A 134,878-nucleotide genomic window follows, 5' to 3' on the forward strand; every position below is an offset into this window, starting at 1 on the left:
ATTTTGTCATTGATTTCCAATTTTATTCCATTATGATCTGATAAAATGCATGGTAGTATCTCTACTTTTTTGCATTTGTTAAGAGTTGCTTTGTGGCATAGCATATGGTCTATTTTAGAGAAGGATTCATGTGCTGCTAGGAGGAAAGTGTTTCCACTTGATGCAGGTTGAAATATTCTATATATGTAAGTTATTGATTGTATTATTGAGTTTTGTAGTTTCTTTATTGAACTTTTGTTTGAAAGATGTATCTGGTGGTGAAAGAGTTGTATTAAAGTTACCCAAGATTATTGTGTTGTGCTCAATTTGACTCTTGAACTTGAGAAGAGTTTGTTTGATGAAGATAGCTGCACCATTGTTTGGGGCATATATATTTATGGTTGTTATGTCTTGTTGGTGTATTGTTCCCTTGAGCAGTATGTAATTTCCATCTTTATCCATTTTGATTAACTTTCACTTGAAGTCTACTTTATTTGATATGAAGATGGAACTCCTGCTTGCTTTTGCAGTCCATGTGAGTGGTATGATTTTTTCCCAAGCTTTTACCTTCAGTCTGTGTATGTCTTTTCCTATCATATGAGCCTCCTGGCATATTGGTGGGTCTCTTTTTAAAATCCAATCTGCTAACCTATGTCTTTTGATTGGTGAGTTTAAGCATTAATATTTAGGGTTACTATTGAGACATGATTTGTATTTCCAGCCATATTTGTTTACTTTTGTTAGTTACCTTGACTTGGTTTTCCACTTTGATTAGTTTTTCCTTTAGTGTACTACCTGTCTCTGCTGATTTTAATTATTGCTTTTCATTTCCTCTTCATGGAATATTTTGCCAAGGATGTTTTGTAGTGCCAGTTTTCTAGCTATAAATTCTCTTAACTTTTGTTTATCATGAAAGGTTTTTATTTCATCTTCAAATACATAATATTTTTTTAAATTCTGGGACACACTGATGTATCCTAACAATCAATGTATGATGATCTAAGAAGTGTACCATTGATAAGTGAATGTACAAGTCAGCATCCACTGAAGTATGCACAGTAGGCAGGTTTGCAATGTAGATTTAAGCAGAAGAATGAGTTGAGGATTAGCATTGAATTTTCTTTGGCAACAGGGGTTGTGTTAGATAGTGAATGTGAATGTCAGCACACATGAATGGGAAAATATGTATAAAACAGATAAAAATATGTATGTCCTGAGATACAGAAATGTATCATGTGAGTTAAATGATTATTACTATTTTTAAATTGGAAATGGCAGAATATACAATATTCAGAAGACACAAAATCTACAGGCACCAAAACCATTAAATATTGAATGGATTGCTACCATACACATGTACATTAATAGGAATGTAGGATTTCATTTTAAATTTGGATTTGGTATAAACAGAAGTTTGAGATTAGTATTGAATTATGTGTAAGATTATATGATTAAATGCAGATGTATGTCAGATAACATGAGTCTTTTTTCCACCATACCTGCATAAATGTTTGAAAACCTATACGTTAGTCTTTTTTGATAGGTGAAGATATATGGAGTGTTTTATATATCACAATTTTTGTCTAGTTGATGCATGAATATATGCTAGGTTGAATACATAATATTTTTCATGCAAATGTAAAAGAGAAAATTGAAATTGTGTTTTAAATGTGCATGAGATCTGATATTCATGTACATGCATAAATTCAAAGTAGCTCTAAGTATTATGGTCATATTAAGAGTTGTTATACATAATGAGTTCATTTGGGTTTTGCTTAGAAAACAAATATGTTTACCAAAAATTATGTATGATCAGAAGAATGTTCATATGAAAATGAGTAAGAACACATGTATAAATATATGTATTCTGAAACAGGAAATGATTTAAAGTCAATCATAGTATACACAATTTTAAACATGAGGTTGAATGGATATAGCACAGATTGAATGTGAACTAATTGAAGGGCTATGTACCAATGATAAGAAAAGCATAATTCAACATGCACATCACATCTCATAGGAATATACATGCATTGATGATAAATTTGGTATACTTACCATGGCAAAGTTAGGGTTATTATTCAATATTTAAAGGGCTTAGTGTGAGTATGAGAAAATGACTATGCATAGTACAAAATATTAATATTCCTGGGAATGAACTTGTGAAACTATGCATAAGAGTCCACACACATACACACTACCAACTCAGGTCAGAGTACAGAGTTATTCACCTTTTCAATATTGCATAATTTGTGCACTGTACATAAATCTATACTAATAGATATGAATATATGCCATTGATAATAGAATATACAACCTTCAATGTACACATGAATATTCATTTCACTTCACTTGCTTTCATGGCAATTCTTGAACGGTGCTGGAAATCATGTTAGGTTGAATTTTTATTTCAGCCAACTTTGATGCTGACTGTTGTGCTTAGAGAATTGGTACCTTACAACATCAGAGAACTCAAAAGAATGTATGTGTGAAACCATGTAAAAAAAAATACGTATGTATATAAAATTATGTGTTGTGGCTCAGGCTTTATTTTTAAATTGAAGGATTTACAAATAAGTATTTTAATGAATATGTGACTAGTTTTGTAACACCTAACAACCAGAATGGAAAAGGCAAGTCCAAATATATATAAGGCCTAATCTTGTCTAACTGTGTTTCTTTTCTATTAGGTTTTAGTTTTACCAGTAATAGTAGAAAATGTAGGTTTGGAGTAAGAAACTGAATATATGGATGATAAATAAAATGAGAAAATACCCAGAATGGGCCTGTGAGCATGTGTTACACAAATATTCTTCCAAAAGCATCTACTTTTTAACAATTTTGTAATATACAATATTAATTATAGTCCCAAGATTGATCAGCTTTTTGTCCCTGTGAATAAAATACCTGACAAGAATAACTTAAAGAAAGAAAAGTTTATTTGGAGTTCTGCCATCTCCATCACTGGGTGCAGGGTGAGGTAGAACATCATGATGGAAGAGAATGGCAGAGGAAAATGCTCAGCTCATGGCAGACAAGAAGCATAGAGAGCCAGGTGTGGTGGTACATTCTTATAATCCCAGTGGCTCCAGAGGTTGAGGCAGGAGAGCAGGAGGATTGCGAGTTCAAAGCCAGCCTCAGTAACTTAGAAGGGCCCTAACCAACTTAGGGAGACCTTGTGTCAAAATAAAACATAAAAGGGCTTAGGATGTAACTCAGTGGTTAAGCACCCTGGCTTTAATCCCTGGTACAATAAATAAATAAATAAAAATGGAGAGAGAGTAAGAGTGGGAAGGAGGGAGAGAAGGAGGGAGGAAGGGAGGGAGAGAGAGAGAGAGAGAGAGAGAGAGAGAGAGAGAGAGAGAGAGAGAGAATATGAACCCTGGAGCCCGACACAATGTTTCTTAATGTTATGGTATGCCCTCAAAAGGCACACCTCCAGTGACCTACTTTCTCCAGCCACACCCACCTGTCTGCAGTCAGCACTCAGTGGTCCATTCAAATTATTAATTCATCTAAAGGAGTAGTCTACATATAAGATTACAAATGTCATAATCTAGTCTTTTCACCTCTAAATATTTCTTCATTACCTAACACATGTGCTTTAGGGGGGAACTTTTAAAAATGACTTCTCCACCCTTTGATTTTTCTGAAATTTTTAATGTAATATATGTGTTTTTGTTTGTTTGTTTGTTTGTTTAGTTTGCTTGTATTTCTCCTGCTTGGTGAGGAAAGATGTTACTAGCCCTATGATTATATCTCAATGTTTTAGTGAGTCTGGGCTCTTGAAAGGAGCTGCATCAGTTTCCTCCTTTTCCCCATTCTGATGGGAGAAGATGTCTGGAGGTAGCTGTATTTGAATATTTCCTCTCTCATCTTGAAGAGCAATGGGAGCTGGTGTTGAGTGTGTCTCTTCTTCTCAGTGGAGAGCTGGAGCAGGTTTAAGTGTGGTAGCTCCCTTGATCTTTTAGGGTCTGATAAAATTTCAGTAGGTTATTCTTTTCAAAATAGTTTCTCCTAAGGTTGAAATATCTCAAGAAGAACAGAATGCTTTGGTTGCCCTATAGGAACCTGGTTGAGATCCTGGAAGTAAAACTCACCAAAGTATGAGGAGCCCTAACTGACTCAATCAGCCTGTCCACACTAAGCTTCCAGTTACGGTTCAATATTTGTTTGGGTTTTCCTAGTGCAATACTGCTTCCCAAAGAAGTTTCTGCTAGTGGATTTCCACTGCAAGAAGTTATAAATCTCTGTTTGGGGTATAGGGGTTGGTCCTCTGATCCAATTTCTTTGAATCTAAGACTTATAGATTTTTTTAGTTTGTTTAGCTTTTTATATGTTACGGGGACAGATTGATGATTTCTAAGATCCTTACATGATGGACTAAAAAGACACCCCTCTAACCTGATTTGTGCATTGTTTATTCCATCTTCTAATATGACCCTGATTCTTTTAAGCATATCTGGCTCATTTGAGGGGATTGCAGTAGACTGTTACACTGATGATCCCCAGTGAATCACATCCCTCAGTAAATATCTGCCCCCTGTTGTGATTCCTTGTAGCTATGACTTCAAGCTTGGTCATATGACTTGCTTTGGCAAATGGGCCTTTATTGAGATAATGTAAAAGAGGCTAAAAAAAGCTTACATTTTGGGCTTGCTCTCTTAGAAATTGCTGTTGTCTGTGGAAGCTCATTCTGAATCAATGGAGAATGAATGATCCTCGGGTCTCTATCTTCTGCTCACCCTTCCAAGACCCCAGATATGTGGGTGAAGCAATTTTAGAGACTGTAGGATTAGCCAACTCATAATTGATTTTTGATTCATGTATGGCTCAGGCAAAACTAGCTCAAGAAACCACAACCAAACCAGAAAACCACAGCCCTAAAATTATGGTGCTTGAAGTAATTGTGTTTTGTTATGCAGAAGTAGTTAACTGATGCCTTCAACATTGACAATTTGAATAGGATTTAAAATAAAGTCATGTTTAATATTAAAATCATCATGATCATATATTATCATGTTAGATTTTACTTTATATAAATTCTTGTGATAGGATAAAATATGTTGCATTATTTACATTATATTATTTCTAAATATTAGATTTAATGTGAATTAGGGAGATTGTTTTTATCATAAATTAACATTTCTGATTCAGTGAGTAGAACATTTTTCTGCTCTTTTTACCCTGCTCTGGAATTACTAGGGACCTCCACATTGAGAGTAAGGGATGCATGCAGAACTCTGCTGCCTCTCCTGGGGCACTATGAGGAGCCCACTACAGAAGGAAGAGAAGCCCCATCCCCACCATGTTGATAGGTATGCCCTAGATCTGGCTACTGTTAGACCAAAAGCCATATAATTCAGTACTGAGGAAATGGTAATAAGAAAGAATAAGAAGATACTGTATATGATATCCTAAGTGATAAATAATTATTTGCTATAAATAGGTACAGGTTATTTATATGCCAGTTTGCATTACTATGTAATCTTTTAGTACTGATAATTTTCAATTTAGAAAGTCAAAACAGGTACTTCTCAATGGCCCACAGTGTTCACTCTCAGATGTCAGTGTCCTATGGTATTTCTTCCACAGTGCACTAGAGTTAGTTGTTCTAGGTTTTGAGCTGGAGACAGGTATATTCTGGGTACTTTGTTTCATCCCCTCTCTCTTTCTCTATTTTGCACTATGGCTTTGTCTCTCTGTTTCTGTTTGTCTTCCTGTTCCTCAAGTCTACTGCTAATACTATGAAAATTCTGACTTCTCATTGGGAGTTCTCACTAGTGAGTTCTTTGGATATGACATATATATATATATATATATATATATATATATATATATATATATATAGAGAGAGAGAGAGAGAGAGAGAGAGAGAGAGAGAGAGAGAGATAGTCTGTAGCTCCTGCTTTGGTAAGAGTGCCACTCATTTTATCCCAGCTTGGCTCCAGTCATTCCTTCTCCTTCTCCAAACCTGTTTACCAGCTCTTTAATGCCTTAACCATGGGGTAAATTCATAGGAAATAGTATTTTAAAATGTGTTTTGAAATTGTAATATATATACTCAATGGAGTATTACTCAATTATAAAGAAGAATGAAATTGTGACATTTTCCAGTAAAAGAATGGAACTGAAGACTGTCGTCCTAAACGAAATAAGACAATCCCAAAAGACAAAGGCCAAGTGTTCTCTCTGATAGACAGATGCTAATACATAAGGAGAGGGGAGGGAAGAGTAGAAATACTTTGGGTTAGACAAAGGGGAATGGAGGGAAGTGAGCAGGGATGAGAATGGGAAAGACAATAGAATGATTCAGACATTACATTCCTATGTTCATATATGAATAGACAACCAGTGTAACTCCACATCATATATAATCGCATGAATGGGAAGTTATGCTCCATGTTTGTGTAATATGTCAGAATACATTCTACTGTAATGTATAGCTAAAAAAATATTTTTTTTGAAAAAGGGCTTCTGTGATCCCTGAAAAGCAATCTCTCCTTGTTCTTCTTACATGACCTCCTGCAAATTTTTTATCATTCAGGATCATTTGCCTGGTTGAGTTGTCTTGTGTATGTCTGAGTTTTCTCCTAAATGGTAAATTTTGAGGGATTTCTTAAAACTATGGTATAAATTTACAGATAAGCATAAACAAACATATATCATCAGGAATTGATCCATTTATGGTTGACCATTGAGCTGCATCCTCAATGGTGGCCATGGTAGATGCACTGGCTCAGCACAGAGGGAAGGAAAACAGAGAGAGGAATACCATGGACAGTTTTAGTTTGGAAAAAACCTAAGATCAGAAAAGCAGCCTGAACTTAACTGATCCAGAGGCTGCACCATGAACTGGTGTTTAAAAAGTGCTCTGTGTTTCTCAACTGACCATTGTGAACCAATACAGGAGCCATCTTGAAGCAGCCACACTACAGGTGCTGCTGTGGGAGCAAGGAGATCACAGCAAGCATTGACATATTGCCCTGGCAAGCACCTACCATGTGACCCAGGGTGTACCTAGAAGAACATGAGTAAAACAGGCCCTGGTACTGGCCTAAAAACAGACACACAGAACAATGGTATAAAATAGAAGACAGACAAAACCACAGATACAGTCATCCGATCCTTAACAAAGGTGCCAAAAACATACATTGAAGAAATATAACTATTTTTACACGTGTTGCTGGGACAACTGTTTGTGTGTAAAAGAATGAAATGAGACCTTTATCTCTGACCCTGAAATCAACTCAGTCTGGATCAATGACCTCGAATTCAACCAGAATCTATGAAACTCCTAGAAGAAAACATAGGGTCAAGACTCCAGCTTTTAGGAGTAGGCATTGAATTTCTCAACAGAACCTCTCTAAAGCTCAGGAAATACTCTAAGAGTTAATAAGTGAGATGACATCAAATTAAGGAAGCAATTAGGAATGTGAAGAGAGAACCCACAGAATGGGAGAAAATCTTTGCTAACTACTTTTCTGACCCAGGATTAATGTCTACAATATATAAGAAGTTCAACAAACTTAACAACAGAAAGCCAAATAACCCAGTTAATAAATAAGGAAATGAATTAAACAGATACTTCTCAAAAGAAGAAATAGAAATGGCCAACAAATGACTGAAGATGCTCAACATAATTAGCAATTAGGGAAATGCAAACCAAAACTACACTGAGATTTCATCTCACACCAGAGGCCCACTAAGCTTCCACTGCATGGGTGAAATGTGAAGCCTATGACACTGGGGCGCTGGGGTTGTGGTGGCTGGAGGTTAAGAATATATTCCAGAAAAGCTCTATAGGATGTTATCATCATCTCCAACCTCATAGTTGGGATAGCCATCTAAAATCTCATTGGAACCTCACTAGATCTGACTATAACTAGCTTTCTCAAAAATTCTTCCTATCAAAAAGTATCAGGAATGAAAATCAAAGATATGTTCCTACCATTTCAAGAAGTTCCTGTACAAGCCAACAAATATCTAGCAGATCAAGTAGTTTCTTTCATCATCAAGCAAATACTCAAGCCACCAACACAGAAGAGATCATAAAAATGTCTTTTTATCAATGTTTTCCACAGTGACCTGTTAGAGTCATGAAATCAATTCTGTGAGTAACTGAATGTTTTTAAAATAAAATAAAATATAAAATCCCAGAATGCTTTGTGTAGACCTTTTTCCTAAATTATGCACATCTCTAGAAATATTGAGGTCCAATTTAATATATGAAAAAACTATTTGATGGAAGGGATATAATAAATAGAGTGTATATTGACTACGGAATGGCTTTCAGTCATTTGCTTATGGGTGTCACTTGGTGTCCATGATGGCAAGATTAATATGCAGTCTGGCTTTATATTACCATGACTTGCAACTGGATGTGAAATCTGAGATTCATTTGCAGACTTTCAGTACATTTTGGGGGAAAGATGTTATAATTATCTAGGCTATATATTTTTTTCCTTTTATTTATTTATTTTTGTTTTTGAATTACTAGAAATTATAACATAATTATAACAATTATAACAATCAAACTAGAATAAATTGCTGTTAAAATGGATAATTTCTTTATTAGAAGAAAGAAGGATAATGCAATGAAATATTAGGAAGTATATTCTGCATCTGGAAGTGTGAAAATTGATGCCATTGTGCAAAATATTGACTGTAATCTTCCAAATTCAACTTTTTCATTTGAGCTACATTTCAAAAAGAAAAAAGTTAAGTATAAAACGTTATAATAAAGATTACTTAAGATATGGTTTTATCCATTGGAGAAGATAATGCTAAGTGAAGTTAGCCAACCTTTAAAAAACAAATGACAGATGTTTTTTTCTGATATAAGGAGGCTAATTTATTGTGGAGTAGGAAGGGGGAACATGGGAGGAATAGAGGAACTCTAGATAAGGCAGAGGAGTGGGAGGGAAAGAGAGACGGCAGGGGGTAAGCAAGGATGGTGGAATGTGATAGACATCATTATCCAAAGTACATGTATGAAGACACGAATTGGGGTGAACATACTTTATATACAAACAGAGATAGGAAAAATTGTGCTGTATATGTGTAATAAAAATTGTAATGCATTCCTCTGTCATTTATTTTTAAAAAATCAATTTAAAAATTTTAGAAAAAAATGTGAAAACTTTTTGAAAATGATAGGCCTCAGTGTATTATTTGTAATTATTTTCCTGCAAATGAAAGCTTAAAACCTTTAAATATAAGAGACACTTGGAAACTAAACTTGCTGAACTTTAATTGATAAAAGTTGAATATTTTTCAAAGAAAGAAAAAAAGACATAAAGTTATCAACACAATTTCTTCATTGCCCTACTGCTGCTGAGAAAGACTTACTCTCATTATATTTAGTTACATATCATGTGTCAAATGAGAAAATGGCTCACACAGTTGCTGAAAAAAATATTCTTCCAGCATAATATTTGATACGGTATATATAATATTTGATGATAAGTCAGCTAATAAATTAAAAACTATATCTAGTGACAACAACATATCTCTTCAGATTTGTACAATTGCAAACATTTAGAATTAATACCTCTTACTCAGTTACAATCTAGTGTAGATTTTGCAGGCCAGCTGGATGAAAGCACTGATATTAGAAGCTACACAGTGCTTTTAGTTGTTAATGTCACATATGCATGGAAGGATGATTTCATGGAGGATTTTTTGTGCTTTTTTAAATTTAACCTCTCATTTAAGTGAATTAGATATTTTTACAGAATTGGAAAAGTGAATTTTGGGTCAATATAAATTAAACTGAAAGAAATGTACAAGAATTACAAGTGATAGAACAGCAAGCTAACTGGAAAACACAGCATAGTAATTAAAAAAATTGCTGGAAGTTACTAATAATGGTGTTATGTGGAATCATTCATTTTTCATGATGTATACATCATGAAGCTTTAGCATCCAGAGAAATTCCACAGAATCTCATGGACGTATTGGAAAATGCAGTAAATGTTGTTAATATTATTAAAGAAAGCTCACTGCATAGCTGACTTCTTGAAATATTATATTCAGAAATTGAAACTAATCACACCCACTTACTGTATCATATAAAAGTTCATTGGTTGTCTCAGGGGAAAATCTAACCAGGGTATAAGAGCTAAAGAATGAGATTCACAGTTTTCTCATTGAAAAAATAAATCTCATTTAGCCAATATTTTTGAAGATGATATTTGGGTAACAAAATTGGCATATTTAACTGATATTTTTGGCATTTTTAATGAACTGAATTTAAAACTGCATGGGAAAAAACATGGTATTTTCCAACATGTTGAATGTATCCAAGCATTCACAAAGAGATTGTTGTCAAGGCAAGCAAGGCTTAAAAGTAATCGTCCTAGCTTATTACATGTTCCCGAAGTTTTTATGACATATTGAAGAGAACATTATTAATAAAACAATTTGAAGGAAATGAAATTAGAAGTATTGTTGTATCTCACTTCTCTATCTCAAACATTGAACCATTTCTTTCTAGAAGAGAAACTTGAGATATTTCCATTTGCTTTTCAAAACCCTGAATCAATGATCAAGTTAAACTTAGTACCTGAAGAAGAAAATGAATTATTGTAGCATAGTTCTTCTATATATGTTGAAGAATGATTATGAGACCCTAAATTTATCAGCATTTTGGATTAAGATAGAGGAAGCCTTTTTTTGCTAATTAGAAAGAGGATACTGCTATTACTACCATTCACAATAGCTAGTTTGTGTGAGGTGGGCTTTTCCATCTTAACCCAGTTAAAATCAAAGGGAGGAGACAGACTGCATGGCACAGCAGGTATGTGGGTAGTATCATCTTCCTATGTTCCAGACTGGAAAGAGCTGTTGAACAGAAAGCACACTTCTCACATTAAACCAAATCTTCCCTAGCTTTTGCTTTTGTATTATTTTTAGTGTTATTTTGTAATATTTTCCACTGTATTTAAATGTTAGTGGAACACAGTATGTGATAACTTCATTATGCTTCCTATTATGCTTTAATAATAATAAAATCAATGATTTTATGTTTCTGGAACTAGAAAAATACAAACAATAAGAAATTCTAGAAAGGATGTGGAAAAAAATTGAATACTTTTTCACAATTGTAGGAATTGTAAATTAGTACAACCAGTATGAAAATCAGTAAGGAGGATCCTCAAAAGACTAGGCATGGAACCACCATATGACCCAGCTATACCACTCTTCAGTATTTATCCTAAAGAATTGTAAGTCATCATACTACAGTGATACATGCATAGCATGTTTATAGTATAGCCAAATTATGCAACCAGCCTACCTGTACTTCAACAGATGAATGGATAAAAAATGTGGTATATATACTCAATGTAGTTTTATTCATCCATAAAGAAAAATGAAATTATGTCATTTGAAGGAAAATGGATGGAACCATTATGTTAAATGAAATAAACCAATCTTAGAAGGTCAAGGGTCATTCATGTTTTCTCTCATATGTGGAAGCTAGAGAGAAAAATGGAAAAAGAAGTTTGGAGGCTGGGATTTTATGAAAATTGAAAGGGTGTCAGTAGCATAAAGGGATCCAGCAGGTGGGAGAAAGGGAGGAAGGGGGGAAAGGTTGGGGAGTAGGGATATTGACCAAATTATATTGTTATATTTTGTACATGTATGGATATAAGACAACAAATCCCATAATTTTGTATAGTTATAATGTACCAATAAAAATGTAGAAAATGAAAAAATAAATTAATTTAAAAATTTAAAAGAAAAAAACTTTGTGACCTACTGTAGACCTACAATTTCTTCAGATAAAAGAGACTGAGGGGTAATCATTAACTAATCAAGCAGCATGTCAATCCAATCCATTTCTATACACATCTCTCTTTGCTCATAAAGCTGCTCTGTCTTGTGTTAATCTTTCCCCTCTCCTGATCTTGGAGCTGAAGATGCCGAGGCTTCGGTTTCTACAGAGAACTATTGTAGTACAATTAATTACACACTCATATTGACATTGCTTGTGACTCTTGGTAAGCTTTCTACCTATGGGAAAGGTTTTGCTATAAAATTTCCTCATTTTGATTTTACTTTATGAAATACCATTTGATCTATGGGCAGCTAGTGCTTGTGTAATAAGAAAGATCCTTATTAAAAAGTCTGGGGGTAGGGCAGAAAAGGGAAGTCAAATAAAATGACAATAACTATTTTTTAAAAAATAAAGGAATTAACTTTGGATACTTGCTGAATATAATTATCTTAAATGCTATCAAATTAATATTAAATATTTTTCTCTTGAGCTGTTTCAAAGCATATTATAATTGAGGCTTTATTGCAAAATGTATACAAAATAAAAGCCAAAAGTGAGTTCTGTCTCATAGAGAGCATAAAAGGGGAGCAAAAAAAGAAAATGAATTTTATCACTGTGTTGTGCCCTAGAGGCTATAGGAAGGCTTTGGCAGAGGTGGGAGTGACTATAGGACACGTCTTCATTCCTAGCAGTTCAGGATACAAATGTGATATTCAGTTTTGAAACACTGTGCTGATATCTCCCTGGTGTACTGACTAAAGCAACTTGTGTTCTAGCAAAAGCACTGTAATCTTTCAAACTGGAGCTCTGGCTCTTCTTCAGTACATGGTACTTGCTTTTTCTTGATGTTCATTAGTAAAACAAGAGCATTGGACTGAGGCAGAGGAAATCCACAGCAACCCCCACCCCAGCCACCAGCTAGCAGACCTCCTGTTTTTTAAGCTGCTCACACCTGTCACCCAAGAACAGAACATCCAATCCACAGCAGCAGCAACAGCAAAGAACTAGTATCCCAGAATCTTCCCAATAGGACAAGAGTTCCTGGCTGCAGCCCAGACAGGCTGACAAGGGGAAGTCACAAAGCTCAGGTTGTTGAGGGGGGGATGTGTGCTTCTTGATCTTAAATGGGCCAACAGCTCCCAGCTGGTACATAGGGAGAGGCTGGCACGGGTCGCACAAGAAGCCAGAGCTGGGAGGGACTGTCCTGTCAGTGACAGAAGAGTTCTATTCTGTACCGGAAATCATCAGGAGTGAGGGTGGTCAGGGCACTGCCTCTGCCAAGGCCCCTGACATCCAGGCCTCTCACTCTCAAGGATCTGCACAAGGCCATGAGATCTGGAGGGCCTGATGCTAAGTAGCTGAACTAGAATTGATTGAGAGCAAGCCTTGAATTGAGAGTCTGGGAGACTGCAGTGGTTGTGAAGGCTTTGGCGAAATGAATGTTGGCAGGGGAGCTTGGGGTTAGCATGGGCTGATGCTTGGTTCTTGGTCCTAGTGAGACTGTGGGCCTGGGCTGCCCCAAGTGGTCAGCCAGTGCCACATGGGGGAGACAGCTTGTTCCTCACTTTGGAGGATCATTGCAGCAGAGCAAAGGAGGGGTTGATAGGATCTTAGTGGAGCCCTGTGGATGGTGGCAGCTGTATCCTACAGGCACTGCCTCCCTTAGTCACACTTCTGCTGGAAGTGATTGAGCCCTGTGGCAAGCTGGAGCCAGAATTATATTTTAAAGCTATAACTGGGGCAGGGACTGGCTCAGGAGTAGGGTGCTCACCTGGCATGGGCAAGGCCCTGGGTTCTATCCCTAGTTCCTCTCCCTGCAAAAAGCTGGAATCATCCTGAGCAGGAAGACTGTGGCTTGCATTTTCTTTCCCAAGGCAAGAGGTCAGATGCAGGCCCAGGTCACTCCTTGCATCTCCCTGGCCTTGCTCTTGTCTTCCATCTCCCCCTCCTGCAAGCCTCCTTTTCTCCCCACCAGATCTGCAGGGCTCCCTCGTCTCCTCCCACTTGGAGGAGTCATCTGCAGCTTTGGGTGGTGAGTGACCATTCTTTCCTTCTCTGCTCCTTCTGGAAGGGCCCAGCCCAAGGACCTCTTTTCCGCAGCTGGGCACTTTGTCCACATTGGACCCTTTCTCATTCTCCCTGTCACAGTCCACCTGGCCTCCTGACTACCTCCAAGTCAGTTGTAACTGCATCTGCAGCATAGTGGGGGTGGGGGCTCATGCCTGCCCCTTAGAGTGGCATCTGAGCTCCCTGCACTGTGCTTAGTACTAGAACATTCCCTGCACATGCAGGTGCTCCGAGCATGGTGGTGCCTAAATTAATTCCCCAAAGTAGAGGCAGGAGGACTGAGGCTTTGCCCTGACAAGTTGGCCTTGGGGTCAAGCCCAGACCCCACAGGCTGTCCTTAGTAGTGGCCAAGCAGAGGGAAGCAGTGCCCAGACAGTGCCAGGTGGGGGTGGAAGACAAAGCAGGGGACCCCCAAGAGCACTCAGGCTTTCTGACATATCCTTGATAAAGGAAGCAGGTGGTTTGAGCGCATCTCTCCATGAACCTCAGTGGTCTCACCTCCTCCCCCAGCCCAGGTACCCCAGGAAAATCAGCTGCAGCCTGCAGTCAGAGGTCTCCCCTTTCTCTCCAGAGCTTCTAGGGATTAACAGATCTCTCTGTTAACTTGCTAGACAGCCATTAATGCCCAGTTGGGAGTGTGCACCCCAGCAGGGAGGCTGGTGACTAGTGAGCCCCTCATATTTCCCTGTGTCCCTGAAGTGTGTGTGGGCAGGCAGCCCACAGTTGAAGTGCATTGCTGTGTCTCCCTGGGGCCTTGCAGATGCAGGGTGTCAGAGTTTGTTCCCCACCCTCCTGGGGGAGTCTGTGTGGCCTTCTAGGCGGAACCCTGGCCCCTCCACACAGGTGTGCTGGTGCTGCTCTCACTGGACTACCTGACCTCGCTCTTCTACTGTATCCCCAAGGCTGTGCTGGCCACCATTATCATCATGGCTGTGAACCCACTGTATGACACCAAGATCTTTGGGACACTCTGGTATGTTAAGGGTATGTATATGGATCAGGCAACAGAGCCCACACCTGTCACCTGGGAGGCTCAGACAGGAGGATGGCTAGTAGGAGAGCAGCTGGGCAACTTTAGCAGGATCCTCTGTTAAAATACAAAGGGCTGGGGTGTGGCTTAGTGTGAGAGCCCTTGCCTAGCCTGTATGAGGCCATGCAGTGCAGTCTCCAGTGCTAAAACATATGTATATTTTTTACAAAAGGAGAGAACATTGTAGCACTGTGTCTGCAACACTGAGGGCATGCTTAACCACATTCATCCTCACAAATTTGTTCTATTTTGCTTACTTAAGTGTAAGAACTTATGCAGTTTGTGTGGCTTCCTTCCCATGACCCCAGTGAGTCACCAAATGAAAGGAGTGGTTATTTTATCCATGGGCTTCCATGCACATTTCATATTTAGAGTAGCTTTGGAATACATTGTCATGCCTGTATGCAATATAAGGCTCTCTTGAGGGAAACTGAGGCTTGTGGGGGTGAAACATTTCTAAGTCACATATGTTGGGGGGACTTTATGGCTGCACTTTGACCTCAGAACATCTCATCAGCAAAGGAAACCTATGAGTCTGGGGGTTTGTGGTACCCACACACCTCTATCCTGAGCCTTTTGATAGCTCCAATGCTCTCCTCCCTCTGAGGTCCCCTGAGGGAAGGCCCAGGCATGTCCTGCATGAACCTCAGGCACAAGAAGGTCTTCCTCTCTCCAAGGCAAATGTACCAGGTGTGGCCTGTGGCTGCTGCCCCTGAGGCTCCATAAACGGGAGCCCCTGGGGCTGCTTTGGATCCATGACCACCATTGCTTCATGTGTGAGGACCAGAAGGCTGTCCTGCTGACTGCAGGGTGCATTGGGCTCAGGTGGTAGTGGGAAGCCAGGGAGGAGAGGCGCCTCTCAGCAGACTTTTCTCCCAGGGCTGGACCTGCTACCTCTCTGCATTTGGTTCCTGCTGTGTTTCTGGTAGGACCAGTACAGCAGGCTGGATGGGATTCTGGTGTCCTTGCTTATCCTCCTGCACTCCATAGCCAGGCCCAAGACCCAGGTGTAGATCAGGGGTGGGCACTCAATGGTGGGACTCCTTGGCCTGGCTGTCCTGGTGTTTGAGTTCATGGGTGATTTCAGTCTCGGCTGAATATGATGTCCTTTGGTCATGCACTATAGCAGTCTCCACAGTGCCTGGCCTCCTGCCAGTGCCCCCTTCTGTTCCTCCAGCACCCTGGGCTCAACATGGGCTTCCTGCTTGGGACTGGCAAGGCCTGACAGAGGCTGTGTCCAACCTGCCTCCAGGACTCAATCTTTTCCCTCTGCCTTCCAAGGTGTCAGAGGAGCCAGTCCTTTTCTTGCAGCCAATCAGTGGCCTGCACTTCTCTGACATTGAGGCCCTGTGGGAGATGATACTGAACCAGGTCTTGGAAGGTATGTGGCTGGGCTGAGGTCACTGTGAGTTCCCACTGCCCTCTATTCCACTACTCTTTGTTCTCCTGCCCTAGCTTTCAGGACCAAAGGACCAGCCCCAGCCATTAGGGAGACACTTACCTGCTTGCACAATTGTGAGGTTGACACACAGATCTGCAGTGGGCACTGGACCCCAGAACACCCTGCTGTCTGCTTCAGCAAGGACCACAGTGCCCCAAGTGTGGCTCCCCCTGCCATGTGGGTCCTGCCACCCTGACATTCTCACTAGGTGTGACAGAGTGGACTGTCCGCCAGGATCCCCATAGCTCTGAGCAGTCCTGGAGTGCACACATCTACAGCATCGACTACACCATGGTGCTAGAGCTCGGTGAACTCCTGGAGGACTTCCACAGGAAGGGTGCTGCTCTGGTCTTTGTGGGTCTACAGGTAGGCATGGCCTGACCCCTTTCCTCTGACCTGGTTCCTGAAAGCCTAACCTTCACCTCTGCCTGTCCTCCAGGGGCCACTCCCCTGCTATCAGTATCAATCCATGTCTGCAGCCAGACTATATTCAGCACTGAGGACATCTGGCTCCAGAGCCATGTTCATGGCTCATGGTTGTCACATTCTTGGTGGTTTATGCACAGCACTCCTCCTGGTGGTCTTTAGAGACCATTCATATAGAGATCTCTCCCCTGGCAGCAGATCCCCAGGCAGGCTGCCCTCCTTCCACCTATCTATGTCCTGGCTGCCTACCCTGTGTGTTGGGCAGGTGGGCTTGTGCCCTGGACTGGAGCACATCTGTTTACGGGTGCTCTACCGGCTGCTGACCTAAAAGGGGTTTCAGTACTTCTATATCCTCGAGGAGGCAGGTGGGTGCAGAGGACATTCTCCAGTGAGCTGGACAGTCCAGCATGTCCACACTCTTAGGGATCAAGACAGGACAGGACATGATCGGAACAGCCAGAAACTCTGGGAAAGGGGAGGGCCCTAGGGGCACGGGTGGAACCTTGTATCTTCCTTCTCTGCAGATGTTTTAAATATTTGTGTGTATTTGTGGTAATCTTTAAATACAAAGAAATACCTTAAATATCTCTACTTGATTGTGCATCTACCAATCAAGATAACATATCACTCCTAGAAAGTCTTCTCAGGCCTTCACCCTTAGAAAGAACCACTGTTAAAGCCAGCATGGCGGCACACAGCTATTATCCCAGCAACTCAGAAGGCTAACACAGGAAGAGTGCAAGGTCAAGGCCAGGCTCAGCAACATATAGATCCTGTCTCAAAGTAAAATGTGAAAAAGGGCTGGGAACATGGCTCAGGGGTAGAGCACTTGACTAGTGTGCTTAACACCTAGATTCCAGCACTGCAAAAAAGAAAAATAAAGATTGTTTTTGTGTCTGACTTTCTGGGCTCAGTGCATTCTCTGTGAGATTCCTCAGGTTTGTAACTAGAAGCCATTCAAATGCAGAGGACCAAAGGGTAAGAGAACCTGGCACAACTGCAGGAAGCCAGCAGTACCCAGCAGAGAGATGGACTACACAGGAGGATGACCTGCTCAGAGCCTCAGGCAGAGCCCACCAGAGCTAGTGATGCTGACCCAGATGGCCGACCCCTTCCTGGCACTAGACCCTAAAGGCCAGCCTTTAATTTCATTGAACAAACTGAGGCACCCTTACTTCTGCTTTTTGTCATATTTATTTTTTTCTTTTTACTTATACATGACAGTAGAGTTTATTTGACATATTTATACAAATGACATATGTCTTACACTAGTTAAGATCTGAGTCTTGAATTTGTATTTTATATGGAGATTTATTGTGGTGTATTTATATATGTGTATAGAAAAATAATGTCAGATTCATTTCACTCTCTTTCCTATTCCTGTCCCCATTATGTTCCCTTCATTCTTTGTGGTTGCTGTTTATTTTTTAATGGCTGAATATGTTTATTTTGAGTAAACTGTATGATGCTACATATTTGTACCCCTGAGAGGAAAATGTATATTGTAACAGTGTAAGGGTCCCGCGAAGCGTCAGAGGAAGAGACCACCAAGGGACCGCGACTCATGCAACAGCAAGTGGGGTTTATTGAGATTCCAGCATGCTGGGGCTCCGTGCTCACTCAAGAAGGGAGAACAGCCCAGAGCAGGAGCTGAGCACTGCTTAAGTACACTTCTTGGGGAGGGCGGGGACTTTACATACATCACAGTTTCCTTTAACAAATCATCATACACCGCGGGAAAATCAAACAACAATTCTTAGACTTGATTAGTACATACATTGGCGGGAACAGGTCGGGCGGGGGTGATAGGTCAGTTCTAAAGCGGGGTACACATTCAAACTGATTGGTTTAGGCCCTGTGATGCCTACGTGCAAGATCGCACAGACCCCTTAAGTTATTAAACAACCAGGCAGTCAGGGGAAATATTTACTGGGTGGTTCCAAGCATTGTCTTAACAGCTACAGGAATTTCAGGTTTTGCATGTAGCATAGGAACTTAACAATACCTAGTCCTTCACTTTTTAACTCAGGCCTTTCAGCTTAGGAACTTTACAATGCCCGGTCTTTTGCACTTTAACTTTTACCCTTTAACTTCAATTTCTTTTACCCTAGCAAAATGAAGAAATCTTGATTTTTATAATATTAAGCAGCATACTTAATATCTGTAGATTATTGAATAGCACAATCATATTACCATATGTATCATCAAATTTTATACTTAATAGTATATTTCAAGTGCTCAGAATACCTGAAGGACCTGCCTACTTCTAATTTGAACAGATCCATTTTCCTGCATGGTATTTTGGGTTATACCCAGCTGTCCCTGAATGTGATATAAAGTAGAATTTTTGATTCAATTGCAAATAACAAATATATCCAAAAAAAGAGATTCTAAAGTTGTACATTCGTATGATAATCCATTCTCAATGAATACTATCATGAGTCTCTTGCATCTTTAGAATAATTTTTGCTTAGCATTCAAAAAATATGGTAAAGACAAGATTAGAACAATGTCAAAATCTTCACAAATTTCTCCATTTTACCCACTCTACTCAAGCCTTTCCTTGCCCTGGATATTAAATCCAGAACCCCTCACATGCTAGTCAATTATTCTATCACTGAGCACCATTCCTACTACTTGGAAGAAGTACTTCTACTTGTGGCCACAGCTCCTGTTGGGCAGGTATTCCTCCATTGCTACAGACCTTGCTCATTTCTGGGTCACCTTCCTTCTTGTCTCTGAAGGGGAAAGCAGACATGGCTTCGCATTTGTGGCCTGTTCATTAGTATTTTGTCATTCTCCATTGTTGCCATTAACCTTTGGCAAACTCTTTAATTATACTTCTGTGAGGATTTTCACTTCTGTGAAACCGTAAATTTTTTTCAGCACATTGTGGTGTTCCCTCTCTCTCTTTTTCCTAGAATAAGCTGAAAACTAGGGACATTAATTCTCCTTTAAAGGTCTGGTAAACTCAATTGAGAATACAATAGGATCTGCTCTTTACTTTGTTGGAAAGCTTGTTATTACAGCTTCAATATCATTAGTTTTTAATGGTCTGTATAGGTTTGCCATATGCTCTTGGTTCAACTGTAGTAGGTTTTATATGTCTAAAAATTTGAACTTTTTTTCTATATTTTTTAATTTATTAGAATATAAGTTTTCAAAAAAAGTCCATAATGATCCTTTAGATTTCAGAGATGTTTGTTATCTCCTTTTTCATCTCCAATTTTATTAATCTGAGTCATCTCTTTCTTTTGGTTAGTTAGAATGAGGGTTTATCAGTCTTGTTTAACATTTTGAAGAGCCAACTCTTTCTTTCCTTAATCCTTTGTATTTTTATTTTCTATTTCTTCGTTAATTATTTATTTCCTTTTACTGATTTAGAAATCATTTTGTTCCTTTTTTTTATAGGGCCTTGAAGTGCATTATTAGGTTGTTATTAGAATCTTTCTGAATTTATTTTTTTTATTTGTTCTAACTAGGTATACATGACAGCAGAATGCATTTCAATTCATTGTACACAAATGGAGCACAACTTTTCATTTCTCTGGTTGTATACGATGTAGAGTTACACCATATGTGCAGTCATGTATGTACCTAGGATAATGATGTTCATCTCATTCCACCATCTTTTCTGTTCCCATGCCCTCCCTCTTCCCTCCCTTCCCTTTACTCAAAGTTCCTCCATTCTTTTCACACCACCCCCATTATGGACCAGCATCCACTTATCAGGAACAACATTCAGCCTTTGATTTTTTGGGATTGGCTTACTTTGCTTAGCATGATATTCTCTAACTCCATCCATTTACTGGCAAATGCCATGGTCTTGTTCTCTTTTAATGCTAAGTAATATTCCATTTTATGTATATTTTACAGTTTCTTTATCCATTCATCTGTTGAAGGGCATCTAGGTTGGTTCCACAGTTTAGCTATTGTGAATTGAGCTGCTGTGTCACTATAATATGCTGATTTTAAATCTTTTGGGTGTAGACTGTTGAGAGCCACAGAAGGAGTGGTTGAGAGGTGATGGCAGCGAGCCATTAAGATGATGATAATTAAGTTAGGCTGTGTATAATTGCTGTGACTGGATGATGCTGGATTGGGGCAGGCTGTGTATTCAGTTGTATATGGACCCCTGCTGTCCGGCAATAGGGCGGCTCCTGCTGCCTTGGGCGCCCGCTATTTTTCAGTTCTGGGGAGTTTCCCATTGAGTTCCCGTTGGGTTCCCATGGAGTTCGTGGAGCCCGGTGGAGAGCTGAGAGAGTTCCCCGGGGAGTGCGCGTGGAGTGCTGGTGGAGTTCCGGCAATAAGGGAGTTCCTGTTTGAACCTACAAGTGCCTCGTGGTGGCTCGGTTATTTTGTGCCCAGCCAGACTGCGGCAGTAGACCAAGAAGTAGGATAACTGGGTCAAATGGTGGTTCGATTCCAAGTTTCTAAGGAATCTCCATAGTGGTTGCACCAATTTGCAGTCCTACCAGCAATGTATGAGTATAACTGTTTTCACCACATTCTCACCATCACTTATTATTGCTTGTATTCTTGATAATTGCCATTTGGATTGGAGGGAGATGAGATCTTAGAGTAGTTTTGGTTGGCATTTCTCAAATTGCTAGAGATGTTGGGGAACACTTGTTCATATATTTGTTAGCCGATTGTATATCTTATTCTGAGAATTGTCTCTTCAGTTCTTACTTCTGCTTTTTTAGAGCTTGAAAAACTTATATCTTTTGCAGAGAAATAACTTCAGCAAGAGACTTAGCCCTACAAAATCTGTGAAGACTCTGTCTCAGAACACAAAGCGTGCCCTGCTCTCTTGTGTCTAAAGGCCCTCAATGGGTGTCTAATGTTGAAGATTCTCCCAGAAGTTCCCTGTCACTGTGATTTGATACTGGATGCCATATGATAGACATGCTGGCCTGATGGGGCAGAGAAAAGGCTGTGAGATGACCCCAGAAGAAGAGGGAGCCCATGGGGAGGCCAGGTATAACTCTGGTGTTCTTTAGGACAACTGGAAAAACCTTCTGCCTGTCCCCTGGGCATAGAGCTTTTTAGGAGAGTGGCTTGGCAAGAGCCCACCAAAATGACAGATCAGGTGACAGAGGAAGGAAGAGGGTTTCGCAGCTTGGTGGGAAAGGCATGCTCTACCCAGAACCTGCCTGGACCTACAATGAGCTCTAGCCAGGTAGGAGACTCAGCGACATCAGATCTTGATGCAGCATCCATGCTGTGGCTGGGGAGGACACCAAGGTGAACCAAATGACTTCAACTCTGTTTAAAAGTGATTCTGTTTTTTTTTTTTAATTGAAGCAATAGCTTTGGCGTTTTTGTAAAAATCATAAATGCCTATTGTAAAAAATGCAGAAAACCACTTCCCTAGCCTCTTTCCACTCTGATGATCACCCAGAACTTCCTACTCCCTGGGATTCATGCATCTGTCAGCATGTGGGCACACTGCTGGCTCCATGTGCTCCATTCATGGTGCTCTGTGACCTACATTCTCATACATCATTTGCTATGAATTAGCAAATGCCCATGGATGAAGTTTACCCCATCATGTGAATTTGTGCAGTGCCAGGCAGATGGGTTTTCCAGAAGACTCCTGGAAAAGGCTCATGAACCTACTGCTTGCCGTGAGATGAATCTGGCCCCATCTGCAGGTGAGTGGGGTTCCTAACTCCATGTGGCTATGAATATGGCCTTACTTGGAAATGGAGTCTTTGCAGATGCAATTAGTTTGTTTTTTTTTTTTTTTAATTTTGTTTTAATTGTAGTTGGACACAATACCTTTATTTTATTTTTATGTGAAGCTGAGGATAGAACCCAATGCCCTTCCCATAAGTGCTCTACTGCTGATCCACAACCCCAGTCCCAGATGTAATTAATTTAATTCTGATTATATTGTAGTGGTCCAGGATAGGCCCTAAGTTTAATATGAGCAGTGTCCTTGTAAGAAGAGACAGAAGCCCAGACCTACAGGAAGACACCACTGTTGATGCAAACAGATCAGGATGTAAAATATAAGCCCAGCACACTCAGGATACAGCTCAGACATCCAGGGCTCTGCCCTGCTTTAAGGTCATTGACCATTGGGGGGAGGGCAGGAGGTGTGGAGTAGAGTCTGGCTGCTGGAGCCGAGAAGGAGACAGGAGCCAGGAGGGTCATGGGTCATATCAGGGGCACACACCTTATATGCATGCAGGCATGTATAACTATTTTTTAAATAATAATAATTATTATTCTTTTTTGGTACCAGGAATTGAACCCTGGGATGCTCTACTACTAAGCCACATCCTCAACCCCCAGTCCTTTTTATTTTTTATTTTCAGAAGGGATCTTACTAAGTTGCTTAGGATCTTGCTAAATTGCTGAGGCTGGCTTTGAACTTGTGATCCTCCTGCCTCAGCCTCCCCAGCTGCTGGGATTACAGGAGTGCACCACTGTACCTGGCTTTTTTTTTCAATAGATGGTCTCTATATTGCCCCAGCTGGCCTTGAACTCCTAGCCTCAAACTGTCCCCCGGCCTCAGCCTCCTGTGCCTGACTCAATAGCTGTAGAATTTTGATGGAGGTGAAATCACATTTTATAAAATTGCCTCCCCCCTTTTCTGTGATGCAGGGAATGGAACGAGGGCCTCTTGTGTGCCAGGCAAGTGCTCTACCATTAGCTCATCTAGCCTCCTTACTAGCTGGGATTATCAGTATGCACCATTGTGCATGGCTTAAAATTAATCCTTTTAAGTGATAGTCGGGGAACTTCAGCTCACAATGTTGCCCAGCCACCCACTCTGTCTAGTTCTGAGCCATTTTCATTACACCAAAATAGAGCTCTATCACCATTATACAGCTACCTCAGATTCTGGCCTCTCCCAGGCACCCACAGTTCTAGCAAATGCACAGCCCAGATATATCAGCTCAGCTGCACCCCAGCCTTCACCCCGTTTTCTACATTCAGGCAGCAGTGAGGGTAAATTAGTGCATTTCAAAGTTTTCAACAAATGACCCTGAAGGGGAAATGCTTTTTTAATACTAGATGAATCAAATCAGATTATGCTGTCGACAGCCCAGCTGGGTCAGGGCAGTGGGACAGGTGGCCAAGACCCCAGGGCAGACACCCAAAGTTGGGCATTGAGACAGGTTTCCTAAGAAGTGCTACAGAAGGTCCCATGGAGAACAGGGGAGGGGTGGGACTTTGTGCTTCTCCAGGGAATAGTGTTCCATCCCCACAGTGCCTTTCCCTCTCCAGTGTGCTCTAATCTGCACTAGTTTCCCCAGGGAGGGGTTGTGGGGGTTACCAGCAGATCAGCTTAGCTAGCTTTGTCCCACCCAAAGTACCCAGAGAACTTGGTGAGCACACACAAAAGAACTTGGTGAGCACACACAAAAGTAGCTTTCTACAGGTAACACTAACTTGCCCTGATTCCCAGCAAGTGTGAGAGAACGCCAGTGTCTATGGGACAATGTGTACTGTGGACATTCTGGCCCAGCTATGCTCTCTAATTAGTGCCTTGACATGGCTAGGTTCTTGTGAACAGAGAGGGAGACTTAAGGGACATGGTGTTTCATTGTCCTCTTTTTCCAGGGATGACAGGTCAAAGAAATCCAGCCTTGCTAAGGAGGGATGCCTTCCAGGAACTCCACAGAGGAAGTACACCTCCCTGTTTTCAAGGATGCCACAGAATTGGAGGGGGTAGCAGGGATGAGCCAAGTCAAAATGCTACAGAAGTCACTATCCTTACAAAGCTCCACCATTTTTCTTAAATAAATGCTCCCAGATTGCTGTCTCCACTGGTTAATTTCCAGACTTCTTATGAAACTTTCAGTATTATTCTATGTGGCCCTGAAGGACTGTAGAGATAAGAGCAAGCTAAGATTTTAAGAGGGAGAGTTGAAGGAAACATTTAGCATAGAGAGGGAATCAGGAGGAAGGAGCATGGGAAGGAGTGGGAAGATACTAGAGATGAAGTGGGCCAAATTATATTTCCCTGTAGGTACAAATACACCCCTATGATATTCATCATCCTGTATAATTAACACACACCAATAAAATGTAGTGTTGTTGTTTTTTTTTTTTTCCTAATTTCCAGAATTCTTAAAAAGCTGATTGGGCCTTTTTTTTTTTTTTTTTTTTGCAAGTTTTCTCACTGGTTTTGTTGAGGTGAGAATTCTCAGCAGCCCCCACTTGAATTTCTCTGATGTCTCTGAAGTTCACATTTAAGAAATAAATGAATTAGCATCATAAGTTCCCTGTGAAGGAGGACAGTGACCCACTAGCTGGCCATGCAATTCTGTTAGGGGATGGCAACCAACACTAAAAGAATATGACTCATCCTGGGCACAGGGGCCACACCTGTAATCCCAGCCACTCTGGAGGCTGAGATGGGAAGATCCCAAGGCTCTCCTTGCCCTCGGTGGTGGGTGTGAGGAGGATTCGGTGACCCCGAGCGGGGGGAAATCAGGATCAGAGCCTCCTCCATTACCTGTCAGGCGCAAAGCGGCAGGGCAGGGGACGCCTGGGGGGGGGGGGGGGAGGAGCGGTGATCTGGGAGGGTGCCAGGTCCTCTGGGGGAATCACGTGGTGGGGAATTCCTGCCACATCCCTACATACCCAGCGGTGGCTAGGAGGCTGGCTGAGAGGAGGCGCCGCGGGGCATGTGACCTGTGGATGAAAAGAGCGCGGGACCGCGGCTAGGCTCTTTGCGCTGTAGGTGACAGCGGATAGGTGGCAGGATCTCCCTGGGCAGGATTCAGACATGCGGGGTGCTGCAGGTCTTGTGGGTGCCAAGGGTCCCTGTGGCAAGGATTCACTCCTTGGATACCGCATTCCATTGCGTAGGGCGCGGGGAGGCGGAATATAGGTCTCCTGGGCGCCAGAGACCTCTAGAGAAGGTGATGCGGGATGCAGGTGCGGGTTATGAGTCTCGCTGGGCTGGGTGCTGTCTAGTGGGTGCTTAAGGTCCCACGGGTCGGGGTGCAAGGCCGGGTGGTGAGGAGGCCCTGGGGCAGTGTTGCGTCCTTAAGCGCAGGCCGCCTCCTCCTGCTAGTTCAAAGTTTGGGTTTCGCTGGGCTGCGGTTCAGCGCTGTCCCGACCCCAGCTCTCCGGCTGCAGGCGGTGGGGCTGCAGGCCTTTCCTGGGTAGGGTGCGACATCCCTGGAGGACAGTCCACCTACCTGTGTCCCGCTCCAGCCCGGGGGTCTGCGGGAGCCCCCAGACAGCACAGCTGGGGTGAAAAGCTGCAGCTAGAGCGCTTAGCGCAGCGGGACGTGGGATCTGGGACCCGCGGCTCCGCCTCTGTAACCGCTGTAGTGACTTTTAGGAGAAAGGCTCGCTTTCCAAGCAGCTTTGCAGGCTGCCTAGGGGTCATCTGTGTTAGGCCAAGGTTCTTCCATAGCTGAAGGTCCACCTGAGTTCCCTGCCCACCTGCCCCAAGTTCTCAGTGGTTGTCTGGAAAGCTGGTCTGGCCTGCAGTCTGAGCTGCAGTCTTAGCCTCCTTGGGTGATGGCCGAGACAGAAGGGGGCTTCTGGATGGAAGGGGATCCAGGGCAGAGTGGGACTTGGGATTGGGCAATGACCATGAGCAACCACAGGAGTCAAACTGCTGCTAGATTTCCATTGGCCCGGGGAACTTTCTGGCTACAGCAATCTCACTTTCTCACAAAATGAAACTTAAATGGGACTGTGGTCACATGACAGGAGGCACAGTTTATAGCTGCTGCCTTGGGAACTCTTGCTTCTCTTTCAGACCTGCAGGGGAAGGGACACTGGGCTAGAGGATCCCCCAGCCAGAGACAGCACATCTCCTGCCAGGAGGCCTCCAAGTTCTGTAGTCAGTGTGAAGAGAGGCTGCCTCCTACAGCCCCAGGACCAGGCAAATCCCAAGAGGCACTGGGGTAAGTGGAGAGTGTGGGCATCTGTGCCTTCCAGGCAGATGGGAGCAGGGCCAGCTTGCAGCCTCAGAGAGGCCTGACCCTCCCCCCACAGAACTCTTCCCAGGGGGCACTTTCCTCAAGCAGTTCAGAAACCACACCAGGGTCTTGCGGGAGGATAGGGCTGATCTTGCAGGGGTTGTCCCAGTGTGGCCTTCTGGTGCTCCCTGCCTTTTCCATGATTTGACCTGTCCTTCATCTGCCTGTGTAGATTCTGAGAACAATAACTCCTTGGTGGCCTAATCCCTGAAGGAAGAGATGGAATGCAGGGAAGTGCTGAAGGAAGATGGGGACCTGTGCTTGTCCCCAGGCTCCAGTGATTGGCAGGAAAATGCAGCTGAGCCCAGTTCCGATGAAGGGTCCTGGACCATCCAAAGAGTGAGTGAGCCATGCTGCCTCCACCCATCCCTGCCCCTGCTCTGTTTCCCTGGTGGCTAAGCTGGGCTGTCTGAGTCACCCTCACTGCCTCCATGTGTCCCCTGCTGCCCGACTTTTTCCCTGCAAACTTACTGCACTGCAGTCCAGCTGGCCCTAGAAGTGCTACCACATGGGCAGTGGCCTGGCTGCCCCAGTGTCTGGTCCATCCCCACAGGAGTCTACGGGCTTCAGGCCCTGGGTCTCCACCTTTCTTTCCCAGCCCTAGACCAAATATGGGTGTCTGAGGAGCTGTGGCTGGGCCATGAGTGGGTCCCACTATCCTCTGGGTCTATGTGTCGAGGTATGGGGCTGGGTGCACCTCTACTGTGCTGCAGGGCCTGTGTGTGGGTGCTCCCAGGTTGGCAGGTGCTCTTCCTCAGAGTGAGGTCCCATTGGCCTCTGGGAGTTGTCAGGCACTGGGGAATTATTGTTTGGTAAAGGAACCCACTGGAGCCCCAGGAAGTTTCTGAGAGGGATCTCCCTGCAGGCGTTCAGGAGCACTAGGTGTGCTCCCTGACTCAGCTCCAGCTCACAGACACCCGGAGTGTGGCACCTGCTCCCAGGCTTCCTCCTGGGCATGGAGGGGATTGGGGCTTTCTGTTCCTGGGCTGGGTCTGGTTTGTGAGGTTCCTTGCAGAGGGTGCTCTGTGGTTCGGAGTGTGGCAGTGACATACTGGGGTGCAATATATGTGATGCCTGCAGGGGAAGGTATATGTGTGTAGTGTCTGGTGTATGTAGTGTGTGTGAGGTGAGTGTTGATTTGTGCATGTGTGCCAGGGTGCAAGGCCTGTCTGTGAGGAAAGAGGTGTGTGTGTGTGGTGTATGGTTGTGTCCTTTCCCTGGAGTCACCTCTTCCTCAGCAGGGAAGGCCACCCAAACCTGGATTTTGAGGGATACTGAAGGCTTGGCTGAAACTTCCAGTGAGAGTCACCACAGAGACACTTAGGGCATGACAATTAAAAATGTTGCATTGCACAGCAGGACAAGGTTCTTTTTAAACATTCATAGAGTAAATTGAAGAATCTTTGTGGAAGAAAAAAATGAGTAATAGCCAGATACCATAGCTGTGCTCAATGGTACATGCCTGTAATCTCAGTGACCAGGAGGCCCAGGCAGGAGGATCCAAAGTTCAAGGCCAGCCTCAGCAGCTTAGTAAGACCCTGTCGCAAAAAAAAAAAAAAAAAAAAAAAATGAAAAAAGAGAACAATTGAGGACAAGAGCCCTGTGTCCAATCTCAACTTCATACCTTAAGAAACTAGGAAAAGGTGAGGAAACTAAACCCAAAGACAAAGAAGGAAGGAAATACTAAACATTAGAGCAGAGATTTTTTGAAAAGGAGAGAATAGAAGAGCAACAGAGAAAAACCAATGAATCAAAAGGTTGAGTCTTTCAAAAGACCAACAAGATCCATAAACTTTTAGACTAATTAAAAAAAAGGAGATAATATGTAAAGAACTCAGAAGGTCAAGGGTCCTATATTTTATCTCTTATATGGAAGCTATAGAACAAAAAGGGAAAGGAAGGTGGGGACAGACACCATGACAAGGAAAGGGAGAACAGTGGGAGAAAAGAAGGTGCAGGTGGGAGGTGGGGAGGAGGGGAACTGCTGGGGAGGAATCCTGGCCAAATGGTATTGTTACATTGTGTATTGCATGCACCAACATGCAACAACAAACACCATCAATGTGTGCAATTGCAAAACACCAATGAGCAAAGATTCCAGACTGGGGTAGAGCCCTTGCCTAGCACATGGGTTCCATCCTCAACACCACATGAAAATAAATAAACAAACAAACAAATAAAGCATATATTTTTAAAAGGTGTGAAAGAAACTAAAGTAGAAATGAAGGTGAAGACATTACTGATGACTTTATAGAAATAAAACTCAATTTGAGGGAATATCATAGAGTTGGCATTTGGTCACCAAATGTTTAACAAAACTTACTTAATTGTGGCATCGAAAGCACTAGAAACAAAAGGAAAAAGTAGAAAAATTGGACTTTATCAAAATTTAAACTTTTTTCATTTAGAGGAGGAGAAGAAAAACTGAAAAGGCAACCAATGGAATGGAGAGGTATTTGTAAATCATGTATCAGATAAGGGTTTAGTATCCATGATACATAAAGAACTCATGACTCAACAACAAAAAGACAGTCCAACTTAATTCTGGACAAAAGATTTGCCTGAAGCAGACTGCCTTCCCCTCCCTTTTTTCTTCATACTGGGAATTGAATCCAGGGCCTCCTGCATGCTAGACCAACACTACCACTGAACAGCATCCTAGTCCTTATTTTATTTGGAGATGGTCTCACTAAATCACCCAGGCTGGCCTTGAACTTGAGATCCTCTTGCCTCAGCCTCTGGAGCAGCTGCAATAACAATTATGCACTGCCACACCTGGGTTGCAAAAGCTTTTCTCCAAAGAAAACATACAAGAGGCCAAGAAGCCTGTGAAAGGCATCAGCACCCATTGGTGGTTAAGTGCAATGCAAAACCTCTTGACACACCACCTAAAACACACTAGGATAGCTGTGATAAGAAGTGTCAATTCACAGGGGTCGGTGAGGAGGTGGAGAAGTTGGAGCTGTGGTGTCATGCTGGGGGGAATGTGAAGTTCTACAGCTACTCTGTAAAGGAGTGTGGCAGCTTATCAGAAAGTTAAATTCAGAATGCCATATGACCCAGCAGTTCCACTAAGTATTCATCCAAGAGAAAAGAGAACAGGTGTTTGAACAAATGCCTGTCTGCACATTCAGAGCAGCAGAGCCATGGCAGTCCAGTGGCACAGCAACCCAGGTTGTCCTCAGCGGGTGAACAGCAGGTAAACTACTTAGGCTGTATACACTCGGTGGAATATCAGTCAGCCATAATAAAGAAGGAAGGGTACATATCCAAACTGTAAGGAGGGTGGACCTCAGAAACGCAGTGCTACAAGAAGGAACCCGAGGTGCAAGGCACAAACTGTGTGAGGCCTATTATAGGAAACATGCAGAACAAGCTCATCCAGAGAGATGAGTAGCTCAGAATTGGCAGGGGTTGGGGGCACTGTGAGATTTGTTGCTTTTGGGGTGATGAAGTGGGAGCGTAGTACAGGTAGTGATTGACGACATTGTTGAGTATTTACTTTCAAATGTTTGGGGCAGGGGTGTGGCTCCGTGTGGAGCACTTGCCAGCATGTGTGAGTCCCTGGGTTCCAGCCCCAGCACTACAAAACAGCAGCAAAACCACTCCAAACTGTCTATTTTTGTATGATTTTCACACTGTGTGTGGTGTTGTCATAGGAGATTTATTTAAAACACATGCCTGAAGGTGCAGAAGCTGCAACTGAAAGAAACTGGGAGTTAAGTGCACAGGTGAGCACGGTAAGTGTCTCTGGGCAGTGGCTTCCCAGTCCCACAGTGAGCCTGCATCATGCTTCACCTGAGCTGGTATTGCTGTTGAGAGAAGGTCTCCGAGCTAAGACCTGATGTTCCCAGGAGGTGGGCAGAGCCTGGGGGTGGCCTGGACCTCAGAAGCCAGGATGAAGTCACCAGCCACTTCCCAGCCCTCCCCAGCAGAACTGAGCATGTCCTACCACCTGCCCAAGAGAGTGCTATGGTCCACAGGGCCATGGGGAGGTGGCCAGCCTCCTTCTGGCCCTTTTTTCAGTGGCCACCAGATGCTGGCTTGTGGGCTTCTGCTTGCTGGCTCTGCATCCTTCCAGAGGCTCAGAGATTTGTTCTTCCGGCAGCAAGGAAGCGACCTAGCAGGGGCCTGAGTGGGTCAGGTGGGAGGCTCCAAGTGGCCCTAGGCCCTCAGTGGCTTCCCTTCCTCAGCCTTTTGCTGGTATGATTTGACAGAGGCTTCCTGGTGGAGGCACACCTGGCCTCCGGAGGCTCTGAAGGCTGTGCTTGGCTGAGTGTTGGGTGCCTGGAATGACCTGCCCCCTCTGGTGCCTCTGCAGCTGTATTTGTTGGAAGCAGGGGCCCAGGTGTTCAGGTGGATGCTCCAGGGGACCAGGACCTGATTTGCCCACCTGCATCCCCCTTCCTATTGGCCTCAGCTGCCTTGGGCTCTGTGTTGTTTTCCCTGCTCCATGAGGTTTCCCTAATTGGGCCTGGCTGAGGCAGGGCTCCAGGGTATGTGGGTGACCCTGCGCTGTCTGAAGGGGTCATGTCTCAACAGGTGGTGGCCTCTGGACCTTCTGTAGATGCCATAGAGGATGTACCTGGTGAGCAGGCAGCTGCCCAGCGCCTTCCCAGCAAGAGGAGAATGGAGGGGGCTGCTCTGGGCGAGGTCTTGGACACCTTCACTGCGGACGATGAGCAAGTAGTCTGTGTTTCTGGCTGCAGAGCCTCCCGCCAGCCCTGGAATAGCTGGTCACCCTCACGCCTCCACTGAGAGGGCTGAGCTGGGAACTGGGCTATTTGTGAGGCAGCAGCACCATTCAGGTTTTGGGCCTTGTGGCAGGTCATTTTGGGGGTGCCATCTTTCTGTTCTGTGCTGCACATCCTGCCTGCTCACCCTGACTCCCAGCTTCTATTTCTTGTGGAAGTCTCTCCCTTGACATCCACAGGCCACCCAGGGGTCTACTTACCAGCCAGGTGGCATCCAAGTTGGGCACAGGCCCATCAGCAGGCTGTGCTTGAGACACCAGTGGTATGGTGTGTACCCTACTGAGCTTGATGTCTGCTCCTTGGGGTTCAGATCCTGCCCTGTCATTTTCCAGAGCATTGGCTGGGTGTGTTCCAGGTTCACTACAACACAAGAAGCTCACTTGTGTAATGAAGGTGCCATGCATATGAGGAAAGCAGAGCCTCTTCACCCCTGCAGGGGGATGCGGTCACTCATGGAGGGCTATGGTTTGTCCTGAGTACCATGGTCACACATTGTTTCACACATGAGTCGGGCTGGGCCCTGGTGAGTTTGGAAGACCGGTATGGACCTTCCTCCAGGGGCACCTGAGCTTCTGCAGTTTTGTCCATCAGGGATTTGGGCTGTGTTTGTATTGGAAATGAGTGGCCTGCTGCTGTCCAGGTATGGCCAAAAGGGTGTGGGTACACAGGGGGCTGTCATTGACCAACTTCCCTGGCATTGTCCTCCAGGAACTGGTTGGGGTCCTTCCAAGGGTCTTCCCTGGGCCACCTCTGCATTTCCTGCAGTCTCCACACCACTTTGTCATGGAGGGTACAGCCAGGCCCTCTTCAGGGCACCTGCAAGCCCCAACCCAGGGTGCCTGCCCTCTTAAGGTCCTGCTGCTGAGTGTCTCCCTGCTGACCACTCCCCTCCTAGAGGGCAGCTAGCAGCTGTTCTAAGGTTGAAGCAGGGTGTGTGCTCTGATGGGCCTGGAGGGTCCTCTGTGCCATGTGGTGACCTGCAGGTATCTACAAGACCCCAGCATCCATTTCATCCTGGCAGTTAGGACATTAGTTACCTGGACTTAGTTTTCACTTCTGTAAGAAGAAAATAACCTAATCTGAGATTTGATTATTCAAACCATTAGAAATGTTTTGTTTCCAAATTACCAAAAATGCAACTCACATTGGTTATGTTCAATTTATTGCTCATATCACCGATGAATCCTGAGGCTGTAGGCAAGATCAATCTAGGCACCCAGCTGGTAGCCCTGAAGTGCAGGTGTGGCTCTGCCTGTCTGCACTGCCTCCTTACCCTCCTGGCCACTGTCTCTAGTGCTCTGGACCATCCCATTCCTTGGTCACATGGCATCCACAGTTCCCTGCCTCAGTGCTTCATCCAGGGAACAAAGGATGCTCCTTCAGAACAGAGGGAAATGACCCAGTTATCTCACTCCTTGCTCTATACCCAAAGGACTTAAAATCAGCATACTACAGTGACACAGCTACATCAATGTTCATAGCAGCTCAATTCACAATAGCTAAACTGTGGAATCAAACTTGATGCCCTTCAACATATGAATGGATAAAGAAACTGTGGTACTTATACACACTGGAATACTACTCAGCATTAAAAGAGAATAAAATTATGGCATTTTCAGGAAAATGGATGGAATTGGAGAATATCATGGAAAGGTGTGTCAGGTGGATGTCCCTGTGGCTGTGCCAGGAGGCCCTCCCACAGCAAAGCTCTGGTAGCCAGGTTGCTGGAAGGATGTGTGTCAAGCAGCTTCCAGGGGCGAGACCTCACTGTCCTCATTGCAGCCTGCCCCTGGCTCCCCACAGCCCTTATCTGCTACAGGGATGAGCCAGCTGGCCCTGGGGGCTTGGAAGCATGTAGCACCCACCTGTCAGCCTCTTTCCCTTGGGCCTCCATAGGGAGCTTCACTGCCCACGTCCTCTTGGCATTTATATCCCACTGCCCACTTGCATGAGGACTAGCCATCCCTGTCTGTGTTGCTGGCCTGTCCCCATCCCTGATGCTGTACCCCCTTGGTGACATTGAAGTCTCTCCATTTCTTATGTGGACCACATCCTGGGTCTTAGCCCCTCTGCACTTCTGCCCATTCCCTGCTCTATCACCTCAGCCTTGATGCTCCACCTGTCCTAAGGCAGAGGCCTACTGCAGGTGTTGGCTGAGCTGGCGGAGTGCCTTTCCCAAGCCCACCTGTCCTCACTCACCCTGGCTCCCAACTCTCATGTACCTGTGTCCCACCCAGAGGTGTCCTGGTTCAGTTGTTCTGCACTCAGTGCTGCCCCCAGGTGCTGCCAGAGTCACTGCCTGTGTCCAGGCCTCACTCACCTCCAGAGCTGCTGCTTGCACTGGGTGAGGGCAGTGAGCAGCCTGAGCCTCATGGGGTCTTTGTGTGCTGGATTTTGTCTTTCATTCTGGGTGAGCAGGAGCCTTAGGAGGCAGGGCTCATGTTTGTGCACAAAGACCTGTGAGTCCTTGCCAAGCAGAGCAGGTTGGATTAGAGGTTCTGCATCTTTCAGACTCAGCCTCTTGCCACCTTCTCCAGAAAGCCTATGAGTCAGAGTGGCCTCTGACCTCCCACCGTGCCCTCTTGGCTGGATTTGTCCTTGGCATGTCTCTTGATGTGTCTTAGCCTGCCTCATGATGCTGTCAGCATCGTGGGACAGGACCCTGTTTTGCCCTCATGCCCTCATGGTCCTTGTGCCTCACAGAGGCCCATATCACTCAGTGGCTCAGTATGGAGGCAGCACCACTTGGATTAAGCACTGACATTTCAGGGTCTCTGGGAAGGGCTTAGGGAGTGTGTCCCTCCCGGAGCCTACACTGCTTTGATGTGGTAGTTTTCAGCAATTTCTTGGAACCATTAAGATGCTGACATACACCATTAAGGTCAGGAGACCCCAGACCTGTCCAGCAGTCTCAGAGGCTTCCTACTGACCCTGAGGTGTCATGGAGAAGACCACCAGTGACTGCACTCTCTCATGCTCATGACTGGGCCTGAGCGGGCAGCATAGGCCTCCAAGGAGCCTGTGGAAATGAGTACCCTGGAGCCCACCCAGAATGCTGAGTCACTGCACATGTTAACAATGTCTTGGGTGATTTGGTTGCTCTTGGAAGATGGAGAAGTTTCTGTCTTAAATCTTTTTTTCTTGTGCAAAGTCCTGGGTCCCATCCTCAGCACCATAAAAAGAAAAAAGTCTCTTAAGCCCTGTCTTTCTATTGCACATACACTGGGCGCTGACTCTCATGAGCCCAGTCAAGAGCATGAGTCAGGCTAGGAGTGCTCTGGGTACCTGGAGGGATTTCGTGGGCATCTGAGCAGTTCTGCAGGAAGGTCAGCTAGGATTCTTGGGGAAGCTGCATAGTGACTCAGAAGAAGGCCACACATCCTAGGCACAGATGTACCCAAGTTCTTCCCTTTTCTTGATGGCTTAATGCAAGGAGTGAGGGTCTAGGGCAGGTGCAGGTTCACCCCCAGCTGTCTGGGGTGGCAGGGTGTCCCCACATACAGCCAGGACTCAGGATGTACGAACCACTTGCTTTCAGTGGCCCATTGACACCTCCTCTAGAGCATCATAGCCCTTGGGGCCAGGGTCCCAGTGGCCTGCTCCTCACAAGCTGTGTTACTGGTTTCCAAGGCAGGAGCCTTGCCTGGTAGCTGCCTGAGCCTTCAAGAGCTCAGGAGCAGTCTTACTGCTCCTCCACACTCTGCAGTCTTCTCACCTTTATTCTGGTTTTCTTGCTTGTGACACATACTACGAAGAGTGTCACGTGAACAGTCCATGAATGTTGTAGTGTCCAAGAGCGATCTTGTAGTGACACCCCCAGCCCCTTTATGCAAGGCTCTGCCTGGCCTCTTGCCCCTTGGTTCCCCTACCCCCCACCCTTGGTTTCTTAATTCAGTTCCACCCATGATAAAGAAGTTGCAGGAATGACCAATGTAAGTGGTTCAGCAGAGCTAAGCTTGCTGTACCAGAGAAATTGGGACACAAAAATGGGAGGGAAACGTGGGGCAAGTTGTAGTAAACCTAAGAAGTAAAATTGGTATGTCTCTCCTGTTTAGAACAAAAGAAAGAAAAGGAGGAAGAATCAGGACACCACTGCTTCCTCAGAGCAGGGTTCCTTGGCCCCATCGCCTTCCATTCCCCAGAGTCCAAATTCACCTTCACACCCCTGGTCCCAGAACCCAGCCCTGGCCCAAAGCCAAGCCCCGCATGCTGGTCCAGCTGGCCAGTGCAGGGGTGCAGCCACAGGAGATGTGGCTCAGAGCAGGCCAGCACCACAGGACCACATTGAAGAAATGGATCTCCACACTTCCACGCCCTCTGGGGCCAGGGGCCTCTCTCAGGAGGTGTCTGGGCCACCCACATCTACCTGCAAAGCCCACCCTAAGCCTGAAGATGCTGCCCAGGGGCTCCCACTGCCTGAGTCCAAAGGGGATTCTGAGCCTCAGAAAGAAGCACAGAGGGCCAGGCAGCACGTGGATGTCCCAGCCTCTGGGGTGAGTATAGTGAGTGGTGGTCAGGGGCATGGGACTGGCCCTAGCACCTTTGGTATGCCATGTGGGTGAGACGTTACTTCCCTATCTGGGAGGGCAGCTGTGGAGGCAAGACGGGACTATTGACCCTACACTCGGCATTAAGGCCAAAGCTGATCTTAAGCCGTTGGGGCAGAGCAGCCTTTCCATTTGTCTCTGTGGCTCAGACCCCAGGAGTCTGGGGTCTTTATTTCCTCCAGGGAGTTCATGCTACAGCTGAGCCAGATATTCCAGTTAACTGGACTGGGAAACAAATGAAAGATAAGGTTCAGTTGCAGCAAATGAGCTGCCAGCAAGTCCCCCTGCTTCCAAGGAACAGTGCCAGGTACAAGTTTCTCTCCAGGCTGGGCTGGGGGACACTGCTTGGCCTTCCCGGCCCCTTCTGCTATAGCCAGTCACTAGCCCATCTTCAGTCTGATTGTGTGGCACGTTATGGAGAGCTAGGGACAGTGCAAAGGAGACCAAGCCTTCCTTTAAGGAGCTCTCATTCTTGATGGGGGAAGACTGAGGCCAAGCCAGGCAACAGGAAATCAGCTGGGAAAAAGAGCATGGTTGGTACCAGGAGGGTCCCCAGGAATGCGATGGTTGGTGCCATGAGGGAAGGTGGCCCCTCAGCCAGGGAAGCTGGCTGAGGCTTCCAGGGAGGTGCTGGGGGAGCAGAGGCTAGAGGGAATGAGGGGTGAGCTTTGGGGTCCCTGGGGACACATTCAGATGAAAGGATTGGCGTGCTAAGGCCTGGGGTTATCTTGTGGCAGCCTGTTCTCAAGGGAAGGAACTAGTGTGCCCAGTAGTGAGAGAGGGAGGAGGGCCCAGGCAAGGTTGGGGAAGGGTCCTCAGAGGCCATGGTAGTAGACTGGAAGGACTGGACAGTCCACCTGGGCTGCTGTGAGATGCATGGCTGAGGGGCAGCCTTTCAGGCTGGGGCTTGGTTGCTCGTTTCAGGAGGGTGAGACCAAGGGCGGGTTGGCTGCTCCTGGAGAAAAACCAGGTGAAAACAGCTCAGAACCCAAAGACTTGAGGAAGCCAGAAGGGAGTGACAAAAATGACACAGCTGCTATGACAAAGGAGAAGGAGCAGAAGACCCAGAAGGCCAGCACTCAGGCCATCCCCTCAAGGTACCAGGCTGCCCCGCCCAGGCACAGGGATGCTGTCCACACCTGTTGAGGGCCCCTGTGACAAGTCCAGCTGTGGGGTTTGCAGGGGAGGTGGGCTGGCCAGGTTGGGGTTTCACACTCTCTTTTCCTCTTCTTGGCCGCTCATGGTGGGCAGCGGCCAGGTGTGAAAATGACCAGTAGAGAAAGAGGAGGGGGGCTGGGCCAGGAGCAGTTGGTGACCAACTGCTTCCTTCCCTCTTCCAGCTGGCTGAACCCCGAGGAGGGGATCACCGTGTACTTCCATGCCATCATCCCCAAGCATGTCACCTTCGACCCCATGCTCCACACTGTGTTCATCAGGGGAGGAGAAGAGCTTGGACAGCCCGAGTGGAGTGACGCTTGCGAGATGTACTACACTGAGTGAGTCCTGGGGCCCCCAGTCCCCTTGGTGTTTGTTAGAGGTGATCAGTGAGTCCCCAGGGTCCCCCTGCTCCCTGGGTGAGTGTGTTTGATACTCCCAGCATGCATTCTTTGTCTCACTTCGCCATGGCTCTTTTTTCTGTTCTAACTAGAAAGGAAGCCCTGCCCTGTTCTAGACATGCCATCTTGGTCAGTGTCCATTCTATAATTTTGGGTCTATGTTCCTGGTGTGTTTGAGAACAAAATCTTCTGATGTAAGACTTCTGGATAACTGGCCAGTGTCTGTTGATTTGCAGGGACTTACATGAGTACGGGTCCCTCATCGAGGGCAGCATTGCCATTCCCAGGCAGAGCCTGGATAGAGCCATCCCTTACAAGTATGTCCTTCACTGCGGCCAAGGCTCCAACTGCACCGTGGAGTATGAGTACATCTATGAGCAGCCGCAGAAGGCGGGCGAGCACGTGAACCGCTGCCTGTGTGTCAAGTCCTCCCTCCTGCGCTCCGGAGGTAAAGGGCCTCTCCCATGGCACCTCTGTCCTGGCCTGGGTGGGGCTGTGTGGAGCAGACTGCCTGGTCTGCATGGGTCCTCTGTTGTGCGCTGCCCCTGCTGTGGTTTAACTTAGGTGAGAGAGGAAATGGGAAGGAGAGAGGACGAAGCCAAAGGAAGGGTTGGGGCTGTGTGCAGGGTGGGCCCGGGTACCGGGCAGACTCTGGAACAAAGCAGGGAACAGGGAGTTGCTGGCTGGCCCTTCCTGGAGGCGTCCAGGTGGTGACCAGAAGCAGGACAATGAGTCAAGAGCCTCCCTATGGGCCTCTGTATTTGTCCTCATCACATTTTGCTGGTGGCACTTGGGTGGCTTCCACATTCCATCTGCTGAATCTTTGGAAAGAACCCTCTGCACCTCTTCAGTCCCTCAGCAGCTCTTCCTTGGTGACCCTCTCTGCAGATACTGGCTGTCCTCTCCTGCCTGGGCACCTAGCTCTATCCTGAGCGACCTCCGAGACCCAGAATTTTAAAAATATGTTTTCTGGGCTGGCCTCAAGTGTCTGGGCTCCAACTAGAGAGGAAGCCCTCCTGCCTCATTCTCTTGAGTGGCTGTATGTGCACCATGATACATGGCTGTACACGTAATTTTAAAAAAATATATTTATTTTTTTTAATTGGACACAATATCATCTTTATTTTATTTATTTATTTTTATGCGGTACTGAGGATCGAACCCAGGGCCTTGCATGTGCTAGGCAAGCACTCTACTGCTGAGCCACAACCCCAGCCCCTGTACATGTAATTTTTAATAACAATAGTGTACTCCGAGGACTTCAGCTTTGAGGCGAAACTGGACTTCATCAGATAATTCCACAAGGAAAGATGGAGCTTCTTCTCTGACAATTCCCACAAAGAGAGGGGCTAGAGTGGGCTTAAGGAGAAGCTCGGGAGGAGGCCATGCCCAAATCCGCATATGAACCCTGGCCAACTGTCACCTGGCAGGGTAGGAAAGGACAGGGTAGAGCTGGGGTGGCAGGGCCTACCAATGCGACAGTAGTGTGCAGTAGCTTAGGGCCTCCTAATCTGATCTCCATCTTGTAGTTTTCCTGCTTCAACCCTGGAGTTACTAGGATTACAGGCATGTACCATCATGCCCAGCTCTCTGCCCTCTTATAGGTTTTCTCTCTTTTTTTTCATTTTCTTTCTTTTTTTGACAGTGTTGGAGGTGGAACCTAGGGCCTTGTTCATGCTAGACAAGTGTTCTACCTCTGGTCTACCTCTAAGCCAGATCCCTAGCTCTTTTATTCATTTTTAAATTTTGAGTCACGTTTTCCTAAGTTACCCAGGCTGCCCACAAATTTTGGATCCCCCTGGTTCAGCCTCCTAAATTGCCTGGAGTTCAGCCGTGCAACCACGGTGCTTGGCTAACCACTTTTGTTTTCTAATTATTTTACAGTTAATGTCACTGGGTTTTCTTGGTCTATAATTGTGTCGCTTGCAGTTGGTCCTCAGAATAGCCATAAATTCAGCCCTTGCCCTGTACTGGGCACCTGCTAGTGGCTCGTGGCTGTTGGGTGATCTGTGCCGTTCTCTTTGGGGTGGGTCTTGCTGTTCCACTATGCACCCTGTTCATTTACCAGAACAGTACTCAGTTGCTAGTGAGGGATGAAGTTTTGGTATAAAAAATGTTTAACCTGCATATGGTCATGTTTAAAGCTTTTACCAGGCTTGCTGAACTGCATGGCTAAGCAGAGACTTGGTTTTAAGCTCATCACTGTGGATTGTCTAGAATTTCTCTCTGCAGGGGCATGACCTGCCCATGGTAGCTGATGGAGTGAGTTCTGATCACTTCAGTTTACCAGACTTGTTTTCCTTCCTTCCTTTAATCCTCTGACTGTACTCCCCTGTTTCTGTTTATTTTTAGAAGGGGTCTCTAAGTTGCTAAGGCTGACCTTCAACCTGTGATTCTCCTGCCTCAGCCTCACTGGCATTACAGACATGTGCCACTGTGCCTGGCTGCTCCCCTGTGTTTCTGTCTTCTGGGGTGGTACCTGGGGTTGGTGGGTTTGAGATCTTAAGTGTGACATTTTTCTTGCTATCACCCATAGACTGGCATCAATATGATGACATAATTTGCATGAGGCCTCCTGGGACACTGGAGAAATTCCAGAACCTCTTCACTAATAAGATAAAGAAGGAGCTGTTGAAGGGGAAGAAGATGGCAGCCAAGATCATGCTGGGCCGCATCTTCAGCATCCTCCAGACCTGGAACCCCATCAACCTGAGGAACTTCTTTACCCAGTTCCGGCAGTTTTACTCTGTTGTCCAAGTGCCTATGATTTATGAAGGGAAAGCACAGCCCTGGCATAGCCTGGGCCTCAGAGAGGAAGAGGTATCAGTCTTCCCCCAATCACCAGTAGCTCTGGTGTGGGTGGTCAGGGTCTCCTGACCTACTAGAGGCATATAGAGACCCTGTGACTAAGTAGGGCAGGTGTAGAGGGGTCAGAAGGACGTTTCCATCCCTCTGTTTCTGCACCACCTCTTGGGAATTCTGTCCTTATCTCTCCTCCTGATTGCACCCATGAGCCTCATTCCCAGCACCAATCTTGCATTCTTTCCGGGCTTATGCAGAGTTGAAAGAAAAGGTGGAGCCCATCCTTTCCCCTTCAGCCACACTGAGGCTTGGAGACAGAGCTGGCACTCTTTCTCAGTTTGACATTGAGCTCTCAGGAGCATCCCGGGGCCTCCCAGACCCCCTCACTACATGGTTTGGGACTGAGCATCGATGTGCTCCTGCTGCTCCAGAAGCCCAAGTGCTGGGGAGGTGGGGAGGTGGGGCAGATGGGACCCTCCCCAGAGCTCTCTGTCCTCAGGACCTTGATCCCCTGCCCAAGGGGCCCTCCAGCCTCCAGGGCATGCACCCCATAGTCATGCCTCTTCTTTTCCCCCTGCATCAGGTGAAGAAACACCTGTGGAAGTATTTGAAAAAGCAGATGAGACCATTTCTGGAAGGAAAGAGTAGGGATGCCCTGCCTGAAGGGTGCCCTGTGAAGAGCAGACTGAGGATGGGTCTGATCATTCTCTTCCTGGTGGAAGATACCAAACTCTGCTTATCGGAGTGTGACCTGACCTCACTGTGCTCCATTCTCTGCCCCAGTCCCTGCTCACCAGATGCCCTGCATAGCGACCTCCACCACATCCTGTTCACATCTGAGAGGTATCCCATGTTTTTTGTTTTGTTTTGTCAGAGGTTTCGTAGGCATTTATCATGATTTTTATCTGACTATAGAGATAAGTGCTAGTCAGAGAAAGGCTGAGCACACACTGGGGAAAAATAAAACCACAGTCATGTTACCACTTGCTCCTGTCACTTTCCTGGCATGTATGTCATTGTTAGTGTTGTTAAATTCAGTGTTCTCCTGAATACCCTGACTTCAAAAAGCTTCACATGGCCAGGTACCACGGCAACACTGTCATCCCAGCTACTTGGGAGGTTGAGCCCAAGAGCTTAAGGCCAGCCTGGGTAACTTAGTGGAACCCCATCTGGAAAAATAAATGAATAATATAAAGTACGTGACAGATGTGCTCCTTGGAGGACCTTCCTCTTCACGCCCAGCATTCCTTAGCACTGGGGCCCAGGCCTGCCTGTAGGTATCACCTACCTCAGCTGTAAAATCCACAGGGATGCTGTTCCTGCTGTCCCACCTGTGCTGGTGGAAGGACACTGCCCCTGCTGGGTCAGCCATGGCCTTTTATGTGGTAGGGGAGACCTCTTCTGAGCTGCTGTGATTGGAGGATCAGGGTCTCTTCTGCTTCTGTTTGGTTTGAGCTTGGGTAACGTCAGGTGGCCTTTCCTGAGCTCTTAGCACCTGTGGGTTTCCTAAGTTTTAAAGACCCAGGCAGTTGCTGTGTCCTGTATGAAAGAGAGACAGTGGTAAGGAAATCTACAAACAGCTGTGCATGGGTGTGAGAGAAGGAAGAAGCATCAATTTCTGTGCCCGTGGAACACACTCATGTGCCATTCCTTTTAAAACGTAGCTGGGCATGGTGGCATGTGCCTATAATTCCAGTGACTCAGGAGACTGAGGCAGGAGGATTACAAGTTTGAGCTTCAACAACTTAGGGAGGCCCTGTCTCAAAATAAAAAAGGTTGGAGATATAGCTTAGTGGTAGAATGTCTCTGGGTTCAATCCCAGTTTAAAAACAAAAACATTTGCTTTGTATTTAGGTCCACCATCGCCAGACTGCCTGGTTCAAACCCTAGGTCCTATGTGAATTCGTTGGTTTGAAACCGAGCACCTCAATACCTCAGCTGTATGGTATGGGTGGAAATGACCTTAGTGGGTGTCTTTTGACATTTGTGATATCCTGGTGCACTGGGTTGGGGGCCAGGAACTTGTCCCCCTTGCCACCCTTTGCCTCTTGGTCTGGGACTAGGTCCACGTGTATAATGCTCCTTCTTCTGGGTGCAAGTGGCTGTCCCTTCCCTCCTGGGACATCAGACCACAGGGCAGGTTGGACACAGCCATCAATGGCTCACGGTAGGTCTTGGTTCCCTTCCAGATGGCAAGTGTACTTGGTCAACCTGTGCCAAAGATGCATGGTTGCAAGGGTCGTCGACTGGCTGGGCATCCTCCCTGTCCTGCACTACTGTATGCAGCTGGACCCTCCAAGAAAGGACTCTGTGAACCAGTCTGAGGACATCTGGGCTGCCCTCAAGGGAATCTCCTTCTCTCAGTTTCAGAAAGAATTGCTAAATGAGTAAGTTGTAAAGCTGCATTTATGTAAGCACATCTTGGAATGATTCATCAGCACTTTGCCATGGAGCTACATCCCCAGTTCTCCTTTAAATTTTTAATTTTTGAAGCTGGGCATGGTGGCACATGCCTGTAATCCCTGTAACTCAGAGGTTGAAGCCGGAGGATCGTGAGTTCAAAGCCAGCCTCAGCAAAAGCAAGGCGCTAAGCAACTCAGTGAGACCCTGTCTCTAAATAAAATACAAAATAGGGCTGAGGATGTGGCTCAGTGGATGAGTGCCCCTGAGTTCAATCCTCAGTACCACCTCCGACCAAAAAAAAAAAAAAAAGATTTAATTTTTGAGATGGGTCTTGCTAAGTTGCCTGGCCTGGCCTGAACTCATGATCTTCCTGTCTCTGAAACAACTGGGATCACTGGCGTGGCCAGTGTACTATGCAGTCTTTCTCTTATGACTGTACTAATATGTGTTATGTGTTTACTCATTTGTGTGACAGACACTTAGCAACTCTGTGTATCCCAGGACTTAGCCCTGAGTACCACAAATCTTAGTTTCTGACCTCTAACCTTGCCTTTTAGCTGAAGTGGTGGGTGATGAGTGCATTTCGTAGGGCTGGAGCAAGCTTCTCCTTTTGCTAGCCATAAAGCTCAGGCCAGAGAACTGGCCAGGAAAAGCAGAGGACTTCCACATTCTCTGCTGTCTGATTGTGAGGGCATTGCGGTGTCCCAGGGGTGGGAAGCTCAGGCCTCCTGGAGTGGAAGTCTTGGGTGGGCAAGGGTACACAGACAATGGCTTGCCCCGATCCCAGGTCTTAAAGGCACAAGTGTATCCAGGTATTGCCAGGCCCCCCTGGGTGGGATGGGGGGTGGGCTTGAACACTTCTGTCCCCACTGAGAACTGTGCTTCATCAGGAGAAATGGTACTCACAGATGCAAAACTCCAAACTAAATAAATGATAAACTGGAATACTAAGCAACATGCATTCCACCAATTTAAAAAGCCAGAATAAGGCCAGGGCTGGGGCTGGGGCTTAGTGATAGAGCACTTATCTAGCTTGGCCAAGGCAATGGGTTCCATCCTCAGCACCACCAAAAAGAAAAAAGTCAGAGCAGGAGTCACAGAGGAATCGATAGCAAAGGTACCAAGTAGAACTGTATAGGTGGAGAATCAAATCCAATCCCAAACCAAGAGCCTGAGAGGAGAAGCCAGCAGATCCAGATCCATAGCTCTGTGGAGCTCTGTGCCTCCTCTCCAGCAACTGGTAAAACAAATGGCAGGAGAATGAATATGGTAGAGATGTTGGGGAGAAAGCTGCAGACCCAGATGGCACCCAGGGGCTCCAGCGCCCTGCATGGCAGGTGTGCCCGTGGGCACATGCAACAAAACAGGCTGCATTCTGAGCTGAACCACTCTCAGTACCCTGAAGGTGCTGCAGTCCAAGGGTGCAGGTTCCTAACCACAGCTGAGCAGATGGCTCTCTGGAAAACCCTTACATGCCTGGATATGTTAACAGCATGCTTCTAAATAAGATCATCTTAGAGTGAGTAAAGTTTCTTCAAAGAAGACATGGAAAGCACAACTACATAAGAAAAATCGAAGGGGGCTGGGCTGTGCTCAGTGGAAGAGGACTGCCTGGCATTGGGCGAGGCCCTGGGTTGCCTCCCCAACACCACAAAAAAAAAGTTTTTTAAATCAAATTTAAGTACAAAACTTAAAGTAAATCTGAATTAAACGTGAAAACATCACTGTACTCATTTCCACATACAGATAACCGCCATGTGTGGAATAACCTGTCCCCTTGCCCACCCTGTCCACTTGGAGCCAGCTGCCATCATTAGGGATAAAGGCAGTGAGCTCAATTGTTCCCATCTCTTCTCTAGTTTTGGAACCTTTTGAAATGAAAGCCAAATGGAAATGATTTTTTTAAATTTATTTTTTGGTGCCAGGGATTGAAACCAGGGGTGCTCAACTATGGAGCCATATTTCTAGTCCCTTTTTAAATTTTTTATTTTTTGAGTCAGGGCCTCACAAAATTGCTGAGGCTGGCCTTGAACTTTTGATCCCCCTGTCTCAGCCTCCTAAGTTGCTGGGATCACAGGTGTACATACACTTGGCTACTTTGTTTAGTTTTCATTTGATTCGCTCTGTATGTCTGGTTCCAGGATATATTCATGTCTACCTTAAAATCTGAGCTTTCTGGACCTTCCCAGCCTTGCTTTTCCTTGTCTTGAGTCTGTTCAGTGCTCTCACTGCTGCCCTGGTCTCTGTCCCGGTTTCTTCATTCAGGAGCCAGTTTCTTGACTTCATGGAGAGCAGGAAGCAGTTGCTGTATATGGATGATTATCTCTTTCGATCCTGGTTCAGTTTGCTGCCTCTGAGAAGCCTCGTTCCCTATATGGAAAACTCCACTGAATATTTGAGTCTCATGCCTGCTCGGGTCCTGGACTGTTTCCTAGGGACTCTCTACAGGCTGCCACGGCTTCAGAAGATCTCTAAGATCTCAGAAGATCTCTTGGAGGTTTGTGGTTGGAAGTAGATTGTCAGGTCCTTGCTTAGTAAAAGCAGGTCACACACTGAACATTGAATGCTTGTGGGTCTTCTGTCCTGAAGGGCAGGTTGGGGGAAGTGCTCAGAATTGCTGAAATAAGAAGTCATTATTTCTTAGGGTTAAAGTTTGACTTCCCAGAGTTGATTCTGGTTTAGTATATAGAGGACAAGGGAACAGTAGCCGTTTGTTAATTATGACTGTTAGAAGGCTCTGTGAGCATCACATGTGTCATAGTTGCTGTCTTTCCTTTTATGCTTTTGGGGTAAAGAAAATGGTATAAGGGCTGGGATGCAGCTCAGTGGCAAAGCCCTGGGATTGATCCCCAGTTCCAAAAAAGAAAAAACAAGAAAAAGAACCCCAACCAAAAAAAGAGAAGAAAATGGTACAAATTTATAGCCTGCATTTTACCAGTGGAAAATGAAGATTGGCCCTTGAGCCCTTGAAGTCTCATGTGCAGGGAGAACAAGACAAGTCCCCGTGCCCTTCTCTCTTCTCAGCATAACAGCTGTTTTCTGGTTGAAACTTTCATATTTCCTTTTCTCTTCCCTGCCTTAGCATGTTGGGAATGTTTTCAAAATGCTCATGTACCTCGTGAACATCTATCAGGACATGTAAGTAGAACAGCCAGTTACTATGGGGCTCCTATGTTGTGTGGGCTGCCTCCTGTCAAAGGGGGAGGGTGGTACACCGGCAAGTGCCCCAGTGTCCTCTGCAGTTGCCAATCCAGCCATTCAGGTTTTTCTTTTTTCTTTTTCTTAAAGGAAATGAATAGGGCTGTGGATGTACCTCAGGGATTGAGCACTTGCCTAGCATGTGCAAGGCCTGGGTTCAGTCTACAAAACTAAAAACAAACAAACAAAAAAGCAAATCACGCTCTTGGGGGCTGAGATTTTGCTTCATCCCCACCCAATCTCTTGGCCTTTGTGTTTTCATTTATTTTTAAATGATCACTTTCATAGTGCAAATGTATGCGTCCTGCATTTTTTAAATGTTTGCTTCTATGGTTTTTGTAAGTTGGGCCAGTTTAAAACAAAAATCAAAGGTTGCCTTGCAGAATCATTTACTCCAACCCCTGTGCATGACCTTTGCCACCTGGAGGAATAGCACATGAAACACAGAACAGGAATGTGCACCAGGGGCCCAGGTGTTCCTGGAGCCTCTCAGCACTGTTGGTCTCCCTCCTTTGAGCCCCTGGGATGTCTGGACGTGGGGCACAGCACAGGGTCTCCCTGCACGACAAGTCCCTGTGACTTTGCAGGGTTCTTTCTCGTATCACCAGGCTATCAATTAGTAAATGTGAAACCCGTTCACACAAAGTGGAAGAAATTCCATACACAGTGCACACTCATCTTCTAGTACCCTCCCTCTCTCCCTCCTGTATCTCTCTGATTTTTTTTTCTTAAGTTATATTTAAATTATTAGAAAGATTCATCCTTTGCTATTTTTTTGAATAAGGGAATGTATTTGAAAAATATTTTAACTTGGTTTTGATAGAGTTCCAACTGCTGAGCTAAGTCAAAATGACTGTGTTCCTTTCTTATCTCAGTCACAGCTTTAAGGCTTATTGTAATGATAGCCTAGAGGAGATCAAGTAAATGCCTTACTTGTGGTCATTTATTTTATTTTAAATAATTAATTTGCAGTACTGGGGATTGAACCTACCACTGAGCCACACTCCAGACCTTTTTGTTTCTTATTTTGCGATAAGGTCTTGCTAATTTGCTGAGGCTAACTTTGAATTGGGTCATTCTCCTGCCTCAGCCTCCTGAGGAGCTGTGAGTACAGGCATACTTGTACATCTTAAAAAGGAGAAGGGACTGGTAATTTGATTGATAATTGGTATTCTTTTCTCATTTCCCAATGACTTCAATGATCTCTCTGGATCCTGGTGGGGGTAGGATTCTTGAGAAGACCTCATTAGATTCCTACTTGACTGTGTGCCTGAAGCTCCATGTAGCTGCCTGCAAGATCACCAAACACCTGAGGTTTCACGAGATCCCTGCCTTGTCTCCTGAGGTCATTTGCAGAATCATTGGACTTAGACCTCCAGTGGTGAGTGGGATTTATGTACCAAATGTCATGCCCAGGAGAGGTCTGAGATTCCATGCAGCCTGATTTGGAAGGGAACTTGGGGTATTTTGGGAATCCTGGATGAGACAGAGTGGTCAAGTCAGCTGTCAGGTATTTATTTGGCACCTCCTAGATGCTGGGTTCTGTTTTGTGCAGACTACACACTTAGCTCTTAGCCTCACGAATAAGATGACCCATTCTTTGTCCTTGATTCTATTGTTCACAGAAAACTAGGGCCTGTTTCCCTCTAAAAAAGCACATATCTGTGCCTCATCTTCCCCTGCCAGAACCATTCTCTTCATGTTGCAACACAACATGGCAGCAGAGCCCATGTCCTGCCGCCCTGCTCAGGCCCCTGTGCCCCTCAGCCTGAAGTCATCCTCCCCTTCATGCCCCAGAGGGAACCTGACTTTGATTTCTGCCACTGGAGATGCTCTGCCCTTGGCCTTCACACTCAGTTCTCTCTCCTGTGTCTCAGGGCAGCTTTCCTGCTGCTGCATTGGGAGCTCTGCCTTGCTATGCAGCTTCTCCACTGTGGGTCCTGAGCCTCTGCTGTGGGTGATGCAGAGTGGCATCTCAGGGCGACTCTCTTTTTAAACTTTTTCCACTTCAGAACTGTGACATCAGGAATGGAGATGGTTAAGTCTATATTTTCACTTTATTCCTTTCAGCCTTTATTCTTTAAAATACCACAGACACAGTCTATTTTTCTTTTTTTTTTTTTTATGCCAGGGTTGAACCCTGGGGTGCTTAACCACTGGCCACATTCCCAGCCTTTTTTTTTTTTGTATTTGATTTAGAGACAAGGTCTTACTGAGTTGCTTAGAGCCTTACTAAGTTTCTGAGGCTGGCTTTGAACTTGGGATCCTCCTGCCTTGGCCTTCTGAGCCACCAGGATTACAGACACTAAGAATGATTACTGATAAGGTGTCTGCTTTCTCCAGGTGGTACTATTTTATCCATCTCAGGTTAGTGCCAGTTCCCAATAGATGGTGCTTTGGAAGTTTGTCAGTTATTTAGGATTTACTTTTCTGCAGAAGGAAATGTCCTCATTTGTTGTTTGGGGTCCCAGATCTGTGGTCACAAATGTTCTACCTGTGCTGCAAAAAAAAAAAAAAAAAAAAAAAAAAAAAACCAAAAAACAAAAACAAACAAAAAAAAAAACATTGCAGTACTAAAATTGACCAAAACAGAAACATACTGGGGCAAGTGGGAGCCTCTTGTCGGATGGTCATCTGGGCGGCTGCCATGAGGATCAGAGCACAGTTCAGGGCCCTGCTGCTTGTTCAGCCTCAGGGTTGTTCCTGCAGTTCATTTATTGACCACCTCTGTACAGCCCTAGATGACACTAGGATGGGTCAGTATGGGACTGGGGCCACTTTTGGAGTTGGTGGAATGCTCGAGGCCTAGTACCAGGGAAATGCATGCCCCGCTGAGGCATCCAGATTGTCCTGGAAGGTGCTGTGCTGTTCAAGGACATTGTGCAAGGGCCCCTGTTTCAGTTTCCCTTGAGACCCCTCAGTGCTCTCCTGCCCTGCTCTCACCTGTGCCCTGTGCTCTGGTTTCCCTGCCTGGAGCCTTGTTTTTGGTATGCCTCCCCAGCTCCTTGTGTTTCTCCACCTTGGCGCTTACTGCGGCTGAGGACCATGCTCTTCCTGCTGTCTGAAGGGTCATCTCTTCTACTCTGGTTGGTTCCTTCCTGCAGGAATGGCATCTGCTTGGTCACCTCATCACTTTGCCCAGATGGAAGCCCCAGGGTGGTTCTGTGAGCCTCAAAGGGGGCAGGAGGTGGCAGACCCAGGTTTTGTGGGCTCTGTAAGAGCACAAGCTGTGCAGCCCTCAGGGGCTCAGGAGAGGCCTCTCTAAAGAGGGGCCTGATGCTGGAGTTGCATGTGCTCCCTGGCAGATACCTCTGGAGTGCAAAGAGGGGCTGAGGGAGTGACAGGTCACCAGAGGCCTTGAGCCCCCAAAGGGGGTGGTTCTGTTGGTGTGGTGGTAGAGGAGAGGAGGAGAGAAAGTGGCTGTCCCCACAGAGTTGCCAAGGGAAGAGGATTGGCTGGCCTCAGACCAGAGAGAGTCTACTTCACATCCCTGAGGAGTGGGTGCCAGGAGTTTGCATGGTCCACAGGCCCAGGGTTCTCTGGAAGCTCTCTGCTCATGGGTCCACTCTTCTCACCTGATCTGGAGAAAGCACAGGGCTCTTGTGTGTGCTCCCGCTGCTGGAGGCTCTTGTTGAGGTGGGGTCTGCTCAGGGACCTATAACACCCATGTCTTCTCCTCTCCTCTCCCATGTGGCCCCTTTTAGGGGAGCCCAGGGTTTTGGAGAAATGACAGTGCTTGTGTCAGTTGGGCTTCCAACAAGGACAGAGCTAGGAGGTGGGGAGGAGCAGAGCAGAGCTGGTAAACCTTCTTTTATGTGCCCACAGGACATGGCAGAGGACCTGGGAGCCACAGCCAGGAAAGGCTTGCTGACAGATGTCCTCCAGGGTGTCCTGGCCATCACAAGATCCTGGCTACGCACAGTGTTAGCAAAGAACATGTTCTGGAAGGGTTCAACTGTCCTGTTCACATACCCTGAGGAAATCCAGGTAAGCTTTGCCTGAGGCTGCAGTCTCCCTCCACAGGCACCAGGGTGGGGAATCACAGAGCTGTGGCCCATCACCAATTATTGGACCAAAAGTACCATGGCCTGAAGGCCTGGGCTCATCATGCACCTTGCCTCTGGCCCTGACCCCTACTCTGAGGACAGGACATTGCCCTTTACCTGGCAGGAAGTCGGTAGGATGGGGTGCAGTCACGCTGAGGCAGGGATTGCCAGGAGGACCATCAGGCTCTGCTTCAGGTCTGAGGCTGCAAGCCAGCAGTTGGCACTGGAAAAAGAAGGCCAATATGATAGGAAGTGCCTTTATCTGGCAACTGAGTGAAGCCATTTGACAGGATGATCTCTACCCCCAAAGCCTGGGACATGGAAAGGACTCCACAATAGGCACCCCAGTGATGGTAAGGATGGCTAAGACCCAGTGGGATCTGGGAGCCTGAGTTCTTAGAGGGCTGCAGTGGAAGGAGGTGGAGGCAGGAGGTCCTGCCCGCCCCAGGCCTGCTCTTCAGCCTGGCTGCCTTATTCCCTGTCCTGGAAGTGGAAGGTTGTTCCCCTTCAGACACAGTCTTCCAGGGAGACTGTGGGACCTGCTCATGGTCTTCACACAGAGTTGGGAGCAGGACTCATTGTGATGTGAGGCAGGGGTACCCCAACTGTATAGATTAGGATGGGCACAGGGCCAGAGAGTTGTTCATTTCAATCAAGGACAAAAAAAAAAAAATCCTCCCCCAACTACTTTGTGAAGTTTGATACCAACAGACTGAAATTCCAGGAAAACACAATTGGATTATTAAATATTATTTCAGGATTTTAAGTGGTATAATCCCCAGGCATTAAACATGAGTGAAGGGTAACTGTGGAGCCACTGACAAGAAAGAATGTTTCTAAGTGCAGTAGTAATGATAAAAATAAATGAAATTAATTAAACATCTACTGTGAGGTGGTTGCTGCTGTTATTGCTGTTTTACAAGTAAATTTACCAAGGTCTGGGGAGATAAACATGCTATTGGTATTGTTGGAAGTCAAGGCTCTTTCTCACCAGGAGAAGGGAAATACAGAGTAAGGTGAAAAAGAGCCCTGTGGTATGGAAGGAGCTAGAGATAGCAGTAGGAACTCATGGTTAGATAGTTGCTAGTTCAGTCCATCAAGAGTCCTGTGGCAAAGGCGTCCTGGGACCATGAGCACCTACAGAAATAATGACGCCCTGGGACCTGAGCACACCCACATCACATCATGGGTTTTCTTTTTTTTTTTTTTAATTTGTACTGGGGACTGACCCACGAGAACTTTACCACAGAGCTATATCCCCTGCCCTTTTTATTTTTTATTTTGAGGCAGGGGCTCACTAAGTTGCCCAGGATGGCCTGGAACTTGTGACCCTTCTACATCAGCTTCCTGAGTAGCTGAGATTTCAGGCGTGTTCCACCCCACATGGCCCAATCATATCTTCTAACTGCCGTTTCCCACCACACAATGCTATTCCTGGAAGAAGAGCCACCTCCGTGGGTCAGCAGGAGATGCACAGGTGGGCCAAGAGCTCCTTGTGCTGGAATGTCAGGAAGTGCTGAGGCTGCAGGCCCATCACAGGGATAGAGTTAAACACATGTGGTGATCCAGACTCCTCCTGGGAAGGCAAGAGGACTTCATGTGAAGTCTGGGGTTGCCATGGTGGTCTGCTGTTGCTAGGTGTTTTACTTTTGATGACTGAATGGTGGTCATGTTCATGATTGCAGAAATGGGGCCAAAAAAGCATAGAAATTATCTGGGCTATCTTTGCAGTGTTTTGGAAGTCTGAAGTTATTCTGTACTTTTTAAGAAAACTGTTGAAGATGCTTACGTTAGCCAAATCTGGTACAATTTGATTATTAAAAGGCAGAATGATAGGAATAGATTAAAATTCATTGGTAAACATACAGAAAAAAGAACTAAGAAATGTAGAATAAATAATTACAATAGAAGACTATCACTTTGTAACCAAGGTACAGTAGCTGATGCAGGCAGGTATCACCTAGAAATCCTGAGATCAGTGGGGGCTCCAAGAGGAAACAGGATTTCCAGTGCCCCACTGCAGATGCCTTTATGGAGGAGGAAAGACGACTTTCACAGTGAAGAATTCTGGAAGACAAACCTTAATCAAGGGCCAACCCCTCTGTCAGCCCCGATAGTACCAACAGGTCTCATGGGCTGCTTGTTAAGGCTAGAGGTGTTTGATTGGACAGCTGTGGCAAGTGCAGACATTTGGCCACATATGACCTATACCAAGTGCATTTTTATGTGGCTTGACTTAGTAGTGTTCCAACCAAGCCTATTGTGATCATGGGAAAACTGTTAGTCAATTGAGTCAAGAGACAGTCTACAGAATGGCCTGAACTTTTCAAAATTGTCAACATCAGAAAAAGATAATGCCAGAGAACTTCTCTAGAAAAGAGACATGATCAGTAAATGCATTATGTGTTCCAAGGTGGACCCTGGATCCAGATGTCAGGTAGACATATAGAGGCACATGGGCAGGGCAGCTGCTCCAAGGCTCCTGTCTTCCTAATGCTGCCTGTCCTGAGGGCCTCTCTAAGTTGCTGAGGCTGGCTTTGAACTCAAAATCCTCCTGAGCAGCTGGGGCCACAGGTGCCCCCACGCCTGGCTATTGCTGTCTTTCTGTAAGACATCCCTGTGATGTTTACTTGTCCCTGTGGCTGTCACTTAATGCATGGGTTTTGCAGGTCTGGCGGCGGCTGGTGGGAATAAACTTTCCTGCAGAGCATGGCTGGAAGGAGTCGCTGCTGGGGGACATGGAAGGGAGGCTCAAGCAGGTACCAGACATGGGGGACACCCTCAGAGTGGTGATGAGCCCAGACCATTGGCAGGAACTTGGGCTACGAGCAGTGCAGTGTGTGCAAGCCCTGGGATCCACTCCAGCTTTGCATTTTTCTTTCAGATCAGGCCTCTGCAGTTTGACTACAGAAGCATTTCAGAGTTCTAGTGTGACGTTCTTGAGAAGAGCCAGGGAATGGGATTGTGCTGTCACAGGGCCCCTAGACATGTGTCATAAAGCACTTCATGTGCAGATGCTCCAAGGGACCTGCAGGTGGCAGCAGCTTTATTAAACACAATGACACGGAGAAAACACACACATATAAAAATGTCCTTCATTTTGAATAAGGAAGAATTCTGGAAGATAAAAACCCAGGAAAATTGGTTTCTCCATGACTGTTTTATAAGGACCTGATCAAATGGATCTTTTTAGCAAGACAAAAGCAAGGAAAAATGGCTCATTTTTAAAAATTTGCATGTTTTTGCAAGCTGCTGTTCTGGCTGCTTTTTTGCAGCATGGGAAGAGACTAACTTGGTTTCATCTTTGCTCCTCTGGTGACGGGCAGGGAGGACATGCTTAGTGTAGGGCAGGGAGGCGGGGAGTCAGAATAACCACTCACACCCCACCCACCTCTGTGTTTGCAGGAGAGGCCTCTCTCCCAGATCTCTGCCTTCTGCAGCCCTCACTGGGATGCCGCTGGCCTCAAGGACAGTGTGTCCAAGAGCTTTGAGAAGTGTGTCATCGAAGCTGTGAGCTCTGCCTGCCAGGTGACCAATCTCTTCTTGAGAAACATGCTTGGGTTCATAGCTGCTTGTTGACATGGCCAGCTCCAGGCCCTAAGTGCTTGCCAGTTCCAAGGCCTGTGCTGATCAGGATTGGGTCCTAGGTGTCCCCTCTCTGGCTTGGGCTTATGTGATCCAGTGCTCTCTACCCTCTCTTTGAGATGAAACTTGGCTTCCTGCTGCAGAAGCAGCCATGCTTGCTGTGCAAAACCACAGCCATGCTCACATGCCTTGGTGCAGGTTATCTGGTGGGCTGTGCCTCCAACTGCCCATTGTGATTCTTGCTGCTGGTTTATTATGGTTTGTTAACTCCTGCCCAACAGGTATACAGGAAAGGACCCCAAAGGTTGATAAAACATCTATGGAAGGAAGCTTATGAAGATAAATAGACTCCATCCTTGTTGGTGTAGAGCGCTTGCCCAGCATGTGCAAGGCCCTGGATTCTATTCCCAAAACTGCAGAAAAAGATTCTATCAGTTCACTTAGCTTTTTTCTGCAAAGTGGGTGTAGGTTCTGCCCTACCTCGTGACAGGAGTAGTCCCCACACAATACTACTGTGGCTCCCCGATGGCCCCAGCACCCTGCTCTGTTTCCTACAGGACACCTCATGCTCTGCACAGGCCTCACCTTCATTGTTGGCCAGTGGAGTCCCAAGAATTAGAAGTCCCTTCTTCCAAGGAAACAGATTCTCATCTTTTTACATGAATAATACTTTCTAAGGCTTTCATTTGCTTTTTGCTCAGTGATTTAGTAACATGATAGTCACATGTCTTGTCGCTCACCCTTGGAAGCCACACTTGGGTGGTGGGATGTGTTTGCAGGTGTGGGTGCCAGCAGCACAGTCTACCTGGCAACATTCTCATCAGCTCAGAAAGAAAGCACAGCTCTTCAGCTGCCATGTCCACCCTCCCCCATGCTGCCCCAGACCCCTCCCCCTGCTCAGGAATGAAATCACATAGGCTGTGGCCTTAAGCACCTGGCTTCTTTGAGTGTGTGTTTAAGGTCCTCCATGCTGGAGCACCTGTCAGTACTTTGTCCTTTTTCATGGGTATATGTTGCTCATCATATGGACGCAGTGTGCTTTTATGTTCCGTTTGTCCCCGATGGATATCCAAGCTCTCCCTAACTGATGGCTGTTATAAATCTGCTGCTGTGAACCACCATGCACGGGTTCTTGTGGACGTGCTATTCATGCTGTCTATGCTTATGGTGAAGTGGCTGGATCACTTAGTACCTGTGTGATTTGAAGGACTGTCTGACCCATTCCCACACTGGCAGGACCATTTCCATGTCAGTTGCTGACTTCGGAGGGTCCTGACTTCTCCACACCCCACAGCCTTTGCTCTCAGACCTGGGAAGTACAGTATGGTGGGCTGGAGTGGTTTCTCTAAGGACTCTGATATCTATGACTTCGGGTACCTTCTCATATGTTTATTGGCTATTTCTTTTTACGATGTCTTTGGAAAAATGTCTGTTCAGATCTTTAGCCCATTTTGTTCATTGGGCTGTAGTCTTTCCTTTATTGTGGCTTAAAGAGTTCTTTGGATAATCAGGTGCAAATCTCTTGTCAGATATGTGATCTGCCAGTATTTCTCCCATTCTCTGGATTGTTTTCACTCTTGGTGGTCTTTTTAGAAGCACACAGATTTTTAATTTTTTTTCTCTCTTTCTCTTTGTGATAGTAGAGATTGAAACCAGGGGTGATCTATCACTCAGCTACATCTCTAGCCCTTTTGGTTTCTTATTTTGAGACACTATCTTACAAAGTTGCCCAGGTTGACCTCAAACTTGCAACCTTCCTGCCTCAGCTTCCTGAGTAGCTGGGATTACAGGTGTGCTCCACCACTCCTGGGAAGGTTTTAACTTTTGGTGAAATTCAATGTGTCTATATTCTTTTTTCTTTTGTTGCTAGTACTTTTGACATCAAAGAATCTGGTGCTAAATTCTAGGTCATCAAGATTTACCTGTGTCTTCCTCTAAAAGGTTTTTGTTTTGTTTTGCTTTTGGCACCAGTGTTAAACCTAGGACCATATACTAAGCATGTACTCTGTCATGGAGCAACCCCCTCTGAAAGCTCTAGAGTGTTAGTTCTTAACATTAGTTCCTTTTTCTATTTGGTTTGAGGTAAGGGTCCAGGTACATTCTCTTACATGTGGAGATCCAGCTGTTTCAGACCATTTGAGGAAGGCACTGTACTTCACTCCTTGAGTGATCTTGGCACTCTTATCAAAAAGTCTGTTGACCGCAGCTGTGAGGGTTCACCTCACATCTGTCCATGTCTCCACTGCCATTTTGTTCAAGTAGGTTGTAAAATTAAGAAGCATGTATTTTCCTTATTCATTATCCTCTTTGACATTGTTTGCTCTTCTGGATCCCTTGGGATTCCATATGAATTTTGGAATCAGTTTGTCAATTTCCGCAAGGAAAGCAGCTGGGATTCTGACAGGGATGGCTTTGAATTTGTAGGTCAGTCTGGGGAGTGTTGACCTCTTAAAAACATCACATCTTATGGTCTCTGAACCTAGAATGTCTCCCCATTTATATTGGTCTTTAATTTCTTTCAATAATGGTTTGCGATTTGCAAATAGTGAGGTCTGCATTTCTTTTGTGAAATTTATTCCTAAGTACTTTATTCCTTTGCTATTGTGACCAATTATATTCTCAGGGCTGTGGTTGTGGTGCAGTGGTAGAGCGCCTGCCTAGCACATATGAGACACTGGGTTTGATCCTCAGCACCACATAAAAAAATAAAAAAGTAAAGATATTGTGTTCATCTACAACTAAAAAAAATTTTTTTTAATTATTTTACCAATTTTGTTTTCAGATTGGTCATCACTAGCACTTGGAAACAGGGCTGCACCTCATCTCTGTGACTTGCAGCTTTGCAGGCTCGTTTCTTGGCTCTAGCGGGGCATACATGGGAGAATAGTTTCTTTGAGGTTTCAATGTAGATGAACATGTTATCTGCCTGTGAGGATAGTACTTCCTTTCCAATCCCAATACATTTTTTTTTCCTTTTTCATGCCTAATTGCCCCGGATAGCAACTCTGGGACTGACAAAGGAGTGAAATTGGCCATCCTGGTCTTGTTCTTGGAGTTTTGTCTGATACGTGTTCTGCATCTATTAAAATGATTGTGTCACTTTTTTTCTATTGGTGTGATGTATTCATGTTTTTGAGTCTGTATATGTGACACTAGAGATTGGACCCAGGGGTGCTTTATCTCTGAGCCACATTTCCAGCACTTTTTGTTTTTCATTTTGAGACAGAGCCTCACTAAATTGCTGAATCTAGCCTCCAACTTTTGATCCTCCTGCCTCAGCCTAGCCAGCTGCTGGGATTACAGGCATGTGTCACCACACCAGGCTTATTAACTGATTTTTGATGCTAAAACATGGTTTTATTCCTGGGATAAATCTCACTTCCCCATGGTCTATAACTTTTTATTTATTGCTAGTTAATGTTTTCTTTTATCCTTTTAAATGTCAAAAAGTATCTGTTGTTAGTTCACCCAGTGTTTTGTACTGATTACTGAAACTCTTTTTTTTTGTAAAAATGTGAACCCAAAGAAGAAAAGTGTTTTGTTTCTTGGTGAAGCATCAGAAGGAGAATTGGAGTGTCTTTGGTGTTTGAGGGCAGCTCAGGATATAAAACGTACAACGTAGTAAAGTTTTCCTCATCTTGCTTTTGGTATTTTTCTTTGCAGGCAAGTCTAAGAGAAATACAGAAGCTGGCAGTGAGCTGGGAGGGCATGTGACTTGGGGTTGTTGGGGTATGTTCATTCATATGCGTGCATCTTCAAATCTCTGGCACCTCACATATGGAACCAGGCCACAGGGTAATGGATATGCTCTAGGAAACATTAAGTATTTTACATTTTCTGTTCTTTTTCTTTTTGCAGTATGAGGATGAAACCTAGGGCCTCTGATAAGCTAAACTCCCCCTTTATCAGGGGGATATCCCAAGCCTCTCTTCTGTGTTTTTTTTTTTTTTTTTTTTTTTGGAGGCATTATAAAACTAGCTTCAGTAGATTTCTGAAATGCTATTGGGTGCTAACTTATGTCATTAAAAAATAAATCAGTAAAATCTTCTAAATTCTCTCTTTTTAATTCATTTTCTTTTAGTCTCGGATCAGTGTCCTGGAGGGAGTCTCTTGTCATGATTTGCAGAAATTTGGCAGCCTCGTGTCTGCTGTGATCACCAAGTCCTGGCCCAGGAACAACAGAGAAGGCCTGGATGAGATTCTTGAATACCTGCTTATGGGGCCAGATGTGAAGCAGCTCTTCAAGTTGTACGGTGCGTGTAGGGCTGGTTGGAGTTGCTGTCCTTCCTTGGGCAATAGAACAGGGCAAGGTACTTGACCTGATCCTCAGCCTGCATGTGCTGAGGTTTGGTAAAGGCAGGATGGGCAGAGGTGCCCAGGCAGGTGATAGGCATAAAGAGCATCTAGCACCAGAGCCATTTTCTGCTGAGTGCCTGCTGAATACCTGCTCCTGGGGGGACACACTGTCCTTGAAGCAGCCCCTTGAAAATCCCCAAGGCCCTTGATTTCCAGTTGAGGGAATGGAAGTGCCCAGGGCAGGTTGGTTACCCAGGGTGTTGGAGACTTACTATTTAAAAGATAACAAGTGTTTGGAACTCAAATCCAAGCCCAGCTTGCCTCCCTGTGAAGCCCATCTGTCACAGGTTGAGACCAATATTGATAACTAACAAAACATGAAGTGACTCTTCAGCCATTGCCTTCCCAGGTGTTGTGCATTGATTGCCCTGGAAATGATGGTGCAGGTTTATGCATAAAATTGCTAGATTCAGATCTTGTAGTGGAAAAACTCTGGGTGTGGCAATAAAAACCCAGGGCAGATGATTGTCTGAGCCAAACCAGTTGTGTCCTTCCATGCCGGGAGACAAATAGGAGTAGCATGTGGTCCTGAAGGTGGCTGCTGTGTGCACGGGCCACAGTAGTCTGCTGGGGAAGACTATATCGTGTTACACTCCACATACTCAGCAGTATGCATCTAAGGCTCCTCCTTGTCTTTTCCTGGCTTCATGGTTCTGTTACTTTTATAACTGAGCAAAGCTCCCTTGTCTGGATGTGCCTGGGTTGGTCCATTCTCCCACTGAAGTTCATCTCAGCTGTGTCCATGTTTTTGTAATTATGAATGAAAGTCTGTATGTGTGAAGCTGGGGACTGAACCAGGGCCTCAGGCCTGCGAGCCTAGCACCCCACCATCAAGCTGCATCCCAACCCTCTGCTATCTTTGTTTTTAATGGTAAAGATAAACTTGCTCTTCTCATACTACTCTATGGGCCTCATATTACTGTGAGATAAATAGTCTGGCAGTTAAACTAAGCACATTTTAAATTGTTGCCCTCTAAGTTGCTCCAAAAGCTCATGTTCCAGGTTTTGATCCTCAGACAGGCATAGGCAGAGCATGAAGCTTCAGCGTGGATCTGTCTCCTTCCTGGGTGTTATGCAGATGCTTCACTGCACCCATGGAGTGGCCTCTTATGTGTGAGCTTGTCCTGTTGCAGTTTAGTTTTGTACTACTGCAGGGATTCCCAAGACAGGTGAATTTCAAAGGACATCATGTGTATTCCAAGAAATATGTTCACTGTAGCATGGGCTCAGGCCTTCAACCTTGAGCACTGTGGTTCTCCTGGCTGACTTTGGCCACTGGGAGGGTCTCGTCCTCCCAGTCAGGAGATGCACTAGGGTAAGACCTGAACCTCACAGGTACATGCACAGATGAATGAGGCATCAGCACATCTGGAAACAAAACTCACTGCTGCCGGAGCCACGTGGGCATGGGGCTGGTGTGAGGTTCTAAAAACAAGGAGAGGGGGCAGCCCCCTCTCCTTGTTTTTAGAACCTCACACCAGCCGTGGACCATGACTATTCCATGGTTTTGGCACAAGGTTTCTGTAGCTGGTGGAATTGCATTTCTTGTCTTGTCATTAACTTTTCCCCCTTTTTCATTGTGTTTAGTTTGAATTCAGCCAGCTCACTGTACTCCTTATCTTCTCAGGGACAGATGAGAAGCTCTTAGCCGACATCACAGAGGATGCCAAGAGTTTGATGGCTGCCGCCAGCTCTGTCTTCGCAGAGGTTGCTGGTGATGTCCTGAATGGGTCCATATTGGTCAGACGGTTGGAGCTGATCCTGAAGCACAAAAGTCAGTTTCTGGACCTGTGGCAGTTAGGTGAGCTGAGGCCAGGCTTGTAAGAAGCCCATGTTCACGTGTGTGCTGGTTGTCCTTATCCATGCCACTGAGTGGAGGCCTCTCTGTCCTTCTGGTGGTGACTGTGGGGGCACTCCTAAGAAGAGAAAGGGGTACCATGAAGTTTGTTTCCTTTGGCTGACTTTGTCATTATTTTCCAGAGAGAAAAAAATTTTTATTGCAAGAGAAAAAATGTGACATGGAAGAAACACTGGACTGGAGGATGGGCGAAGTCATGTTTCTGAAGAGAGAGAAGAGACAGGTGGACAGCCTCCTGAGGCTGTGTGGGAAGGTGAAGCACCTCGTCCAAGGTACTGCTCCCGCAGTCACGCTGGGCCACCCTTGAGAGCTATAATGGGGACAGAAGCAGGCCACAAATAGTGGGGCCTTATTTGGCAGGGAGAAGCTTTTAAAATGTGTTCTTAGCCCAGTTTTCAATGCATTTGCCCAGGGAAGCAGCTTCAGCTTGTACATTCTTGTTGTGTACCTCCACGCCCATAGACATCTGCAATTTCCTAGTGTCACTGTCCTGTTCTGGCTTCCCATGGAGGAGAGGCGTAGATCTTTCTCCAGTCTGTGCCCTGCACATGAGGCTTCTTGCTGCTCTGTCACTCCCAGTGGTGTCCTGAGTTACTGGCGCATTCTTTAGGGTTAGGCCTTCGCCATGGTGTGAACACAGGATTCACAAGCGGACCGTGCCGTGGACCATGACTATTCCACGGTTTTGGCACAAGATTTCTGTAGCTGGTGGAATTGCATTTCTTGTCTTGTCATTAACTTTTCCCCCTTTTTCATTGTGTTTAGTTTGAATTCAACCCCGAACTATATCAGCTGTATGAGTGGATGTCTCTGAAAAGTCTCCCAGACTAAGGGCTTATTTTCCCTGGTGGGGAGGTGGCCCTCAATCTCCCCTTGTCTCGCAGGGTTGCCTTGTGCCTCCGGGCTGGTAGGACAAGTCCTGCATCCATGGCCTGCACTTGACTCCTGTTTGACAGAGGGTGGCATCTGCTGCTTGCTGGGATGGGGGCACAGGAGGCCAGATACAGAACTGTGCCCCTGCTGTAGGTTGATCATTTGGCTGGGGACAGAGTTTCCTTCAGAGTGCTGCTTGAGTGCTGCATTGGGCCATCAGATGCAGCCTCACTACTGATCCTCTGTGTGAGGCTTATTGTCCTTCCCGGGATGCTCTGGAGAGCTCTCTGGCCCTGGTGTCCTGAAGATGTCATAAAACTGTGCTTGACTGTTGATCTCTTTTCCATCTCCAGGACTGGGCACTGGCAGATCTCTGTCAGCTGGAGATCTAGTCTTAGAACTCTAGGGAGTTCTCATGAATTGGTTTATTGTGGTTTCCTTCTTGCTGGGTTCACATCAGCAGCTGCTGGGCCTCCTGGAACAGTTGCCTGATTCTCATAACATCTCTCCTGTTTGGGCTTCGCTTCCTGAGCCTTCTCCTCAACCTTCTTGTGCAGCCTTGGCATTGAACTCTTCATTTCAGCTCTCACATATATTTAATTTGAAGACACTCCCTTTTTTCTTTTTCTTTCTTTCTTTTTTTTTGGTACCAGGTATTGGTACCAAAAACCCTCTGAACTCTGAACTCAAGTGCACTTAAACACTGAGCCACATCCCCAGCCCTATTTTGTATTTTATTTATTTAGAAATAAAGAAATAAAAAAAAATAAAAGAAATAAAATATTTCTTTTTATTGTTTCTTTTTAGTTATACATAGAAATAGAATATCCTGGCATAATTTTAAAAGCATGGAATATAATTTGTTCTAATTCATCCCCATTATTTTTCTTTACCTTAATTTCCTCCCATTCCCTGTTCCCTTCCCTCTACTCTACTGATCATTTTGCTATTTACTTAAGAGTTTTTTAAAATTAGTATCTTGTGGATATACATGATAGTGAGATTCACTGTGGTATATTCATGGTATATACACACAGGTATATAGGAAATTTAGGTTGCATTCATTCCACTGACTTTTCCTATCCCTTCCCTCCTCCCTTATATTCATTCATCTTTGTCTACTCTTCTGATCTTACTTTGATTATTTTTAATACCCCCCCTGATTTTGGATTAGTTTCCACATATCAGACATAATATTCAACCTTTAACTTTTGGACTGTGGCTTATTTAACTTATGATAGTCTCCATTTCCACCCATTAACCAAAAAAAAAATACCATAAAACCATTTTTATTTATAACTGAGTAATGGTAACACTCCATTGTGTACATTTACCACATTTTTGAGAGAGAGAGAGATTTTTTTTGGTAGATGGACACAACACAATGCCTTTATTGTATTTTTTTATATGGTGCTAAGAATCGAACCCGGTCCCTCCCGTGCTAGGGGAGTGCTCTACCACTGAGCCACAATCCCAGCCCCCCAAATTTTCTTTATTCATTTGTCCAAGGGCACTGAGGTTGGCTCCATTGCTTATCTATTGTGAATTGAGCTACTATAAAAATCGATGTGGTTGAATCACTGTAGTATGCTGATTTTTTTTGAGATTGCATTTTGTTGGTTCTTTTTAGTTACACATGAGAGTAGAATTCACTTTGATGTAATTGTATAAGCATGGATTATATCTTTTATTGGTGGGCTGAGTAATTTCTTTTTTATTATTATATTCATTTTTTATTCTACTTAGTTATATATGATAGCAGAATGCATTTCAATTTATCATACACAACTGGAGTACAACATTTCAATTCTCTGGTAGTACATTGTGTAGAGATGCATCATTTGTGCAATCATACATGTATGTAGGGTAATGATGCCCATCTCATTCTACCATCTTTTCTACCCTCATAACCCCTTCCCAGCCTCCCCTTTGCCCAATCCAAAGATCCTTCATTCTTCCCCCGCCCCCGCTCCCCCCCATCATAGATCAGCATCCACTAAAGGGAGAAAACATTCCACCTTTAGTTTTTTGGGATTGGCTTACTTTGCTTAGCATTATATTCTCCAACTCCATCCATTTACCTACAAATGCTACAATTTTATTCTCTTTTAATGCTGAGTAATATTCCATTGTGTGTGTGTGTGTGCGTGTGTGTTTGTTTGTGTATATATGTATACCACAGTTTCTTTATTCATTCATCTTTTGATGGGCCTCTAGGTTGGTTCCACAGTATAGGTATTGTGAATTCAGCTGCTATAAACATTTGTGTGGCTATGTCACCATACTATGCTGATTCTAAGTCCTTTGGGTGTAGACTGAGGAATAGAATAGCTGGGTCAAATGGTGATTCCATTCCAAATTTTCAGAGGAATCTCCTTACTGCTTTCCAAAGTGGATACACCAATTTGCAGTCCCACCAGCAATGTATGAGTGTACCTTTTTCCACACATCCTCACCAACACTTATTATTGCTTGTATTCTTGATAACTGTCATTTTGATTGGGGTAAGATGAAATCTTAGAGTAGTTTTGATTTGCATTTTTCTAATTACTAAAGATGTTGAACAGTTTTTTTTATATATTTGTTGATCGATTGTATATCTTCTTCTGAGAAGTGTCTGTTCAGTTCCTTATCCCATTAATTGACTGGGTTGTTTAGGTTTTCTTTCTTTCTTTTTTTCTTTTTTCTTTTTTTTTTTTTGGTATTGAGGTTTTTGAATTCTTTCTATATCTTGGAAATTAGTGTTCTATCTGATGTGTGTGTGGTAAAATTCTGCTCCCATACCTCACTGATTGTTTCTTTTGCTGAGAACAAGTTTTTGAGTTTGAATCCATTCCATTTATTGATTCTTGATTTTATTTCTCATGCCTTAAGAGTCTTGTTAAGGAAGTCGGGGCCTAATCTGACATGATGATTTGGGCCTACTTTTTCGTCTGTTATGTACAGTGTCTCTGGTATAATTCCTAGGTTCTTGATACACTTTGAGTTGAGTTTTATGCATGGTATGATATAGAAGTTTAATTTCATTTTGCTACAGAGGATTTCCAGCTTTCCCAGCACCATTTGTTGAAGAGGCTATCTTTTCTGCAGTGTATGTTTTTGGTACCTTTGTCTAGTATGAGAAACCTGTATTTATATGGGTTGGTCTGTGTATCTTCTATTCTGTACCATTGGTCCACATGTCTATTTTGGTGCCAATACTAACCTGTTTTTGTTATTATTTTTCTGCAGTATATTTTAAGGTCTGGTATTGTGATGCCCCCTGCTTCACTTTTCTTGCTAAGGATTGCTTTGGCTATTCTGGGTCTCTTATTTTTTCAAGTGAATTTCATGATTGCTTTTTCTACTTCTGTGAAGAATGTCATTGGGATTTTAATAGGAATTGCATTAAAACTGTGTAACAATTTGAGTAGTATGCCCTTTTGACAATATTAACTCTGCCTATCCAAGAGCATGGGAGATCTATCCATCTTCTAAGGTCTTCTCCAATTTCCTTCTTTAGTGTTCTGTAGTTTTCAGGTTTTTCACCTCTTTTGTTAGGTTGATTCCCAAGTATTTTGTATTTTTTGAGGCTATTTTGAATGGGGTAGTTTTTGTAATTTCTCTTTAAGTGGATTAATCACTTATGTATAGAAATACATTTAATTTATGGGTATTGATTTTATATCCTGCTACTTTGCTGAATTAATTTATTAGTTCTAGAAGTTTTCTGGTGGAATTTTTTGGATCTTCTATATATAGAATCATGTTGTCAGCAAATAATGGTGGTTTGCGTTTTTCTTTTCTTGTGCATATCCCTTTAATTTCTTCTGTTTTTCTGATTGTTCTGGCTAGAATTTCAAGGACTATGCTGAATAGAAGTGGTAAAAGAGGGCATCCCTGTCTTGTTCCAGTTTTTAGAGGGAATGCTTTTATTTATTTATTTTCATTTAGAATGATACTGGCCTTGGGCTTAACATAGATAGCTTTTACAATGTTGAGGTACGATCCTAATATTCCCAGTTTTTCTAGTGTTTTGAACATGAAAGTGTGCTGTATTTTGTCAAATGCTTTTTCTGCATCTATTGAGATGATCATCTGATTCTTGTCTTTAAGTTTATTTATGTGATGTATTACATTTACTGATTCCATATGTTGAACCAACCTTGCGTCCCTGGAGTGAACCCCATTTGATCGTGGTGCACTATCTTTTTAATATGTTTTTTGTATGAGATTGGCCAGGATTTTATTGAGAATTTTTGTATCTGTTCATCAGGGATATTGGTCTGAAGTTTTCTTTCCTTGATGTGTCTTTGTCTGGTTTTGGTATTAGGGTGATGTTAGCCTCATACAATGAGTTTGGAAGGGTTTCCTCCCTTTCTGTTTCATGGAATAATTTGAGGATTACTAGTATTAGTTCTTCTTAGAAGGTCTTGTAGAACTCAACTGAAAATTCATCTGGTCCTGGGCTTTTCTTGATTGGTAGGCTTTTGATGGTGTTTTCTATTTCCTTGCTTGAAATTGATCTATTTAAATTGCGTATGTCCTCCTGATTCAGATAGAATAGATCATATGTTTCTAGAAATTTTTTGGTGTCATCAAGATCTTCTATTTTATTGGAGTACAAATTTCAAAATAGTTTCTAATAATCTTCTGTATTTCAATAATTTCCATCATGATATTTCCTTTTTCATCATGAATATTAGTAAATTGAATTTTCTTTCTCTTTCTCTTTGTTAGCCTGGCTAAGGGTTTATTAATTTCATTTATATTTTAGAAGAACCAACATTTCATTTTGTCAACTTTTTGAATTCTCTCTTTTGTTTTAATTTCATTGTTTTCAGCTCTGATTTTAATTATTTCATGTCTTCTACTATTTTGGGTGTTGATTTGTTCTTCTTTTTCTAGGGCTTTCAGATGTAATGTTAGGTCATTTATTTGTTGACTTTTTATTCTTTTAATGAATGAGCTTACTGCAATCAACTTTCCTCTTAGCACTGCCTTCATAGTGTCCCAGAGATTTTGATATGATGTGTTGATATTCTCATTTACCTCTAAGAATTTTTTTAACTGATCTTTGATGTCTTCTGCTACCCATTTCTCTTCTAATATCATATTATTTAGTCTCCAAGTGTTGGAGTAGCTTTTATTTTTTATTTTATTATTGATTTCTGCTTTCATTTCCTTATGATATGATAGAATACAGAGTAGTATCTCTATTTTTTTTGTATTTGCTGAGAGTTGCTTTGTGGCCTAATATATGGTCTATTTTAGAGATGGATCCGTGTGCTTCTGAGAAGAAGATGTATTTACTCGATGATTGATAAAATACTCTATATATAACTGTTACATATAAATCATTTAATTGTATTATTGAGTTCTGTAGTTTCTTTGTTTAGTTTTTGTTTGGAATATCTATCCAGAGGTGAGACAGGTGTGCTAAAGTCACCCAGTATGATTGTGTTGTGATCAATTTCTTCTTGAAATTGAGAAGGGTTTGTTTGATATACATAGAACTTCCATTGTTTGGGGTATAGACTTTTATGATTGTTATGTTTTGTTGATATATGGTTCCCTTAAGCTGTGTCAAATGTCCTTCTTCACCTCTTCATCAAACCTTTGGTTTGATGTCCACTTTATCCGTTATTAGAATGGAAACCTCTGCTTGTTTACATGGCCTATGTGAGTGGTATGTTTTTTTCCCCATCCTTTCACCTTTCACCTGTGAATGTCTTTTCCTATGAGATGAGTCTCTTGAAAGCAGCATGTTTTTGGATTTTATTTAATCCAATCTGTAAATCTATGTCTTTTGATTGATGAGTTTAGACCATTCACATTCAGGATTATTATTGAGATATGGTTTGTATTCCTGGTCATTTTGGTTTATTTTTGGTTTTTAAGTTGACTTGGTTTCTCCTTTGATTGGATTTTCCTTTAGTGTAGTTCCTCCTTTTACTGATTTTTATTGTTATTTTTCATTTCTTCCTCATGGAACATTTTGTCAAGAATATTCTATAGTGCAGGCTTTCTCATTGTAAATTCTTTTAATTTTTATCATGGAAGATTTTTATTCCATCATCAAATCTGAAGCTTAATTTTTCTGGGTAGAAGATTCTTGGTTGGCATCCATTTTCTTTCAGAGCTTGATATATGTTGTTCCAGGATCTCCTAGCTTTGAAGGTCTCGGCTGAGATATCTACTGAGATCCGAATTGTTTTCCCCCTATATGTAATCTAAAACTTTAATCTTGCGGCTTTTAAAATTCTATCCTTTTTCTATATGCTAGGCATTTTCATTATAATGTGCCTTGGTGTGGGTCTGTTGTAATTTTGTATATTTGCTGTCCTGTAAGCCTCTTGTTTTTGATTTTTCCAATTCATTCTTCATGCTTGGGAGATTTCCTGTTATTACTTCATTGAAGAGATTATGCATTCCTTTGGTTTGTATCTCAGTGCCTTCCCCTATCCCAGTAATTCTTATATTTGGTCTTTTCATGTTTTCCCATAATTCTTGAAGGTTCTCTTTACAGTTTCTCACCATCTTCACTATATGGTCAACTTTATTTTCAAGACTATATATTTTGTCTTCATTGCCTAAGGTTCTGTCTTCCAAGTGATTTAGTCTACTGGTACTTTCTATTAAATTTTTTATTTGGTTTATTGTTTCCTTCATTTCAAGGATTTCCTTTTTTTTTTTTTTTTCACAGTCTCTGATTTTCTTGAAGTAACCTTTTGTTACCTGTATTTCCTCTCAATCTCTTTGGTGGAGCAGTCAATTGTTGCTTGTATTTGCTCTTTTAATTCATTCTTTGCTCTGCAGATCATTTTAATTATGTACATTTGGAATGGAATGTCAATGGAATCTATTATTGTATCAGCTTGGTGTGTTTCAAGCACTTTCTTCCCTTGTTTCTTCATGTCGTCCATGTGTCTTCCTCTCTAGCATTGTGGATTCGAGGTATTATAGTTTCTAACTTATAATCTTGTAATGATTACCAATTCCTTGCCTGCAGGAACCTGAAATATTGTCTTGTTGGTCCTGCCTGTTGTCACTAAATGGAAGCCAGGGGAAAAGCCACTGCATGCATGAGTAGATGGGGCCATAGCATGGTCGCTCTCCTCCTACCATAGAGTGGGATGGGGTCGCTGTTGTCTGCTCCACTTCCTTCTGTGTGGCAGAAAGGCTGAGGTCACTGTCATCTGCTCCTTGTATTTTATTCAAAGACAGAGTCTCACTGACTTGCTTCGAATCTCACTTTTGTTGAAGCTGGGTTTGAACTCACGATCCTCCTGCGTCAGCCTCTCAAGCTGCTGGAATTACAGGCATATGCCACCATACCAGCACTTTTTTTTTCTAATTTTTTTTTAGTTGTAAATGAACACAATACCTTTATTTATTTATCTTTATGTATTGCTGAGGTTCAAATCAAGTGCCTCACGCGCTAGGTGAGCTTTCTACCACTGAGCCACAACTGCAGCCCCTCCCTTTTTTCTTTAAAGATCCATTTATATACTATGCTGTTGTCGTGGATCATGGTTGAAGTATCTTATCTTTTGGAGATTATTGGTATTTTTAAAGATTTTTCTTTTCCTTGCATAGTTTTCCACTTCATCCAATTTGCTTCTCTCTGTTGGCTTTTCCCCCTTTCTTTTCTTTATTGCATGCTGAGGATGAAACAAACCTAGCCTTTTCTTTTTTTTTTTAATGTGTCACTGAGCATCAAACCCCATGCCTCACACATGCTAGAACGCTAGGCAAGCATTCTACCACTGAGCTATATCAGCCCTATTGGGTTTTTGGTATGTTCCCCATATTAAAGCTTTTTCTATTCTGGTTGGAGATTTTTGTTTGTCTGTGTCTATAAAGACAGTCACCACAAGTGGATTGACAGGCTAAGGGCTTCTGGGCCATGGCCCCTGAGGCTCTGTGGCTGCCCTTGAATTGACTTGGTCCTTGAGGGTTTCTCTTGTGGGCTGGTCACTTTTGCAGTCCCCTGCCTGCTGCCATGTTTCTGGATCCAAGAGGGAATGTAGGAGGGTGAGCTCCTCTACTCCAGTTCTCCTGCCCTGGTGGCTATGTGGTCCTCTTGGTTCTTAAATTGAATACTCCCTGTCCTTTGTAACTTCCCAAGACAGGTATATGTGTAGAAGTGGCCTCCAGGCCTGAGAGCCCTGCAGGTGGTCCTTCCTGTCCCTCGCCAGGCAGAGGGCAGCCTCCATGGTGGGGATGGACTCTTACCAACTGCTTCTTAAACAGACTTTGAACTCACTTCCTGTTCCCTCTCTGCCTCCTCCAGTCTAGGGTGACCTTAGAAACTAGTGTCCTTGCCTACCAGGAGCTTGTGCTTGGCCTGGCTGAGCTCATGTCTACTGTGGCCTCAGGGTCTGTGTTTTCAGGCCCCAGGAGTATCATTTGGTGTGGTCATCTTTCTACTTCCCAGTGTATGTTGCTATTGGGCTCCTTTTCTACTCTCCTCATTCCTGCTGGTTATGATCTTTGAAAAAAGCAATTTCTAATCTGTCACTGGAGACAGATTTGGGAGGAAAGGAGATGGATATGTGTTTCCAATTGTCCTTTCCACACAAGAGCTTACAATCTGTTATTAAATTAAAAACTGATGAATGGGCTACAGCAGGGTGGAGGGGAGGAAGGATGAATTCTTCCTGTGACAAAAATCCCAGCAATGGTGTTCACTTAGTTTTCTTAAGGCAGTGATTAGAAATACTGAGAAAGTAAAATAAGATGCTACCATGACTAGCAGTTTAACTTCCATGTTTCCTTGTGGTTTCCAAAGTGGATTTTGGAGAGATTGAAGCAAGACACATGGAAGACCTGAATTGCAAAAGACTGAATGAAATCATGAGTTTGAACCAGCCATTGTCCTCGGCCTGTAAGCAGATGACACACTACAACCTAGGCCCCAAGGTCCAGGAAATGGCTGAAAGGATAGACTCACTGACAGACAGCCACATCTTCCAGATCTTCTGGGAAGAAGCCGCAGAGTCATTGAAAGATCCCAAAGGGGAATATGAAAGTCGACCCCTTGCACTTACAGAGGCCTATGAGTACTTATATTTGCCTTGTTACCAAAGGTTCATGAAACTATATCAGGATCTGAAGTCAGGAGATGTCACCTTTGCAGAAATTGATGTCATCTTCAAAGACTTTGTAGATAAATACAATGACCTGACTTTGGACCTCCAGATCATGTGTGAAGTACATCCTCAGGCCCAGAGGGGCTGGATCTCAGAGCGTGTTGAGCAGATCAAGGAGTACCATAGCCTGCACCAGGCAATCAGCTCAGCCAAAGTCATCTGCAAGGTCAAAAGGATTTTGGATTGACTGGTGACTTCAGTGTTCTTTACACTTTAATAAACTTTGTAAGTTATTTTCTGGGGACTCCTGTGAGGTGGGGGCCTACCTCAGACTCCTTGGAAGCCCCAGGGATTCTGGGACGGGCAGTGTGGCAGCCCCCCTGAAAGGCTCTGTCTGGGCTGCACTGAGGCTGGAACATTCCATGGCCTGCATTTTTACCTTTGCTTGAGATAGTGTGACTGTTCCTTAGCTAGTGAGTTTTCTTGGGTCGATCTGAGAACCAAAAATTCAGGATAGAGAAACCATACTCTTTCCAGAGGAATCTTATTTCATTAGGTTATAAAAGCACAAAAGGAAATATTTTGTCAATTGTCCGGGTACCTTTCCTAGTTCCAGCAGGAAGTACCAAATGATACATTACTCCTGTCATAGGTCAGGCCTGAGTTTCTCCTTCCTATTTTTAGCCTCACATTTTTAAAGTGTGTGTGGCCTATGTTTCAATAGAGACAGGCATGATAGTGCTTAAAATTTAGCAGAGTGTGGAATTGTCTATACCTAATCTTGAAACTTTTAGCACATCTGTTACTCTCACAAACAGAGAAGCCCAGAACTGGCAGGGCTGCTGTGCAGAACAGGTTTCAAAGTCCTTGAAGGTGTCCTCATGGCACTGGGTAACTGTGGACAGTAGCTTCTGCAGTGTAGCAAAGAGGGCCATGGAGGTCATACTATTTTTGGTGCAAGAGTGTGTCACACTGTTGCTTTAGTGTCTTCTTGTCCAGGCATGTGGGAAGGCAGGCATGGGTGGTCTCTGGTATAGCCCTCAGCAGAGCTTCATCTTTCAGACTGATGACTTCGAGGCCACCCGTCATGAGAGACTGGACCAGATCAGCCCACAGCTCATCCAGGCCAAGAAGCTGCTACAGGACATCAGTGAGCCCCACTGCCAGTGTCTAGAAGAGCTGGCCCTGCAGAAGGAGCTGGTCAGCTGGCTGCACGAGGCTCTGGGAGGTATGCGGGGTAGCTCAGTTTCAAGTGTTTGCCAAGTTTTGTTCCTGAACTTGAGGACATCCTGCCTCAATCACTTGCGTGTGTTAGGTGGGGGGCAGCGTCTGCTTCCAGGAGTTTGCATCAGGGCAGCTTTTCAGAGTTCTGGTTAAAACTGTTTTCTTTTCTGCTCTCTCCATCTTTGGATGCTGGTGTCATTTTCTTCAGTATCTTGACTCCTTTTGTGCCTTCCAACTCATTCTGCTAGAGGACTAGGCAAGCTCTTGCACATAAGTGGATGTTGCTGCAGCAAGCTTGCAGAAGCTGTGCATTTCTCTCCCAGTCTAGGGCTGGGCAGCCTATGTGGTTGTGTAGATTAGATAGAGGGTGGGGGAGGGGAGGTAAGAAAGGCCAAGTAGATGGAGCAGGAGCAGCACTGGTGCACCACAGAGGCCTGGCAGGACACCTCCTGATAGCATCCAGAACTGTGCTGCTTGTACTCCTGAGTCTGCTTTGATGTACAATCTTTGATTGGTAATTAACTCGAGAATTATCTCAATTTTTTAAAATAATTAGTCATCTACATATTTTTTACCAACTGAACCTGTTTTTGTTTAAGTGATGATGTTTGTGGATTAAAGGAAATAAGGTAAACACAAGCCTGGTACAGTGCCTGGGAATTGTTTGGTAAAGGTTAGATGTTGGTCAGTGGTGTCATCATATCCTGCAAAAGAAAAGGTATCCTGGAGTCCTAACTGAAGGCAGGAAGTGGAGCAGGCCCTAGATGTTTACTTAGTGTCTATTGATGGCCTCACTAAGGATCATGCCCCAGGTATGAGTTGTGCAGCATCGTGGAGTTGTTCTGTGCTAGCCCCCTTTCTGTCTCAGGCATCACCGAGCTCCAGGTATTTGTGGACCTCGCCTCCATCTTGGCTGGAGAAAATGACATTGACGTGGACCGGGTGGCCTGCTTCCATGATGCTGTGCAGGGCTATGCGTCCCTGCTGTATAAGCTGGACAAGAAGGCAGGCTTCAGCGAGTTCATGGAACTGCTGAAAGAACTCTGGAAGGCTCTGCAAAATGACCCTCACCTGCCCAGTAAGTTGGTGAGTCTTGTTCCCGGTTCCAAGGCATGGTGATCTTGCAGCCCGAGGGAACTGCTCTGTTTTGAGGGCACATGGGCAGCCATTTAAACTGATGTTGAAAACAAGGTTTTCTCCATAAATGGAAATGCTTTTTTTGTCTTGGGTTTGGAGAGAGCTATGGAATTGCATGTCAAGAGTACTCTCCACCCTACAAGACAGGAGTGGAAAGAGCACAATAGGAAGTGTAAAAGAGGGTGTACAGTGGTTTTCTCTGAATGATAGTAATTGTCCTTTATTTTATTACTTTTGGGTATTTTTCACAATTGATATTGATTAATTTTTTATCAGAAAAAAATAAACATTTAAGTAAATTGCCTATACCAGAGTCTTAGTTAACCAGCACTACATAATTCACCCAATAAGCAGAGATGTCCAGAGGCCTGCACCCTCCTCAGGACAGCTGGTCCTGCATGTGATTGGAAGGTGGGGAGATAGACCGTTTTCCTGCTAGAAGCTCACATTCTCTTAAAATTTTCTTAAGTTGTTCAAGTCATGCTCAGGGACCATGGCAGGACATTAAGAACTTAGGGCTCCTGTTCAGTCAGGCATCTCTCCTCAGAGGGCCTTTGTTCTGAGAACACAGCAGGATGGTGGCCTCCCACCTGGCTGCATGTCCTGTGGCCATCCACCCAATCATCCATAAGTGCAGGCCACGTGCACTCCATGTGTCAGCTAGGAACCAGGCACCAGTGCAGCTACACTGAGTGGCCAGGGTCCTTGGGGACCAAGCAGGGTCCTGAGGGATCAGGCAGAGGCACCTGAGACAGCCTTAGGCATTGGGTGAGCAGCTACACCCAGAGCCCTGGAGGAGAGTGGCTGGAGTTTGCCCAGCAAGGGCAGAGGCAGGAGGAGGACATCCAGGAAGATAGTCATTCGAACCCTGGCGCATGTTCTCTGCTTTTGTCCCAACAGCGAGATTCTGCCAGGAACTTGGAGTGGCTGAAGACAGTGAAGGAAAGCCACGGATCCATTGAGCTCTCGTCCCTGTCCCTAGCCACAGCAATCAACAGCAGAGGCATCTATGAGATCAGGGCACCCACAGGTGACCAGACGGTGAGCCCTCCCAGATTCCAGATGCAGTGTTGGTGGCATGCATTGGCCTGCTGCAGAGTCAGGGTTTCAGCCACCAGAAAATGACCTCTAAACATGTTGTGCCTCCCAGATCTCCCCAGATGCCATCTTGCACCTGATCCTCCCTGGGGGTCACAGTGGCCTAGAGCCAGATCGCTCCTACACTTTGGAAGAGCTGAAGGATCTTTTAAACAAGCTGATGCTGATGTCTGGCAAGAAAGACCACAAGAGTATGGAAGTGGAGAGGTTTTCTGAGGTGAGCAGGTTCCCTGTTGCCTCAGGCTGGGTATGCAAACGGAAATAGGCAGGGGTTGGCCTCTGGTGGACAGAGTGGCTCCAGAGAGTGGAGCTTGTGGGTCTGCAGGATGCACCTTGCGTGGAGTCACATCTGAGGTGGGACAGGCCCTGGGGCCATCAGCTCCTCCAAAAGAGCATCAGAGGGATCTGTCACCACTGGTGGTTAATCCACTGCATTTAACAGGAGGTGACCAGGTAGATAGTTCTTAGGAAGAAGTATGAATGGCTTCATTTACTTTGTAAATTGGCAAAATCAAAAATCTCAAGATTCTAATGGGCACTCTTCATCAAAACTAAAGTAAGCAGGGCTGGGATTGTGGCTCAGCGGTAGAGCGTTGGCCTAGCATGGGCGGAACCCTGGTGCGATTCTCAACACCACATAAAAATAAAGGCATTGTGTTGTGTCCATCTACACCTAAAAAATAAATATTAAAAAAAAAAAAAGTAATCAAGCCAGGTGTAGTGGCACGTGCTTGTAACACCAGTGACTCAGGAGGTTGACACAGGAGGATTGCAAGTTAAAGGCCAGTCTCAGCAGCTTAGTGAGGTCTTGTCTCAAAATAAAAAGGGCTAGGGACATAGCTCAGTGGTAGACTACCCTGGATTCAATCCCCAGTACTGAAAAAAATCTGAAGTAATTGTTGACACAGGTTATTGATTTATATAATAGTCTCTCTCTCATGTAAAGTTTCTTTTCTTACAGTTTATTTGTACTTCACAATTGACATTTTTTTTTCCCCAGTGCTGGATACAGGGCCAGGGCCTGGCACATACTAGGCAAGTGCTCTACCACTGAGCACAGCCCAACCCACAGTCGACATTCTTATCTGCCACTTGATCACTTCCCAAAGATGGGAACCCACTCCTTAGGCTGATTGTGTTTCCCAGTGACCCTGAGAGAGGAGTGAACCCAAGCCCCTTCAATTAGAACCTGTGCGTGTCTAGATTGGCACGTCCCCCTCCAGTAGTTCACCGTGACATCTGCCTTATGCCCCTGTTTCCCCCAGTTATTCTGCCATGTGCAGCGGCTCGTGCAAGCCTTCCTGAACCTGTACTCTGCGGGAAACATGCTGTTCCGGACCTGGACTGCCGAGGTCTACTGCTGCCCCAGGAATGGCGTCTCCATCTGCATGGACTTCCACTTGGAGTTGGTAAGCCAGCTGACAGAGAGTGGGGATGTCACCCAGCTCCTGGAAGCCCTCTGCAGGCAGATGGAGCACTTCTTGGATGACTGGAAGGAGTTCGTGAGCAGGAAGCGCAGAGAGCACTTCTACCTCAACTTCTACACGGCTGAGCAGCTGATCCATCTGAGCACAGAGCTCAGGAAGCAGAGTCCCAGCGAAGCTGCCCTCATGATGCTGTCCTTCATCAAAGACAATTGCACCCCAGCTGACATCTTAAGGGCCACCGAGGGGTTCAATGAGGGCACCAGACACTGTGTGAGGACAGTGATGGAAGAATTACCACCATTGCAATCCTCTAAGATCAGCCTGGTGACCAAGCTGAGGGTCATCATGAAACAGTCCCTGGAGTGCATGAATGTCTTTCTGCCTGGCTGCCTGGACCTGGAGGCCTTGGGCCATTGTCTGGCTCGCCTGGCCAGGATGGGCAGGCCTCCTGTGGAGCAGTCTCTTCCTGTGGGCCTGCAGGCTGGCCAGCCCAACCTGGTCTTGTGTGGCCACTCCGAGGTGCTGTTGGCTGCCCTGGCTATCTACATGCAGGCCCCAGGCCAGCCCCTGCCCACCTTCGATGAGGTGCTATTCTGTACCCTAGGGACCACGGTTGAGGAGGTAGCCCTGCTCTTGCACCGCTGCCTGGCCCCGGTTTCCCAGGGGCACAAGGTCTACAGCCTGCTGTTTGCGGACCAGCTGAGCTATGAGGTGGCCTGCCAGGCAGAGGCCCTCTTCCACAGCCTGTGCACACAGTGTCCCCGGGAGGACTACCAGCTAGTACTGGTCTGTGATGCAGCACGGGAATGCTGCTACCTGCCCTCAGCCTTCAGCCAGCACAAAGTCCACGTCATCCCCCAGGCGCCCCTCCATGCCATCCAGGCCTACCTGGCACATCACTACCAGGTCCCGGCACAGACCTTGTCAGCGGCAGCTGTGTTCAGAGACCGGATGTGTGTGGGGATCGTGGCCTCAGAGAGAGCAGGAGTTGGTAATGAGAGTGCTGGGATGGGCAGGCAGTCTCTGAGGGCTTCCTACTGTCCCCTTTCTCTGTAGCAGAGGGCACCTCAGCTGACAACCCTCTGCAGGTGGGAAAGTGAGTCCCAGGAGGGTCTGACTCCCTGCGGTCAATGCTTCACCTAGAAGGAGCCCCCTTTCCACCCAGGTTGCAGTTCCTGGAAGCCCTGATCCTCTCCTGGCATGGACTTCTCTGCAGGTCACTTTTTTCCTGCATAACCTCCTTTGACCTATTCTGGGTTGTGTTGGTGTGAGCAGAAGAGGCACAGCTGCTCTGGCTCCAGGAGAAGAGTGCCTTTGCACCTTCCCTTTAGTCACTGTCATGTTTCCTTGGAAAGAGGTGGTGACTTCCATTCTGTTGACTTCAACCTGTGAGCATCACTGTGCCCTGTCCAGATACAACCTGTTCTCTCCCCCACTGGGGGACATGCCTCTGCTTTTACTTTATTACACTTCCACCATTGTCATCATGGGGAATTCGAGGATGCTGGGTGGGTGACAGCTCTGGACTCTGGCTTCATGTTGGAGCTGTGCTCTAATATGATGTTCTGTTGCATCAGTTTTGAATTTTATACAGAGAAGTAACTTTTAAATTTTTTTTTAGCTGGGGATTTACTGCAAGGGTGCCCTACCCCAGCCTTTTTCATTTTTTATTTTGAGATATGGTCTCACTAAGTTGTTTGGGGCCTTACTAGGTTACTGAGGCTGGCCTTGAACTTACAATCATCCTATCTTGGCCTTCCAAGCTCCTGGGATTATAGGCATGTGCCACTGCTCCTGGCTGAGAAGTAATTTCTAATCTCTCTGGAATCTGTTCCTCTTGATCCATAGGCTTAGGATCTAATTTCCTTGTTTTAACATTATAGGAAAATCTCTCTATGTGAAGAGATTGCATGAAAAATTGAAAAAGAAGTTAAACAGTGAAGAGGTGCCTTTAAAGATTGTTCGGTTGACTGACGCTCAGGTGGATGAGGGCCAGGTCCTGGGCAACCTCCTGTCTTTCTGGGATGTTCAGTATTGGAAAACGCCCATGATATTCCACTTTGATGTGACTGCTTCGGTAAGTGCCCACATGGCAACTGAATAGCCACATCAGAAGGCTCACATTCCCAGGGCCCCATCTGCTTCTCCTTGAATGAAGAGTCCCTTCCTTCTATACTTGCCTGTAGTCAGTACTCTTCTCCCAAGGAAGAAGTCAGGAGGGTCCTGGGGGTTGGGAGGAATGGTTGGCAATTGTGTATTTTCAAACCCATGCTTCTCTGTCTTTAGGTACAGACTGGAACTTGGGTCTTTCTTTTCAAGATCCTCATTTTACAATACCTAATGGATATAAGCGGGAAAATGTGGCTTCGGAACCCATGCCATTTATATATCATTGAAATTACAGAAGGAAATTCAGTACAGCCAAAGAGGTCTACAAAGCTGGTAAGTACACAGGGCATTTTCAGGTGGTCATGGCACACCTTTGATTCTGTGGCTTGAAGCCTGGGTTGACACATCTTGGTTGTTTCACTTTCACCTAGGGTAGCTGTGAGTACATGTTAGGGGAAATGCATGCTTGGACTTAGATCTTAATGATGTCTAGAATGAGAATACTCTCATGTTGATTGGTAGCATCTTGGATTCATCTGGATATGTCAGATTGGTTCCTATGTCTGGGGTTGAATTCCAGGGGTGCTGAGTGTGGAGGATTCCTCTGTTGATGGCCACTGTCTCCCTTACTGCCAGTGAAGAAGACAGTGAGACTTCATTCGTGGAAACCTATTAGCTGGTGGGAGTTCTATTGTTACACATGTGTTCATGCTTGGTGAAGAGATCAAGTCACAGGATTGGATATAGCTTTCTGGTTCATAATGCCGATGCCATAGTTGAGCTTCTGTAATGCTCTAACATGCAGATGCCAGCCTCTGTGAACAAGAGGCTGCAGAAAGCCACATGCATTCAAGTGATTGTTTTCATAAAGGTCTATCCACAGGAGACCACGTGGAGGGTTAACACATATGGGCATCTTTCAGGAAATCAAATTCTAACTTCTATTTATGTCTCTTCTTTGCAGAATCCACATGCCCCCCAGTTTAGTTTTCTTGACATCTTCCCCAGAGTCACCTGCAGACCTCCCAAAGAAGTGATAGCCATGGAGCTGAGCCCTTAGAGGAGCTTCATAGAGCCTGGAATGGATGAGAGAGAGTTCTGCAGTGCTACTTTCCAAAGACCTTACCAATATTTAAAAAGATTCCATAAAAAACAAAACCTAGACACATTTCAATACCAAGCAGGCTCTGTTGAAGGTACCCCAGAGGAGTGCATCCAGCACCTCCTCATATATTGTGGGGTCATCAACCCCTCCTGGTCTGAGCTCCAGAACTTTGCTCGGTTCCTCAACTCTCAGCTCAAGGACTGTGAGGCCTCTGTGTTCTGCAATCCAGACTTTACTGGAGATACACTACAGGGCTTCAAGAACTTCGTGGTCACCTTCATGATTGTCATGGCAAGAGACTTTGCCACACCAACACTTCATACCTCTGACCAAAGCCAAGGGAAGCACATAGTCACCATGGATGGGGTTGATGAGGCAGAGCTCTCCCCCTTCACTCTCCGGAGGAGGTGGGAGTCAGAGCCTCACCCATATGTGTTCTTCAGTGGTGACCGTGAGACCATGACATTCATAGGCTTCCATCTCCAGCCCAATGAGAATGGCAGTGTTGATGCCATCAACCATCTCAATGGGGAGATAATCAGGAAAGATGTCATGACAGAAGAACTGTACAGGGGGCTGTTGCTTCAAGGCGTGCCCTTCAATGTTGACTTTGATAACCTGCCCAGACATGAGAAACTCTTGAGACTCTGCCGGCCACTAGGAATTCCTCAGGCCTTTGACCCTGATGAAACATATGAGCTTACAATGGACAACATGCTCAAGATTCTGGCCATTGAAATGCGGTTCAGGTGTGGGATCCCAGTTATCATCATGGGAGAAACAGGCTGTGGGAAAACCAGGCTCATTAAATTCCTTAGTGATCTGCAGCGTTGTGGTGCCCAGGCTGAGACCATGAAGTTGGTCAAGGTTCATGGAGGAACAACCACAGCCGTGATTCACTCCAAAGTCTTAGAGGCTGAGAAAACTGCCTTATCCAATAAGGACTCACACCAGTTGGACACCATCTTGTTCTTTGATGAAGCCAACACAACAGAAGCCATAAGCTGTATTAAGGAAGTCTTGTGTGACCAGACTGTGGATGGCCAGCCCCTGGAGGAGGACTCAGGCTTGCACATCATAGCTGCCTGCAACCCTTACAGGAAGCACTCTCAGGAGACCATCTGCCGTTTGGAGTCAGCTGGTTTGGGGTACAGGGTCAGTGCAGAGGAGACAGCAGACAGGCTGGGCTCCATTCCCCTCAGGCAGCTGGTGTACCGTGTCCACGCCCTGCCCCCGAGCCTGATTCCTCTAGTGTGGGACTTTGGGCAACTGAATGACACTGCTGAAAAGCTCTACATCCAGCAGATTGTGCAGAGACTGGTGGACCATGTCAGGATCAGTGAAGACAAGACTCATGTGATCACAGAAGTGCTCTCTGCCTCTCAGAGGTTCATGAGGAACACTAAAAGTGAGTGCAGTTTCGTCAGCCTCCGGGATGTGGAGCACTGTGTGAAGGTGTTCACATGGTTTCATGGCCGCAGTGAGATGCTCTTGGTGAAGCTGAACACCTTTCTCTGCGAGACCAGTGTCAGCAAAAATAACTTCAGGAGAGACCCTGTCCTCTGGTCCCTGGTGATGGCTGTGGGGGTCTGTTACCATGCCTCCCTGAAGGAGAAGGAGTCCTACCGCAGAGACATTTGCAGGTATTTTCCAGAACCATATGACGACAGCAGAGTCATCCTGGACGAGATCACACACGCACAGGATCTTTTCCTGAGTGGGGTGCCTCTGAGGAAAACCATAGCCAGGAACTTGGCTTTGAAGGAGAATGTCTTCATGATGATCATCTGCACTGAGCTAAAGATACCCCTCTTCCTGGTGGGAAAGCCTGGCAGCTCCAAATCTCTTGCCAAGACCATCGTGGCAGATGCCATGCAAGGCCAGGCCGCACACTCCGATCTCTTCCGCAGCCTGAAGCAAGTCCACCTGGTGTCATTCCAGTGTAGCCCCCACTGCACCCCACAGGGCATCATAAACACCTTTAAGCAGTGCGCTCGCTTCCAGCAGGGGAAGGACCTGCAGCAGTACGTGTCTGTGGTGGTGTTGGATGAGGTCGGCTTGGCAGAAGATTCCCCCAAAATGCCCCTGAAGGCTCTGCACCCACTGCTGGAAGACGGGTGCATTGAAGGTGATCCTGCCCCCCACCAAAAAGTCGGCTTCATAGGTATTTCCAACTGGGCCCTCGACCCTGCCAAGATGAACCGGGGCATCTTTGTGTCCCGCGGCAGCCCCAGTGAGAAGGAGCTCATAGAGAGTGCCAGAGGGATCTGTTCTTCAGACAGCCTGGTGCAGGACAGGGTCCGAGGGTACTTCGCTCCTTTTGCCAAGGCCTATGAAACAGTGTGCAGCAGGCAGAACAAGGAATTCTTCGGGCTTCGCGACTACTATAGCCTCATCAAGATGGTCTTTGCCACCACCAGAGCATCTAACAAGAAGCCTTCTCCACAGGATATTGCACAGGCAGTCCTTCGGAACTTCAGTGGCAAAGATGACATGCCAGCTTTGGACATCTTCATGGCCAGTTTACCTGAGGCCGGGTACATGGAAGAGGTCAGTACCCTGGAGCTCATCAAGCAGAACATTTGTGGGAGTATGCAGAACATACTCCCAGCAGTGGGGGAACTGGAAGAAGCTGAATCCCGCTACTTGCTCATACTGACCAAAAACTACATGGCCCTGCAGATCCTGCAGCAGTCATTCTTCAGTGAGGACCAGCAGCCCGAGATCATCTTTGGTTCCAGTTTTCCCCGGGACCAGGAGTACACCCAGATCTGCAGAAACATCAACCCGGTGAAGATCTGCATGGAGACCGGCAAGATGGTGGTGCTGCTGAACCTGCAGCACCTCTATGAGAGCCTGTACGATGCGCTCAACCAATAATACTATGTCTACCTCAGGGGCCAGAAGTACGTGGACCTCGGGCTCGGCACCCATCGTGTCAAGTGTCGGGTCCACCCTGACTTCCGCCTGATTGTCATCGAGGAGAAAAATGTGGTGTATGAGCAGTTCCCTGTGCCCCTCATTAACCGGCTGGAGAAGCACTACCTGGACATCAGCTCGGTGCTACAGGGTTGGCAGAAGAGCATCGTGCAGGAGCTCACGCAGTGGGCAGAGGACTTCGCTGACGTGAAGGCCCATCAGTTCCTGGCTGGGCACAAGTACAGCCCTGCTGATGTCTTCATAGGCTACCACTCCGATGCCTGTGCCTCCGTGGTGCTGCAGGCTGTGGAGAGGCAGGGCCCCGGGGACCTGACAGAGGAGCTATACCACAGGGTGTCTGAGGAAGCCAAGCTGATCCTGCTGGACTGTGCCACACCAGATGCTGTGGTGCGGCTGAGCAACTCTGCACTGGGCTCATTTGCTGCGCAGGTGCTGTCGCAGGAATACTGGTACAAGCAGCAGCATCACTCCTTTGCAGATTTCCTCCAGGCCCAACTTCGCAATGGGGACTCTGTGTGCCATGCTATCTTCACAGAGGTGACTGCCCCACAGCCTTTCCCTTTCCTCTTTCACCCAAGAGCCCTGGTCCCTGGGGCCCAGAGGTTTTGACTCTCTTCAAGATAGTGTGCAGTCTAGGAAATGGGTGTGTTTCATACAGGCACAAGGAGGATAAGTTGAGTTAAGCCTCTTTTTGACTGTGAGTAGAGCTCTGCTCTGAGAGCAGCATTGGGCACAACGTTCAGTTCCCAGAGTGCTGGGTCCACCTGGGATGTAAGTGAATTGGCCTGCTTCCCATCCTTTGACAGAGTAAGAGTAATGGATGAGAATGTCTCCCATGCAGGTGCCCTTAGTGTGTGTCATAGGTGAAAGCTGCACTCCAGGTAGGGACATGGATCTTAGGTGGTTCTCCTTAAGAGAGGCTTTTTGCACTGAAAGAGAGGGCTGGCTGGGCCAGTGTCAGAGGCAAAGGCCTCTGTGGGACACAGGTGTTGAGTCTGAATCTGCATCTGTGCAAGAGACCTGGAGGAGACCACTGACAGACCGTAAAGTTCAAGCTTTGAGTGCTGGGTCTCACAGGGATGGAACAGGTGGAGAGACATGTGGAGGGCCTTGTCAGCAGCCTTGAGCTTTGTCTTGCCTGCACAGAGAGGAGCTATGGAGCAATGTGTATGTGGACATACCCCACTGCCCCGGTGATGGGAATACAGTGGAGCAAGAGACTGACATTGAGAGGATAGAGCTGTCAGGAGGCTGCTGGCATGGTGCAAACTGCAGACAGTTAGCAGGCAGTAAGGGGAGGAAGGAGATGGAAGACAGCCTTCCTGAGCTCACTGAAGCTTTGTGCAATCACCATGGAGAATCCAGGAACAGCAGTGGATTTGGCAGCTAGTGGTGGTGACATCCGTTTGGGATAGGTTTGGATGTCTGCTCTATGGTTGGATGTGGGAACCTGAAGCCTGTTCATAAGGATAGGCCCAGAGAAGGGGTCTGGAACTGAGTGCAATAGCACATGCCTATAATCCCAGTGGCTTGGGAGGCTGAGGCAGGAGGATGGGAAGTTCAAAGCCAGCCAGCCTCAGCAACTTATGGAGGCCCTAAGTAACTTAGTGAGACTATGTCTCAAAATGAACATTAAAAGGGCTAAAGGGGTTGGCTTGTAGCACAGTGGTAGAATGCTAGCATATGTGAGACACTGGGTTCGACCCTCAGCACCACATAAAAATAAATAAAAAATAAAGGTCCATTAACAACTAAAAAATAAATAAATTTTAAAAAAGGGCTGGGGTTGTTGTTCAGTGGTTAAACACCCCTACATCTAATTTCTGGTACAAAAAAAAAATAGAAGGGGTCTGGAGAGCTGAGGTCCTACATGCCTAGGAACATCTGGGTTTGCACCATGGGATGTGGTCCATGGCAGAGACTTGGGAACTACTGAGGGGAGGAAGAGTTGCCAGTGGCTAACTCCATCTGATAGCAGGAAGCCAGATTACAAGAAGAAGTGGCATTGTGCTGAGCCCTAAAGGATCAGGAGGCTCTCAGGTAGGGACCAAAATAGGAAAAGAGACATTGGCTTCTCAGAAGGCATCCGAGGCATCTTCTGGCTGGGGCAAGTCTTCTCTTTGTCATCTGTTGACCCTGGAGGTTCTGCTTGCCTCAGCCATTCCTTGTATGTAAAACCTGCTCGGGGTCGGGCTTCTTTTTGTCCCAGTGCCCCCTGGTCCTGGGTTCTAACCCACCACTCTGTGCCCTCGCTTGAATTCTGGCTGATGGCTTGCGCACCCACATTGCAGGTCACCACCTTCTCCAGACTGCTGACGAGCCGTGATTGCGAGGCCCTAGGGGAGGAAGTGAAGGGCTTGGCCCCGAAGCCCGTGATCCTGTCACTGCAGCAGTTCAACACCGAGTACTCATTCCTCAAGGAAGTCCGGTGAGGTGCCCTGCCTGCCCATCACCCTCAGCCCCCATCCTAGGTATATGGTATCCCATGATGGGGCATGGTAGCCACTCGGAAGGAACTCTGAGCACTGGACACTGTGAGAAGGTCATTGCTCAGCCTCATGGTATGCCCTTCCAGCCCCTGTCATAAGTGGCCTTCTCCACAGCTGTATCATCTGTCTCTTGATATTTGTGTAGCCCTTTCCTTCTCCAGTGGATTGCCTCCTCACCTTGTGGAAGGAGACCCTACTGGATGCTGGATTATTCTGCATGGCCTGTGTTTCCCTTCACTTTGTGGAGTGTTGTGATCCATGTTTATGTTTCGTTTTGTTTCACTTATGCTAGGAACTGAACTCATGGCTGCTCTACCACTGAGCCACATCTCCAGCCCTTTTATTATTATTATTATTATTAATTTGCAGACAGGGTCTTGATGAGTTGCTGAGGCTAGCCTGGAACTTGTGACCCCTGTGCCTCAGCCTACGGAGCCATGGCTGCCTGTGTTTTAGGACAGAGGATTCACTTGGGTGATTCCATTTTTCTTTCAGAAGCAGCTTAATGAAGACAGCCAGACATAAAATCCTCATTGTCCAGTTGGATTTTGATGATGGTGCTCACAGTGCTCAGCTCATTGCATCAGCTAAGTATGTTCTTAGTATTTTTTCTCAGGAAACACAGGAAGCCAAAATCTACCCAGGACCTCCTGAAGAATTTCTTTCCTGAAAACAGTGTGAAAATAAGAATGACTCTCCCTCCCAGCTCCTGACATGGGCTAGGGAAGCTAGAGAGGAAAGGATGAAGGAAAAGGCCAGTAATGGCACAGAATTGGTGAAATGCAAGAAGTGTCAATAATGGAATATTTGTAGTATGTAGAAGAATGTGTTAAAGCTATGTTTGCAGTCATTTTTTGGTCATTTTAATTTTTAATCACACAATTAGGATTAAAGTTTAGTCTGGGATGTAGCCTTGTGGTACAGCACTTACCTAGCATGTCTGAGGCCCTGGGTTTAATCCGCAGCACTGCATAAAAAGAAAAAAAATACTTATCATAAGTTTAAGGGCAGTAAAACTAAGTAAATAAATTAATATTTATTGGACATTTTTTATGATGACCATAAATCTGTTGCTTTCATAATTGCTGTGTTTTGTTACTCATATAATTTAAGAGTGACTTCTGCCCCTTTAAAGTACTGGGAGCCTAGTACAAAGTTAAGGCTAGCCAGATCCTGCTAGGAGGTGGTTTGTGGCCACTGGGGGTACAAGGGGCACTGTACCTTACTGTACTCTCTCAAAATGGGAAGGCCAACAAGCCCCACCCTCTGGCATGTGAGGGCCGTGAGACGTGCCGAGTGGGGGTTCTGATCAGCAGTGAGAGGTAGAAAGTGACCCCACCGACAAGAAGCCATCCTCCTCTCACAAGAGATGTGGTGGCCCCTGGCATTGTGTGGAATGTGGTAAAGCCCCTGACAGCTCCAGGGACACGCAGCAGCCATCTCACACCTTGGCTTTTGCTAAATTGCTTGCTTTGTTTTGATTTTTGTTTTCTAAATAGATACTCTGCTATCAATGAAATCAACAAAATACAAAGAACTCAGGGCTGCATCTTTGTCTATTTCATCACAAAACTGTCCTGGATGGGAAGCAGAGCATCCTATGTGGGATTCCATGGAGGTAGGGCCAAAGATGAGAGACTGTCTTTAAGTATGTCTGGGTTGATTCTCAGGGGTCCCATGCTGCCTGTGTGTCTGAGTCAGACACCAACTCCAGCTGTCTCTGGGCTTCTTTGGCTCACTGTTCACAGCCATCACCCTGGGGCTTGCTGCTGCTCTGTCAGCATGGCCTGGGCTATCTCAGGTGTGCACAGGATGAGCTCCTGCTCCAACTTTTCATTGTACAAATGACTCAGAGATCTTCCCCTTGCAACCAGCCCTAGTGCTGACTCCTTGTGCCTGACTCCTTGATTTGCCTTCAAATCAGCCCAACTCTTTTTCTGTGGAATGATCACAAACTAGATTATGTAAGACAATTGGTATTCTGAGAAGAAGGAAATAAGTTTAATAATTTCTCAGATGGAAAGACAACCTGTCAGTATCTTGAAGCACTTTCTAACTAAGTGACAGTAAGTATGCTAAGATGCATGTAAAGAACCCTAGACAGGATCCAGGTAGCCTTTGCACACCAGTTAATCAGTCTCAACACACAGGTTGATGGTGAGCATGCTGATATGATGTAGTGGAACTGATGGGTTTTGGTGTGTTCAGGGACATAGACTTTGAGGTACCAATCATTCCTCTGTCAGTAGTGTGATTAAACATCTGGACACAGGTGTGTCCCTGCTTATGGCTGACAAGAAGAAAGTGAAAAGACTTGAGAAGACTTGGTAGCTTTGTTCTTCACAGGGCTATGGCGGTCTGTGCACATTGATGACCTCCGGAGGTTCCCAGTCATGTCCTCTGATGTGACTAAGCTGCAGAGTGTTACCATCAGCCAGCTGTTCATGCCAGGAGACAGCTCTGAGCGTGAGTTGCAAGGTTTCAGTCTGGGAAAGTGAGGGCAGAGAGGCAGATGGAAGGTGTCAAATTAGACAGCTTCCTGTGGGGCTGGAGTCAGGGTTGCCACACTTGAGTTACCTTTGAGTCTCGTCACCTGGCCTCAGCCGGAACTCAGGATGTGGCACTGAACTGCCTGGCTCATGGTCTAGATCACCAGGGCCATGGGAAGGCCAAGGAGCAACACCCATTGTATCAACTGGTGTGCTCTGGGTCATGTGCCCCAGGCTGTGGGACAACTGAACAGTAGATTTTGTGCTGAACTGGGTGACAAATGTCCCGATGACTGGGGCTGCCACTGAAGCTTGGGACAGGAAACCTTGGTGAAGCTCTCAGCCTAGGCACAGACTTGGTGCCACCCCATCCTTTTCCTTCTCCAAGTGGTGACTTGATTGTGTTCCCTTTGCTTGCATCAAAAGGCAACCAGGAGGAGGCGATGGAGGCAGAGACTAGTATGTCAGGGGAGGTGGCAGAAATGGAAATGGAAGAGGAAGGTCCCGAGGAGATGGAATGGGAGGCCGTGGACCTGAGGGGCGGTGATGTGAGTTCTCCTCTGTTCCCCTGTTGGCTGTAGGTGGCTGAGCTGGAGGAGCCCAGGCAGCTGTGCCAGGGTCAGGCTGAGCCCTGCCTTCTCTTTATGCTGGAAGTATGAGGGACTTACCAGGACAAGATCAGTCATTCCCTTCTTTATGAAGACTCCTAGTTAGCTCTGCCCTGTCCCTCAACCACTGACCAAATCCCTGATGTCAGCCACCACCTTGCCAGTGGTCCTCAGGGTGGTTGGGCAGCACACAGGGATCAGCTGGGAGAGGTCAGTAGGTCAGCTTCACCATGGAGACTGGCCACTGATGCTTTGGGCAGGTGGACACGGGGCCACCTTCTTGTGTGGGTAGCGTAGCTTTCACCCACCCTGGACATGGCAGCAGCAGATGACGTGCTGTCTCCCTTGGCAGGCACAAGTCCTGGACACCACCAGACTGCTGAGGAGCTGTGTGCAAAGTGCCGTGGGGATGCTCAGGGACCAGGAGAGCAGCACACGCAACATGAGGAGAGTCACCATCCTCCTCAGCCTCTTGAATGGGGACAGTGTGTGCAGTGGTATGAGTCATGTCCCTGCTTCTCATCAGGGAATCAGGTGGCTGAGTGTGGCGAGCTGCCCTTCTGGGTTTCTGTGGCTTGGCAGATGCAGCTGCCATAGTGGGAATCTCAGGACATCTCGTGAATTCTTCTCTAGAGTTGGCCTGGCCAGAGGACCTGTGGCTTCCCTCTTGGGGAACTGGTCAAGCAGCACAGTGGAGCCTCCAACTTGGTGCCTACAGGTGGACCAAATTGTGTCCCTTCTGCCTTTTCACAGCCTCGTTCTTGTGGATATCCAAGATGCGCCTCTCCGTCCTTCTAAAGAAGCAAGAAGAGAACCAGCTCTGCAGTCTGAAGGAGTGGGTGGGGCGAGAGGCTGCGAACCAGGATGCGCTCCAGGAGGCGGGCACCTTCAGGTACTGTGAGCAGCGGGCAGTGCAGGGGCCTGCCATGTCATCCCAGGGGAAGGAGCACACCAGGTGTTTTCTTTCTTCACCTCTGAGGAGGGCAGAGCTATGTTTTTGCTCCAAGAGCCCAAAACAGACCTGGATGGTGGGCATGTGTGGTTGTTGGCCATGTGGGTGGTGGTGCTGGGGTGTTTATTGGCCACCTGGATGTTGGTCAAAAGGGGTTGTTGGCCACTTGAATGGTGGTTATGGGGGATTGTTGGCTTCCTTTCGCTGTTTTTGTGTGCTTAACTTTTTTCAAGATAGCAAACTTAAAAAAAACAATTGTTCTCATAGAATGTAAAAATTGGTCTCATAGGATGTTTATCATAAACTGCAGCCAGGGTTGCCATTCAAGGTTATTAAAATTGAGATGGTGATGTGCAGGGAAGTAACAGAAATCATCTTCCTAGACCTACTGCTTGAAGTAATAGCAAGTACAAAATAGGACCCAGAAGTGCCCTTTATTGTCCGTGGTCTTTTTTCTACAAAACCATGACCCTTTTCTTTAGACCCTTTGAAGAGCCTGGGCTATGGGGTTAGGAGGATTGCTCAGGGTCTCAGATGGAGGGTCTGAGGGTCTGAAACCACCTGTTGGCAGGGTGATCTTAGGCCACTGAGGTCCTCCATGGTCCCTTCAGTTCTGCCCTTCTGACGCCCTGGCTCCAGGCCTGCTGCCACATGTGGCCCACAGGGGGAATGTGGGCGATGGCAGAGTCCTGGGCGGCCAGGGCCCGTGAGTGCTGGCTTCCTCACCACAGGAGCTTTTCCATTTCAAGTTCTCTCTGCAGTGCTCCTTGACTTCTTTCCTAGTTACACCTTCTGAAGGAAGTTTGTGAGCCCAGAAACTGTGCATGATTTTGTCTCCCTGGATGGTCTCCCTTTCCTAGCACATGTCCAAGCCATGTTCCCATCGCCCCTTTGCCACTGTTGCTCTGTCCTTGCTGGGTTTGCCAGCCTCCCTTTTCACTACCCCATGGTCTCCACAGTACTCGGGACCAGTTTTTTCCCCGTGGTCACAGGCAACACCCAGGAACAACTGGACCTGCTTGCACTGTACCCTCAATGCCTTAGGACCCTGCTGGATGTTATGACTCTTCACTAACACTGTGTGTCTGGGACTTAACATCACATATCCTTGGGGCTAGACAGCCAGCCTCCTTGAAGTCCTTTACACCAGAAGTCCTCTGCTTTTTAGTTCACTGTGTTAAGTAGCCTTGTCTTAGTATTCTTTTTGATTCTCAAGTTGTTTAAATTTGGTCTCTTGGAACCCCTTTGAGGTGACTGCATTACTCTCGAGCACTTGCCAGGGCTCTCAGCTCCTCCATCCCAGAACCTCTTTCACCACCACCCCTTCCCCATCCTCTGTGCATGTTCTAGTTTGGGGTCTTAAGTCAAGTGATGTCCTTGACTAATGGGATGTTTGTTTTCTCAGTAGATGTTTTTAAGTTCTCTCTAGAATCCTGTGTACTATATATTCAGAAAAAAATTCATACTAAAGGCCTTACTTTATTTTCCAACACAATTACCTAGTAATTCTTGTCCTTTACCATAAGAAATTATAGAATTTTTGTTATTATGTAAAAAACATATCTTTGTAACATGAAAGTGAGATGTAGTTAATTCAACCAATTAAGCGCTGTCACTCTAAAGTACTCAGGGTTTATTTACAGAAACACCCACAATGAAAGCTGAATTCTAGATGAACATGTTTTCTTACTTAACTTCATCTAGATCAAATTTACGTTCATCTCTCCATCTTTATTATATGGTATCCACAGCTGATTTTTTTTTTCTTGCAAAGTTTATTTATTTAGTGAAGTTCATTATTGTTTGATTTGTTTATAGAACCTAGTTGGCTTGTTCTAAAAAAACATTATATACAAAACCAGCAAATATTTCTTCATCTTTTCAAGGCACTAGTTGCTGTTACTAGATGTAGAATTAAGTTCCATCCAGTCCTGCTTCTAATCTAAGACAATCGCATTTGTGAGTCTCTTACACTTAAAAGTGATGAGAACTTCAATTTGCGGCCCTGGCTTGTAGGCTAGAAGGCTTGTTGACACAGAGGAAGGAGGCATCAAGATCACAGCACTGACTGTGGTGCTGAGCCATTGTTCCCTGTCCTCTGTCCCACCCCTGCTGCAGGCATACCCTTTGGAAGCGAGTCCAAAGCGCAGTCACCCCTCTGCTGGCCAGCATGATCTCTCTCATCGACAGAGATGGCAACCTCGAGCTTCTGATCAGACCAGACTCACCAGCCTGGGCCCAGGACCTGTGGATGTTTATTTTTAGTAACACTAAGTTGCTGAACATTCCGCTTATGATGAATAACATAAGGTGAATGAAAATCCTCACGGCACCCTCAGTAGCTCTCCTGGGCTTGAGAACGTAGGCTCTGCTTTCCAAGGAATGTTTCACCAGCTTCTTTTACAGCCTAGCGGTCGTGGCATCCTGGCAGGTCTTTGTTCCATTTCCTTTTTCCTCATTTTCTTCTATGAGGGCATCTGTGATAGTTCAGAAAGCCAGGTTGGATTCTTGTGCAGTGGGGACACTGCCCTTTGGAGAGACTATGTCCTTAATCATGCTTGTGTTCCCTTATGCTGTTCCCCTGTTCTGTCAGGGAACCTCCCCAAGTTTTCTGTTCAGATTACAGGGACTTCAGTTCTGGAATGTAGACCAATAAGATGCAGGAGAGGGGCAGGCACAGGCACTGGAGACTTGGTCCTGCCTGAAGTTTTGGGCCCTTTCTAGGCCCTGCACAGGTGGCCTGCTTTCATTCTGCCTGTAAACAAGGGTTATGATGTAGCCCTCCAGTTTCTGTGCACTGGGAGCCCTGGCCAGGAAGGCAGACAGCAGCTGTCTATGCAGCCTCAGCACCTTGTCTTGTTTTGATGTGGTGTGGGGGATGGAACCTGAGGCCTCACACTTGCCAGGAAAGCACTCTACTGCAGAGCTACCCCCTCACCCCTGACCCACAGCACCTTCTGAGAATTGTGGCACATGTCCTCTGGTGTTTGGAGCACCATCTCAGGAACACAGATTCCAGGTGCCAGCATATTCAGACTTGATCAGAATGTCACAGGCCTTGTGCAGGATGGCCTATACGGGCCAGAGCTTGCTAACACTCCTAGGGTGCCAGGGGCCCACACTGCTTCTCGCTTACTCTTCTGTCCTCCTCAGCAGCTACCTTCCAGCTACTTGTCTTCAAAGTCTATTCCTGCTGTCACAGCCTGGGGAGCAAAAGAAGGGAGTGGCAGTGCCAGGGATGGAACCCAGGGCCTCACATATGCTAGGCTGGAATTCTGCCACTGAGCCACACCCCAGCCCCTGCACACAGTGCCTTTAAGAACACAGCCCAGGCTGGGCATGGTGGCACCTGCCTGTAACCCTAGCAGCCGGGAGGCTGAGGCAGGAGGATTGCGAATACAAAGTCAGCCTTAGCAACAGCAAGGCACTGAGCAACTCAGTAAGACTCTGTCTCTTAATAAAATACAAAATAGGGCTGGGGATGAGGTTTAGTGGTTAAGTGCCCCTGAGTTCAATTCCCAGTACCAAAAATTTTAAAAAAAGAACACAGCCCCGGACAGACAGACAGACACACACACACACACACACACACACACACACACACAGTACATCTCATATTTCATCGCCCTAAACTAAGTCCCTTGGCCTCATCTAGTTGAAAGAAGATGGGAAACCTTTCTCAGAGTATGCTTATGTGCCATGGAACTTAGAGGGTTTTTAAAAAAAATTTTTTGGCTTTTTGTTGTTGTTTTTGAGAAAAAGGAAAAAGAAATTTTATTGCTTTGCTAGTGAAGGAGAAACACAAGGGACTCCTGTCCCAGAGGCTGTGATTCCTCTATCAGGGGGAACAGAGAGTTTTTAAAGAGGCTATTCAAAGGAATTCTGTTTTCCCAGATTAGGAAGGAGATATTAGGTAGATCAGGGAGGAGAGAAAAACAGGTATGCTTTAGAGCAGCAAAGCTATGTTCAAAGTATGAAGTGGACCACTCTTGTGGAGGTTCTTAAAGGAAAAGTAGAGAAAAAATGGTGAGAAGGAGCATGTATCTGCCCTATGGCCACAGGCATCCTGGACCACCTTCCCACATGGCCTGGACACAGCTCTCTCCAAGTCTTTCCTGTACCATCCAGGACCCTCAGACCCTGGGGATGCACTGGGCACTCAGCCAGGTCCAGTGTGGTCTCTGGTGGTCAGGTAGCCTGCTAGCTAGGAGATGGGTTTTCTGGCCCTGAGAGCTGGCATGCACCTGTTCATGGGAGACTTTTTCTCCAATGTAATGACGTCAAAAACTTCACAGGTTTCTGGTTCATTTCCTTCTAATCAGATCCCTGTGCAAATAACCATAGCCACAGATGCTACCCAGTTAGTTCCCGAGCTTGAAGCCTGTGTACACTGGTCTGTGCTCTGTGCATTTCCTCCAGCTACAGGGAATCCCTACAGCTCCATTCATTGGCTGAGCCTGGAAAGGGTGCTGCCCTGGATTGATGTTTGCTGCTCTCCTCCTTTGGTTAGAAGTTTAAGTGAAACTGTGGGGGATGTCTGGGGCCTGAGTCTTACCTCCTGCAGACTGCCACTTCAGAGCTGACTCCTACACCCCTGGATATTGGTAAAAGCTGAAAGTAGCCAGCACATGATGGGTATTCGAGTCTTGTCCATCAGCTCTGACAGGAGGGTTAGACATAGCAGACAGAGGTAGGTCTTAGGCGGGTAGGTAGTCTGCAGAGAAAGATGCAAGGGAGATCAATTCTCACGGCTCATGTCTGTAATGCATATTTTTCCACAGGTTTCAGGGAACTGGCTTTCCCTTCTGACCTAACATTAACCTCCCCAACCAGCACCCCACCACTGGGCCACTGCTGCTTTTTTTTAAGTGTGCTAAAATATACATAACACTGAATGCACCATGTAAACACTTTTAAACATATAGTCAGCGATATCAAGCACAGGGTGTTGTGCTGCCACCAGATCATGCTCCAGAGTGTCCTTACCTCCCTCCACACACACATGGACTCCCCAGCCATGTAGATCCCTGATCTACTTTCTATCTGTCACTCTGATTACCACAGGTAACTCACATAAGTGGAGTTTTTCAGCATTTCTTTGGTTTCTAGTTTGTGTCACCTAGCATGATGTTTTCAAGGTTCATCTGTATGGTGGCATGTGTCAGCATTCAACCTTCTTAGGGCTGGATAATGAATGCCACTGTATGGGTGGACACTGAATCTGTCCACTCATCTGTTAATGGGCACTCAGGCTGTTTCCACCTTTTGGCTGTTGTGATTGCTGTGAACTTATTTGAGGCCTGCTTTTACTTCTTTTGGATGTGTACCTAGAAGGGGACTTACTGTATCAATTTATTACATTTGTCTCTAGCTAGGGATGCTCCACCACTAAGCTACATCTCAGCCTATTGTTTTACTTTAGGACAGAATCTGGCTTAGTTGCTGAGGCTAACCTTAAATGTGTGATCCTTCTGCCTCAGCCTCTGACCTTACTGGGTATGTGCCACAGTGCCCAGCTCAGAGAGTTTTGATGTGCATTGCCATGATAATTAATGATGCTGAACATTTTTCCATGTTCTTCTCAGGTAGGTATGCATCTTTGGAGAAATGTCTAAGTCCTTTGCCCTTTGCTGAGTGGGTTGTTAATTAACAAATCAAATTTATCAGGATATTAAACACACATCATTTCCAAGTATGATCAATCCTGGGAATTTAAGGATGGCTCAAAAAATATCTACAAATGTCATCAGTTATATAAATGAAAAAGTAAACTCTAAATGATAATTTCAAAAGGTAGAGAGAACATTTGACAAAAATTTATGATTTAGAAAAAAAAATGCCCTAGGCAAAGTAGAAATAGGGAACTTTCCTTACTTGTATAATGCCCAGTGGACATTTGTGCTAACATCTGTACTAACATTTATGCCTGACTACAAACTTTCAGAAACAGCATTAAATCATTAAATTCACTATCCTGTTCAGGTCCTTGGCCCATTTATTGATTGGGTTGCTTGTCTTTTTGGTGCTTAGCTTTTTGAGTTCTTTATATACCCTAGAGATTAGTGATGTATGAGAGGTAAAGATTTGCTCCCAAGATGTAGGCTGTCTATTCACCTCACAGATTGTTTCTTTTGCTGAGAAGAAACTTTTTAGTTTGACTCCATCCCATTTATTGATTCTTGATTTTAACTCTTGCACCAAAGGAATCTTATTAAGGAATTGGGGCCTAATCCCACATGATGCAGATTAGGGCCTACTTTTTCTTCTATTAGACACAGGGTCTCTGGTTTCATTCCTAGGTCCTTGATCCATTTGGGGTTGAGTTTTGTGCATGGTGAGAAATAGGGGTTTAATTTCATTTTGTTGCATATGGATTTCCAGTTTTCCCAGAACCATTTGTTGAAGAGGCTATCTTTTCTCCAATGCATGTTTTTGGTGCCTTTGTCTATTATAAGATAATTATAATTTTGTGGGTTAGTCTCTGTTCTTCTGTTCTGTGCCATTGGTCTACCAGTCTGTTTTGGTGCCAATACCATTCTTTTTTTTGTTTTTGTTACTGTCACTCTGTAGTATAGTTTAAGTTCTGGTATAATGATGCCACCTGCTTCACTCTTCCTGCTAAAAATTGCTTAGACACTTCTTAGACGATGATATACAATCAATCAAAAAATATATGAAAAATGTTCATTATCGTTAGAAATTAGAGAAATGCAAACCAAAACTACTCTAATATTTCATCTTACTCCAGTCAGAATGGCAGCTATTATAAATACAAACAACAATAAGTGTTGGCAATGATGTAAGGAAAAAGGTACATTCATACACTGCTGGTGGGGCTGCAAATTGGTGCAGCCATTATGGAAAGCAGTATGGAGATTTCTTGGAAAACTGGGAATGGATCTACCATTTGACCCAGCTATCCCTCTCCTCAGTCTACACCCAAATGACTTAAAAACAGCATATTACAGGGACACAGCCATATCAATGTTTATAGCAGCACAATTCACAATAGCTAAACTGTGGAACCAACCTAGATGCCCTTCAGTAGATGAATGGATAAAAAAATGTGGCATATATACACAATGGAATATTACTCATCAATAAAAGAGAATAAATTCATGGCATTTGCAGCTAAATGGATGGAGTTAGAGAAGATAATGCTAAGTGAAGTTAGCCAATCCCAAAAACTCAAATGTCAAATGTTTCCTCTGATATAAGAAGGCTGGTTCATAGTGAGGTAAGGATGGGGAATGTGGGAGGAATAGATTAACTCTAGATAGGGCAGAGGGGTGGGAGGGAAAGGGAGAAGGTATGGTATTAGAAATGATTGTGGAATGTGATGGACATTATTATCCAAAGTACATGTATAAAGACAGGAATTGGTGTGAAGATACTTTATATACAATGAGAGATATGAAAAATTGTCCTCTATATGTGTAATAAGAATTGTAATGCATTCCACTGTCATATATAAATAGAAAAAATTAATTAAAAAATAAAATAATTTGAGAAAAAAATAAATTTACTACCCTGAATTGCTGGAGATGTGCATTTCTAAATGTGTGTCCAATAGACACTTTGATTTATTTTTTGATGCTCTGGTGGAACTCAGGGCCTCACGCATGCCAGAAAAGTGCTGTACCACCCAGCTGCTTCCCAGCCCAACCTTTTGTTTTTACTGAAGCAGACATACGCTAGATTGCTTGTACAGGACTGTTCAGAATCACAAAAACTCAAGTACACACTAAATACTGGTTACTGGAAACAGGTATCTGGAAGAATATTCATCCACAGTGGTTAAAGCAGCTGAGCTGTTTACCAGGAAGTCACTGAAGGGGCCTGCAGTGAGGCCTCCCAGGCCTGAGGGCAGAATGGTGCAGGACAATGGCAGGGTGTTTACACAGGTGCACACAAGCCCTCAGAGAAGCTTAGGAATGTGGGGAGGGGACCTGACCAGAAAGGGTTGCCCATGTTGCCACAACTGCATGTATATGTGTTGTTCCTTTAAAATATGATCTAGCCAGGGGTGGTGGTACATCCCTATAGTCCCAGCTCCTTGGGAGGCTGAGGCAGATGGACGGCTTGAATCCAGGAGTTTGAGAGCAGCTTGGACAACATAGCAATACCCCCTCTCTAAGAAAATAAATAAAACAAGATCTAAAGCAAATATTCCAAAAATGCTCAGGTCTCTTAGAGCTTCATGGTGTGTACACAATGGTCATTACATTATCATCATTTAAAGTTTGAAATACCTCTTGATGAGGAAAGCGGGGAGACCTGAAAAGAAAAGGGAGGAAGATGGAAAATGACACTGGGAATTCAGTCCTTCTCTTCAAAAAGCAGTGGGGCCACAGGATTTGAAAGGATGGGAAACTGCTAGGAATTCCCCAGGCCTTGGGCTGCCCCAGGGCACAGCTGACCCCTGTCCCTCCCTGATGGTTGCCACCCCTCACCAGGCCTTTCCCCTCCAGTGTCTTCAAGAGAACTCTGACCTCAAGACCCACAGGCCTTTTGTGGCTGTGATGACCACTCTCTGTGAGTGCAAGGAGCAAGCCAGCAAGAGTCTGGCCAGGTGAGAGGGGGTCTGGGAGGAGGGAGTGCTGCCCCTGGGGTGCACTGGCACCTCCAAGCCAGTGTCTGCCTTGAACCCCATCACCTGCTTGGATTCCAGGTGTGGAGTGCAGCTGTGCCCCACCTTCCTGGGAGATGCTCATGATCCTGTGTGTCTGCCCTGTGACCATGTGTACTGCCTGATGTGCATCAAGAGCTGGCTTGTCCCTGGGCAGATGATTTGCCCCTCCTGTTTAACTGACCTGCCAGATAATTTCTCTGTGACAGTTTCCCAAGAGCACAGGTAAAACACTCTTTCTCTTTGAAAGTCTTCCTCTTTTCTCCCCAAATATAATATTCAGAAATTTAATTTCTATTAACCTTTGTCTGGTAAAAGCCTGGCTTCAGAGAGCTGTCTGAAGTAAGACTTGGGCACTTCTTAGATGATGGGTCTCTCTGAATTCCTCTCTCCCCAAGACACACACATCTGACACGATTTTGAGACAGCAAAATTCAGAAAGTAATAAATGAAGCCCTTGAAAGAGATCCAAGAAACTTAGATACAGCTTCTGCAGCCTCCTTTTCGCATAGGTGGCAGGTGCTAGGCAAGCAAGCCCTCTACCATTGAGCCACCCACCAGCTCTCTCTCCCAGCCTCTGGGAGGACAGGAAGGGGAGCTGTGGGCTTTAGACCATGGTGATGCTCCATCAGTGGTTGCTTTCTCTTCTGTTTCCTCCCAATGGTGGGGTTCTATGACAAGCTTAGGCAGGTTAAATGATGGAGGTGTTCCTGGAAGAGTTGTGTGTAGATGCTGCCTGCAGTTTTTAAGACCAGCTAATCAACAAAAGTAGATATTTGAATCTCTTGATGTAAAACAACATGCTGTCCAAATCTCAAATCATTCTTCATGCAGGGATTTGGGAACACGGTCTCTGAGTCTTCTGACTGGGTTTTCGCTGTTTCCTTAGGGTGGCCATTGGGAAACACGCCCAGTTCCGGCAGATGTGCAACAGTTTCTTCATGGACCTGATTTCTACCATGTGCTTCAAAGACAATAACCCTCCTGAGAAGAACGTGATTGATGGGCTTCTGTCTCTACTCTTTGTGCAGAAGGAGCTCTTGAGAGATGCTCCCCAACGTGAGTTGCTTTCCTCTTTCAAATTTTGATTCAGTTCCTCTCTGTTTTGTGCCATGATATGAGCAATAGCACCTTTCTCTTTCTGACTAAGGATACCAGGAACACACGAAGTCTCTCTCACCATTTGATGATGCTGTGGATAAGACTCCTGTCGTCCGCTCTGTGGTGCTGAAGCTGCTCCTGAAATACAGGTAGGAGCAGCTCCCCGAATGCACACTTCTCTGAGGCCTCGGCTCTGGCCTGTGTTGTGCTTGGTCTTTGTGCCACCACATATCCTCACGCATGATTGGGGAAAGTTTCTTCAGTGTGTTTAGACATGTCTCTGTGGGCATACTGTTATGCTCGAATTCAGGACCCCCAAAAGACCACCAGAGACCAAGATCGATGTAAGAAGCAAAGAGGTGTTTATTGCGAGCTAGCTCGGTCCTCTGCACACACAGCAACTTGTGGCACTGAGAAGCCCCGAGCCCAGGGTTTGCAGCAGTTTTATACACTCTTTGGGGAAGGCAGGGACTTCACATACATCATAGCATCTCTTAGCAAATCATCACACACCACAGGAAAATCAAACAACAACTCTTAACATTGATTAGCACATTCACTGGCGGGAACGAGTTGGGTAAGGGTGATTGGTTAGTACCAGAGGGGAATTCATTTGAACTGATTTGTTTAAGCCATGAGGAGTGTACATGCTGAACTACATGGTTTCCCAACATGTTATCAACCACCATAAACTACTATGAGGGTCATCTGGCATCCCAGGTATTTTTCCTGTCTCATACTGATTGGTGGTTGCTAGGGGGTTGCTATGGGTCATCACTTAGTCTGACTTGAGTCAGGAACACCTGGCTCAGCAGATCTCTCCTGTTATTTGTAGATAAACAACTCAGCAGGGTAGATATGTGTGCCTAGGAGTGCTCTGTAGGTCTTTCCAAGGCCAAGGGTCACGCCCCCTTCTTTGGACAGGTTTTGCTCTGAGGTAGAGGCTGGCCAGGCATGGGTATGAAGTGAAAATACAAAGTGCTGGGAAAGGACCCTTGGTGTGGTAATGCATGCAGAACCCAGGAATAGTTGTTCTGACCCTAGCTCCATGACCACCCCAGAGTGTGATTTTTGGTGTGGTAACTCAGAGTCTCCCTCACCCTCAATGTCTTCCAAGTCCAGATTCCACAACATGTGGACTCTGTTTTCTCGAATTGGACAGGCAGTCAGTGATGTCCAAGCATGGTGTCCTCTGGCTGATCCTGTGTGTTCATTGAGCTTCAGTTCTCAGAGTGCTGGCAAGGACCCTTTGGTGGGGAGTTGGTTCCTGAACTCTGAATTTTTAAAAATAATACTGAGATAGTAATTTGCCTGTTCAACATGTCCATGTTTGCAATAATATTGCCAAAGCTTTTCTGCATGAAGGAAATAGCAACCACACTTATGGTCTTCTTCTTCACTGTGCATATGTACTTTTTAAAATGCCAGTTTCACTATGAGCTTTACTAAATCTCAACCCTTGAGTTTGAAATTTAAAAAAAAGTTAGTTATAGTTGGACACAATATCTTTATTTTGTTTATTTATTTTTATGTGGTGCTGAGGATTGAACCCAGTGTCTCACACCTGAGGGGCAAGCGCTCCACCATTGAGCTACAACCTCAGCCTGAGGTTGTGACTTTTAATGTTGTATAGAAGCAGGAAATTGACCCAGAACACTGCAAAACAGAAGACAGTGCTCATCTCAAAGAATGCTACTCCTAAAGGTCTCCAGAAAAGAACTGGCTGCTTGTCTCAGGCCTTGCCATTTTGCCTGAACCAGTGGCCACCAGACTACAGATCTGTGGTGATGTTAATGCATGTAGGCAGGTATCTACAACAAGAGATTGTAGACTAAAAAGATGCCAACATCTCAAGATTTGCCTTGCTCAGAAAACCAAGGCTTTTCCAAATGACCAATGCCTAATGTCACAGAATCATGTGTGTCAAAAAATGATCCAGTGGCTGGAGATGCAGCTCAGTGGTAGAGCTTTTGAATATCATACAGTGGGGCCTTGAGTTTGATCAATAGCACTAGGAAAAATCCATAACAGAGCAGACTATGTGATTGTAATATACTTGAGGAAAACAACTGACATGGTATCAGGTTCTATAACCAGCCTTCAGAAATGATCACTTTAAAAGTGTTGTTACAGGGCTGGGGATGTGGCTCAAGCGGTAGCGCACTCACGGGGCATGTGTGCGGCCCGGGTTTGATCCTCAGCACCACATACAAACAAAGATGTTGTGTCCGCCGAAAAACTAAAAAATACATATTAAAATTCTCTCTCTCTCTCTCAAAAAAATGAAAAAAAAAAGATTTTAAAAGTGTTGTTACAGTATGAAAAGAATAACCCCCAATATATGCAAGAACTATTAAAGATTTCCCCCTTTTCCAACTATATCATGTGTAAGGCCAGATTTTCTTCAAATGCTTCAAAGTAGTATCAGAAGCAGATGTAGGAAATCAGCTGACTTCTGTTAAACAGGCTTCCAAGAATTATAGGAAAGCTACTCTTCTATACATCATTAACACATGTGGGTTTATTCTTTTTATCTTAAATGAACTTATACACTCTTGAAACTTTTCAGTTTCTAATACTATAAGCATTGATAGATTGGACCCACATAAACAAATCAATAAGTTTTAAGACTGTAAAAGGGGCTGAATCCAAAATGTTTGAGAACAACTGGTCTGCAATATGGAAGTTAATATTCCTTCAAGCCTCTGCAAACATATTTTTAATAAAAAGCTGTTAAGGAATCTCCATATTGCTTTCTAGATTAGTGGCACCAATTTGCAGTCCCACCAGCAATGTATGAGTAAGTGTGCCTTTCCCCCAATATCCTCAATAAAACTTACTGTTGTTTGTATTCTTACAAGCTGCCATTCTGACTGGAATGAGATGAAATATTAGATTAGTTTTGATTTACATTTCTCTAATTGCTAGAGATGTTGAACATTTTTTCATATATTTGTTGATTGATTGTATATCATCTTCTGAAAAAGTTTTGTTCATTTCCTTGGCCCATTTTTTGATTGGGTTATTTGTTGTTGTTGGTTTTTTTTTTTTTTTGCTGAGAAAAAGCTTTTGAGTTTGAATCCATCCCATTTATTTATTCTTTTTTTAAATTAGTTACACATGACAGTACAATGATCTTGACATGTCATACATTTGAATCATATGGGACATAATTTCTCATTTTTCTGAGTGTACAGGTTGCAGAATTACATTGGTCATGCAGTCACGTATATACCCACAGCAATAATAATAATAATTTTATTCTTAAAAAATAAATTTACTCTTAATTTTATTTCTTGTGCTATAGGAGTCTTGTTAAGAAATTGGGACCTAATCTGACATGTTGAAGATTTAGGCCTACTTTTTCTTCTATTAAGCACAGGGTCTCTGGTCTAATTCCTAGGTCCTTGATCCATTTTGAGTTGAGTTTTGTGCAGATAGGAGCTTAATTTAATTTTGGTGCATATGGGTTTCCAGTTTTCCCAGCACCATTTGTTGAAGAGGCTATCTTTTCTCCAATATATGTTTTTAGCACCTTTGTCTAGTATGAGCTAATTGTATTTTGTGGGTTGGTCTCTGTGTCTCTGCACCATTGGTCTACAAGTCTAATTTGGTGCCAATACCATGCTTTTTTGGTTACTATTGCTCTGCAGTATAGTTTAAAGTCTGGTATAGTGATGCCACCTGCTTCACTGTTCTATCCAACTCCTTGGTTTATACCCAAAGGACTTAATCAGCATACTACAGTGACAAATCCACATCAATATGTATAGCAGCACAATTAGCAATAGCTAAATTGTACAACCAATCTAGATGCCCTTCAATAGATAAATGGATAAAGAAACTATGATACACACACACACTGAAATATTACTCATCATTAAAAGAGAATAAAACCATGACATTTTCAGGTAAATGGATGGAGTTGGAGAATATCATGCTAAATGAAAAAAGCCAATCTTAAAAAACCAAAGTCTGAATGTTTTCTCTGATATGTGGATGCTGATCCAGAATGGAGGTCGGGGGGAGCATGGAAGGAATGGAGGAAATTTAGATAGGGCAAAGGGGAGGGAGGGAAAGGGAGGGTGCATGGGGATAGGAAAGATGGTAGAATGAGATGGACATCATTACACTAAGTACATGTATGAAGACACAAATGGTGTGACACTACTTTGTGTACAACCAGAAACATGAAAAAAATTTTACTCTATATGTGTACTTTGAATTCAAATGCACTCTGCTGTCATGTATAACAAATTAAATTGAATGAATTAATTAAAAGAGCTGTCAAATATATATATATATATATATATATATATATATATATATATATATATATATATATGTATGTATTATACCTTTATACACACAGAGAAATAGATGGGCAGATGATTGGTTAATAGATGCTCTTTTGTATAGGGTGATTCTGCCATTCTAACGTCATCAGGAATAATATTTATCTTTCCACAGCTTCCATGCAGTGAAAGATTACATCCAGGCCTACTTGTCCCTATTAGAGAAGAAGGCATTCATCATTAAAGATAAGACTGAACCCTACATGCTCTTCATCAACTGCCTGGAAGTAAGCCAGCTGCCACTTTGTTGCTTTTCTTCTACAAACTCTCTGAACCATATGGTTTACACAGTGCAGAGTTTCTGAAAACTGAAAAAATGCAGCTTTATTCAGTACAATTAATAGATGCTTCTTTTCCATGTGAAAAAAGAAAGAAGTTTCAAAGTCTTTGCTCTGCTCTTAGATGTCACACACACAGTCACGAGTCATTTGGTGATGTTTCCATCACTGCGTGTCTGATGTTGGGCTCGTGAGATCCTCACCTAGCATCTGAAAATGTCTGATGTTTGCACAGCAGTGAAATCCCCTACAGATGCATTTTTTGAAGGTGTCCCTGTTGTTAAGCAGTGTATACAGTACAAATGAAATGCTAAATGAAAAAAGCCAATCCTAAAAAACCAAAGTCTGAATGTTTTCTCTGATATGTGGATGCTGATCCAGAATGGAGGTCAGGGGGAGCATGGAAGGAATGGAGGAACTTTAGATAGGGCAATGGGGAGGGAGTCATGTGCATGTGTGTGTAAAGCAGAAGAAACCACAGCCTGGATGCGTACACCACAGGGTTAGCAATGGTCATCCCCACCTGGCGAGATCCTAAATCCTTTTTATTTTTATTGTCTTCATATTTTTATTCCCAAAACTTGTATAATGTATATTATAAAAAATAGATTATACACATTTTTTCCTTATCAGTTTGCTTTTTCTGGATGTTTTCTATAATTTTAGAAGGTCGGGGGTTGCCTGTTGAAAAGTACAATATTCTTTTCTTTCTTGTATTTTGCTCCTTAGGATTCAATTCATGAGAAGACCAGTGCTTACTACACAAGGAGTGAACTCGACTGCCTGAGGAAGGAAGGCCATTTCCTACAGACATGCTCCTCAGGGAGACAAGGCCAAGGACCTGCCACTACAGTGTCTGTTGAGTACCTTCAGGAGGTGGCCAGGACCCGCTTGTGTCTCGACAGGGCTTCTGATCTCCTTTTGGAGCTTCAGGAGGGCTCAGGCAGGTCTTCTTTACCTTGGAGAAATTAGCTACAAGTTCAGAAGAACAGGATCTCTCCTTAGGGTCTTGCTGGCCCTTACCATGTTCCCCTGTTCTGGATGTTTTCTTACTGAGTTCCCCAGAAGTAGGCTCTTAGTCCCCAGTCACTGACTAGCTTTCTCCTTGCACTGTCAGAGCTGGCTGTGGAGGAGCAGTACTACCTGCGATGTGTCGAGCAGTTCTGCACCCAGGCAGGGAACGACTGGCACCGCGTGTACCTGGTCCGGAGGCTCGCGAGCCTGTGAGGGATGGAATTTGTGCAGAGCCTCTCCAGGCAGGGCCATCGATGCCAATGGGTGTTTCCCAAAGGAGTCATTGCACAGCAGGTGAGACGCAGGTCCCTGGCAGAGCAGGAAAGCTGTGGGAACCACTCCTCACTCTCCCTTCCCTCATAATAGGCAGGACACAGGCAGGCATCTGGTCCTTGGTCTCTGCTTCAGGGTGGGTTTAGGCCACCTGCCATAGAGCAAAGGTAGGTATAGGCATGTTTGTGTGTGCACATTTGTGTGTGTTTCTGGTTTGTAGTTTACCTGCATTTTATCGAGGCTTAATTTCTAATTGAATTCTACACAGGAAAAGTGAATGAATGTTTCTTTTAATATTTATTCCTGCAAAGTAAAAGGTTACTCAGCTTGCAAGCTGTGTCTTGTGCTCTCTGCCAGGCAGAGGTGGGTAAGAATTGAGAGACAGTGCAATGAGTTTGGCTTTCAGGCTTCTCCATTCCCAGTGCTCAGAAATTGTTAAGTTCTTAGTGTCCTGGGGTTAAAAAATGGCACTGAAACTCTTGGCATCTTTAAGATGACTATCTGGGACTCAAAGATGACATGTTTTTGTCACTTTGCTTGGTGTGTTGCTGTGTGTAGAAAAAGCAAGAAGCTCCAGGGTCAGCCTCCCTTCTCCCCAGGCTCTCCATCCCTGTGGAGGCCATGCTCCTGAAGACCTCCAGGATTGTCATGGCTGGAACTCACAGAGAGTTCCAGCTGAGTTGCCTCTCGCCTCCAACAGTGTCTGCTGTCTTTCTTTGCCTATGGAGAAAGGTCTTTGCAGAACACCCTACCCTGCCCCACTATGACTATCCCTCTTCTCCTGGGCTACAGAAGGACCACACGGGCCAGATGGACCAATACCTGGTGCATGGGGATGAATACAAGGCACTTTGTGATGCAGTGGGCAAAGCCATGCTTGAGTGCAAGGCCTCCAGCCTTGAGACTGCTCTGATGGTAGGATGGGCTCGCAGCTTCTCCCTGATTCTGGGTGGCATCCCTCACACCTGCATCTTCCCTGTCAAAAGATGCAGATGTGATGGAGAAGGTCTCTGAACAGCCCCAAGAGTGACACTAATGCCAGGAGGCAGATGCCTATTGTCTTCATATGGAGTAAGAGATATTAACAATCCATTGCTATGTAGATTCATAGTCCACATACATACTATGTGTCTATTTTGATGTTGATACAGGGTTTTAGGGTTCTAATCATTTAAAAAATATTTTTAGTTGTAGAGGAACACAATTAATTTTTAATGTGGTTCTGAGGATTGAACCCAGTGCCTCACATATACTAGGCAAGCATTCTACCAGTGAGCTACAACCCCAGTCCCAGGATTCTAATCTTTAAATTGTTCTGGTCTTGCATCTTTTTTGAGTCCCTGATTATCCTTGCCTTATACCAGGAAGAGGAAGCAGAAAATCCTGTCTCTTCTCAGGACACATTTCTAAGACCAGTAAAGTAGTCACAGGAGAACAGGTTCTGACTTCTGTTTCTCCATCATGACTGCCTGTGCACTGAGGTTAACCTGAGCTTGTCTCATGACCGTGTAGCCCCAGTCATGTGCATGGAGGCCCATGGTGCATAGCCCAGGGAAGGTTGCTCTGGGTAGTGCTGTATCTTCTGAATACTTGCTCCACACCCCACCCACAGTCCTTCGAGAGCCCCAGAGCTCAACAGGCAGTCTACCTGCTGCTGGTGCTGTTCCAAGAAGTGGCTGCTCTCCACTGTTCCCACAACGTAGACCTCCGCCCTAAGCCAGAGGTGAGTGACACGTTGGGGCTTTCATTCAGTCTCATGATTGGGGAGGACTTTCTAAGCACAGAACTCACAAATTTTATTTCCTATTTAGGGTAATAGGAATTATGACCTTCCATAATTTTCTACGTAGGATAGAGGGTGTACCCTTGTTATGTGGAAGAATTATTTTGTTTAATCCAAACCTTACAGACTCAGGAACCTTACTTAATGTTTACCAAAACAGAGTATTGAGATCTGTACTGAAGAATGTGGTTGCTGTGTTTCTGTATGAAAATTCTCTTTTCTGAAGCATTTCCCCTCCATTGGTGATCAAAATTTAACTATGTTTACCTGGATATTTGATGTGTACTCAGTATCGTAATGTGTGACTTTCAAAGAGGAAACCCTAAATTCACAGTATTCCTTTTTGAAATATCCTAACATGAAAAACGTCTTTCGTGCCAGCAATGCGAGGCTGTGAGCAGGTTCGTTGAGGACAGCAGGATCCCGTCTCCTCCGGGAGTCAGGCCTTTCGCAGCATCCCTCGTGGCCAACACTCTGCCTTTGCTGAGCAAGGGCCCTGGTGCCGACAGTCTTGAAAGAACAGTGACAGAAATGGCCATTCACACTGCAGCTGTCCTTCTGTGTGGACAGAGTGAAGTCTTGGTGCCCCTGAGGAACTTAGCTTTCTCTCCCGCCAGCATGTCGGTAAGCTGCATGATGATAACTTTGATTTTACAGTGAAACTTCAATGTATTTTTTCATGTTGAGACCTGGCCTGTGGCTGTGGGAACTCTCAAACCTGTCCACCTTTTAGATTCTCTGCCCTGTTGCCCCACTTGATCCTTCAGCACAGTGCTGGTGAAAATGTGCTCTGCCCTTTGCTGGTTCCCACAGAGCTGTTGTTCATCCTCTGTAAACAGCTCTGGAGCTGAGAAGAAACTTTCTCACTCTGTGCCTCTTGCTGGGCTGCAGCTGCAGCCCAGAGGCCCTCTCAGCAGGGCCATTTCTGCTCTTGGTCTTTCAGAATGCTTTTCTTCCAACAATGCCTGAAGACCTGCTGGCTCAAGCCCAGAAGTGGGAGGGTCTGGAAGGCGTCCAATGGTATAGTGAGTACCAGTGTATGGGGAGGGGTCGCACTCTTCTCAGCTTGTAAGGTCAGCCTGTGGCCATGCCATACCTGAGGTTGGACCTGGGCTTCACTAGGTTCTGCTGAAAGCCCATGTTACCTGCCTCCTCCTGCCTTTGGCTTGAGGGCCACAGACTTAACTGGCTAGGTGACCAAATAATTTCCCTGTGTAGTCATGGGATAAGAGCCATTGGGCTACACTGGTGCTCTCTAGAAATGTCACTTGGAAGAAGGGGGGCCTGGAGACCACACTGAGGCTCATTCAAAGGCCAGTCACAATCCAGAGGTTTTTGACGCAGGGAGAGCTTCCTGCAGTCTAGACCTGGGAGATAGCCACATAACCCATGACTTTATATGAGTTGTGCTGCTGCCTTAAGTAAATAATCTTCTAAAACTAGTTTTTAAAGTTGTTCTGAAACATGCATTTGCCAAAAAAGTAAAAATCCAAGAGAATAGAAAGATATACAGTGCTAGCCCTGCTGCCACCAAGTTACCCCTGGTTTGTGTCTGGAATCCAACTTCTCTCTGCTGTGTAAACCAAATTCAGACTATTTTCATGGATGATAGGTGTTCACTGAGCTCCAGGAACATGCAAGTAATTTAGCTGATGGCATGGCTCGAGGCTTCTGGTGAGGTGCTTAGGACATGGGCTCTGCGTCCTGTTGGTCAGGGCCAGAGAGGAGGGCAGCAACTTCCCCTTCCCACATTTGGTAATTTGATGGAGACTTGCTAGCTAACATGTGTCCTGTTGTTCTTTGAACAGTTTGTCCCAATGGTCATCCGTGCACTGTAGGACAGGTGAGTCTTGGTGTTTGGGGGAGGCTCAAAATGTGCATTCCCATCTGGGGTGGGGGGGACAGACTTGGGAATAAGGGTCTTAATCTTCTGGGAGGCACAGGTGCATTCTGAGGACTACTCAGTGTGCTCCAACTGAGTCTCATTTAGAGACACCAAGGACAGATTCTTTCCTGCAGTCTGTGCATTGTAGGATATTTAGCAGCATACCTAGCCTCAGCTCACTGGGTGCCAATAGCAGTACCCCCCAGCCCAGTGTGATGCCCAAGATTGTCTGCAGGCATCACCCAAGTCGCCTGGGATGCCATAATGCTGCTGGCTGGGAGCACTGTAGCAGGGCTCAGCCACACAGACCCTCAGCTGGATCACTAGCCAGAGAGAAATGTGGGCTGAATACCAGAGAACAGGAGAGGACAAGAAAGACTCATGGCTAATGAGCCCTGGGGGACAAGCAGATGCTGCTCATCTGGGACTCTGGGGCATCTCCCTGGTTGTTCACAACACCTCCACTTGCTGAGCAACAGGCTGCTGCATTAGACCTATGCATGCTTCTCCATAAAGTGAATAGGAGACAGGGATGGAGCCTGAATCCCACTTGCTTCCTTGTCCGTAAAGTGAAATAGGAACAGATTCTAGGGCCCCTCTTAGTGCTGAGTTCTGTGGTCTGAAGGGGCCTGGTGTGGCTGTGATTCACAGCATGCAGTGGGATGCCATTTGACTTGAAAACCTGGGCCCATCAGTGATGGCAAATCTTATGGTTGGGTTTTTGTTTTTGTCCAGTGGGTGTTAGGAGGTCTATTTGGAAGCTATTAACACCATAATTCCTGGTGTTAGATAATGAAGCTCTAGAGGCTGGCATGCTAGTCACAGGGATGAAGGAGGCAGTGAATATGAGAAAGGAAGATGGGGCTGTACACACTTGTCACTCTACATGGGAGTAAAAAACCTTATTTTGGGAAAATAAAGCCACCTTTGCTCATGGTCGGCACACTTGATTAAGTGCCTACTCTGTCCCCAGAGCTCCTGCTGCTTACTGACGCATGCATGCACCAGATGCAGTCTGTGGCACACGCCACCTCCTATGCAAGGTGGCTTCTCCACATGTAGCAATGCTGGCTGCAGTGCTGACTGTGGGTCCCCTCTTTGTCCCAGTGTGGCAAGCCGATGGAGCTGAGTACCTGTGTTGACTGTGGTGCTGTAATTGGAGGTGTCGACCACAGACCTCACGCCGGCTTCCAAAGCATTGGGTATGTGGGCTCAGCTTCTTTCCCTTGGAGCCTGGGGTTCCAGGCTGTCTATTCCAGCAGATGAATCATACCAACTATAGGATCACTAACACCACAGCTGTACATCTGGACCTGTGTCATGTTGGGGATCCACATCAAACACACCTATATTCATGTGGCACTGAAATTTTTTGGTTGTTGTTGTTGTTTTGCTTTGTTTTGTTTTTGTGGTGCTGGGGATGGAACCTGGGCCTCACACATGCTAGGCAAGTGCTCTGCCATTGGGCTGTCCCCCAGCCCTGTTTTTTTTTTTTTTTTTTTCTTTTTTTTTAATATGAGAAAAGTGAAAGATACATATAATCAGTCTTATCAAGTACATCCATCCCTCCATATCTGCAGGGACTGTTCCCAGGACACTGACCTCCACAGATACTCAGATTCAGATGTTCTGTTCTTTTATATGTCATGAAACAATCTTGTTTGTGACCTACAAATAGGTAGGTCACAAAGTTTTAATATTATTATTAAAAAATAATAAAAAATATTTTTTAAATATTTTTTTCCTTTGGTACTGAGGATTGAGCATAGGGGTCACATCCCCATCCCCAGCCCATTTTTATCTTTTTTTTTTTTTTTTTTTAGAGACAGGGTCTGGATAAGTTGCTTAGGGTCTTGCTAAGTTGCTGAGGCTGAATTTGAAACTGCAATTCTCCTGCCTTAGCCTACCAAGGCACTGGAATTACAGGTGTGCACTACTGTACCCGGCCTTCCATAGACTTTTAAAAAATTATCTCTAGGTTTCTTATTATACTCATGCAATGTAAATGCTACGAAAATATTCACTTATCATATTTTTAAGGAAATAGTGACAAGAAAAAAGCTGCTATTCAATATAGATGCAGGTATTTCTGAATATTTTTATTCCACAGTTGCTTGAATCCACAGGTGCAGAACTGCAGATACAGAAGGCCCAATGTACCAGATTCAGAAACCAGATAAAAAAATTGACCTCCAGCTAGACACAGTACATTCCTATAATCCCAGCTACTTGGGAGGCAGGAGGACGGAAAGTTTGAAGCAAGCCTGGGAAACTTTGTGAGACCATCTCAAAATAAAAATAGAAAGGATAGGGGGCATAGTTCAGAGGTAGGGTGCTTTTTTAGCATATGTGAGGCCCCAGCTCAATTCCCAATACTGAAAATATAAATAAAAATAAAAATCTGATCTCACAGTCCCATGCTTGATTCTAAGATAAGTGTGGCTGTCAGTGTTCCCTTAAGATAAGAGGCAGGACTTTCTACCATCATCATACATCTGGCTATTCTGTTACAAAATTTAAAATTGTCTAGCCTGTTATCTCCATAAACTATCAATGTCGTTAAATCTCAAAAAATTTTTGCCAGACTGTGTATCTCAGTTTTTGATTTGGGAATATTGAGAATAACGTGGACAAACCCCATGAGGATGCAAAAATGCTCCAAACTTGCTGTCCTGATGCAGGTGTTGGCCTCCATCCCGACACCCTGCACTAATGGCCACATTAATGATCTGTAATGATCAGATCATAAAGTCTACTTGGCCCACTGCAGCCACTTAACACTGGGAATGTTGCAGGGTTTGGCCAGTCAGCAGGGTGGGTCTAAAGAGAAGGACTTGGAGGCAGGTGGTCTAGGCTTGGAATAACTGGTACTTTTAGAGTTTTCTTCAAAACTGGAAACCTAGCTGGGTGTGGTGGTGCACATCTATAATCCCAGTGACTCAGTAGGCTGAGGCAGGATAATCAAAGCCAGCTTCAGCAACTTAGCAAGACTGTCTCAAAATAAAAACTAAAAATGTGGGGGTTGAGAATGTAGCTCAGTGGTTGAGCCCCTGGGTTCAATCCCCAATACCAAAAACAAAAAGAAAACAAAACAAACAAAAAAAAACTGGGAACATAGTCATTAAGATGTGAGACCCTGGCTGAGGAGAAACAGACATCGCCAATCTTCACCCTGTTTCCTCTCATCCTTTCCAGAGCCAGCACAGACAGAACCAAGACTGGCCATGTGCTGGGCCACCCGCAACCCAGAGATGTCATAGTGGTGTCTGACCGAGACCTGTCCCCAGTCGTCTTCATTCTCATCCGGCTACTCACTCATTTGGCTATGCTTTTGGGAGCCACACAAAATCCTCAGGTATAAGATGCTACCGCTAGACTCTCTTATGTTACCATAGGAAGAACCTGCTGTGTTTGCACTCAATCCTTTTGTCTACAAAGTCCTAGACACCTAGGGATTTTACCTAGTCCACAGGGTAATACAAAAGTTATAGATCCTGCTTTTTCCACTGTTACATATGATGCAATGGGGTAACTATTCATCAGATTATGGAAAATCCTCTTCATTTTTTAATTTTAAAATCTGTTTTAACTGACACAAAGCAATTACACATACAGTGTGTCATCTTAGCACGTGTATACAAGGTGTAATAATCAGCTCATAAAGTCTACTTGGCGTGTACAACTCTTGTCCTCAGCTCATACCTGGGCATGGGGAGGTGGTAGGACCCTGTCACCCCCTCGTGGTGGTGGCTATTTGAGGTGCAGGGAAGCATTCCCTGCTGCACCAGGATGACATCAGAGCCACCAGTCTCTGGTTCCAATCACCTGCCTCCCTTCCTCTGCTGCCTGCATCATGAGATGCATGTGATTCCATCTGCTGCCTGAGAGCACCCTGACCTCACCTAGAAACCACCTTCTCCCCAGTGCAGGCGTTTTGCTCCCTTGGCCTCTCACTGTGTCCTCTACACACAGATCCCACTGCACATCTTGTTTTCTTGCTCTCTCAGGCTGTGATAAACATCATCAAGCCTCCAGTGAGTGACCCCAAAAGATTCCTGCAGCAGCACATCCAGAGAGACTTGGAGCAGTTAACAAAGATGCTGGGGAAGAGTGCCGACGAGACCACCCATGTGGTCCACCTCATGCTGCGCTGGCTTCTCAAAGAGCAGCACCTACTCCCTAACCAGAGTAAGCGGGGTGAGGGCCGCACATGACTTCCAAGAGGCCAGGCTCTCTCAGCTCCTGGTGAATGGCATGACAAGAGTGGGAGCAAGTACTCTGCTCTTCTTGCGGGGGCTGGAGGGGCTGCTGCACTCCTCCACATATCACCTGCCTTGCGGGGGCCTGCAGCACTGATACCTGTTGCTTGTTCATGCAGCATTAACCTGTACCCTGAGACCACATGGCACCCCACCAGGTGATATGTGTTCCACTTCTGCTTTCCAGAGATGTCACACTTGTACCCTGACTTAATATGTGCATGTCCACATTACATGAACAAAGGAGGCTGCAGAACACTGTCTGCCAAGCTAACTCTTCTACTCTTAAACATTTAAACCATGCCAAAAGCAAAGGTCTGTGAGGGGACTCTGTAAGTGGTTATCTGAGTGGCATTAGGAGGGATTTCAGTTTCTATTTGCTTACCTGCAAAAATCTTTTAAAATGACCATTGTAGAACAATGTTATTTAAAAGCATACAGATAATACAATAGCAATGAAAAGTCTGTTCCCACAACCAAAGAATCCCTTTCCCTTCAGGGATGTCTTTGACAGAAACCAACATTAACATGTACTTCCCATTTTATCAAGACTGATTTTGCCGAATGCCTCTTGTTCTGGTGTGGTTTCCACAGCACAGGGACTTGGGAGCCCAATAGGCAGCAGTGAGGTGGCTCTGGGTAGCTGTCAGCATCTCTGTGTCCCTAGACTTTTGAGTTCATGTCCTGTCCTTAACCATTTGTTTAGAATACCTTTAAGACCACAGCTTTGGGCTGGAAGGTTGTCAGAGACTCAAGTATCTTCACAAGGTCTGGAGGCTGGTGTTGGCAGTACCTGGCTAACTTAGGAAGCTATCACCTCAAAAGGAGGACTATCTTTATTAACATTATTCAGTGTTTTCTGTATGGAGATTGCCATTTTTTGTTTGTTGAATAACACACGTTTTGGTTTTCTTTGTAGGGCATTTAAATTTTGATGCAAAATTGTCAACCAAAGGACAGAGAAACAATTGGGAAAAACATGTTGAAGCTCTTCTTCTACCTGAACTGGAGGTAAGTGGTGAGTGGTGACTACTCCTTAGCCCTGTGTCCAGGAGGGGGTCCCATTCATCTGTAGAGCACTGTTGGACCACTGTCCTCAGGAGGGTCATTAGAGGCCTCACCTGGAGAAACCGCTCCTTCTGCTATCCCCAGGTGTCCCTCCTATACTGCTCATAAGTTAGGCCAGCGATTATCAGGAGTTCTCACAGGGTAGGTGGCCGCTTTTTCTCTACTGCTTTTTACAGCAGGATGTGAAAGTAAGAGGCAGAGACCCTCCAGAAACACAAAGATATCTGGATTCATGACTGCTCTGGTGAGAACATCACAGAGCTGACTATCCACAGCAGGACAGGAAAGTCAGGAAGCAAAAGGGAGGTGAAATAAAGGCCCCTCAAATAAAGTTTGCTCTGTTTGGGGAGGCAAAAACCCTATAAACAAAGAACCCCCCAATCACCGTGAAAGACAGCAAAATCATATATCCAGTGTGTGCAGGCAGATTCCTAAAGAGCCACTGTGGGGCCATGAGCTGCCCGATTATCTGTGACAATGTCTCACTTGCAGAATGCTGTGTCATTTCTTTATCCAGCATCTAGATAAGACCCTGCTGACTGTGAGCACACTCATCAGCCAGGATGAGCGCATCAGCTCTAGCCCTGTGGCCAAAATCATATATGGTGACCCTGCAAGCTTCTTGCCCCAGCTGCCCCAGAAAAGTGTGGTTCATTGCTCAAAGATTTGGAGCTGCAGGAAGAAGATCACAGTCGAGTACCTCCAGCATGTCGTGGAGCAGAAGAACGGCAAGGAGGTGGTGCCCGTGCTCTGGCAGTTTCTACAGAAGGTGTGTCTGCTTCATGGGCTGCCCCCTTTTCCTGGAATACTTCTGCTGAGGACTGGGAGGCTCTGTGCCTGAGTTCAAAGTCATCATTCCTAGAGGCAGAACCCTAACCAACCCCATCAGCACTGTGATTCTGAATGCAAGACCTGTAGCAGCAGTCTCAGGGAGAGCACAAAGGTCTTAAGACACATCTGCTGAAGTCACAGGTGAAATATGCACATGAGTGGGGTTAGCAGTGATCTGTAAGGAACTTGAAGGCCAGGAGGGACCACCCTGGTCACTCAACTGTGACATCTTGTCTTCATCCCCAGAAGTTGAGCAGGTGGTTACTAGCAAGTACCTGGTGAATAGTCAAGAATGCACACTAAAACCAAACCAGAGCCCTCCCTGTGCCCTTCAGGCAGGAGGCAGCATGCTGAATGATGGGGCTGTGGGATCTGCCAGGCCCAGAAACCATCCCCAACTTTTACCCACTTGAGCTCTCCTGGGCCACAGTAGAAGTTCTCACCACCTCCCTCATGGACCAGTACCATGGTAGGGAGCAGAATGATTTGGAAATATCTGGTGCTCACACTAGAAAGAATTTTATGGTAGTGTTGTGATCTCTTTTTAAGACACAGTTTCATTTGACTGAGGATGCTGGATCCTGGATCTTCAGAACAAAATCCAGGAATCACACCAGCTACCATTGCCCCAGGCCTTGGTCTTTCCTTCCAGCAGCATCACACCCAACAGTGGGCCCAAGAGTCAGTTTTTAAATTTTTTTTCCAAATTATTTACTTTTATAAATTCATTAGTTATACACATTAATGGGAATTGGTGCGATATTTCCATGTATGCCTATAGCATGCACTGATCTTGTCTCTGTGTCTGGCTTCACTTAAAATAACATCCTCTAGTTCTATCCAGTTTTCTGAAAATGATAGGAGTTCATTCTTCCTACTGCTAAAATCATATTCTATTATGTATATAAACCACTTCTTTATCCATTCATCTGCTAATGGGCTTCTAGGTTGATTCCATGTCTTAGCTATTGTAAATGGTGCCACATAAACATGGGTGTGCAGTACCTCTTTGATATGCTAATTTTCTTTCCAGTGGGATAATTGAGTCACATGGTAGGTTTTTTTTAGTTTGAGGAACCTCCATACTATTCTCCATTATGAGGTACTAATTACATTTCCACTAGCAGTATATTAGATTAAGTTTTTTCTCTTCATCTTTGTGAGCATTTGTTATTTTATGTTTAGGTTCATTTATTTTTTAGGGTGGGATACTAGTGGCAATTGAACCCAGGGCCTTCTTGGGCTTGCTAGGCAAGAAATGCTCTATTACTGAGCTAAAGTCCCCATCCCCAGCTCCCCCCAATATGACAAGGTCTCACTAAGTTGCCCAGACTGGCCTAGAACTTGCTGAGGCTGGCCTTGAACTTGTGATCTTCCTGCCTCAGGCTCCTGAGTAGTTGGTATTACAGATGCCACCACGCCTATCTTATTTTTTGTAACAGCCATTCTAACTGTGGTGGTATGGCGTCTCATTGTAGTTTTGATTTGCATTTCCTTGATGGCTACTGATATTGAGCATTTTTTCATATATTTGTTAACCACTTGTATTTCTTCTTTTAAGAAGTGTCTATTCAGATCATTTGCTTATTTTTAAATTGGATTGCTTTGATATTTTTGTTGTTAAATTTTTTGAGTTATATACTCTGGGTATTTACCAGCTGTCAGGTAAAGGTGGTTTTGGGGTCCTATCCAGAAAACCATTGCCTGTGCCAATGTCTTGGAGTGTTTCCTCTATTTTTCTGCTGACAGCTTCAGAGGTCAAGTCTTACATCTGGGTCTTTGGTCATTTAGAGTTGATTCTTGTCAAACTGAGAGATGGTGGCCCAGCTTAGCCCTTGAGGAAGCTTTTCATCCGGAGGAGGGAGGGGACTTGGTCCTGTTCATCCTACATCTGTCGTGTGCAGGGCATGTCTAACATACTGAAGGCCCTCCACTTGGTGAGAGGATGGGCTTGCCCCTTTCCCATTTGCAAGTTTCAGGGTATAATCATGTAAAACAACCCACTGACCACACAAACCACAGGGAAAGTCCCCGCCTGCCCCCAAATCTATACACCTCATGTTGTTTCTCAGTTAAATAGAGAAAGTGTTACTGAGCTGTTTTCCCTTTTCCAGGAGGCAGAACTAAGACTGGTGAAATTCTTACCTGAGATTTTGGCCCTGCAAAGGGATCTAGTGAAACGATTCCAGAATGTTCCAGAAGATGAATACTGTTCCATCAGGAGTTTTATTAGCAGTCACAGTTCAGGTATGACTGCTGTCTGCTCCAACAAAAGATCAGGACCATCCATGTTTGGTGGTTCAAAAGGATCATTCAGGCTGGGCCATGAGGGTGGGGCTCAGATTCTAAGCTAGAACATGAGGCAAACGATGCCAAATCCCAGAGACATGCCTTGAGCCACTGCTGTGGCTAGAAAGCCCTCACCTTCTCCAGCTCTCACACAACCTCAAACTTGAAATGTGGCATACTACTGAACGTGAAGAAGGTGCAGGGTCAGGTTCTTGGGAGCACACCTTGTGGTTTCTTGTCAGGGTAGTGGTAGGGGTTGTTTCCATGGGGATCTTACCAGGTGTTTTGTTCAACAGAGGGGCTGAGGCAGCTATTCCACAACAGGATCACCATCTTCCTGTCCACGTGGAATGCACTGAGGCGGTCACTGGAGACCAATGGTAAGTGTCCTCCTCCATGTGGCTCTGCCAGCACCCTGCTGTGTGTGTGGCAATTGCAACCTATTGATGGAGGTGCTGGGATACATGAATCAACCTCCAAAGTAATCCTCAGTCCTCTTGAATCTATAAATATGGAATAAGAATATAGAGTTGAGAGCACTAACAGCCAGGGACCAGCTCTATGGAAATGGCTGCCCCAGGCTGTGACCCAAATGCCTGGAGCAGAATCCCTCCCCTTAGGAATGATCCTGTCTTTTAAAGGTGAAATCAAGTTACCTAAAGACTACTACAGCTCTGACTTGGATCTGGACACAGATTTTGAGGTCATCCTACCCCGGCGTCGGGGCCTGGGTCTCTGCTCAACTGCGTTAGTCAGCTACTTGATTAACCTTCACAATGAAATCATCCACACGATGGAGAAGTTCTCCAAGGAAAACAACAGGTACTACAGAAGCCCACCATCCTTGCCACCAGGCTTGGCTGCAGACTCTGCCAGCAACAGCTCTTGTCCCCACTCTCTCAGCCTTCCTCAACAAAGCCCCGTGTTTGCACACGGTTTTCACATGCTCACACTATGAAGGCAGAAGCAGGAGCATATGTACCAAAGCCTTAGGCCCCATACACCTGCCCTGGACCCCAAGAATTGTATCTTGTGTCCCTCAGCTATTCCGTGGATGCCTCAGAGGCCACTGACCTGCATGTTGTCAGTTACGAAGCGGAACGAGACCTGATTCCACTGATTATCTCCAACTGCCAGTATCAAGTGGAGCAAGGTGGGGAGACGTTGCAGGAGTTTGACCTGGAGAAGATCCAGCGGCAGATTAGCAGCCGCTTCCTCCAGGGAAAGCCCCGGCTCACCCTCAAGGTAGGCTGGGCCCTCTGCCAATGATCTGCTTGTGTCAGTCAGCCCTGTGGGTTTCAGGGTAAACAGACTTAAGTGACACCCAGGCTCTCGTCTGCGTTATCTCCTCCCCACTGGTGGTCTGTGGTCCCTATGCTTTCTTTGGGCTGGGAAGTGTCCCCAGCTCTCTTCCGTATCACCATCACCATCTGCACCTGTCCCCCAGGGCAGCCTCAAGTCTCAGTGGACTGGGTTTCCACTACAGTTAATGGCACCACCAAGAAAACCCATCACTGCTGCCACCCCTTCAGTTGCATATGTAGTTGGTGCCCAGAAACCACTGTGCAGACCTCCCCATTCCGTCATCCTCGAACTGCCATGGCTGAGGCTTCACGTCAGAGTATTTAGCCTTTGGTCCAGCTGCCCAGTGCCAGCAGCACCACTTCATCTTAGTTTCCTGCCAGAATGCCACCACGCAGGGAGCATCAGTGCAGGCACCCCTGGAAAGGGGCAGTCAGGAACCCCCACCCCCAGCCAGTCCACAGCGTGTAGACAGCATTACATGGCCCCCACCACACTCCCCCATCTGTCACAGAGGCCCTGTCACCTGACCCCAGCCCGACCTTCCAGCTGTCTCCAGGCCCTTCCTTTCTTACTGCATCAAACCCTGTGACCTGCCTTCTGACTCCCTGAGCACAATGGCACTTCCACACTGTCCCTTCCAGTGGCTGCCCTCATCCTTCCAGGTCCAGTCAGGTGTTATACTAGGACGTATTTATTCCCTCATTGCCTGCAATTAGGCTGTCAGTTGCTTAAGCCCAAAGCCATTTTTAATTCATCCTGAGAGTGGCTGCCTTGTGCAGTCTCTGCTCAGTGTCGCAAGATAGATCACAAATGTGCACATTCCCATTCCTGTTCCTCTAGCGCTCTTCCTCTCTTGTGGTCCTCAGACACACTGTTCTACAGGGCAATATCTGCAAGGCCACTGTAGCCAGGCTGGATTTCTTGTGTTACTGTGTCCAAAGAGTGGGGGTGGAACAGAGTCATCAGGAGACAATAAAGCTACATTCCTTGCCCAGGAATATACTGTCCATCTTGGTACTTAGTCACTGAGTCACTGCTGAAGAATATATCTGTCATCAGATGGAAATCTCCACTATAGATTTAATTTCCAAAAACTTATTTTTTCTTTCTCACCTTAGGGAATACCCATGCTGGTATACAGACATGATTGGAACTTTGAACATCTCTTTATGGACATCAAGAACAAAATGGCACAGGTGGTCATAATAAACCCTCACTTGCAGGGTGGTTTCATTCACATATACAAGGACAGTCCAGTCCCATCTGGTGTGTGCTGTGAGCACCAGGCTCTCCGGCTCTCTAAGGACCCCAGGAGCTCCTTAAGAGCCCAGTGCTTTCTGGAGAAGCAAGAGGGATGGCCGATCACCAAACATGGTGCTACAAGTTGAGAACTCAATTCTTCCTGCTCCTTAGGTTCTGCTACTGACAGATAGAGAAGCTGTTGTGCCTTTCCATGTACTCATGGGTCATGTGGAGGATTCAGTTAGCTCGGGCCCATTTCTGTGCAAAGTCTGAAATGCTGCCACACTCAGCATCAGCTCAAGCACAAGCATCAGTTCTTACCACAAGTGCTGGATAGCTGGTCCTGCTGGCAGCTCACAGTTAGGCTCTTAACAAGTAGGAGAAGTAATAGCCTGACCCAAACCTCTGTCCTGCTTTTGGTTTCAGTGCCTCCTCCCCAATTCGGCCATGGGTGCCATCAGTGGAGAGCTTCAGTCCTACAGCGAAGTCTGTGAAGCCCTGTCTGTTATAGAGGTTACTCTGGGCTTTCTAGGCACAGTTGGTGGGGATCCAAATATGCATCTGAATGTGTATGTCCAAGACATCCTGCGAATGGGTGACCAAATGACTCCAATTTTAAAGGTGGGTCCCATATGCCTTTCAAGGAGAATCAGCATCACCTCATCTTAATTTCCTGCCAGAATGCCACCAAACAGGGAGCATCAATGCAGGCACCCCTGGAAAGAGGCACTCACGAACCCCATCCCCAGCCAGTCCACAGAATAGCAGCACACACTGGGGACAGGAGAGGAAGGGACACTCAATGCTGACCACCTCGTAGAGTGGGATGCACAAGTGACTGAGGACATTGGCTACCTGTACGTTGCATGATGCTCACAGACACTGAGCTGCTGCAGGAGGGGGAGACTCATGTGTTTGCAAGATGAGACAGGTAGACTCTTGGATGGAACAGAGGTGGCCTCAAGACAGGAAATGGAGGAAACAGGGAGGAGTGCCCTGGGGTAGTACCCAGAGTCCTTGGTGTGCACCAAGGGAGGGTGTGAGCCTTTGCATTCTACTTGGGACTCTCTTCCTCTTCCAGGCCTTAAGCAGATGTCAGTTAAAACACGCCATTGCTCTCTGGCAATTCCTCTCTGCTCATAAGTCGGAACAGCTACTGGGACTGAAGAAAGTGAGTCTGCCCTGCCTCTGCCCAGACTAAGGGAGATGCACCCTCTTCCCAGGCTTTGATGTTGCACTTGCTTATCTTTTTTAGGATCCCTTTAGGGAAATCAGTTCTAAGTACAAAGCAGACCTCAGCCCAGAAAGTGCTAAGCTCCTCAGCGCCTTCCTGAATTACACAGACCTAGATGCTTTCCTCCTAGAGCTTCATGAAATGATGGTGTTGAAACTAAGAAACACTCAGACCCAGGACAGCTTCAACCCTGAATGGAGGTATGGTGTGCATACCTGCTGGCAGGCAGGTGTGCAGAATATTTGCTTTTTCCCATTGGCGTGAAGGTAGTTCCACTTGTTAGACTGACCCTCTGTCTAACAAGTAGACCTAAATATGTCAAAGAGATAAACATTTAAGATTAAGTAGAAAAAGCTACACTAATGTGTGAAATCTAAGATATTCAAAACTATCTTAATTTTACATTTGTGTCAATCTAATGGCCCAAAAATGGTATCTTATTTTCACTTGTTTCCCCACCTACTTGTGTGGTTGGGCACATTTTTAAATTTATCACCACTTTTATCATCCTCTGAATTATCTCTTGGTAGCTTTTGGTTATTGGACAGGGCAGTTGATCTCTTTTTTCCTTTTGGTACCAGGAACTGAACCCGTGGGTGCTTAACTACTGAGCTGTATCCTCAACTCTTTATTTTTTGAGATAAGACCTCATTATTGTTGAGGCTGGCCTCAACTCTGCAATCCTCCTGCCTCAGCTTCCTTAGATGCTGGGATTATAAGCATATGCCACCACACCCAACCAGTTTCTCTTAATGATTTTTAAAAGATCTTTGTATAGAACAGATTAATCTGATGTACACATTACAAATGCACTAGAAGTCAATTGATGGGATTTTTTCATAAAGTTCTTGTGGGGCCAGGTGCAGTGGTACATGCCTGCAATCCCAGGAGCTCTAGAGGCTGAATCAGGAGGATCGTGAGTTCAAAGCCACCCTCAGCAACTTAGTGAGGCCCTACGCAACTCAGCAAGGTCCTATCTCTAAATAGAATATTAAAAAGGACTAAGGATGTGGCTCAATGGCTAAGCACCCTGGGTTCAATCCTCAGTACCACCCCCCCAAAAAAAGCCACCATGGGGACATACACTAAAGGCCTTCCTTATCACATCGCAGGGTGCTAAAATATCCTCATGTTTTCTCCTGCTGCTTTTATAGTTCTATGTTGCACATTTCTTTCATTAGTTCACTTTTATATGTGGTATGAGGCAGGCATTTCACTTGACTTGGTTTTCTGGATGGACAGTCAGCCTACACTTGCTATTTCTGATCTCAGGCCATATGGCACATGCCTGTGACAAATTCCCCTTCCTAGAGAATTTACAACCTTTGGTAAGATAAACCATGAAAGGGAATACCTGCCTTTTTTGATTGGCATAGCTTTGTTTCTGAAGCAGCCAGACAGGCCCGTCAGTGGAGTGCCTGAAGTGGCCTAGCTGAGCATCATCGAGGAAGCTCCATCCTCTAGAAGCCTTGAGCCTGGGACTCCAGGTCTAGCTCAGGAACTTGAAAGCTGGCTGACCTTAAGCTGACCCTCAGTAATTCCCATCTTATTTAGCACCTCAGTCCTGTCAATGCCTGGAAAGAGTGAGAGCTGATAGCCTCCTGATGCTCTAAACACTATCTCTTCTGCTTGATTTTACAGCCTGAGGGACACTCTAATGAGTTACATGGAAACCAAAGAGAATGAAGTTCTTCTGGAAGTGGAATCCCAGTTCCCAGAAGACATACTGCTGTCCAACTGCGTCTCTGTGTGGAAAGTGGCAGCTACACGGAAACAGGACAGGCAAGCAAAATAGGATTCTCCACTCCATCTCTTGATGTGCTGCAGACACAGCTCCCCTCCCCTCCCCTCCACTGTGCCTCTGGGAGCACCTGGAAGGAAAGTGTTGGCACAGCACTGAATTCAAGGCCAGCATGTACTGTGCCAGCTGATGGCTTTTTTGAGAGTTAAGCTGTTTCTGGAATACATGCAGATGCCAGAACTTCCATGTTACATTATGAATATCAAGTGGTGAGAATGGCAGTTACTTGAAACTGGAAATCAACCACCATCCTGTGCATTCAAGAAGCAACAGGAAGTCACAATTGGGGTCACACCCAGTAATGACCTGTGTCGGGCCTGCAGCTTGTTCCTCATGCTTCCTAATGTTGCCACACAGAGGCAGAATGTAGGGTTACTGGTCTTTTTTTTTCTTTCCCTATGCTCTTCTGCATACGCAGAAGAGAATCTGGTTTTCTTCTCTTTCCCAGTCCCTTACATTCTGAGTATTATACTCATAATTCTTGGGTTCCAAGATGTGAAAAAAGTACCACACTCTTTTTGTCTTCTCACTAATGGAAAGCCAGCATGTCCGCACATGCCTTAATGCCACGAGAACAAAAGCCAACCCAGACCCCACTCTAAGTCACTGCCAGATGCCAAAGAGAGCCAACAACTCTGTGAAAAGCATGGGACTTGGGACACTGCTAGGGTTTTGGTTTCCTGTGAATAAAATGGAGTGGATTGACAGCCAAAGTGCCTTCCAGTTCTCATATCTTGAGATTCTAAAGAAATTTCGACAGCATCAGCATGGATCAGAGCAGGCTCTTGGCAATGCCATGGGGAGTTTTTGGTTGCCAGGTATTATTACACTACATAAGCATGCAATCTTGGTGTGATCTCAGCTTCCCTGAGTATGTGCCTTCCTTTCTTTGGGTCTCAACCATACCATAAAAACTGAGTCTCAGAGAGAGTACAAAACCAGTTCCATTTCTGAAAAAGGGAAATTAACTTGCCTCGATCTTGTGCTGTTTTTCATTGTAAGTTTTGTCTCTTTTTGAAACCTACTTTGATGTCCTGGACCTCAGGATAAATTCCTTTTCTTCACAGCTCAGAACCTGTTTGCCATAAGAGCCATCTACACATTGGAGCCCTGTTTTTCATGTACATTAAAGATAGGGACCCAATCAACTTGAAATCAGGCCTGTGTACTTTTCAGCTACATAAATGCAAAATGGGGGCAAAGGGCACAGCTCAGTAGTAGAGCGCTTGCCTCATATTCACAAGGCCATAGGTTCAACCCACAGCACTGCAAAAACAAAACCAAAAAAAGGTAACCTGGCACAGGCCCTGTGCACACCTGCAAAGGTAGGTACAGAAGGAACACTACACTCCATTTCCATGTATCACTCTCACAGCGTCTGATGAAGGAAGTGCAGTGACAGACCTCAGGTGTAGCTCCTTTCACAACATGCACTTGCATTTAGTGAGCTGTGATGAACCTTCCAGACTATTTAGAGCCACCTCCTCCTCCCACCAGATGCCTGCCACCTGAGAGCAGAAGCACCTTGGCCTTAGATGCCTGGGAGTCAGGGTGCAGCTTGCCAGGGCCAGCAGGTGGCACTCAGACTCAACCTGTTCCTCACTGCCACACCTTCACAGGTAGAATCAGGTGTCAAGTCCTTGATATGAAGACCCTTATTCTCCCTTTGGCCTGGGTAATTTTTTCACTATTATGAATTGTTTCTAAATAAGATGTTTTATTTTGTATGCTATGCTTTCAAAGCCTTAACTGTCTTATCTAGCACAATTTACACAAAAATACACCAGGCTAGTACAAGTAAATTTCATTATACTTGTAATGCTGTTTTGATAAATGTGAGTTCTGCTGCTAAAGGATCCCTCTCTTTGGGAGCATGCTACTGTATATGCCATGTAGACCTCAGTTAGACTGTGGGAATGGTTGTGGGTTTTTCTGGAAATGTCCTTGAAAGTATTCATGAAGTAGATGGTTCAGAAGTGAAGAGCACACTCTAGAATGTGAGATGGTAAACTTCCACTGGACAGAACAACAACAGAACAGCTTGTCCACAGTAGATAAAGCTTAAGTCTCAGTGGGGAAGGGGGGGTGTCTTCTTCTTAAAGGGACATCACTGAAACAGCAAAGCCCCAGCTACTAAGGAGTAAGAATGAAAACTACCTAACTCAGTGAGGCAAACTATGCATGGAGAAGACATCCTGGTAACAGAAAATAAAGGCAGTGAAAGAAATAGAACTTCAAGTCTTTGCCCTCAAACCCTTTCCATACCATCCCTAATGCTTATGAAATTTTGCCACTTGTTAAGGGAGACAGACAGGGATTATTTCAGCTTTCCTAGATGTTTGGCTAATTTCAACTCAAAAACAACCTTCCACTGATAATCACTGTGAGCAAAACATCAGTTCAAAGGGCCCAGCCAAACTTACCCATGTTCTGGCATGCCCACGAGCACCAGTGTGCCAATGGAAAGCATCTCTGATGTGATGCCAGAAGCACCAAGTGAGGCTGCATGTCACAGTGCCAGCAGAGTGCTCCATGGGACAGCAGCCCTGAGGCCTGGAGCTGGGTACCAGCAATTGGCAGCAATTGGCACTCACATCGTGTTCTGCAATGTTCTGACCCCTTCAAGTTCACTAAGCCTATGCTTAGAATCCCAGGTCCAGTTGGAAAAACAAGCACAAGTGCTTTCTCCAGAGAGAAAATGCTAGCAAAACTCATACCTTCCCTATAGGGACATTGAGCCTGCTTCCTTCTCAGCTGGTGGAGTGCTTCAGAGAACCAACTGGGGAGGGCCCTGCACATGCAGCAGCCCCCTCTGCTCTGGATGCTGCTTCTGCTTGGGGGCTCCACAGTCTGCAATGTGCTGCCTTTCCCTTCCCATGGCCCCACCAAGGTCAGTATTCCTTCCTCTTTAAGTCAGTAGCTGCAGAAGCATTTTCTCACTTCATTTTGAAGCTCATATTTCTTTCATTTAAAAAAACTATTCCTGAAGACTTAAAGACTTTTAAGAAAGACTTAAATCATTTATTCAAAGAAAGGGCAAAAAGTCAGGAGATGAAACCTGAGATATTCCTATTAGTTTTACATAACTTACTTTAAGTTAGAATTGATTCAGTAGTTCAAATAAAATCTTAGGTTTAGACACAAAGATGAACTCTTTGGTATACACCCCCCCCCCATACAAGATAAAAGAGTCTTTAAAAAGTGAAAGGATCTTACTCTTCTGATTTCTCAAATTAAAAGCACACACATACATCAATTAAGTGCCAACATAAAAATGCCATAATGGTTACACTTAAAATGAAAAACCCTGAACTCATCCTATGATATTTAAGTAAAGCTATAATTGATAGCATTGGACATAATTTCAGAAAATAAATTAATTTCCTAACACTAATGTTTTAATATCACCCTGTAAGTAAGCATTATGTATTTAACAAGAGCTGCAAGGAATATCAAAAAGTGATTTTCAAAAGTAATAAATATGTTTTTATCCAACTGTAAACATAACTCTGAAAACAAAAAGTTATAATTGTCCACACTAATTAGGTTGCTTTGATTATTGGAAATTATTCCTTCAAAAGTAAATATGTATCAGACCTTTGAAAAACATAAAGTTTACACAAGTGATTATCCTTACTATAAATAAGGCCCTTATTTAAACTCAACTAAAAGCTGTGTTAACTACATTTTACCATAGGGACACTTGAGCCCAGGTATAGTGTGGGCCAAATTTCTCGAATTGCTTTGGGAACTGCTGCTTGCTTAAATCAAACACTGAAGTGCAGATTCACCTTTCTAAAAAGACTGAAAGCAAAATGCCAAATTTCACTATCCTGTTTTCCAAAACGAATTAGAGTTTGGGATTTCATGTTATCAAGATGCCATCGCCCTCCTGAGGTATTTAATTACAATACCTTCTCTGTTTTCATTCAGCCACCTCAATTAGATTTTGATCAGAATCGGGCATATAAAAAGTTGGTTCCATGGCCTTGCTGACAATGTTCTCTGGATGTAAACCTTAGGATCCTGCATACATTATGGCTCTCAGAGCAAAGGGAAACAGAAAAAATGTTAGACAATGTGGTGAAATTACCTTGCCTGTCTTGTGATCCAACCAGAGGAAAGCATGGTTCCTTGTTAGCACTTTGCAATCAAAGACGGCATTATTCTGTGCTGGTTGACAACATTCCATTGAGTGGTGGATTCTGATGGGCTCATCCAGGTAAACATGATGCTCCTGAAACAGGTGCAAATTCACAAAGCAAGTGAAGATGACCAAGGTAGATGGCATGGAGGACAGACTAGAGGTGTCTCTCCTACCAGGGACAATAAAGAGTTCCTCCAGATTCAGAATGCTCTTCATAAGCCTATACCCTTATCCACTACAACAAAAAATAAATTTAAATTAAAACAAATTGCATACTGTCTAAGCATAAGCAGTGAACATCAACAACTCTTCACTTGGGTGGGAAGACAAACAAGCATGACTCCCTTCACCTCCTTCAAAACATAGCAGTGCCCAGATCACAGTCACCAACTGGCATCTTTCAATCCATCTACCCTGGAAAAAAAAGGCTCAAACATCCAGCAGCTTTGGCCAAGAAAACTCCTGGAAGGCAGTTTGGGGACTGAAGGTATCCAAGCAGATGAGTCACACACCAATTCCTGGGTTTTGTTTGAGATGCTGTCACTTCTCCCCTTGGTGGAGGAAATGTTGCAGCACTGCAGCAAAGGAAGGGGTGGTTTGGTGTGGCCAGAAAGGTCCTTCGAGAAAGGTAGCCAAGCACCTCTGGGCGGCCACCACTGGTGCTCAAGGGCCTCTGTGGTGGAGAGGTAAAGGCAACAGGGAGGGGATCTAGAGGGCCAGCGGGACAGTCTGCATTGCTACTGTTGTGTGGAGGCCAGTAGTAAGCAGGGGTCCCCAGCCAGGCACTAGCCAAAGTAGCGGTAATCAGTACGAAGAAGGGGCTTGGGCAGCAGCCAAGTCAGGACTCTTGAGCACCTGGAAGATGTCTCCACAGCCAGTGTGACCAATGCGGGGATTCAGCTCCACAGGTAGGTGCAAACCCAGCAATGCCCTACCCCAGGGAGGCTTGGGCGACCTGGAGGGTGTGAAGTCATTTCTTGGACACCTGGGATCCTAGCTGATGCTCTGCACATGAATTGCTTCCCCTTAGGATCAGAGAGGGTCACATCTCATTAGCAGCCAGAGCTCCAGGAGGATGAGAAGGTTCCCAGGGTGAGGGAGAGGCCTGGAGGCCCTGGTTGTGTCCTCTGCAGCTTCCACCACTCGTGGCCAGTGGGGCAAGCTCAGGCTGTGCCCCACGAGACAGGAAACTTTCTGATATTGTCAGCGCCAGCCACCAAAGTGACTCTGACAGAAACCACCTGGTATGTTAAGTTCAGTCTTACATCTAATTAAATATCATATTTCAGTATTCCTTGCCCAAATGAGCACATAAATCCAAGTCCTGCAAATGATCTTCAAATAAGCTTTGTCCTTTCTGCCTGATCTCCCACTAGTGACTTTGTTTGGGGGACTCATAATTCTCTTATGTTGGTCATGTTTCTAACATGACCCCAAAAGTCATAGATCCTGCTCTAGAGAGTGAGAACATCTAAAAACAAAAATAAGACAATTAATATTAAAAGCTGAAAACATATTTGATGGAAGTTAACTCTGAAATAGAATTCAGAAAGAAACTCTGTAATCCTGGAGCTAGGAGAAAAAAGCAAAATTTAAAAAAAAAAAAATACTTGTGGTCTTTCCATGAAACACTTCTAACTTAAAAATTGTGGTAAAAAATTTGTAATCTGTCTTATTTTTCATCTATTTCAAATTTAAGCATCAAATATCAGGAGAAATTTACCTTTACTTTGTTTCAGGGGAAAAATAGTACATATTGCACTGTGAACGTTTAGAAAGCCATTCAACCTGGATGGAGGTGTAGCTCCTGTGCTCAGTGTAGAGTACTTGCTTGGTATGTGCAAGATCCTGGGTTCATAATCTCCAGCAGCCCCCCAACCCAGCCAAAAATAAATAAATAAATAAATAAAGATAAAAGAAAAAAAGGTTCTATAATACTGCAGGCTAGCAAAAATACACACACACACACACACACACACACATATACATATACATACAGTTCCAGCTACTATTGCATACAGATTGAAATGCTAAACAAACCAAGATTCAGGAAAAACATTGTCTGAATTAATACCCTAAATTCAGCTCACAAGGAAACTCAGCATGCTGGTGATCAAGAATTTTTGGTTTATAAAAGGAAAGAAAATTTTATTTATTTATTTTCACTCCCAGCTTTTCAGACCAATAAGCAAGATATTCCTTCCATATTCAACATTCATGGAGTGACATGCTCTGGCTCCAGTTGAGTTTAAACTGTTATTAATGCTCATATGCAAAATGGTCCCCAATGTTCAAAAATAACAAGTTATAGGCGGTTTCATCCAAAACAAGTAGCTTCCACCAGAGGTAGCTGCTCTATAGAAAGGGGGAAAATATAACTTAAATTTTAAGTTAAACCTTTAAGTTAAATTTTAATTTAAATCCTCAAATTACAATGAACTTACCTCCCAATACACCATTGTTAAGTTGAAAATATCATAGCCAAAATTTGTTTAACAAACCAATTAATCTACAGAACACAGTAACTTACTCTTGCCTATGTTAAGCATGTTCACAACACATACCCTAGCCTATAGTTGGGAAAAATTATCTATAAAACCCATTTTATAATAAAGGGTTGAGTATCTCATTTACTTTATCAAATGCCTATATCCAAAAAACACACTGGCCTCTCAGAACACGGCTGAGTATTGGCTGTGGTCGCAGGGCTGACTAGGAGACAAGGCTGGCTGCTGCCGCCCAGCACTGAGAGCTCCCTCATCTGCCATACAGCTGACTGGCATGGGAGATGGTCAAAATAAAAGTTCAAAATATGTTTTCTACCAAATGTATATATGATTTTTGCACCATCATAAAGTTTTAAAAATAGTAAATAAAACTATTCTAAATCCTAGACTGTATTTGATAATTAGTGAGTGTGTAAGTTTGAAAGACAGTTAAAAAACAACCATCTATTTTCTCCAGACTACCTAGGATTAGGCTCATGTCTTCCAGTGTTTCAAGTTTACCTTTGATTACCAACGTTCAACTTAATAAGACTCACATTTTAAACTCTGTAACAATACTTGCAGACTTATGTCACACTGACTCACCCATGAACAACCTAGAGTTCCCTATTTAAAAGGAAAATGGAATCTATAGTTAGTTCCAATGGGATTATGAATATCTCATTGATTCATTTTTTTAAAATTTATTTCAAAGATGACTACTCTCAGGCTTATGGGTAAGGACATTATGGCCATACAAAGGCCATACTGATGTCTTAATTACTGGGATGCTTCTCACTGCTGGCCAGGTGGGCAGAGGCTCATCTTGAGTTTCCCATCACTGAGAACAAGGACAAGAGCCCCTCAACAGTGTAAAAACTGACTTGTCAGTAACAGCCCCACTGTTCTGGGCTCAAAATTGGAAAGTGACAGCCAGAGTCCTCTCCAGGGGTGTGGGGCAGAGCCAAATGACTCTTGAAGCTCACAAAAGTCATGGGGACAGTTTGAGGATATGAACAGGAGAATGACACATTTCTCTGTGAAAATAGTACAGGAGGATATTAGGAAGGTGCAGTGGTGACAATTTCAATGCATTAACAATTGACTTTCCAAAATTTAAAGCTTCGGACCCATCTTCTAACACACTAAGATTTTAAAAATTAGGCTTCCCCATCACACTTATCCATGATATTTCCTAGACAAGTCTTTTAAATCAAGTCACTGATATAATTGAGCAAACCTATTCCTCAGTCTGAATCTTAGGAAAATTCCATTTTCCCTGCTTCTTCCGCATCTGTAAAAGAACCTCAAGCCACACTTTCTCCAGCCATATGCAGAACTGGGATACAACAGATTAGAAAACTTTCCTTCCCTGAATTGTCCAGATGTCCTTATCTAATGGGAAGATGACATTGAGGATCACCTACTCCAAGAACTGTTCCTTTCTTGCACTGATTATGTAAATGAGCTCATGATGGGGTCACTCAGACCATAGGTTCTTCTTCCTCTCAGGTAGGAGGTGTATTTCTGTATGCCTTAAGAAAAAGCTGATGGTAAGTCAGATGTCCCAAGATGCAGGCTGGCCTCCTCTCAGAGGCATTCATAGACCCTCAGGCCACAACACTAATTAGTCATCCCACCTCAGGTCTGACCTGCTTACAAGCATGCTTTTGTTTCATGAGTTGTATTTTAAAAAGATTCTTTAATTTTTTTTTTTTGGGGGGGGGTGGGAGGACCAGGGATTGAACTTGGGCATCTGACCACTGAGCCACATCCCCAGCGCTATTTTGTATTTTATTTAGAGACAGGGTCTTACTGAATTGCTTAGCGCTTTGCCATTGCTGAGGCTAGCTTTGAATTCTCAATCCTCCTGCCTTAGCCTCCTGAGCTGCTGGGATTACGGACGTGAACCATGATGCCCTGCTAAAAGATGGTTTTTACTCTCTGGATTATCTCTCTTATTCCAGGACCCAATTCATTTTTATTCAAAGTGTTTCAAAAGGAAGAATTAATTCCAATCCAATAAAATCAGAAGTTTTTTTTTTTTTTGCCTGGAATTGCATAAATTTTCACAAATTTCACATGAAAGAATACATCTCTCAAAATTGCCCTTCCTTTCCAAAATGCATCATGAAAAGAAAAAAAATGAGATGTAACTTATCAGATACCAAAACATATTACAAAATAGCCAAATTTGGTCAATGTGTCACTGGTATAGACAATTAGACAAATTAGTGGACAGAATAATTGAGACACAAAAAGATTGGGGAATATATACAGTTAGTCTGTTCTGAAGATTATGATTCAATTCATTGTGGAGAAAGTTGTATTAGCAAGCAGCACAGGAACAAATGGGTATCCAGACAAGAATATAAAAATTGGTCTATATCATATATCACATAAAGAATACATTTCAGTTTCTTTGAAAAAATATATAAAATTGACAGAGTCTTAGCTACGCTAACAAAGGAGAAGGAGAGAGAGAACTCAAATTACTAGCATACATGATGAAAAAGGTAATATCACAACAGAAATGCAGAGGATAATTAGAAATTTTTTGAAAACTTATACTCCAACAAAATAGAAGATATTGAAGGGAATGACAAATTTCATAAGTCATACAACTTGCCTAGATTGACTCAGGAAGATATACACAGTTTAAATAGACCAATATCAAGTGATGAAATAGAAGACGCCATCAGAAGCTTACCAACCAAGAAAAGCCCAGGACCGGACGGATACACAGCCGAGTTCTACAAGACATTTAAAGAAGAACTAATACCAATACTCTTCAATTTATTTCAGAAAATCGAAAAAGAGGCAGCACTTCCAAACTCATTCTGTGAGGCCAATATCACCCTGATTCCAAAGCCAGACAAAGACACATCAAAGAAAGAAAACTTTAGACCAATATCTCTAATGAATACAGATGCAAAAATTCCCAATAAAATTCTGGCAAATCAAATACAAAAACATATCAAAAAGATCGTGCACCATGATCAAGTGGGATTCGTCCCAGGTATGCAAGGCTGGTTCAACATAAGGAAATCAATAAATGTAATTTATCACATCAATAGACTCAAAGATAAAAATCATATGATCATCTTAACAGATGCAGAAAAAGCATTTGACAAAATACAGCACCCCTTCATGTTCAAAACACTAGAAAAACTAGGGATAACAGGAACATATCTCAAAATCGTAAAGGCTAATTTATGCTAAGCCCCAGGCCAACATCATTCTGAATGGAGAAAAATTGAACGAATTCCCTCTAAAAACTGGAACGAGACAGGGATGCCCTCTTTCACCACTTCTAATTAACATAGTTCTTGAAACACTGACCAGAACGATTAGACGAAATAAATTAAAGGGATACATATAGGAAAACAAGAGTTTAATTAGCACTATTTGCTGATGATATGATTCTATACCCAGAAAACCAAAAAAGCACTTCCAGAAAACTTCTAGAACTAGTAAATGAATTCAGCAAAGCAGCAAGTTATAAAATCAACATCCATAAATCAAAAGCATTTCTGTACATCAGTGGCAAATCCTCTGAGAGAAAAACTACCCCATTTACAATAGCCTCAATAAAAAAAATACAATACTTGGGAATCAACTTAACAAAAGAGGTGAAAGATCTATAAATGAAAACTACAGAACCCTAAAGAAAGAAACAAAGAAGACCTTAGAAGATGGAAAGATCTACCTTGCTCTTGGATAGGCAGAATTAATATTATCAAAATGACCATACTGCCAAAAGCACTATACAGATTTCATGCAGTTCCAACCAAAATTCCAATGGCATTCCTCATAGAAATATAAAAAGCAATCTTGAAATTCATCTGGAAAAATAAGAAGCCAAGAATAGCTAACGAAATCCTTAGCAGGAAGAGTGGAGTAGGTGGCATCACTTTACCAGACCTCAAACTATACTACAGAACAATAGTAACAAAAACAGCATGGTATTGGCACCAAAACAGACTGGTAGACCAATGGTACAGAACAGAGGACACAGAGACTAACCCACAAAATTGCAATTATATTATATTATACAAAACTACCAAAAACATGCATTGGAGAAAAGATAGCCTCTTCAACAAATGGTGCTGGGAAAACTGGATACCCATATGCAACAAAATGAAATTAAACACCTATCTCTCACCACGTACAAAACTCAATTGCAAAGTGGATCAATGACTTAGGAATTAAACCAGAGACTCTCCAGTAGTGTCCAGTAGGCCCTAATCTTCATCATGTGGAATTAGGCCCCAACTTCCTTAATGAGACTCCTATAGCATAAGAACTAAAACCAAGAATCAATAAATGAGATGGACTCAAACTAAAAAATTTCTTCTCAGCAAAAGAAACAACCTGTGAGGTGAAGAGAGAGCTTACATCTTGGCACAAATTTTTTACCCCTTACACATCAGATAGAGCACTAATCTCTAAGGGTATATAAAGAACTCAAAAAGCTAAACACCAAAAAAACACAAATAACCCTATCAATTAATGGGCCAAGGATATGAACAGACACTTCTCAGAAGAGGATATTCAATCAATCATCAAATACATGAAAAAATGTCCATCATCTCTAGCAATTAGAGAAATGCAAATCAAAACTACTTAAGATATCATCTCACTCCAATCAGAATGCAGCTATTATGAAGAAAAACAATAATAAGTGTTGGCTATGATGTGGGAAAAAAGGCACACTCATACATTGCTGGTGGGACTGCAAATTGGTGCAGACAATATGGAAAGCAGTGTGGAGATTCCTTGGAAAACTTGGAATGGAACCACCATTTGACCCAGCTATCCCTCTCCTCAGTCTATACCCAAAGGACTTAAAAACAGCATACTACAGGGACACAGCCATATCAATGTTTATAGCAGCACAATTCACAATAGCTAAACTGTGCAACCAACCTAGATGTCCTTCAGTAGACAAATGGATTAAAAAAAATGTGGCATATATACACAATGGGATATTACTCAGCAATAAAAGACAATAAAATCATGGCATTTGCAGGTAAGTGGATGACTTTGGAGAAGATAATGGTAAATGAAGTTAGCCAATCCCCCCAAAAAAAACAAATGGTGAATGTTTTCTCTGATATAAGGTGACTGACTCATAGTAGGGTAGGGAGAGGGGAGCATTGGAGGAATAGACGAACGAACTCTAGATAGGGCAAAGGAGTGGGAGGGGAAGGGAAGGGTCGGGGATTAGCAATGATGGTGGAATGTGATGGACATCATTATCCAAAGTACATGTATGAAAACATGAATTGGTGTGAACATACTTTACATAAAAACAGAGATATGAAACATTGTGTTCTATATGTGAAATAAGAATCCTGATGCATTCCGTGCCATGTATTTAAAAAATAAAAGCAATTAAAAAAATACATCTCAGTAATCAAAGACTTTAAATAAAGAAAACTAATTTAAACTTTTGGCAATAAAATCCATGAGACTATGTAGATTCTGTGGTTTTGGAGGCATTCAAAAGTAGGACTAAACACTTCAAAGTTATGAAGAAATATATAGGTATATGCCTATATATTCATAAATTGATTTATAAATAAATACATACTCAATATATCCCAAAATATTAAATGTAAAATTGATAAATCTGAAAAAGTAAGGTTATCAATGAAATATAATGCTCTATTATAAATTGAGAAGAAAATACAAAAACAAATGTAAAAATAAGAATGAACAATGATCAAAAGTGCTAATCCAAATTGACAATAAACATACAGGAAGATTAATTTGCCAATAGTTAAGTAACCATGAACAAGAAAGAGACAATCCTTCAGTCCATTAAGCTGGAAAAGTCTACATGGTGCTTAACACCTGTGCCTGGCTGGGACATGATAGACAGGCATTGCCACACTTTGCAGGTAAATTATATTCTTCCTGGGAAAAGCAATGGGACAATTATTCAAATGTAAACTATGAAAAACCTATTGGCTAAGAAATTCTACTCTGGAAACTTTATTCCATCCAAATAAAAGCTTCAATATCAGGAAACACAAGTAAAAATGTTTGCAGTGGGAAAAAGCAGAGATAAGGTAAATACCCTCTGTAAGAAAAAAGAAAACAATGGTGTGCTACCATAATAGAATGTTACATAGCCATTATAAAATAAAACTATATCAGGAAACTCAAAACAATTCCCACAAGGTGTTACTGAGTCCGAAAATATAGAAAAACATATTTGTAAATACTACCAAATTCAGACAGGTGTGTGTGAATATGAGCCTGTGACAGACCTACATGGGATCTGATTATGCCGAATGCAACAAGGTAAAAAAATTAGCCCAGTAACATGACAGTGTTGGGAGGAAATGCAGCTCTGCAGGGAGAAAGCAGAAGGAAAGCAAAAAAAGCCAAGCAGAAAGAAAAACTAGGAGGTGAACTCAGAGAAATGGTATGGGAAGATCTGGCCTTTCCCTCCTTCAAGGACACACAGATTCAAAGACACAAATCCCTTGTGAACAATCGAGAACTAGATTTTGTGAGAAGCACAAAACTTCACATTGAAGCTGGTAGCAAAATCTATAAAACCCTCACAACATAAGCCTTTTCCCAGCACAGCACCAGAGGAGCACTAAGAAAGTGCAGTACCAGCTTCTTCCTGGGGAGAAAAGGAAAGGTCTGAGCTATATATCCAATGTCCTGACTTTCCTTAGGGCTACCCAAGGGACTGGTTTACTTCTTGCTTTAATCTGAGCCATTACAAGAGGGGTCCCTGGGTGGGAGTTCCTGTGAACAAAAAGAGTAATATGAAGGATATCTATCAAGGAATATTCCTGATAGCCCCTCTCCATGGCTCAGCAGAGAGTACCTTGCTGAAACCCCCAAATCCCAGGTTCTTCTTGGGGAGGGAATGAGATGGACCGTGTGTCCAACATTCCAAATTCTCTAGGTACTGGCTTCTTCCCAAGGGATTGGTTCCTTCTCACCTATTTTGAAGCAAGTTAGAATCTGGCATGTTATAGGCATCTGGGAGAAACCGAGAACAAAGATAGCTGCTTGGACTAGCAAGTAAGCACCTGCCACAGCCCCCAACTTTCACCAACTTCCAATATCTGGGAAGGAAAATGACTGAAGTATATGTACAAGTTTCCAACTTTTTCTGGGGTTGCCAGAGAGACTGGCTTCTGTCTTTTTTGTCTTTGAGCAAGAATGGGACCTGGCACATTTTAGATACTTGTGAGCCACTGGAGGAAAGAGTGGCATTTTGGACTATCATGTAAGAACTTATCATAGCCCGTCTTTATTGTTCTATAAAGTGGGTAAAGGAATCACAAAATCTCAGCTTTTCTCTGGAAGGAGAGAGCTGGATCAAGTGTGCAATGTCCCAACATTTTCAGAGGCTGTCTAAGGGAACGACTTTTATCTCACCTGTCTTAGAGCACGGATGGGACCCAGCATACTCTAAATGCAGGAAAGGCCACTGAGAATAAAGGCAAAGATTGGACTACTACACAGTCACCTGCCAGAGCCCCTCTCTGGCATAGCAAATCAATGAGAATCCCAGAGCCTGGCTCATCTCTGGGAAGAAGAAAGAAG

At 44.8% G+C, this 134,878-nt stretch overlaps 1 pseudogene; it reads left to right on the plus strand.

The window, feature by feature from the left end:
• Positions 1–26,447: 26,447 nt before the first annotated feature.
• Positions 26,448–121,377, plus strand: LOC124076906 (E3 ubiquitin-protein ligase RNF213-like; annotated as a pseudogene).
• The last annotated feature ends 13,501 nt before the right edge of the window (positions 121,378–134,878 follow it).

The sequence above is a fragment of the Marmota monax genome, unplaced genomic scaffold (assembly GCF_021218885.2).
Source record: "Marmota monax isolate L192 unplaced genomic scaffold, Marmota_monax_Labrador192_F-V1.1 WCK01_AAM20220418_F8-fsc00497, whole genome shotgun sequence".
Classification (NCBI taxonomy): domain Eukaryota; kingdom Metazoa; phylum Chordata; class Mammalia; order Rodentia; family Sciuridae; genus Marmota; species Marmota monax.